Source organism: Oncorhynchus mykiss, chromosome 14 (assembly GCF_057628025.1).
Source record: "Oncorhynchus mykiss isolate SJ-2025 chromosome 14, ASM5762802v1, whole genome shotgun sequence".
NCBI lineage: Eukaryota > Metazoa > Chordata > Actinopteri > Salmoniformes > Salmonidae > Oncorhynchus > Oncorhynchus mykiss.
Genome location: NC_143035.1, coordinates 14452945 through 14577844, shown reverse-complemented (window position 1 = coordinate 14577844; position 124900 = coordinate 14452945). Strand labels below are relative to the sequence as shown.

At 42.5% G+C, this 124900-nt stretch overlaps 5 protein-coding genes across 11 annotated transcripts; 2 read left to right on the top strand and 3 right to left on the bottom strand.

Moving 5' to 3' along the window:
* Positions 1-5499: 5499 nt before the first annotated feature.
* On the bottom strand, positions 5500-38462 carry LOC110488879 (protein transport protein Sec24B). Of its 3 annotated transcripts, XM_021561316.3 has the most exons (24): positions 37919-38462; positions 36543-37214; positions 36245-36409; positions 26760-26873; positions 24774-24857; positions 24428-24555; positions 23706-23890; positions 23323-23425; positions 22630-22756; positions 22415-22524; positions 22190-22302; positions 18317-18435; positions 17960-18015; positions 17516-17722; positions 15019-15142; positions 14722-14880; positions 12441-12614; positions 12094-12204; positions 11644-11819; positions 9083-9220; positions 7854-7958; positions 7471-7563; positions 6889-6992; positions 5500-6407 (listed from the first exon to the last, which is right to left on the bottom strand). In XM_021561316.3, exons 1-24 carry the CDS (start codon positions 38010-38012, stop codon positions 6293-6295), a joined length of 3576 nt encoding a protein of 1191 aa, XP_021416991.2. In that variant the 5' UTR covers positions 38013-38462; the 3' UTR covers positions 5500-6292. The 3 variants fall into 3 exon arrangements, with proteins under 3 accessions (XP_021416991.2, XP_021416992.2, XP_090054565.1); XM_021561317.3 differs by lacking the exon at positions 26760-26873 and having other exon boundaries at positions 37919-38418; XM_090198439.1 differs by lacking the exons at positions 26760-26873; positions 36245-36409; positions 36543-37214; positions 37919-38462 and adding an exon at positions 25725-25828.
* Positions 38463-40390: 1928 nt separating this feature from the next.
* On the bottom strand, positions 40391-43896 carry tstd2 (thiosulfate sulfurtransferase like domain containing 2). Its single transcript, XM_021561315.3, has 9 exons — positions 43280-43896; positions 42886-43178; positions 42672-42780; positions 42456-42578; positions 41696-41801; positions 41459-41574; positions 41186-41344; positions 40933-41071; positions 40391-40764 (listed from the first exon to the last, which is right to left on the bottom strand). Exons 1-9 carry the CDS (start codon positions 43415-43417, stop codon positions 40538-40540), a joined length of 1410 nt encoding a protein of 469 aa, XP_021416990.1. The 5' UTR covers positions 43418-43896; the 3' UTR covers positions 40391-40537.
* On the top strand, positions 43732-58346 carry LOC110488875 (nuclear cap-binding protein subunit 1). 4 transcript variants are annotated; one of them, XR_016486297.1, is made up of 23 exons: positions 43732-43928; positions 45232-45320; positions 45431-45531; positions 45637-45793; positions 45913-46020; positions 49482-49603; positions 49845-49914; positions 50177-50392; positions 50513-50610; positions 50740-50803; positions 50891-51001; positions 51251-51378; positions 51474-51548; positions 51688-51791; positions 52121-52243; positions 52335-52437; positions 52622-52715; positions 56195-56298; positions 56474-56591; positions 57016-57156; positions 57324-57437; positions 57526-57733; positions 58286-58346. XR_016486297.1 is itself a non-coding variant. In XM_021561313.3 (22 exons), exons 1-22 carry the CDS (start codon positions 43895-43897, stop codon positions 57637-57639), a joined length of 2388 nt encoding a protein of 795 aa, XP_021416988.1. In that variant the 5' UTR covers positions 43732-43894; the 3' UTR covers positions 57640-58346. The 4 variants fall into 4 exon arrangements, 2 of the variants coding, with proteins under 2 accessions (XP_021416988.1, XP_021416987.1); XR_002468496.3 differs by having other exon boundaries at positions 57013-57156; XM_021561313.3 differs by having other exon boundaries at positions 57526-58346.
* LOC110488876 (solute carrier family 49 member A3) lies at positions 58325-69124 on the bottom strand. Its single transcript, XM_021561314.3, has 10 exons — positions 68708-69124; positions 64186-64344; positions 63398-63614; positions 62863-62939; positions 62601-62738; positions 60709-60825; positions 60383-60535; positions 60063-60220; positions 59851-59960; positions 58325-59260 (listed from the first exon to the last, which is right to left on the bottom strand). Exons 1-10 carry the CDS (start codon positions 68864-68866, stop codon positions 59025-59027), a joined length of 1524 nt encoding a protein of 507 aa, XP_021416989.1. The 5' UTR covers positions 68867-69124; the 3' UTR covers positions 58325-59024.
* Positions 69125-72067: 2943 nt separating this feature from the next.
* LOC110488874 (polycomb group RING finger protein 3) lies at positions 72068-115693 on the top strand. 2 transcript variants are annotated; one of them, XM_021561311.3, is made up of 11 exons: positions 72070-72204; positions 81957-82129; positions 86874-86977; positions 88778-88895; positions 89401-89497; positions 94998-95053; positions 95409-95516; positions 100655-100743; positions 105158-105295; positions 107293-107373; positions 110564-115693. In XM_021561311.3, exons 3-11 carry the CDS (start codon positions 86963-86965, stop codon positions 110609-110611), a joined length of 750 nt encoding a protein of 249 aa, XP_021416986.1. In that variant the 5' UTR covers positions 72070-72204; positions 81957-82129; positions 86874-86962; the 3' UTR covers positions 110612-115693. The 2 variants fall into 2 exon arrangements, with proteins under 2 accessions (XP_021416985.1, XP_021416986.1); XM_021561310.3 differs by lacking the exon at positions 81957-82129 and having other exon boundaries at positions 72068-72204.
* Positions 115694-124900: the final 9207 nt, after the last annotated feature.

Genomic DNA, 124900 nt, shown 5'->3' with positions numbered 1-124900 from the left:
AGTCACCATGTTTGGAACACGCTATACGGTTTGACTCTGACATGATGTACGCAATATGCTGTGGTTAGAAAAACAATGCTTGCGTCATAACATTCCATGACAATTACTACCAGCTGTAAGATTTCCTGTTAATGATTCAATGATTTATTCTCATAACAGTTTTATGATAGTTATAGTAGGCCTGTCACAATTCACTCCAGAGATGTTTTGCATTATTCTACTGTTATGATGGTTTGACAGGTCTCTTGAGTCACCTAAGTATTTCCCCCCCCCGTGTTTTTAATAGAATAAAAGGAAACCTAAAACAAACACCGTAATCCATTTCCAGAAAAGGAAATGTGGTTGTACAGTATGCAAAATAAATCTATATATGAACTGATATGTAGTAGGCCATACCACTACTAAATCTCTAAGTCCCCTGGGAGGTTGAAAAAACTGATTCCTGTTCGTCTCCCCCTGGCTTTAACTCGCTGATTTCCACAGGATCCAAACGTCTTGTTTCCATTAGAGAGCACCTATAACAGCCTCGGAGTCGCCATGAAAGGAGCTCCTGCACAAGTCAGTTATTTAAGGAGGCCGGACCATATCACATGGGCGTTACATGACAGTCTGGTCCTCCCCTCCAACTTCTCTCCTGCCGCCCCCCTACAGAAACATCTGGAAATTAAGAATCAAATTCGCCTGTACCTGGAGGAGGAAATGAAGCTGCTGGGTTATGGATTAGTGTTGGGTTGGGGACAGAGAGAGAAGCATCGGAGCTTGCCCGTTTGGCCGGCTCTCGGGCGGTGTCACACTCAGCTCCCTCATAGAGGAAGCACTAAAGAAGGCTCTAATAAATCGGCAAGGGGGGAAGCCAAGACTTTGTGCAAATGGCAGGAAGCAACTTCCTGTGAGCTCAGTACGCTGGCCAATGAAGAGGATGTGGAAAAGGGTAGAGTAGCTTTTTAAAATATATATATATATACACAGTGCGAAGTCAGGATGTCTTACGTAATTGGGCAGATTTATTGTGACATCAAGCTGGGGCCACTATAGGCTATGGGAAGGGACCGAGTTGAGTCTTTTACTATTACTAACTTTGCTGGCCAAGTACAACAATAGCTACAGTCACACAGATGGAACCGCTATCATTCCTTTGCTGTATTTCCGAAACAAAGAAACAATGTAGTGTTTTAGCACAATGAAATGGCTTTGAAATTCAAATATTCTTGATGGGCTATCTATTCCAAAAATTAAACCCAATTTGATTTACCCAAGCTGCCTTTCGTGAGGGAAATATTGTATTGACTGAGTAAGCAACAGACTTCATAAACTGTGGGGCCCCATGTCTCTATGGAAGTCTCTCACAAGTCGTTCTGCATATGATTCAAGTTCATAAGTCAGGCCTGTTCAAGAAGGAATTCTCATCAAAATAAACTCGCAGCCGACTCTCTCTTTCTCTCTCTGACAGTTGGAGAGTTTGAGGCAGGAGGGGCTATTTCGTTTGTGTGTTCTGTCAAGCTATTGGAAAGCTGAACAAACACTGCTGTTAATTCTGCCCATAAAACCATAGAGATGGAGCAGATATGACTTGCAAAATGTGCCTCTGATGACCTCTATAAGAGAACACCATTTCCTTTGTTCACGGTAATGCAAACATTGAGTGTTGCAAAGACACATTTCTGAATTAAAAGAGTGTTGTAAAGAAGTTTGTTTGCAGCGGTGGAAAAATAACTAAATTGCCATACTTGAGTAAAAGTAAAGATATCATCATAGAAAATGACTTAAGTAAAAGTGAAAGTCACCCAGTAAAATATTACTTGAGTAAAAGTAAAAAAGTATTTGGTTTTAAATATACTTAAGTATCACAAATAAATGGAATTTCTAAAATATACTTAAGTGTCAAAAGTAAAAATATACACTACCGTTCAAAAGTTTGGGGTCACTTAGAAATGTCCTTGTTTTTCAAAGAAAGGCACATTTTCTGTCAATTAAAATAACATCAAATTGATCAGAAATACAGTGTAGACATTGGTAATGTTGTAAATGACTATTGTAGCTGGAAACAGCAGATTTTGTATGGAATATCTACATAGGTGTACAGAGGCCCATTATCAGCAACCATTACTCCTGTGTTCCAATGGCATGTTGTGTTAGCTAAACTGAATATCTCGTACAACGCTGTGTACTACTCCCTTCACAGAACAGCGCAAACTGGCTCTAACCAGAATATTAAGAGGAGTGGGAGGCTACGGTGCACAACTGAGCAAGAGGACAAGTACATTAGAAGGTCTAGTTTGAGAAACAGACGCCTCACAAGTCCTCAAATGGCAGCTTCATTAAATCAAACCCGCAAAACAGAGTTCCTCTGTCCAGTGTCTGTGTTCTTTTGCCCATCTTAATCTTTTCTTTTTATTGGCCAGTCAGATATGACTTTTCATTGCAACTCTGCCTAGAAGGCCAGCATCCAGAGTCGCCTCTTCACTGTTGACGTTGAGACTGGTGTTTTGCGGGTACGATTTAATGAAGCTGCCATTTGAGGACTTGTGAGGCGTCTGTTTCTCAAACTAGACCTTCTAATGTACTTGTCCTCTTGCTCAGTTACTCAACTAGTCTAAAGAAGGCTAGTTTTATTGCTTCTTTAATCAGAACAACATTTTTCAGCTGTGCTAACAATTACAAAAGGATTTTCTACCAATCAATTAACCTTTTAAAATTATAAACTTGGATTAGCAAACAACGTGCAATTGGAACACAAAAGTGATGATTGCTGATAATGGGACTCTGTACCCCTATGTAGACATTCCATAAAAATACAAATCAGCCGTTTCCAGCTACAGACAGTAGTCATTTACAACATTAACAATGTCTACACTGTATTGCTGATCAATTTTATGTTATTTTAATGGACAAAAATGTGCTTTTCTTTCAAAAACAAAAAAAATTCTAAGTGACCCCAAACTTTTGAACAGTAGTGTAAAATAGTTTTAAAATTCCTTATATTAAGCAAACCAGACGGTTTGACAGATAGCCAGGGGCACACTCCAACACTCAGACATCATTTACAAACAAAGCATTTGTGGTCAGTGAATACGCCGGATCAGAGGCAGTAGGGATGAGTGTGTGAATTGGACCATTTTCCTGTCAAAATGTAACAAGTACTTTTGGATGTCAGGGAAAATGTATGGAGTAAAAATGAAATTTTTTTCTTTAGGAATGTAGTGAAGTAAAAGTAAAAAAGTTGGCAAATATATAAATAGTAAGTACAGATACCCCAACAAAAATGACTTAACTAGTACTTTAAATAATTTTTACTTAAGTACTTTACACCACTGTTTGTTTGTGTATAGCTAACAGCAGATGTGGAAGCAGAATGTCTCCTACCATGAAACTATTACTATCGTTTTTCATAATATGCTACCATGTTAAAATAAATATGGCTCTTAGATACTTTTAGCTGCAGAAGAGGAAAGGTTTATTTTACCATAGGAGACTTCAAAAGGAGACTTCTGGATATTTTCCACTGTTCAACCACACTGTTTTTCACTGGATTACAAAGAAAAAAATCTTTATTTTGACTACTGCTACTATCTGCAGTGTATCCTGTCAAACAAAACTCCATTGTACGCTTACAAGACAAGCACAGAAAATACCTTTTGTTGAAGACTACACCCAAAAACTACAAGCAGCATATCACTAGAAGATAGTCCTACCACATGAGACAAGAGGCCTGTGTGTGTTTAATAAGTTCAGTTGAAGAGTGGAGGGGAGAAAATCTTTAAACTTCTGTCTCAAATAAGATGTACGTTTGCAGCAGTAGACACAACAGGTATAGAAAATTATAAACCCTTCTTTTTCTGGTTTTCAAGATGGGAAAACTAAGTCATGTTGCAAGGCTGAATGGGAAACTGACATCATGCCCCATGAAGATATCACACACACACACACACACAAAGGGGGGGGGGGGGTGCTGGTAAGTGAAAGGGGATGTTGAAGTGTGCGTGGGGGCTGGCCAGTAAAATGGGTGTTTAAATATCATTTTGTTTGTTGGTGAGGGGCACATGAGTTGTGCTGCAACACCTCACTGCGTACAGTAGAGTTTAAAAGTAAAGGAAATACCCTTCGACTTGAATTGCTGTTTCAAGGCCTGCATGTGTGTGTGTGTGTGTGTGTGTGTAACACTGCAGGGAAGAAACATCTGTGTACTGAGTCAATGATCTAATTACTTTTGGCCATATTTCCATTGTGTGAAAAGTAACAAGTAGGTTCTATGTGAAATGATTTGTGGCTCGTCTCAAAAGTTAAAAGAAAACGTGTTTATTTCCAGTTGGATGGGGATAAAGAAACAGTATACCTTGCACTGTTATGGCTTGCTAGTCCAGGCTGTATCAAAGTATGTATCTAACCCAAAAGTAGAAAGAAAGAGTAAATGAAAATCTCTGAATAGTCTACAACATATTCCCTACTTGACACAGTCCTTCTTGGCGGACATTAAAAGCATGATTGGATGGAATATTTGAGGTTCAAAGCAATTTCCCTTGTAAATAACAAGTTCACCATGTGGGAACCACAGATGTTTGCAAATGGAGCAGGGAGTCAGGACGGTTAATTTATTATCCATATATCTACAGAATATTTTTAAATGAGTACATGTGAGGTATGCCCCCTTTTCAAGTTAGTCAACCAAATCTTAGAAAATGTGTTTACTAGAGGAGATATGGTGAGTAAAATGGCAGAATGTCTTCCAAAACATTGGTCTAATTACAGAGAACAGAAAGTGATGGATGTTAATTCAGTTTCCTTTTCAGGGATGAAGCTAAATGATTGCTCGAGTTTTATACTATTGACATTGAGACATGTTAGCAAGTTCCCAGCTATACTAAGTGCTTTTTTAAGTATATAGTGCAGATGATTATAGTCATTAGCGAAGTGGTTCATTGAGTATGTAAAAGATCTTGTATTCCTATCCTTTTCATTTAGGAAACAGTCCTTCCATTTCCTTTATAAAAAATAACTTTGATATGCCTTTCAGTTCTCTGTGATAGGCATCTTAAAGAAATCAGTAGAAAATGTAGATGTGTTTAGCCAAGATGAAAAGAAATGCAAAGTTCCTGCCAATCACTTGACCATAGTCGTGTCCCCTCAACCAAAGCAAAACCGTTTTGGTCACATGATACAACTATTAATATTCTCCACACACACCATGAATTAAATATATTTTAGCAGATGAACATCCTTTAGTCCAACGTTTCCCCAAACTCGGTCCCGGGGACCCCAATTGGTGCACGTTTTGGTTTTTGCCCTAAAACTACAGCGGATTCAAATGATCAAAACTTGATGTTTAGTTGATTATATGAATCGGCTGTGTAGTGCTAGGGGAAAAAAAACTAAACATGCACCCCCTGGGGTACCTAGGACCGAGTTTGAGAAATCCTGTAGTGCAATACTAGAACAGACAACATCTGCAAAACATGTAAATAGCCTACTGTTATAAGAGGGAAAAATAATCATCAAGCCAAATACTGTTTCATTTTATTTAATAAGCTCGTCATAAATTATCACACATAAAATATTATTTTCAATCGTTACAAAGTGGACAGCAACTTCTGGTAGCGGCTCAAAAAACAAGAAGGGGGAAGTTCAGGGGTTTCAGTTTAATCTAGACAACACAGAGTTTGAACAGCAGGAGGAGGGGGCAGGATCTTCAAACACTTGACTAGCATCCTGTTAAGCAGAGGGTAGCCAATCACCCGACTAGCAGCAGCAAACACAATGGTGAAAGATGCGGCTCCAAACCACCAGAGGGGATGCTGTACTCGTATGTCAATGTGTTTGAAAATAAGAGAAAATGGAACAAGGATGGGGAGGATGTATGATAAACTATGATACCAAAACGTGCGGGGGAGTGTCGGAGAAGAGTCAACTTAATCAGATGAAGTAGCAGCCTCTCCTTTGCTTTCTCTTGGGGAGAGATGCCACGTGGAGCTACGAAAGCGGCTGAGAGACGATAGGGGGAAGGGTTCAAGCCATCGAGCTGGTTTAAGCAGCAGCCTGTTCAGAGTGCACAACTTGCTCTGTGAGTCGAAAAAGCCAATTCCTTCACTTCAACTCCGGAAGTCATCTTCACTTTGGTCATTCCACCAGCCTCCCCCTCCCACAGTTATGGGCCGCGGTTGACCAGAGAGCAATGGGTTCGGTGGGGTTGGGGTGGTGGCGTTGTCCATCGGTGATCCTACTACCTCACTACCGTCAGTCTGAGGGAGCTTTCAGTTTGTCATGTGCCACATTCAAGGGACCTTCTGCTCAATGTGTCCTACTTGGACATCTGTTGCTGAATGTGGAGCAGGAACTCGTAGTAGGAGAGGGCCGACTCCGACCGGTCCTCTACCAAGTGCTGGAAAAAGCTGGTCTTCGCTGTAGCATCGTCCCTATAGGGAGAAGTAATGAAATGGATGAGCATGTGAAATAGGAATGAGAGCATAGTCTGAATAAACGTACAGTCTATTGAAATTCCGTTGATGCTCTAAAAGCTTCTTTGAATTTGTAAGACTTTCTTTCGGGAATAAAACAATTCTCAAAAACGTCCTCTTCGAGTTCATAAGACTTCCTTTTGGTGTGAAGAAATGTCCTATGGTCCTTAGACATTGGTAGGAAACAGATTCTCACAGCAGCCTGTCATAGTGCAACACACCGGCATGACGTTAGAATGAACTAAAACAAAGCTCACTATAGGGGGCCTCCATCCTAGCCGTCCATCAATGACCCTCGCAGTGGCTGCACGTTCACATTGAACATACAGTACCTTTTTTACCACATGAAAAAAACTGATGGTTTGCTACATGACATGGACCAAGGCACTTCATTTGCAATGGACGCACCAACTAATCAGACCAGGGGCACTTGACTTACTTCACAACGTGAAGAGTTGAGCTGAAGGGTCTCGAGTCCTGTAGCCAGGCGAGGAGTGCGCGCAGTCGTTCAGACAGAGGGGTTTCCAGCTCAGGAATTTGGGTCTGGTATTCATAAAAGAGAAGCAGGGGGAAAAAAGAGCCACACCATTGTTTTTACTACAGCTGCACCCTCAAGAAAGACTGTGTGCGTACAGACTCCAGAGACCTAGTGGTTGGTTTCAATGCTAGATCTTCACATCTCATGTGTGTGTGTGTGTGTGTGTGTGTGTGTGTGTGTGTGTGTGTGTGTGTGGTTTAGTGAAATAGGTACGTGTGGTTTGGAAAGTGAGGTTCGTACGTGGTCGGTTGTTGCAACACCCCCGTTGTGTGGTATGACACATTATTTGAGGTAGCCACGGCCATTCATCAAAAAGTAGAACCAAACATAAACAAATGATTGAAAAGTTAATGACTCCCTAGCTGAACTAACTGAGTACAGTACTCACTCGTTGTGAAGCACAAGCTGGAGATAAAACACTTTAGTTACACACAGCAGTAGATATGTCACATTGTGTCTAATGAAGGTCTGTGCCTCACTAACCATGCTAGGGGGTATAGAAGCATGGTTTGGGCATCCCAACACGTCCCGAATGAACACATCATTACAGCATTTCCCAATCCACAAGTAAAAGACCTGGAGAAGAGAACAAAGGCAGCCAATGTAATGCACATCAGAACAGGATCTTTCATCACAAATACAAGATTCTTTCCTCCTGTCCCTTCTCTGACGTAATCACTGATCTATACGTGACTGGATACGTGAAAGTGGAGTTACAACCAGTACTGCCTTCACCTATCCGAACCTCGTCAGATCTGTTATCATGGAAGAACGGATGGAGGAGTGCATTGCTAAAGTCTTCAAACAGAGACAGGTACGTTTTACAGGGACTTTGGTCATATGAGTGAGAGCACAGCAGGACTCACGCTGCCACAGTCCATGAGGAACGCTCCTTCTCTGGTCAGCTTCTCAGCCGTGAGGTGCAGCAGATGAGGCTGGGGCACTATGCAGTCGTTCAGGTGGAGAGCCCCCTGTGGACAGAAAGGGTAATGCAGTATCCGTAATTAGTATACTCGTCACCATCCCGGGTAAACAAAACCAATGTTACCAGCTGTGAACCAGTCTAAGGCTGCAAATACATAACAAATCAGTATCAGTCCACCATTATAGAATCACTGTGTCTAAGAACTGAACCAAGAACTGTTTTCACTCATTTGCTATATGCAGGATGGGAAATGAACACCTGCCACCCGCAGGTCGATTTTGGCATTGGCAGGTAAGAATGACTATTTCACCAGCAACGTTGGCCACAGAACATTTGAGAAAAGTATGCTTTCAATCCAAAACTCAAATGTAGAAGTTGGTCGAATTGACCCGAAAGGCTACTGAAGTGTGACTTTGTCCTTGTGCTTCTTGGCTAGTTACATAGTTTTGTTCAGACGCTAGATTGCTTTTCAATATTAGTTTGAGTTTGCTGCAACTGTCTGCTGCTAGCGGAGAGCAGAGACTCTCCTCTCTGACAGACATGGAGTGTCCCCTTATCATGTTAACGGCCCGCCCCTTAGAGGGAGCTGAAAAAAAGTGTATCTAATGACTCAAATATTTGCGGGTACATAGTGCTTGTTTGAGCATGAAGCGCTCCCCAAAAAAACTTTAAATTAATGAACTTAGGTGTTTTAATGATAAGAAATGACTATCAAAAAGGGAACCAGAAGTTTGGTTGCTCGTAAAAACTGTAAATTTAGATAGGCAAGTGTGATTGGTCCGCACCCCAAAAGATGTCACATAAGGCTTACTTCAAATGTTTTCTTCATTATTTTCACTGCAGCAGGTATAGTGTTTCGCAAGGCACTGTATATATTTTGATTTGTTGGAACACATTTTTGGTTACTACATGATTCCATATGTGTTATTTCATAGTTTTGATGTCTTCACTATTATTCTACAATGTAGACAATAGTAAAAACAAAGAAAAACCCTTGTATGAGTAAGTATTTTGGCTGGTAAAAAAAAAATCTGAGTGGCTGGTATGTTTTACCTCATCTAAAGGTGAACCAAAAAGTTATTTCCCACCTGTGTAGATCATAACACTAGGGGTCAGTGGAGAGCTGATTTTGGATCAGTTATTAAAAGCAGTGTCGGTGTGATCTCTCACCTGGTCTGACATGGTGTCCAGGCGGTAGAGGTCGGGGTGGACCGCACGCATGATCTGTTGCAGCGGCTGGCTCTTGAACTCACACATGGCGAAGACACGCTCGTCAAGCTTTGTGCTGGTCCCCATGCGCAGTGCTTTCTGTTCGGTGGAGAGGAAGAGGAAATAGGAGAAGAGGGAACACAGACTCATGAGAAGGGGTGGCATTGACAGCTTCCTTCTAACTGACTGAGATAAACAGTACATACAAATGAAAATAGGCCCACTTGTAAAAAAAATATATACAAAGTTATACAAAATAAAGTAATATTCCAACATGGCTCTACTCTAGGACCTAGGTAATTCACAGTGATTTGAAAGGCTAATATGTGGCCTACTGAAATAGATCAACTCAGCCACAAATTCGCATTCAAATATTTGCCTCTAAAAACAACATTTGAATAATATTCAAATCTATTTTGCATACATTTACATAATAAAGTCAACTGGACTGTTTTCCATGGAAAATTTGTGACAGCCTTACCCTAAAATGTATTAAATAGTTCCCCCCCCCCTCATCAATTTAAACACAATAATGAGAAAGCAAAAAACAGGTTTAGAAATTTTTGCAAATGTATTACAAATAAAAAAACGGAAATATTAAAATCATAATAAGTATTCAGACCCTTTACTCAGTACTTTGTTGAAGCCCCTTTGGCAGCGATTACAGCCTCAAGTCTTCTTGGGTATGACGCAACAAGCTTGGAGCACCTGTATTTGGGGCGTTTTACCTATTCTTATCTGCAGAGCCTCTCAAGCTGTCAGGTTGGATGGGGAGCGTCGCTGCACAGCTATTTTCATGTCTCTCCAGAGGATGTTCGATCAGGTTCAAGTCCGGGCTCTGGTTGGGCCACTCAAGGACATTCAGAGACTTGTCCCGAAGCCACTCCTGCGTTGTCTTGGCTGTGTGCTTAGGATCATTGTCCTGTTAGAAGATGAACCTTCGTCCCAGTCTGAGGTCCTGAGCACTCTGGAGCAGGTATTCATCAAGGATCTCTCTGTACTTTGCTCCGTTCATCTTTCCCTCGATCCTGACTAGTCCTCCCGTCCCTGCCATTGAAAATAATCTCCACAGCATGCCGCTGCCAGCACCATGCTTCACCGTAGGGAAGGTGCCAGGTTTCCTCCAGAAGTGATGCTTGGCATTCAGGCCTAAGAGTTCAATCCTGGTGTCATCAGACCAGAGAATCTTGTTTCTCATGATCTGAGAGTCTTTAGGTGCCTTTTGGCAAACTCCAAGAGGGCCGTCATGTGCCTTCTACTGAGGAGTGGCTTCTGTCTGCCCACTTTATCATAAAGGCCGGATTGGGGGAGTGCTGCAAAGATGGTTGTCTTTCTGGAAAGTTCTCCCATCTCCAGAGGAATCGGATTGTTGGTCACCTCCCTGACCAAGACCCTTCTCCCCGATCGCTCAGTTTGGCCAGCTATAAGGAAGAGAGTCTTGGTTGTTCCAAACTTCTTTCATTTAAGAATGATGGAGGCCTCTGTGTTCTTGGGGACCTTCAACGCTGCAGACATGTTTGGGTACCATTCCCCAGAAGGTACCATTCCCTCGACACCATTCTGTCTCTGAGCTCTACGGACAATTCCTTCGACCTCATGGCTTAGTTTTTGCAATGACATGCACTGTCAATTGTTGGACTTTATATAGACAGGTGTGTGCCTTTCCAAATCATGTCCAATCAATTGAATTTACCACAGACTGACTCTAATCAAGTTGTAGAAATATCAAGGATAATCAAAGGAAACAGGATGCACCTGAGCACAATGTCTCATAGCAAAGGGTCTGAATACTTATGTACATAAGGTATGTTTCTTATTTTTTATAAATTTGCCAAAATTTCTCCAAACCTGTTTTTTGCTTTGTCAATATGGGATATTTTGTGTAGACTGATAAGGGGATTATTATTTTTTAAATCCATTTTAGAATAAGTCTGACGTAACAAAATGTGGAAAAAGGGAAGGGGTCTGAATACTTTCCGAATGCACTGTAAATATAGGCTAAAACGCTGGTCATGTTTGACAAATACAATGTAGGATAATTAACATTAATGGCTCAAGGCTTGACTGTCGACACGGTTCGTTCAGATCAAAATCACCCACCTTGCAATCTGAGCAGAGGCAGTCCGCAATTTAAAAAAATATTTAACCATAAACTTGTTTAAAATGTAATAACTTGTTTTTTTTTATAACTTATTTATTGAATAAATTATTTTAGGGTGTGATCAAATAATGGGCTGGTGCCACCAACTGAAAAAGTCAGTGGAGCCCTGTTATGTGAATAAACAATAGTTTACCAACATGTTAAGCTAAACATTCAGATCTGTTGCATCAGCCTCATTGGTTAAATAATTTTTGGGGGTTTGTATGAATTTTGGATCTATCATCCAGACTATTTTTTTATTGTCCCCGGGACGACCTTAGATGTATGTGTGTGTTGGGGCATATGTACACATACCCGAGATGTTTTTATGTGTACAGTCCTGTCTGCAGACTGTGTTTGTGTGTGTAGCGCACAGACTGACCTGTTTGAGTAGTGCCAGCACGTAGAGGGGGAAGAGACACAGGGCTGCAGGGGCGATAAGACCAGACTGCTGGATATTAGATACAGTGTTCTTGTATGCACTCAGAGAGTCCACCACCGCATTCATCAGGGCATCCCGGGCATCCGACAGGCTTGACGATATCGACCGGTCAATGGCTGTTCATAGAAATTGAAAAATCAGGTCCCATGAACAAATACAGAGTGTGTGTGAGAGAGTGAGTGAGTGAGTGAGAGAGTGAGAGAGTGAGTGAGAGAGAGTGAGAGAGTGTGTGAGAGTGAGAGAGTGTGTGAGAGTGAGAGAGTGTGTGAGTGAGTGTGTGAGAGTGAGAGAGTGTGTGATTTTATATATATATATATATATATATATATATATATATATATATATATATATATATATATATATATATATATAACACACACACACACTCACCCATGTTGGCTAGGAGGCAGGTGATGGCCTGAACGTCAGCCCCAGCATATACATCACTAAGCTGGCTCACAACTGGCAGACACAGAGTATGGACCCTGATCCGCCTCTTCCCTAAGAGGACGTAGAGAGGGTCACAGAAAGAATTAGAGCAGGGCGTAGACTCATTAGTCTTTGTTAGATGATACTAAAATAACTGTCTAGAAAAAAATCATTAATTTTGGTAAAAGTAAAAAAGTGGAATGACTTCTCTACGAGCATTTCAAATATTTAACTAAAACTATTTCCACAATTAATTAAAATGTGAGAAGGTTGAAGAGATTAAACTGTGTGTGCGTGAATGTGTGTACCTTTGCTGGAGGTGTACAGCAGCGCAGACTGGAAGCAGGCCAGTGAGGTGTCGGCCAGGCTCTCCTCTATAGACATCTGCACGGCGAAGCCCGAGTCTGGGTTGATGTTGGCCAGGGACAGCAGGTCCGTCGAGCGCACAAAGAAGTTCCCGTGGAACGTGTGGATGGACAAGCCTGTCAACCAAGGAGAGAGGAGACTGACATACTTACTAATGATAACCACTAAATAGATATGGAAATGGTCAATAAATGTATTACCGTAATTTCCGGACTATAAGCCGCTACTTTTTTCCCACGCTTTGAACCTCGCGGTTTATACAATGACGCGGCTAATTTATGGATTTTTCCCAGTTTCACAAGATCCATGCCGCCAAAAAACTGAGCACCGTCACATAATGTGACGTAAATCGAGCACGCTCAAACTTCCCATCATTCTGATTACGGTAGTCATTTTGTCACCCTCATCATGGCAAAGACACAGAGAAATGCATATGATGCAGCTTTCAAGTTGAAGGCGTTCGATCTGGCTGTTGGAAAAGGAAATAGAGCTGCTGCATGGGAGCTTGGCCTTAATGAGTCGATGATAAGACGTTGGAAACAGCAGCGTGAGGAACTGACTCAGTGCAAAAAGACAACAAAAGCTTTCAGAGGGAAGAAAAGCAGAAGGCCCGAACTAGAAAATGAGCTTGAAGACTGGGTCAACACACAGAGAGCAGACGGCCGAGGTGTTTCAACTGTGCAGATCCGACTGAAAGCCAAAACAAATCGCCACCGCAATGAAGTTTGAGGATTTTAGAGGTGGACCATCGTGGTGTCTAAGATTTATGAGACGTAAAGGCCTGTCCATCAGGGTACGGACGAGTCTGTGTCAGCAGCTCCCTCCCGACTACGAGGAAAAAGTTTCAAACTTCTGCAAATTCACTGATGCAAAGATAGAGGAGCATTCCATCGGCCCGCACGACATCATAAATATGGATGAGGTTCCTCTGACGTTTGACCTGCCTCTCACTCGGACTGTCAACAGGAAAGGCGAATCATCCGTCACGCTGAAATCAACTGGGCATGAAAAAACGCACTTCACCTGTGTTCTGAGCTGCATGGCATCGGGAGAAAAGCTTCCACCGACGTTGACTTTTAAACGCATGACGATGCCAAAAGACAAATTCCCGAGAGGAATTGTTATGAAAGTCAACAAGAAAGGATGGATGACGGAAGGCCTAATATTAGCATGAACGGCATACGGAGTGTTACGGCAAGCGACCGTAGGATTCTTTCACAAGAACAAGGCATTGCTCGTGTTGGACAGCATGAGGGCCCACATAACAGATTCTGTGAAAGAAACCATCAAGAGGACAAACTCAATTCCAGCTGTGATTCCTGGGGGCACAACAAAGTATTTGCAGCCACTCGACATCAGTGTAAATCGTGCATTTAAGGTGGCGCTCCGTGTTCAGTGGGAGGCTTGGATGACAAGTGGGGAGAAATCCTTCACTAAAACGGGCCGCATGCAAAGAGCCACTTATGGTTAAGTCTGCCAGTGGGTCCTGACAACGTGGAGCATTGTCAAAAAATCCACTATCATCAACGGGTTTCCAAAGGCTGGACTGCTGCTTGTTGTTGAGGGCAGTTCAGCGGGGAATTTGCCTCCGGATGAAAGTGACGAGAGCGACAATGAAAACGATCCAACATCGAATGAAGCAATTCTGAGGCTATTCAACTCCGACACTGAAGGAGATGACTTCAGTGGTTTCAGTGCAAAGGAGGAGGAAGATAGTGACCAATGACTTTCTTGGTAGGCTACTGTTTAATTTTTGTTACAAGCCGTATTTCGTTAAAGCCTATTTATTTTTGTTACAAGCCGTGTTTCGTTAAAGCCTATTTATTTTTGTTACAAGCCGTGTTTCGTTAAAGCCTATTTATTTTTGTTACAAGCCGTATTTCGTTAAAGCCTATTTATTTTTGTTACAAGCCGTATTTCGTTTAAAGGCTGTGTAAAAGTTCATTTGTTTCAATGTACCGGTAGGCACCTGCGGCTTATAGACATGTGCGGCTTATTTATGTACAAAATACATATTTTTTAATAATTCAGTGGGTGCGGTTTATATTCAGGTGCACTTAATAGTCCAGAAATTACGGTACTGTTCATTTTGGCGAGTGACAACTTTCAGAAAGGAAATAAAACCGCTAAAAGACAAGACACACAACAACAAAAAAATTGAGAAGTAGTTTACGGTTGCAAAATCATAACAACTACATACTTGTCTACATCTTTGAGACCTACCTTTGGTGCAGCGTATCCTCATAACGGCCTCGAAGCCGATCTTCCTGGTGAGGTAGCGCTCCAGATCCTTCTGGAACTTGTCCAGCTGGGCCGGGTTGTGAACGTGGTGCAACGAGGGATAGTAGAAGATACTGCCCGCTGAGAACTTAGACATACAGGCTGGACCGAGGAGAGGGACAGAGGATGCTGTGGTCAGCCTGATGTTCAATGTTTACCCTAAAGACTGCTATATTCTATTTTATCATGACATTTTGTCTGGGGGTTTTTTAAGCTAAAGAATGGGCGGTCACGTCTTACCTAGTGAGGCCAGGTCAGAGTACTGGGAGCTGAGGAGGAACAGGTCCACTCCTATCTGTTGGCCAGAACAGTCCAGGGCCAGCTTCTTGTAGAAGTCTGTGGCTGGGCCCAGGTGTTGGACCCCCTGTCACAACATAACATGCACAATAGACTTCTTAGACAACTGGAACCTTACGTCACAGAACCATACTCAGGCATTTGGCTGTAACAGCAGAGGGCGCACCCCCCTATCCACATCGATGGGACAGCAGTGGAAAATGTAGAAAGCTTCAATTTCCTCGGCGTACACATCACAGACAAATTGAAATGGTCCACCCACACAGACAGTATGGTGAAGGCAATAGCGCCTCCTCAACCTCAGGAGGCTGAAGAAACTTGTCACCAAAAACCCTCAAACTTTTACAGATGCATAATTGAGAGCATCCTGTCGGGCTGAATCACCGCCTGGTAAGGCAACTGCACCTCCCTCAACTGCAAGTCTCTCCAGAGGCATCACCGGGGGCAACCTACCTGCCCTCCAGGACACCTACAGCACCCGATGTCACAGGAAGGCCAAAAAGATCAACAAGGACAACAACCACCTGAGCCACTGCCTGTTCACCCGCTATCATCCAGAAGGCGAGGTCAGTACAGGTGCATCAAAGCTGGGACAGAGAGACTGAAAAGCAGCTTCTCTCTCAAGGCCATCAGACTGTTAAACAGCCACCACTAACATAGAGAGGATGCAGCCTACATACAGACTTGATTCATTTGTCACTTTAATAAATGGAACACTAGTCACTTTAATAATGTTTACAAATCTTATATTACTCATCTTCAAATGTATATACTGTATTTTATACCATCTATTGCATCTTGCCTACGCCGCTCGGTCATCCATATATTTATATGTACATATTCCTATGCCATCCCTTTAGATTTGTGTGTATTATGTAGTTGTGGAATTGTTAGATTACTTGTTAGATATTGCTACACGGTCAGAACTAGAAGTACAAGCACTTCGCTACACTCGCATTAACATCTGCTAACCATGTGTATGTGACCAATAAAATTTAATATTTAATTTGATTTTGTGTGTGTACACTACCAGTCAAAAGTTTGGACACACCTACTGATTCAAGGGTTTTTCTTTATTTTGACTATTTTCTACATTGTAGAATAATAATGACGACAATGAATAACACATATGAAAAACTAATTAGTGCCACTAAGCCAAAACCAGATGGGATGGCGTATCGCTGCAGAATGCTGTGGTAGCCATGCTGGTTAAAGGTTTCTTGAATTCTAAATAAATCACGAAGTGTCACTAGCAAAGCACACCATCTCCTCCATGATTCACGGTGGGAACCACACATGCGGAGATCATCGTCTCACAAAGACACGGCGGTTGGAACCAAAAATCTCAAATTTGGACTCATCAGACCAAAGGACAGATTTCCACTAGTTTATTGTCCATTGCTCATGTTTCTTGGCCCAAGCAAGTCTCTTCCTCTTATTGGTGTTGTTTAGTAGTGGTTTCTTTGCAGCAATTCCTCTTTACAGTTGATGTTGAGATGTGTCTTACTTGAACTCAGTGAAGAATTGTTTTGGCTGCAATCTGAGGCTGATAACTCTAATGAATGTATCCTCTGAGGAAGAGGTCTTCCTTTCCTGTGGCAGTCCTCATGACAGCCAGTTTCATCCTAGCGCAAAATTCTCGGGATTGACTGACCTTCATATCTTCGTTGTTTCTAGTATTTGAGCGTCCTTCACATAATTTGGCCTTGGTCTTTTACCAAATAGGGCTAAGAGAAACGACAGTCCATCATTACTTTAAGACATGAAGGTCAGTCAATCCGGAAAATGTCAAGAAAACCATCAAGCGCTAATATGAAACTGGCTCATGAGGACCACCACAGGAAAGGAAATCACCACCGTCAGTGATTTATTTACAATTCAAGGCACACTTAACCAGCATGGCTACCACAGCATTCTGCAGCGATACACCATCCAATCTGGTTTGCACTTAGTGGAACTATCATTCGTTTTCCAACAGGACAATGACCCAACACACCTACAGGCTATGTAAAGGCTATTTGACCAAGAAGGAGAGTGATGAGTGCTGCATCAGATGACCCGGTATCCACAATCACCCGACCTCAACACCATTGAGATGGTCTGGGATGAGTTGGATCAGAGTGAAGGAAAAGCAGCCAACAAGTGCTCAGCATATGTGGGAACTACTTCAAGGCTGTTGGAAAAGCATTCCAGGTGAAGCTGGCTGAGAGAATGCCAAGCGTGGCTACTTTGAAGAATCTCAAATATATTTTGATTTGAATACTTTTTTGGTTACTACATGATTCCATACGTGTTATTTCATAGTTTTGATGTCTTCACTATTATTCTACAATGTAGAAAATAGTATAAATAAAGACAAACCCTTGAATGAGTAGGTGTCCAAACTTTTGGCTGGTACTATGTTTGTGTGTGTCATGCCTGTGTGACTCAGCACTCATACCTTGGTACTGGACCTCTGGTTGGGGTCCTCCCGGGACTGCAACAGGCCTGGGCCCAGCGTGGGTAGCTGGGTCTGGAACACGGAGACGCGGCCCCCCGTGGGGGACATGAGTTTGTAGGCAGCCTGCAGTGCCGGGCCCAGGGCACTGTGGGTCTCCCTGGTCTGGCTAAACATGCTGTGTAGGGAGGTCAACAGTACCCTCACCAGCTGGGAGAGGGGGGAGAGGAGAGGGAGAAAGGAGAGAGAGGGAAGGAAAGAGAGCAGTCAAAATCACTAAAAAAAAGGCACACACAATCAAAAAATACTATCACACTAAAGCAACCATACATGGTCTAAAACACACCAAGACTCTCACCTTCACACGCCAGTCAAGAAAACCAGCCTGTGATGACACCGGTAAACACAAATAGTTGCACACATTCTCAGTCAAATAAAAACCTTTACCGCTCTGCTTTCCTTCAGGTTCACCAGGAGACTGTCGTGGGTTGGAATGAAGATATCTACAAAAACAGAACCAAGACGGAATCATTTAATGTATCACAGCTCCAATTCAATTTCCTTAGATATTTAACTTGGAGAAAACCAACAAAAAAAACGTCATTATTTCAACCATCAGTAAATAAGTGACAGGTCAGTTTGAGGGAGGGGGGATGCAGTCAGTCTGCAGTCATCAACACTACACTGTTGCCTTCCCAAGAGTTGTTTAGCAAGATAACATGTTGGCTAGAGCACAAACCGACTGACATTTCTAGGGAGTGGACCTGAAGATGGATATGGGGAGCTGACTGAAAGAACACACACCGTCGATGTCGGAGACCACCAACATCTGGGGCTGTGAGAGGCTCTCGTGGAGGTTGTAGAAGTGGATGGTGCTGTTGAAGGTGATGAAGCCAACTCGGGTGCGCGTGTCCCCAGGCATCCTGAAACACAGACAGAACCCCCAGAGAGTCACCCTAGCCTCCAGCGTATAACAGTACTGGACAATGGAAATGGCAGAATCTCTCTCGGCTTTGACAATGGAATTCTGGTGAACTCATTCCCACGTCAAAAAGTGGGATTATGGATTTGGCATTATGGAGTTGACGTGACAGATCTTCCAGACATTGAAACCAGCAGGGAACAGTTGTCAGAGCTAGTTTTGTTTGGTTACGACAAAGAACAATTGAATTTCCTGGGAAAATCTGGAATAACAGTCCTGTTCAAGTATTCCATGTCTCTTTTCCTGGCGAGAAAAACTAGATATACAGATGAAGTCGGAAGTTTACATACACTTTAGCCAAATACATTTAAACTCAGTTTCACAATTCCTGACATTTAATCCAAGTAAAAATGCCCCGTCTTAGGTCAGTCAAGATCGCCACTTTATTTCAAGAATGTGAATTGTCAGAATATGGGTCAGAAGTTTACATACAGTGGGGCAAAAAAGTATTTAGTCAGCCACCAATTGTGCAAGTTCTCCCACTTAAAATGATGAGAGAGGCCTGTAATTTTCATCATAGGTACACTTCAACTATGAGACAAAACGAGAAGAAAAAAATCCAGAAAATCACATTGTAGGATTTTTAATGAATTTATTTGCAAATTATGGTGGAAAATAAGTATTTGGTCAATAACAAAAGGTTCTCAATACTTTGTTATATACCCTTTGTTGGCAATGACAGAGGTCAAACGTTTTCTGTAAGTCTTCACAAGGTTCTCACACACTTTTTTGCCCCACTGTATACTCAATTAGTATTCGGTAGCATTGCCTTTAAATTGTTTAACTTCGTTCAAATGTTTCGGGTAGCCTTGCACAAGCTTCCCACAATAAGTTGGGTGAATTTTGGCCCATTCCTCCTGACAGAGCTGGTGTAACTGTGTCAGGTTTGTAGGCCTCCTTGCTCACACACGCTTTTTCAGTTCTGCCCAAAACAATTCTATAGAATTGAGGTCAGGGCTTTGTGATGGCCACTCCAATACCTTGACAATTTGCCACAACTTTGGAAGGTTGCTTGGTGTTACTGTCCATTTGGAAGACCCATTTGCGACCAAGCTTTAACTTCCTGACAGATGTCTTGAGATGTTGCTTTAATATATTCACAATTTTCCTACCTCATGATGCTATCTATTTTGATGAAGTGCACCAGTCCCTGCTGCAGCAAAGCACCACCACAACATGATGCTGCCACCCCGTGCTTCATGGTTGGGATGGTGTTCTTCAGCTTGGAAGCCTCCCCCGTTTTCCTCCAAACATAACTATGGTCATTATGGCCAAACATTTCTATTTTTGTTTCATCAGACTAGAGGACATTTCTCCAAAAAGTACAATCTTTGTCCCCATGTGCAGTTGCAACCCGTAGTCTGGCTTTTTTATGGTGGTTTTGGAGCAGTGGCTTCTTCCTTGCTGAGATGCCTTTCAGGTTATGTCGATAGCGGACTTGTTTTACTGTAGATACTTTTGTACCCGTTTCCTCCAGCATCTTCACAGGGTCCTTTGCTGTTGATCTGGGATTGATTTGCACTTTTCGCACCAAAGTACGTTCATCTTCAGGAGACAGAACGCGTCTCCTTCCTGAGCGGTATGACGGCTGCGTGGTCCCGTGCTGTTTATACTTGCGTACTATTGTTTGTACAGATGAACGTGGTACCTTCAGGAGTTTGAAAATTGCTCCCAAAGATTAACCAGACCTGTGAAGGTCTACAATTCTTTTTTCTGAGGTCTTGGCTGATTTCTTTTGATTTTCCCATGATGTCAAGCAGAGGCACGGCATTTGAAGGTAGGCCTTGAAAAACATCCACAGGTACCCCTCGAATTGACTCAAATGATGTGAATTAGCCAATCAGAAGCCATGACATAATTTTCTGGAATTTTCCAAGCTGTTTAAAAGGCATAGTCAACTAAAATGTAAGTTGTATTAATTCTAAGTGAAATAATCTGTCTCTAAACAATTGTTGGAAAAATTACTTGTGTCATGCAAAGTCGATGTCCTAACCAACTTGCCAAAACTATAGTTTGTTAACAAGAAATGTGTGGAGTGGTTGAAAAACGAGTTTTAATGACTCCAACCTAAGTGTAAACTGTAAACGTGTAAACTTCTGACTTCAACTGTATGTATGTATACATCTTTCTTTACTTCACAGTTGAAACGTATCAACTTCAAACGGGCTACTCCTTGTGGAATTGTTGCAGATTTTGGCTCAGTGTTGCCAAAATCCTATTGCTCCCCATATCTTATTCTATTTTTATTTCACCTTTATTTAACCAGGTAGGCCAGTTGAGAACAAGTTCTCATTTACAACTACGACCTGGTCAAGATAATGCAAAGCAGTGCGACAAAAACAATAACACAGAGTAACAAACAAATAAGCGTACAGTCTTTAACACAATAGAAAAAAAAATAGAACAATTATTGTATAGTGTGTGCAAATGTTGAAGAGTAGGGAGGTAGGCAATAAATAGGCGAAATAATTACCATTTAGCATTAACACTGGAGTGACAGATGTGCAGATGATGTGCAAGTAGAGATACTGGGGTGCAAAAGAGCAACAGGTTAAGTAATAATATGGGGATGAGGTAGTTGGGTGTGCTATTTGCAGATTGGCTGTGTACAGGTACAGTGATTGGTAAGGTGCTCTGACAGCTGATGCTTAAAGTTAGAGAGGGAGATATAAGTCTCTAGGGCAAGTTGCTGAAGGGGGTGCTGTGATGTTGGCCGGGGTAGCCAGGTGGAAAGCATGACCAGCCATAGAAAAATGCTTTTTGAAATTATCGTAGATTATTGGTGGTGACAGTGTTTCCTATCCTCAGTGCAGTGGGCAGCTGGGAGGAGGTGCTCTTATTCTCCATGGACTTTACAGTATCCCAAAACTTTTTGGAATTAGTGCTACAGGAAGCAAATTTCTGTTTGAAAAAGCTAGCTTTAGCTTTCCTAAATGACTGTGTACATTTTTTTGGAATGGGGCATGCTTATTAAGATGGTTAGGAAAACACTTTTGAAGAGCAACCAGGCATCCTCTACTGACGGGAGGAGTTCAATATCATTCCAGGATACCCGGGCCAGGTAGATTAGAAAGGCCTGCTCGCTGAAGTGTTTAAGGGAGCATTTGACAGTGATGAGGGGTGGTCGTTTGACCGCAGACCCATTACGCAAGCAGACAATGAGGCAGTGATCGCTGAGACTCTGGTTGAAGACAGCAGGAGGTGTATTTAGAGGGCATGTTGGTCAGGACGATATCTACAAGCATGCCCATGGTTACAGATTTAGGGTTGTACCTGGTAGGTTCCTTGATAATTTGTGTGAGATTGAGGGCATCTAGCTTAGATTGTAGGACGGTCGGGGTGTTAAGCATTTCCCAGTTTAGGTCACCTAACAGTATGAACTCTGAAGATAGATGGGGGGCGATCAATTCACATATGGTGTCCAGGGCACAGCTGGGGGCTGAAGGGGTCTTTTATATGTATGCATGCTGATGGACTTAACTGCTAAAACAGAATGCACCAGAGAGATTAATTTCAATATTCCTCCAGTTCTTACGCACTTGCAAGCAGGCCAATGCAAGCCATGTTTTACATTTCTCATTTTATTTTTTCCCACCCTCTTTGAAATGGAGCCTAAACTACAAAAAGAGAGTCTTATTTTGAGAACTAAAAGGTTGCCAAATACTATGTATGGACTCTATGGCAAAGCGACTCACTTGTCCAGGTTTTCCAGTAGGGTGTGACAGAAGACGTTCAGGTAGCCTCCCTCCACCGCGTTGTGAGACACATCCAGCACAAACAGGTACACTGCAGGCTGAGGGGGACGCAGCTGGGGAGAACACATGCTTTACTCAAAACATTCAACCAGTTCACATCTGCAGTCTGACATGTGTCTGATGGAGACCTGAGGGCAAACTGCTTCTGGATGGATGAATACTAACCATGTAATCTGAAGAGGCTATGAACTCCACAGTGGAGTTCTGTACCTCTGGCCTCTTGTGGGGCTCTCCATATGAGCGGGTCACTGGGTTATACATAAACTCATCAGGAACTGAGGAGGAGAATATTTACATTCAGGTGATTTAGCAGATGTTATTGAACATCAGCATTTGGACAGTGCTGCCCTTGTACACCTATTGAATAGAGGGATCCGTACCATCGTTGACCCTGTAACAAAGATTGCATTTCCATCTCCTCTGGTCCAGGAAGGAGACGAAGGGGTTAATGTAGGTGCGACAGGAGCGACATCTCACTATGGTGTTGGACGTGATCACTGGGAGTTGCTATGGATAGAGAGAGATTCTGTGATGAAGATTATTTATTTCATCTGTGGTTTGTTACAAAGTTATTTCTGACAATTTGGTCTAAACTCTATATTTGATCTAACCTGCACCTGCAATATGCATCTTGTAAGAGTGGAATCCTTTCTGTAAACACCTTATGTCAACACCGACTGGCTTTTTGTACTTTTACCACTTTGCACTTCGACTGACCCTAAAACAATGTATTATTGCACCACCTCATCCTCCATCTCAACCTGCATTGCCTCCTACTGTTCTGTTTCTGTACTCAGTTTAATTTCCTATGACAGAATGACAGTTTTATTTAGGGGGCATAGTATAGATCAACACTGAAAACCAGTCAATATAAATAGCCACTGACAAGTTTTCTAGGATATTCACTCAATTCCACTACATTTATTCTGTAGCAAATTGCCCTTTAGAGTTCATAGCTCCCTGAAATGTCAGTTCCTTACACCTATCCAATCCTCTCAGATCTACACCAGGAGTTAGGAGCCAGGGGATGTTTGTGGGCAGAGCCCTGGTTGTGTTCGGGTTGGATGTCTTACTGCGAGGTCTCTGAAGGGGTGCAGGAGCAGGCCTAGGGGAAGCCGGGCTTTATTCAGCAGGGCCTGGGTCTGGGGGATGTTGGTCAGGGTACACCTGAACGTGCTGTGGAGGCCAGAGAGAAGAGCGTTTAGCACTGCCTTGCCAGACATGAGCTAATATATTTCATTGAGTTAGCGGAGACTATGGATGAACAATGCAGTGTGGAGATAGAGAAGTACGTTTGAAATCAACAATGTTTCCAATATGTGTTTTGCTTGATCCTATCAATAAGCTTGGGAGACATGTCATTCAAAGTGTTTCAGTTTATGCTGCATATTGTCAGTGAGTTTTGTGCTCAGATACCAGCATATTCTCAAACCCACAAACTCTCCCTCCCTCTTACTCCGGGCTGCAGTTGGCCTTCTTTAGGTCAGCACTGAGGTTGGGTTCTGGGGCATCCAGGGGCTGGTGGGGCAGCAGGTTCCTCTCCTGCAGCAGGTTGACCGGCCGCAGCGCCTCCACCTCCAGCTCTGGTACACCGCTCAGTCCCCCGAGGGCCGCAGACAGCTGGGACATGTTAGGGAAGGGCTGCGCGGACAAATGGGACGCAGTTAGTCACACAGTAAAATGAGACATGTAGATCATTACCACAAGGGTCCGGTGTGGAACAGAGATGAACATGATAGAAAGGAACAGATGAGAAATGTATTGACCAGTGGGGTAAAAAGTATTCAATTGTCATACTTAAAGAAAAGTAGACACCTGACTAGAAAATTTCTCAAGTAAAAGTGACCCAGTAAAATACTACTTGAGTAAGTTTAAAAATATTTGGTTTTAAATATAAAAACCAGACGGCACAAATTTCTTAAGATTGTTTAAAAAATATATTATTTAGGAATGTAGCGAAGAAAAAGTTGACAAAAATATAAATAGTAAAGTACAGAAACACCACTTAAGTAGTACTTTAAAGCATTTTTACTTAAGTAATTTACACCACTGGTATTGACTTAGCCTACTAACTCCTTTTCATGTATTTCATGAGGGACCATATTACAATGAGGAATATATAGTATTTTGATCATTTTAGTCATACACAACCAGGTGGGTTGCACCAGAACATCTTACCTGTGGCAAATGCTGATAGCCAGTTTGGTTGTACCCGCCGTGTGAGGGGGAGGAGTCTGTCCTGGAGACCGGCCTCTGCTGATAGACTGGCTGATTGGGCATGTCGGCAGACGGTGGATTGGAGAACTCTGGAAATAAAGAGAGAAACATTAAAGTTGCATGTACCAATGGATAGCTGCCAGCTGAGCACATTTGGGACTGTGGTTGAGTGGAGATATGTGGCAGAAGAAATGTTAAATTGGATGACGGATCTGGCCTCAAGATGGGTTGGGTCAAATTTTTCAAATGCCTCCACAATGCAGAGTACATGTAGCGTTGGATGTTAAGAGCTGAGTAAAGTATGTACCTGGGTAGCTGCCGCCTTCCAGGGAGTCGTAGCTGTTGGGCACCGGGGACGCACTGCCGGTGGTGGTTGAGGAACTATCCCCGCCTGAGAAAGGAGGGAGGTGAAGAACGAAACAGAGTTGTGAGGAGCTGTTGTCTTTCAACGGTTTAGTACAACTCTGCAGGACCTTGGACATGCTGGCGGGAGAAAAATAAAACATGAAAGCTGCTGAAATGGGTAGAGTGTCCGCACTGAGATTGGGAGTTGGATCTCCGGCCTAGTCATACCAAAAACTGTAAAAATGGAACTCAATGAGTCTTTGCATGGCACTCAGCATTAAGGAGATAGACTAGCCTCCTGTCACGGGTATCTCCGGCTCCTATGAGCCATTCCGGCTCGCACAAGCCAAGGCTACTTACTTATAGAGAAACAGACAGCAGTTATCATCATTATCATCATCTCCCTAGGCCGTGCACATACAGCCTTCCTTCCATCTATTGAGTAATTGGGTAGAGGGGCTATGGGGCACTATGAGATGGTGCTTTTAAGTCTCAGCCACACGCACATCGGAGTTGATTAATCAAATTGGGCCAAATGGAAGGCTGTGACAGTGAACCAAGATAGCACTGCCTGCGCAGGCCAAGAGCTCATTGGATGAGCTCCAATTATCCCAGGCAGCTAAATCTGACTGCCACCCCACTGGATTAAGTGATCTGGATATTAGTGAAACTGGCTGGCTGGGGACACAAGGATGATATGATTGCCATGCCCTTGTTCTCGTATGAATTCATGTCATAACACAAAACAGTAAAAGGGTAGGCATAAACAAAACATGTTGGCCAAGCAACAGAAAGAGACAGAATGATAAGGGACCTGATCAAACAGGACAAACATCTGCAACTTGAAAATGACAATGAAAATGATGGAATGATAGAGAGCGTTTGGTGTGTAAGATGGGGAGGAGGAGCACACCTTTAGCAGGAGGTGCTAGCGAGAGCTAGTGCTGACATGCCTAGGCCTCTACCCTTCTCCCGGCGGAGACCAGTGCCTGCTGGCCCACAGCAACAAGGGACCTGCTATATTTAAAAAGCTGTTAACCTCTAGCCAATTACACAAAACCCAAGGGTGGGACCCACCAGCACCCCTAGGACACTCATAAACACCTTCTTGTTGAAACACTGCATGTACAGTGCATGCTGATAACCAAAATGGGAAATGTAGTATAATAACATCATTATCAGCATAGCATAACTATGTTAGGTGCTAAGATTAGAGGTTCCAAACAAAGTGTTGGCTAGTAACTGGCCCAGAAAGGGAGCTAAAGAAAAGTGTGTTTTTTCCCTTATCTCAATGCAAAACCAATCATGCAAAATCAATTGTTTTTCAGGTGGATGAAATTCTGAAATTGCAACGGGAAGAAAAATGTGCTTCTTAATTCAGAAACCAGTTGGATCAGTGTCTGTAATTGAAATGCAATCGTTCCTAAATGGTTAGTGGGCGAGAGCTGAGAGGACATGATTGGACAGCACAAGAACGAGTGCGTAGCCTGCATGTCAAGAAGATTAAACCGATCCTAAAACAACTCATTTGCTCTCAAAGACTACACCCTACTCACATGATTTCACCGATGAATCGAATTAAGCTTAAATCAAGGCTTATCTTGATCAAGAAGAGGTTAATTGATCAGCTTCACCTTTCTTACTGACATCCTTCACTGTGGTTTCAGTTACAATGAGCTCTCATCACTAACATCCAATATCTATTGGGAACACAGTGATAATGCTGGGAGAAGATGTGGCATAGCTGGTGAATGCGTGGAGGCCGTCAGGTGGGCAGTAGAGGGGGGCAGAGAAGCTGCTAGAGATGGGCGGAGGTGGCTTTGAGACATGAGTATGAATGTAAAGTGCCTGGGGTTGAAAGGAAAGTAAGTGCTGCATGGGTTGATGTGAGGGTCAGGTTAGTTGATGGTTATTGGAGTTGGGTTGGGAATAAAAGCTATAAGCAGACCTGCTTCCTCATCCTCATCATCATCCTCATCGGAGCTGGATGACGAGGGGGCAACGTTGGCGGCGGCGTTGGCAGAGCTAGCGCCACTATTGGCTAAATATCCGTAGTGCATGCCTGTGGGGGGGTGGGAGAGGGTACAAAACAGAACAACCATCAACTATGTGGAGGGGAGGAGGGGGCGAGGACAGAGCCAAAGGACTGAGTCCAGGAAGTCTGTGTGGTGGGCACGTTGTTGAGGATGGTTGTGATTCTCCTGCAAAAACATCCCTACTCACTAGCTTCTACCACACAAACCAGGTTTTCATACAAGCTTTTTATGCGAGTAAAGTACAAGTTAAAAAAAGTGTCACGACAGGCCTGATGGAAACAGCAAATTTGGCAGTAAACTTTCCAAACGTCGACAAAACACAAGACAAGGTGGGATATTTTTGTGTCAGTAAAATTAATAATGCGAGAAATGGTGATAGAAACGCTTATGAACAAATATTGATACAACCATCATATCAGATTTAAACTTGGAGTCACGCGATGACATGTGGTAGTGGGAGGACAACACAACTCTGGAAAACATGCAGTTTAATAGGCTACAGATTTAAAAAAATAATGAACTTCACAGGGTGGTGAAAGTGAACCGTGACAGGCTTGATGTTCTTTTCCTATAAATATCGAGGGTCTTATTCTGGTGACATAATGATCGATGCTTGGCTGCCATTTGACAAATGGCTCTTTTGTCCAGAATAATCTGATCATGTAGGCTATACCAACACAATCTGCCAGCTGTTGGCTTGAGCACACAATACCAGTGTAGGCACGTTCACTATAGAATTTTAAAAAATCAACATTTATTTCAAAGTTGAACAAATTATACACAAAGACAACTTTTAACAATTTCCACTGAACATTTTACCAAAACTAGTTTAGTGGAAGAACTGTGCAGAATAACTGTAAAATATCCCTCAGGTTTTAATGCAACCATGTTTTCTAAAAACTCTGACAAATATTTACTCCAAATTAAGATCCAAACACGTCTGCAGAAAGAATGGGGTGGTATTAAACTACAGTAACTGAATATTTACGCCCAGTAACGGAATTACAGTAACAAAATTCCATCATGTGTAACTGATCTGTACTATACAAAAACGTATAATTATGGATATGAATGTCATTCTCCTCAGGTTTCAGCACTGCGCAGCACAATAAAGCACAGCAGATTACAGTACGATATACTGTACTCTACTGTATGTATTGCACTATCCAAACTTGTGAAACATACAGTACCTGCCAAAAGTTTGGACACACCTACTGATTCAAGGCTTTTTATTTATTTATTACTACTGACTACATTGTAGAATAATACTGATGAAATAACACATATGGAATCATGTAGTAACCAAAAGTGTTAAACAAATCAAAATATATTTTATATTCTTCAAAGTAGCCACCCTTTGCCTTGATGACAGATTTGAACACTACTGGCATTCTCTCAACCAGCTTCATGAGGTAGTCACCTGGAATGCATTTCAATTAACAGGTGTGCCTTGTTAAAGTTAATTTATTGAATTTCTTTCCATCTTAATGCGTTTGAGCCAATCAGTTGTGTTGTGACAAGGTAGGGTTGGAATACAGAAGACAGCCATATTTGGTAAAAGACAAAGTCAATATTATGGCAAGAACAGCTCAAATAAGCAAAGAGAAACAGTCCATCATTAATTTAAGACATGAAGTTCTGTCAATATGGAACATTTCAAGAACTTTGAATGCTTCTTCAAGTCCAGTCGCAAAAACCATCAAGCGCTATGATGAAACTAGCTCTTATGAGGACCACCACAGGAAAGGAAGTCCCAGAATTACCTCTGCTGAAGAGGATAAGTTAATTGTTAGTTAACAGCCTCAGAAATTGCAGAACAGATAAATGCTTCACAGAGTTCAAGTAACAGACACATCTCAACATCAAGTGTTCAGGGGAGACCGCATGACTCAGGCCTTCATGGTCGAATTGCTGCAAAGAAACCACTACTAAAGGACACCGATAAGAAGAGACTTGCTTGGGACAAGAAACACGAGCAATGGACACTAGACCGGTGGAAATCTGTCCTTTGGACTGATGAGTCCAAATTTGAGATTTTTGGTTCCAACCTCTGTGTCTTTGTGAGATGCAGAGTTGGTGAACGGATGACCTCTGCATGTGTGGTTCCCACCGTGAAGCATGGAGGACGTGTGATGGTGCTTTGCTGCTGACACTGATTTATTTAGAATTCAAGGCACACTTAACCAGCATGGCTACAGCAGCATTCTGCAGCGATATGCCATTCCATCTGGTTTGTGCTTAGTGGGACTATCATTTGTTTTTCAACAGGACAATGACCCAAAACAACTCCAGGGCTGAAGGAGAGTGATGGTACTGCATCAGATGACCTGGCCTCCACAATCACCCGACCTCAACTTGCTTTGAGGACAATACAGTGCCACTGACACGGCCCGCTACCAAAACCTGCGGGCTCTCCTTCACCGCAGCCAACGTGAGTAAAACATTTAAACATGTTAACCCTCGCAAGACTGCCGGGCCAGACAGCATCTCTAGCCACGTCCTCAGAGCCTGTGCAGACCAGATGGCTGGTGTGTTTATGGACATATTCAATCAATCCCTATCCCAGTCTGCATGTTCCCACATGCTTCAAGAGGGCCACCATTGTTCCTGTTCCCAAGAATGCTAAGGTAACTGAGCTAAATGACTTTCGCCCCGTAGCAATCACTTCCGTCATCACAAAGTGCTTTGAGAGACTAGTCAAGGACCATATCACCTCCACCCTACCTGACACCCTAGACCCACTCCAATTTACTTACCGCCCCAATAGGTCCACAGACGACGCAAACGCAATCACACTGCCCTAACCCATCTAGACAAGAGGAATAACTATGTAAGAATGCTGTTCATCGATTAAAGCTCAGAATTTACCACCACAGTAACCTCCAAACTAGCCATTAAGCTCGAGACCCTGGGTCTCAACCCCGCCCTGTGCAACTGGGTCCTGGACTTTCTGACGGGCTGCCCCCAGGTGGAGAAGGTAGGAAACAACATCTCCACCCCGCTGATCCTCAACACTGGGGCCCCACAAGGGTGCATTCTCAGCCCTCTCCTGTACTCCCTGTTCACCCATGACTGCGTGGTCATGCATGCCTCCAACTCAATCATCAAGTTAGCAGACGACACTACAGTGTTAGGCTTGATTACCAACAACGACAAGACGGCCTACAGGGAGGAAGTGAGGGCCCTCGGAGGGTGGTGTCAGGAAAATAACCTCACACTCAAAGTCAACAAAACAAAGGAGATGATCGTGGACTTCAGGAAACAGCAGAGGGAACACCCCCCTATCCACATCGACGGAACAGTAGTGGAGAGGGTAGTAAGTTTTAAGTTCCTCGGCGTACACATCACAGACAAACTGAAATGGTCCACCCACACAGGCAGCGTGGTGAAGAAGGCGCAACAGCACCTCTTCAACCTCAGGAGGCTGAAGAAATTTGGCTTGTCACCAAAAACTCTTAACTTTAACAGATGCACGATCGAGAGCTCTATCACCGCCTGGTACGGCAACTTCTCTGCCCACAACCGTAAGGCTCTACAGAAGGCAGTGAGGTCTGCACAACGCATCACCGGGGGCAAACTACTTGCCCTCCAGGACACCTACACCACCCGATGTCACAGGAAGGCCAAAAAGATAATCAAGGACAACAACCACCTGAGCCACTGCCTGTTCACCCCAATATCATCCGAAAGGCGAGATCAGTACAGGTGCATCAAAGCTGGGACCGAGAGACTGAAAAACAGCTTCTATTTCAAGGCCATCAGACTGTTAAACAGCCATCACTAACATTGAGTGGCTGCTGCCAACATACTGACTCAAATCTCTACCCACTTTAATAATTAAAATGTGGATGTAATAAATGTATCAATAGTCACTTCAAACAATGCCACTTTATATAATGTTTACATACCCTACATTACTCATCTCATATGTATATACTGTACTCTATACCATCTACTACATGTTGCTTATGCCATTCAGCCATCGCTCATCCAAATATTAGATATGTACATATTCTTATTCATTCCGTTACACTTGTGTGTATTAGGTAGTTGTTGTGGAATTGTTAGATTACTTGTTAGATATTGCTGCACGGTCAGAACTAGAAGCACAAGCACTTCGCTACACTCGCATTAACATCTGCTAACCATGTGTATGTGACCAATTAAAAATGTATTTGATTTGACCCAACTGAGACAGTTTGGGATGAGTTGGACCTAGGACTGTTGCGGTCACCATATCACCGCCGGTCACGAATAGAGGTCGACCAATTATGATTTTTCAACGCCGGTACCGATTATTGGAGTACCAAAAAAAGCCGATACCGATTAATCGGACGATTTTTAAAAATGTATTTGTAATAATGACAATTACAACAATACTGAATGAACACTTATTTTAACTTAATATAATACATCAATAAAATCAATTTAGCCTCAAATAAATAATGAAACATGTTCAATTTGGTTTAAATAATGCAAAAACAAAGTTTTGGAGAAGAAAGTAAAAGTGCAATATGTACCATGTAAGAAAGCTAACCTTTAAGTTCCTTGCTCAGAACATGAGAACATATGAAAGCTGGTGGTTCCTTTTAACATGAGTCTTCAATATTCCCAGGTAAGAAGTTTTAGGTTGTAGTTATTATAGGAATTATAGGACTATTTCCCTCTATAGCGTTGGTATTTCATTAACCTTTGACTATTGGATGTTCTTATAGGCAATTTTGTATTGCCAGTGTAACAGTATAGCTTCTGTCCCTCTCCTCGCTCCTCCCTGGGCTCGAACCAGGAACACAACGACAGCCACCCTCGAAGCAGCGTTACCCATGCAGAGCAAGGGGAACAACCACTCCAAGTCTCAGAGCGAGTGACGTTTGAAACGCCATTAGTGCGCTAACTAGCTAGCCATTTCACATCGGTTACACCAACCTCACCTCGGGAGTTGATAGGCTTGAAGTCATAAACAGCGCAATGCTTGAAGTACAACGAAGAGCTGCTGGCAAAACGCACGAAAGTGCTGTTTGAATGAATGCTTACGAGCCTGCTACTGCCTACCACAGCTCAGTCAGATACTTGTATGCTTAGTCAGATTATAAGCGACGCAGGACACGCTAGATAAACTAGTAATATCATCAATCACGTGTAGTTAACTAGTGATTATGATTGATCGATTGTTTTTTTTATAAGATAAGTTTAATGCTAGCTAGCAACTTACCTTTGCTTACTGCATTCACGTAACAGGCAGTCTCCTTGTGGAGTGCAATGAGAGGCAGATGGTTATAGCGTTGGACGAGTTAACTGTACGGTTGCAAGATTGGATCCCCCGAGCTGACAAGGTGAAAATCTGTCGTTCTGCCCCTGAACGAGGCAGTTAACCCACCATTCCTAGGCCGTCATTGAAAATAAGAATGTGTTCTTAACTGACTTGCCTAGTTAAATAAAGGTCTGTAAAATAAATATATATATATATATATATATATATATATATATATTTATTTTACAGACCTTTATTTAACTAGGCAAGTCAGTTAAGAACACATTCTTATTTTCAATGACGGCCTAGGAATGCTATTTATATATATATATATATATATATAAATATATATATATATATATATAAATATAAATATAAATATATATATATATATATATATATATATATATATATATATATATATATATATATATATATATATATATATATATGTATTTTTTTTTTTTAAACGGCCAAATCGTTTATGAAAACTTGAAATCGGCCCTTCCGATTAATCGGTCGACCTCTAGTCACGAGTCATAAAGCAGTCAAATTCCACATGACTGTTTAGTCGCTAATTAGGCTTTTCCAAGCTCTGATGCTGCTGATGGTCATTAGTAGCCTACCAAACTTGCTAACTGTCTGGTACTCAGCACTCTATTGTCACTAATCACTCTGAAGTCAATGCAAATATATTCGAAAATCTAATCAAACACTTCATGAGAGCCCATGAGCTCATGTTGCGCAACATTTATATAGGCTATGCAATTGCGGGAGAAAATGGAGTGATGGCCGCTAATAAAAAGACAAGGATCCATCAGCGTTCTATAGGCTAGACCTACTATGTTAAATTCTCAACTTTCCTAATATTAAGCACATTGCTTATATTTACAACCGCAGTATAGCCAATCTGGTTGGCATGAAAATAAACCACGGGGAAAAGTGTCTTCCATTTTTTCTATTTAAGTGCATAGATTAAATGTATTTTTCCGCTGCCCACGTGCATGATAATTGACACAGGTGCATGATAATGGTCCAATCTAAATCAAAACAAATTTCACACAATAATAGCCTGTCACTTATCAGTTGTGAATGATGCGGGGGAAAATTTTTTTTGTTTTTTTTGCTACTTTTTCTAATCATAGTCCCACATCTCATGTAGCCTAGCCCATAGGCCTATGTGTTTTAATAAGGTTTGGATCACAACAAAGTGGCCAAATAACTTCTTCAAGTTAAACACATTAATCCACTTTACAAGGGATGTTGAGCTTAACTGGCATATATAATCAACGCGTTGACTTTCAAGTTTGGGGAAGATAATTTCCACCATAAAAATGCACCTTTATAATAAATTGCATTTGCTGTCACTTTTGATAACGGTGTATTCCACTATTGGAACATTTGCATTTATAGCCAGCCTACTGCTATGTGCACATTTCTGCGCTTATAATGTGGAGAAATAGCCAAATAGTTTATAAACATTTTAAGCTAAACGTTCTGATCTGTTGCGTTAGCCATAATGCATTAAAAAAAGTTTGGGGATGCTAGTGGATGTATTAGTTTGGGATCTATCACATCCCACAACAGTCCCAGACTATGTTTGGAATATTTCTCTCTCGCACAGAATAGGTTAACTTAGTACTATGGGGGGATAGTAGATTGACATAGGCTAGTGCTTTTACTGTTCGTTAGGCCTACTCATCGTGTTGTTTGACGAAAAGTAAATGTGGACAGTTCTTCCAATATCTTCAATAAGCACCTCGGAATTGGATAAGGACGTGCGATGTGTCCATCTTCACTTGTAGCCTGTGAGAAAGACCTGATCAAGTGACGGAGAGCCATGTGAGTGAGAGGCGCTTCGGATTGCGCAGCACACTCAGGGACAAGGGCAAAACGTAGCACTCCGGCCTGCAAAAGGCATGGATTGTTTAGGGTGCATTACGGACACAAAGGGGATGCCGCCGTGAAATTCGAGGCATTATCAAGTGCTTGTCAAATTGTGAATGAGAGACTAGTGGTGCGTGTACAGCCTGTGCAAAAAAACAACAAATTGGAGCTAATGCCTTTCAAGCAACTTTTTTCACCGTACAGCCTTACAATGTATTAAAAAATCAAAAACATACAGCCCAACGTTTGCAGAACAACTAAAGTTAATAACTCTAAATTAAGCATATAGGAATACCTATTTATTTGTTAACCTCAACACAGAATAGCCGCATGTGGGCAATCCCTCAAATCGTTTGGAGAATATATTTATATTTTATTCAGCTTTGTTCAATTGTATTCTTCATACTATAAAATAATGTCACGGAATTATATGCAAATCTTGTCTGTTAAATGAACTAGTGTAGCCCACAGCCATTTAGCATATCCACATACAACTGATGGTATGCTATTAAATTATTCTGAAATAGACTACATTTTCTTCATATCATGCTTCTTTAGACCGGTCTAAAATAAATCATGGATATATTGTGAAGGTGTAGGCTATATTACATGGATTTATTCAACTTTTTAAAATGGCTTGTAGGCTGTGCGTGGAAGCCAGGAAATGCTAAATGTGTTTATGTTAATTAACGGTCTACTACCATGAGACTGACAGTTATTTGCTTAACAATCACCGGCTGATGAAATTTCGTGACCACCATAGCTCTACTTGGACCGCAAAGTGAAGGAAAAGCCGCCAACAAGTGCTCAGCATTTGGGAACCCCTTCAAAAAGCATTCATCATGAAACTGGTTGAGAGAATGCCAAGCGTGTACACAGCTGGCTACTTTGAAGAATCTCAAATATAAAATATATTTTGATTTGTTTAACACTTTTTTTTTTTTTAATTACATGATTCATAGTTTTGATGTCTTCACTACTATTCTACAATGTAGTAAAAAATTAAAACCCTTGAATGAGTTGGTGTGTCCTTTTGACTGATACTGTACGTCTATGATAGGTTCAGATTTGGTCCAGTACGGTCCGTCCGTGGACGTTAACATCAAAGCCAGGGTAGACCGACCAAATTGCGACTACTTTTCAACGTCCATGGACGTCCAGTGTCGGTCGGTCGATGCTCAGTGTGTGAGGATGCTGGTTAAAGTAAATGGAAAAAGAGTTCTCATGGCTAGGTGTCAGTAAGAGCTGAGAGAGGTGACATTAACTGGAGAGCAAGAGATAGAGGGAGGGGGTTGTCCAGACTCAGACAATTTTAACACTCTTGCTTTGACCACCAGACAACAAAAAGACAAAGAAAACAGTTATGAGCTGAACATAACAGTATGGCAGTGGAAGGGAGGCCAGTAGCAGGTGACCCAACTGTGGTTTGTGAATATTATGATTTCCCATTGTAGCCAATTCAATTGCAGTAATTCCGTTAGTGCTTTCTATGGTATCATCGTTACCAATTTCGTAACAGAACTACGAGATTTAATCACTTAATAATGCATAAACAATGGCTAAAATCACTATAACTAATTGGTAGGTCTATCATTACTTGTTACTTCTGTGAACTTTTATTATCCTCCCTCCTCATGGGGGACAAAATTGAAAATATCTTAACATTTGTGGATTTCTGGTAATGGAATTACATGGCACAAGGTAATATTTCTTAAACTTACAGATGGTAAATAATTTCTCCAGAACGAAATATAATTGCTGATATTAGTTAGCAGGGGTGTTTACATCAACATTAGTGTGTTTTGATGCATTTCTGATACCTTTTACATATTTTTATCCAGAAATCAAAGCCTTTGCTTATGCCCAATTAAGATTGAAAATCGTTAAAAAAAAATGAATCTATGCCATCACTTCTGCAAAACATACTCTTAACTTTCATTTGACACCCAATTTTTTATGTACCTATTAACTTAAGTTGGAGCTCATCGGTTATTTTAGATGGAAATGCCCCTCTTCAATTCACTTATTTAGACTAGGCCTAGAAAAAGAGTATGAAGATGAAAAACAGATGCTTTCATCAATCATTTAAATCAAGGTGAGGACGGAGAACCACACAAATGTAACGATGCAGGATCCTATAAAACTTGCATTAAAATGGCCGACATGGGCCTGCCATTGATGACGTCAATGCAGATGACCTATACAGATACTATAGAGAGATCCAGGCTAATTCAATAGGTTAAAAGCCTCTCCATTTACCTTGCTGATGCCCTGGGGAGGAATTAACTGAAGTGGATGGGATTCCTAAAGGTGGCATGTCCCTGTCAGCACCCCCAGTGTTGTGTGTGACTCCTCCTCTGTAGTGGTCATGTGTCATGGGTGCCTGGTGACTTTGGTCATAGTGTTGGAGGACTGGGGCTTGGACTGGGGAGAAGAAACCAATTAAGGCAGAGGCAAATATATCAAATACACAAATTGACAAGAAAAGTGGATTGACAAGTGTCTCAAAACGTATTCTGTACGGACATTCTCAACAGTACCAAGGAGTTGACTGTACCTGCATTACCCTGGCCGTTGACTGTGGCTGGTTGGCCGGGTGGAGCCATGCTATACCCAGGGGGAACCACTGCAGTAGATGCTGGGTGACTGGTGTCATTTCCTGGGGCATACTGGTGGAGGGGAGCGCCCATCAGGTTGGGAACAGCTGCTGGGCCGGTGGGAGCCTGGGAGGAACGCAATGTACCGTACTGGCTGCTTCCCGGAACAGAGGGGTACGAGACAATGGGATACAGGGGAGCACCTGGGCTGGTGTGGGGTGCCAAAACCAAGTTTGGCTGCTGGGGGTGGTGTTGCGTTTGGGAGGTAGGGTACTGCTGCTGTCCATAGTAGGCCCCAGGCTGTGCGTATGGGGCTGGTTGTTGGAATGAAGGTGCATGTTGGGAGTTTGGAGGGGCAGCGGAGGTGGGAAGAGTGGTGGGGGTGCCATAGGGCAGAGAGGGAGGGTGGGAGCCTTGGGTTGCTCCGTATGCAGAGGGGGCTACAGTAGGTGCTGCAGTGGGCTGCAGCAGCTGCTGGTGGCAGTAAGCACTGTGATCATTGTTCGTGATTGGAGCTTTTTGGGGGGCAGGGGCACACTGGCCTGGAATGGTTGGGTTGCCCTGCTGTTGAGGCCCGGCTCCATAGTACCCCGTCAAAGGATATGTGGATGGGTAAGTCTGCCCCCCTGGACCTGAAGAGAATAAGAGTTGATGTTAGAACAAAGGGGTTTGGGGTAAATTAAACATTGATGCCGATTATTGACAAGGAGGATATATGATTATCATAAATAGTGTGATCAACTATTATCAAAAGTATTACCTACATATATATTACTAGCTAACGTTACATAATAAATATTCTATAGAAATGATCAAACATGTCAAAGTCATCTAAGCAGCAACCCAAGAGTAAAATACTTTAGATCTGACTGGCCAGCTGCCGGTGTAATGATGACGCCCTAACGTTACTAGCTAGTGACAGATTTAAAATGCCCAAGTAAGCCATCTAGCTACAGTAGCTAACTAGCCAAAGATTCCTCCCACAATGGACCCCGTGGATCCTGGCTGCATTAGTGAAATAAACAAAGAATACCAAATAAATTTGTGAACATAACAAATATTACCACAAATAAACTTGGTTGTTTAAGATAGCTGGCTAGTATGGCAAACTTGAATTGATACTAGCTAACGTTAGCTAGGTAGAAATTCTCGAGTTCTCTTTTAAAAACGGAATTGTCGGTTTTAGTAATAACGTCATAATTTACGCAACTAACGTTAGCTAGCTAAGCTAATTACCAAACGCAACAAATATCCAAGCAACAGGCTTTCACACAGCCACATTAGTTAGCTAGTTATTTCAACCACTGGCTAGTTTAATCTCCACGGCCTGTTTTACCATTCTGATAGGGGGGTGCTGCTCCACCATTCGGCGTTGAATTCAAGCTGTGACCGAGAGAGGTTTTCAGGCTCGTAAAACCCGGCGCAGACATCTCTTGGTCCCACTGTCCTTTATCGACAGAAAGGCACAGGGTGACAAAGACACATGAAAGGCTGTCACCAAGAGCAGTACTATTCCCATTAGCTAGGTGTTCGTCTGGTGTTTTTGTGAACCCCCTGCCGTAGCTACCTCCAGCTCGGCTTGTTGTCTAGCTATGATGAGGTTCATCCCAATTGAGGCGATTTCGGGCGCGTTCGTAAATTGTCTCCAGTGTGTCAGAGTGCGTAAATTCAGTGCGCTGTTAAAATGTCTGTTCGTATTTTCAGAGCACACTGGACGCTCTGCGGAGAATTGGGATTGATCCGAGAGTTCTGACCTCACAACGGCAATCAAGCACCCATGCTAACTGGCTAAAGTTGTCTAGCTTGCTGGCTACTTACAGACACAAATGAGAGAACACCTCACTGAACATTTTAATTAGCTAAGAAGAGTTGGTTAAACTGTTTTCAAATCAAAGTTTTATTTGTCACATACACGTGTTTAGCAGATGTTATTGCGGGTGTAGCGAAATGCTTGTGTTTCTAGCTCTAACAGTGCAGTAATATCTAACATGTAATATCTAACAATTTCACATCAATACACACAAATATAAAGTAATGGAATTAAGAACATATACATATTTACATGAGCAATGTCAGAGCGGCATAGACTAAGATACAGTAGAATAGGAGAGAATACAGTATATGCATATGCGATAAGTAATGCAAAATATGTCAACATTATTAAAGTGGCTAGTGTTCCATTATTAAAGTGGCCAGTGATTTCCATTCTATGTATATAGGACAGCAGCCTGTAATGTGCTAGTGATGGCTATTTAAAAGTAGGATGGCCTTGAGATCGATTTTTTTCTCAGTCTCTCTGTCCCAGCTTTGCTGCTGACCTCACCTTCTGGATGATAGCAGGGTGAACAGGCAGTGGCTCGGGTGGTTGTTGTCCTTGATTATCTTTTTGGCCTTCCTATGACATCGAGTGCTGTAGGTGTCCTGGAGGACAGGTAGTTTGCCACCGGTGATCTGTTGGGAAGACCACACCACCCTCTGGAGAGCCCTGCGATTGTGGGCGGTGCAGTTACCGTACCAGGCGGTGATACAGCCTGATAGGATGCTCTCATTTGTGCATCTGTAAAAGTTTGTGAGGGTTTTAGGTGCCAAGCCACATTTCTTCAGCCTCCCGGGGTTGAAGAGGCAGTGTTGCACCTTCTTCACCACACGGTCTGTGTGGGTGGACCATTTGAGCTTGTTAGTGATGTGTACGCAGAGGAACTTGAAGCTTTCTACCTTCTCCACTGCAGTCCTATCGTTGTGGATAGGGGGGTGCTCTCTCTGCTGTTTCCTGAAGTCCACGATCATCTCCTTTGTTTTGTTGACGTTGAGTGAGAGGTTATTTTCCTGGCACCACACTCCCAGGTTATATAGAGCATTAGTGACTGTAACTGTGCTGCTGGCAACAATTTTTGCCAACATTTACTGACACGGTCATATTCAACAGGTGTTGCGCGTGCAAAAATTCATCAGTTATTATGTGCTCTTGAACACTGATATTAGAATAGATAGCCAGAGGAAATTTACAAACGCACCCTGTGTGAAGCTGCTGTTTCTATGTGACGAGCTACAGCTGGCATAACGGCGCCAGCTTGTTAGTAGGCAGATGTGCAAGAGATATAGGGTGCTTTCGTAAATTCACTCTGGCTATCTACTCCTATTTCAGAGCGCTCTCGTCTGAGAGTACCAGAGCGCAGAATAACATGAATTTTAGAACGTGCAACACCCGTTGAATATGACGGGTGTCAATAAATGTTGGCAAAAAAACGTTATTAAATTGTTGCCAGCAGCACAGTTAGTCACCAACGCTCTAGATAACATGAAACAGTCTAACCAGCGTAGGTTGAATTTACAAACACACCCATAGATGAGATGGATCAGTGTTGATTAATCAGAGTATACTTCTAGCTAAATCAGCACCTATTTTTTTTTATGTTCAAAATATTGAATATGTAATCTCTAAATATTTTTATTTTTTTATTTTACCTTTATTTAACCAGGCAAGTCAGTTAAGAACAAATTCTTATTTTCAATGACGGCCTGGGAACAGTGGGTTAACTGCCTGTTCAGGGGCAGAACGACAGATTTGTACCTTGTCAGCTCGGGGGTTTGAACTCGCAACCTTCCGGTTACTAGTCCAACGCTCTAACCACTAGGCTACCCTGCCGCCCCAAATATAGGTTTTTATTGAACAATATACAAGGTCATGATATCGGCGACATACATGACACCTCTGATCATGTCACATGTAATATATAGTGTCTAATGTTAGTGCATTTTTTACTTCAGCCATTCAAGACCCATTCAAGGCAAGCTCATAAAATAACTGTGATGTTGAGGATTCCTTTAATACAAATAGACACTAGCGGTTTGTCACCACAACCACATTTGGGTCTGTTGAACCAGGATTGTCAAAACCATGAGGGTAAAGTTCCAGGTAAGGTCTCTGCTTAGCGCTGTTGAACGTTTTAAAACATCACAATGCATCCTGGGGGATCCTGGGCCGCCCATCTGTGCACTCACACTCCTCTCTCTGTGTAGGTGTGGCAGAGGGCTCTTCTCCCTGGCCCTTGGTCTGGCAGGTGGGACAGCAGGCGGTGTGGCCCCCCTGTCTGCAGGCAGAGCAGGAAAGGACCAGCTGGCAGCAGAAGTGGGTGGAGCACAGCTGGTACTGGTCCCACGGAGAGCCGCAGTATCTGCACTCTGCAGACAAAGAGGAGGAAGGGGAGAGGACTATTGATGAATAGGTCTCTCGTTCTAACAGGAAGGAACTTTTTCTTTGGGTTGGCACATAAGCTCAAAAACTAGACTACTGCTTACATAAAAAAGCACTGTGATAATCAGAAAGGGAAATTCACAGTTTATACAGACCAGAGATGATGTCACTGTTGGAGGAGATGGCATAGCGCTCGTCAAACACAAACAGTTTGCCGCGATAGAAGCCCTCAGGGAATTGTTCCATGTACTTATGAATGCCACCTTTCAGCTGATAAACATCCTTACACACATCCTGGAAGTAGGAGAGAAACATACTTTTAAACATTTGTTTAGGTTGAGCTTTTGGGTTGGATGAAGCATGTTTGTCATGTTTCAATGAGACACTGTCACTGAAAGGTAAGTTTACTTTTGAGCGGAGATAGGCTGAGCCGCGTTCACAGCGAATGCCGCCGGTACAGTACATCAGGACCTTCTTGTCTCGAAAGAGATCAAGGTTCTGGTCAACGTAATCGGGGAAGTAACTGAATTTTCGGATGTTGGGGGCCAAACATTGGCTGAACTGCCCCTGAAAGCAAAAAAATATTTGGTACATTAAACTGCCATTATTTTTACTTTATATGATAAATACAAATATACCTACAGAACACAGTGGACATATGCAGTCAAATCCAATACTTACAATTTTACTCTCATAGAAGTTCCGGCAGTCCAGCAGTATTGTATCATTGCAAGAGTCACCTTTAGACAAAAGAGCCTCCACTTCTTTGTGGAATTCTTCAGGTTCCAGGTGAGCACCTAAGTGGAAAAAACAGAGGCTTAACTCAGGGCCATATTCAACCATTACCAGTTACTGGTTCCATTACGTCAAATAACATATCCAACGCAGACATACGCGAGACACATGTTATAGGCCTACCTGCTAGTCTGTAGGAGAGGGCATCTGGGTCCACTCCCATTGGCACTATTTCCTTGTAGACTCCAACTCGAAGGTTAGAGAAACACTCTGCGCCCCCATCACTGGTCTAAGGAGACATTGAAAACAATAGTGAATGGATCACAGAGAAACATTTGTAAACCTTACCCCAAGCCTTTTTCTGTTGTCAATGACTCCAGCCAAGTCATAGACTGTTCTCTCTGCTACCGCACGGCAAGCAGTACCGGAGTGCCAAGTCTGGGACCAAAAGGCTTGAATAGCTTCTACCCCCAAGACATAAGACTGCGAAAACAGTTATTCAAATGGCTACCCAGACTATTAGCATTGACCCCCTTATTTATTTTTTTGCACTGGCTCTATGCACACTCACTGGACTCTTCCCACACATACTACACGGACACTCCAACACACACACACACACACGCATATTGACGCCACACACACTTTCACACTCTTCACATATGCTGCTGCTACCCTGTTTATTATCCATCCTGATTGCATAGTCACTTTTACCCCTACCTACTTATTACCTTGTACCACTGTACATTGACGTGGCACCGGTACTCCTTGTATATAGCCTCGTTATTGTTATTGTATTACTATTTACTTTTTTGTAAAATGTTCTTACTTTTTAAAAACTCTACATTGTTGGGAAAGGACTCGCAAGTAGGCATTGCATGGTAAGGTCTACACATGTTTTATTCGACACGTGACAAATAATTTGATTTGATGTTGTTTTTACCTTAAAGTCTTCTTTTTCCATTATCTTGAAGATGGGATGGGAGCACATTGCCTTTATGTACAAGTCCGTCGCCACTTTTGTGCCACCAACTGTTCCATTTATCCCCTCTGTTGCCACCCTCACCTACATAAATGGTATTATAACTGAATGGAGTACTGAATTATAAAAAGGAAAATCATCATATTTTTATATGCCAGGATTGTGTCATTCTGTTACCTTGCCAGTTAACTGGAGTTTTTCACAAAGGGCCTTCTGCCAAGCACAGATGAGCGGTGGATCTGCCAGCTGACAGTAGCAGTAGAGCAGAAGAACCTCACCTGGGCCACTTTACATGTTACAAGAAACAGAGCATGAAAATGTATTAATTTCAGAACACTATAAGATTCACTGTAATGACTCAACACTGAAAGAGCCCACGAGGAAGCCCTACTTGTGTAGTTGGTCATCGGTGATGTGACTAGTGTCAGGTATCCAGGAGAAGATGTCAACTGGCTCTTTCTCTGTTGATTGTTGTTGTGAAGCAGCTTCTTTCTCATTCACGCTCAGTAGAATCTCAAATGTGGACTTGGTAAGCTTCTGAATGTCAGTGTCATGAGTCCTTGCCACATGTTTGTGGATAGAAGGAGGTTCCTTAAAGGTCTGGCCACAGCAATTCCAAACTGTTGTTGGAGACTCTGCCTCATGACATGAAGCTATTTTGGATGCCACGAATGTACCAAATGTCTGCAAGATAAGATATGTTTTCATTATGGCATACTAAGAAAATAAAAGGAGTGGATATAGCTAGCTAATAAGATAGCTAACGTTACGTTTGTTACACTCACCCTCCTCTTACAGAATGAGTAGTACCTTCGTAAAGTTGCAGAAAATTGGGGTTTCTCTTGTTTAAAACCATGGGATGCAATGGTGTCAACATCTATGTTAATTAACTCATCGCAAGCCATAACATCATCGGTTGTCATGTCAATGGTTTGCTAAGACAAGAAACTAACCAGCTAGACTTTGTCCAAACTCAAGTCAAGACAGCATTTTCTTCCGGTTTGCTAGGAAACGTTAGCCAGCCTACTTAGCTACACCAGTGGATAGCTAGCTACCCCATTTTACTTTAACTATGTCAGTAATTAAATCATTTAACGAAGCAATACAAATTGCCATAGAAATCAGTTTACCAACAAAAATTTAGCTGAAAAGTAACAGTTGCTAGCTAGGCCACACCAGTGATGAGAAACAAGGAACAAAACACAAGAATGTCGGAAGACAAATGAAGTACACAACCAAGTACGTCCGGTCAACCTCCGCTCCGGATGTGCTTCACTTGAATCTGACCACTATTGAAAAGCTCAAAGCTTGATAACTAATCTCATTATCTCGAAAGATACTGTTACCATAATCAATAAGAAGCAGCATACAGTTACTAATCCAACGGTGTCAATAATAAAATGTCTAGAAGACGGCACAGTGACGGAGATGATGGTAAGTGGTCGTTAGCTAGCTAATTCGAGGCCAAAGTACGTTAGTTGGCTTAACGTTCGCTGAAGCCAACGTGAGGCGATGCTGCTCGCTCTGTAGTCAATGTGCAGCATGCTAAATCAGCTAGCTACCTTGCGTACTAGTTCAATCACCATAGTCAGTTCAATTAACTAACGTGAGAAGTTATTTGACTATCGGTTCATACATCAATGTGAAACACCAAACCAAGTATTTTGCTAGTCAGATTGGCAGTTTTCCAACACCCCATGATTGGCTAGCCTGATGGGTCAACATAGCCCTTGCTTTTAGCCGGTTAACTAGAAATGGTCTAGCTAGTTAGCTACCTAACTACTAGTCGTCTAACATCGTATGCAGCCCAATTCTACCAGCGGCAAGTAGTAGTCTAGCGGTTAAGCCAATAACCTAGAGGTCTCTGGTTCGAATCCCCGTGCTGATTAGGTGAAACGTGCCCTTGAGCAACACACGTAAACCTAATTGTTTCAGGGTCGCCGTCAATAATTGTTGATCCCTGGCCGAGGCTGTCTCGGGGAAAGTGGAATATGCAAAAATTATATTTTCAATTTGAAATGGGACACATTTATGCACCCACTTAATTATATATTTGTCCTACAAATAATTTATATGTTGTCTTGTTAACCACTGTGATAAAGTGATAATCAGCAGTTGAAACAATAAGAGGTTTCCCAGCCCCTGTTTCAATACAATGTTGAGGGATGGGGCTGGAGAAATGTAACCACTCTCAAATTCATAGACCGAGCTATGGATGCAAGGACCATCCATGATATAAGCATTTATTTGTTTTTCATCTAGTTTGTTTACAAACATCGGAGTTGAACAAGCTTGTATTTTGGGTTTTGATGGGGTATGCAGTTGAACTAAGCTCATGAGGCGTTTATAAATTATATTAGTCAAGAATCAATGGGTACATATCATTAATTTATAAGTCCAAAAGTGGATGTAGTAACTGCAGATGGCCCCTTTTAACTAATTGTTGTTTCTTGGCACATTTCAGATCTTGGGGGTGCTTGCAACTAGTGATGTCAAATAGTTGTCTAGCTAGCAGGCTTGTAGCCTCTGCCATTTACCCCACAATGGATCTGCAAAATAATGATTTGTGAAATTAACAAGTAGCCAGCTACACTACTGTAAGATAATGTTTTTAAAGAGAGAAGAATTTCATGTGTCAGTGAGTTAGCACAAAAGGTTCAATTGAAGGAAGGGTCCATCTCAGACTATCTGTTCCATCTCACCGTCATCCATCATGTATGTGTCCATCTCATTCTAGGTGGCCAGTCTCACAAAAGAAGGAGAACATCTGAGCCCGTTGAGATTGAGGATCGCCTGGAATCACTGATATGTCGGGTGGGAGAAAAGGTAATAGGGCTTTGCAGTAAGTGTGGGTATGTTTTCTGTCTCACTGTTGTCTGATTTGACCCCTGAAATCACCAGATATGCTGTTTTCCAACTTCTTAATTCATTTGCAGAGTACCTCTTCCCTGGAAAGCAACTTGGAAGGTCTCGCAGGTGTATTGGAAGCGGACCTCCCCAATTACAAAAACAAAATCCTGCGCATCTTGTGTGCTGTGTAAGCTATTCCAAGTTATTCTAATACATTTGAAATACTTTTAGTGCAGTCATAGGTACAGTACAGAAAGTTTCCGAATTCTAATTGTGTGTCTTGTTTTGACAGGGCTCGACTTCTACCCGAGAAGCTGACCGTCTACACAACACTAGTGGGCCTTCTCAATGCCAGGAACTACAACTTTGGCGGGGAGTTTGTGGAGGCCATGATCAGACAACTTAAAGAGACCTTGAAGGCCAACCTCTACACCGAAGCTCTTTACCTGGTAAGTGTTTGGTGCCATAAAATAATTGGTCCACAGATTCACCAGGCAAATTTAGCAAGTGACTCTCAAAAACAATTACAGGTGCATTTCAATAATGTTTGACACACTTTTCTCTCCAGGTGCGCTTCCTCTGTGACCTGGTGAACTGCCACGTGATCGCTGCCCCCTCCATGGTGGCCATGTTTGAGAACTTTGTTAGCGTCACTCAGGAGGAGGATGTTCCGCAGGTAACATGTTATTGATACATTTTAAAGCCATGAATTGTATGCAAGTTCACTCCGTGGCCAGTTTATTTGCTCAGTTGGTATCAAGGGACCTAACGTGTGCCAGGAAAACATTCCCCACACCATTACATCACCAGCCTGTACCATTGACACCAGGCAGGATGGGGCCATGGACTAATGCTGTTTACGCCAAATCCTGACTGCCATCAGCATGACGCAACAGGTGTTAACGCGAAATGACACAACGACAAGGTTCCAGTTTAACAAAGTTTACTATACCGTATGAACACACTACAAGCTAGTCATTACACCCAAGGCTAGATCCATCCACAACAAGACTCCATGTGCAGGCGCACTCTTGACAGAGTGATAGCCCAGTAATAACAGAAATATAGGAATACTTAAAACATGAACTTAACAATCTCCCCCTTTAAAGACTAATAAAACATCAACACCATAATTAAATGTCCAAGTATTATTCAAGATACCCATTACAAATGGGTTGTGACAGTTTTAATTTGTATTACTCAACTTTCCATTACTGAGAGCCTGTAGGAGCACAAGACCGGATGCTCTTTTTTTAGTCAGACAGTCAGCAAGCTGTTCCTTTGTGGTCGACCACAGAATCCGCTGGATTCTCTGTGCTTGAATAAGTTCCTTGATGCTGCTAATCTCAAGACGAAGTCTTTTCTCTGTGACAGACTTGGTTGACTTCACATCATCAACTAATGAGTAGTTGTCAGTGACAAACTACAGGTAGAATGTGCCGTTTTGTCTCACCAGTGGTAAGCTCTGAGAACAGAGTTGCAAGAAAGATCGCATTGTCAATTCCATCCACAAGAGCAAGTGTTTCTCCAGCAAGTGTGCTTTGGACAACCCTTCTGATCCTTTTTCACTGCCAACAGATAGGTGAGAATCTTCCTCCTTCACCCATTAACACGATTAGATGTCCACCTTGTGTGCCACCATCTGTAAGGTTCCCTAGCGAAGCATCACTGAAGACAACTTGTTTCAAAGAGTAATCTTTTCCAACATGCTGAAACTTTAAAGTCACTTGTTGTGATTTCAGTTTACGAACAACTTTGTTTGCCTCATGAATGGTTTGTGCAGTAGCGTGTTTTGTGTTAGATGCCAAGTTGCAACCATCCTCTGCTACCAATGTTAACTCGAAATGACACAATGACAAGGTTCCAGTTTAACAAAGTTTACTATACCGTATGAACACACTACAAGCTAGCCATTACACCCAAGGCTCGGTCCATCCACAACAAGACTCCATGCGCAGGCGCACTCTTGACAGAGTGATTAGCCCCGTAATAACAGAAATATAGGAATACTTAAAACATGAACTTAACAACAGGAACCGGGATTCGTCGCACCAGGCAATGTCTTTCCACTCCTCAATTGTCCAGTGTTGGTGATTGTGTGCCCACAAGTTGTGCGTTCCGAGATGCCTTTCTGAGCACCACAGTTTTACTGCACCTGTTAGCTTGCACGATACTTGCCATTCTTCTTTGACCTCATCAACAAGCTTTTTTTGCCCACAGAACTGCCACTGACTGGATATTTTTTGTTTGTCGCACCATTGGAGATACTGGAACCGGTGCACCTGGTACCGACGATCATACCACTCTGTCACTTACAGTGCCTCTGGAAATTATTCAGACCCCTGACTTTTTTCACATTTTGTTACATTACAGCTTTATTCTAAAATTGATTAAATTGTTTTCCCCCCTCAGTCTACACACAATACCCCATAATGACAAAGCAAAAACAGGTTTGTAGAAATTCTTGCTACTTAAAAAATATCACATTTACTTAAGTATTCAGAGCCTTTACTCAGTACTTTGTTGAATCACATTTGGCAGCAATTACAGCATTGAGTCTCCTTGGGTATAACGCTACAAGCTTGGCACACCTGTATTTCTGCAGATCCTCTCAAGCTCTGTCAGGTTGGACGGGGAGTGTTGCTGCACAGCAATTTTCAGGTCTCTCCAGAGATGTTAGATCAGGTTCAAGTCCGGGATCTGCCTGGGCCCTTCAAGGACTTTCAGAGGCTTGTTGCGAAGCCACTCCTGCGTTGTGTGCTTAGGGATGTTGTCCTGTTGGAAGGTGAACCTTCGCCCAAGTCTGAGTTCCTGAGTGTTCTGGAGCAGGATCTCTCTATACCTTGCTCCGTTCATCTTTCCCTCGATCCTGACTAGTCTCCCAGTCCCTGCCGCTGAAAAACATATCCAATGCATGATGCTGACGCTGCCACTACCATGCTTCACCGTAGGGATGGTGCCAGGTTTCCTTCAGACGTGACGCTTGGCATTCAGGCTAAAGAGTTCAATCTTTTATTTAACTAGGCAAGTTAAGAACACATTCTTATTTACAATGACGGCCTACCAAATGGCTTCCTGCGGAGACGTGTTGTTTTTTATTTTTTATCCCAACCCACATCACGACAAGAGACAACACAATGCTACATAAAGAGAGACCTAAGGCAGCAACACTTGACAACACAGCATGGTAGCAACACAACATGACAACAGCATGGCAGCAGCAGGCACAGAAAACAGCACAAAGGGCAAGAAGGTAGAGACAGTAATACATCACGCAAAGCAGTCTTTGAATGAAGAGTGAGATAAAACTGAGATGTGTGTAACCTTTTATTTAACTAGGCAATTCAGTTAAGAAATTCTTATTTACAATGATGGCTTACCAGTGGCACACAGTGGGTTGACTGCCTTGTTCAGAACGACAGATTTTTACCTTGTCAGCTAGGGGATTCGATCCAGCAACCTTTCGGTTACTGGCCCAACGCTCTAACCACTAGGCTACCTGCCGCCCCAATATAACTTATTGGTTTCATCAGACCAGAGAATCTTGTTTCTCATGGTCTGAGAGTCTTTAGGTGCCTTTTGGCAAACTTCAAGCAGGGTGTCGTGCCTGAGGAGTCGCTTCTATCTGCCAAACTCTACAATAAAGACTTGATTGGTGGAGTGCTGCAGAGATGGTTGTCTTTCTAGAAGGTTCTCCCATCTCTACAGAGGAACTCTAGAGCTCTGTCAGAGTGACCATTGGGTTCTTAGTCACCTCCCTGACCAAGGCCCTTCTCCCCAATTAGCAAAAATGTTAAAAATGAACCTGTTTTCCCTTTGTCATTATAGGGTGTTGTGTGCAGATTGATGAGGAAAACATGAATTTAATCAATTTTAGAATAAGGCTGTAACATAACAAAATGTGGAAAAAGTAAAGGGGTCTGTAGGACACTCGTTATGCCCATTCTAACGTTCAATCAAACAGTAACTGGATGTCTGTCTGTCTCTGCTTTATGCAGCAAGCCACGGCCACATGACTCACTGTCTGTAGGAGCCAACCACTGCATGAACGTGGTGGTGAACCTAATAAACTGGCCACTGTGTGTATATACAGTTTAGTTTGACTATTGCATTTTTGACTGTTTTCTCTCTTCCCAGGTGCGTTCGGACTGGTTTGTCTATGCTGTACTCTCCAGTCTCCCCTGGGTTGGGAAGGAGCTTGATGAGAAGAAGGACGTGGAGATGGACCGACTCCTCAACCAGATTGACGGTTATCTCAAGTACTCTTTCTTTCTGTCTTCCACTATAGTTTGGTGTTTACATGTCTTTACATTTGATTCATTTAGCAGATGCTCTTATCCAGAGAGACTTACAGTAGTGTCTTTCTGGCTCTTTTGTTGAGGAACTGTTTAATGACGTAATGCAATTTTAAATTCATGAGTATTTTGAGGAAGACGCCTTTGTCAACTGCACTAAATAGTGATGAGACGATCGTGGTGACACCGATCTACTGTTTTTCAGGAGGCGACTGAAGACTCATGTCCCCATGCTTCAGGTTTGGACGGCAGAGAAGCCACACCCACAAGAAGAGGTAAGTTGTTTTTATTTATTGTGTTTTTATTTGTCTGGCCAAGTATTGATTCAGTGTTTGTTTTTTAAGACCCTATTCTGGATTTTCTATTTTTACCTTTGAACACTGCATTGTTGAGGAAGAGCTTGTAAGTAAGCATTTTGCTGTACTGTTTACACCAGTTCTAACCTGTGCAAGCAGACAAATACACTTTGATTTGAAGTAGGAGATACCAGTGTTGATAAGTATTATATGCCATCACCACCACCTCTCTCTCCCTCAGTACCTGGACTGCCTGTACGCTCAGATCCAGAAGCTAAAGAAGGACCGCTGGCAGGAGCGCCACATCCTGCGGCCGTACATTGCCTTTGACAGCGTGCTGTGCGAGGCCCTGCAGCACAACCTGCCACCTTTCACCCCACCAGCCCACATGCCTGACTGCCAGTACCCCATGCCCCGCGTTATCTTTCGCATGTTCGACTACACCGATGCCCCCGAGGTACCGTGTACCATTCCCTCTCTCAGACCAGTCAAGAGTACAGAGAAAGAGGAACATTTGGGAATGGGGTTGCCTTTTGGAATGCTCTGAACTAGCTTTTCTTCCTCTCCCTGACTACAGGGCCCTGTCATGCCAGGCAGCCACTCTGTGGAGAGGTTTGTTATTGAGGATAACCTTCACAACATCATCAAGTCCCACTGGAAAGAGAGGAAGAGCTGGTGAGCTGTTGTACAGTCTAATGGACTTCTTAATGTGTCCTCTTGTTGTTCGAGTTAGTCATTTGTGATTGAGCAAATGTGAGAGAACATTTTAATATATATATATATATTTTTGTATATATATATCAGTGCTGCGCAGTTGCTGAGCTATCCAGGGAAAAACAAGATCCCACTCAACTATCACATTGTGGAGGTAAGTCCATTACTGCTTCATACCAAGGAGTTTTATCAACTGGAGAACAGGAACTTAGTTCACTTCCATTCCTCTGTCTTCTGCCAGGTGATCTTTGGAGAGCTCTTCCAGCTGCCCTGTCCCCCCCACATCGACGTCATGTACACCACGCTGCTCATTGAGCTCTGCAAGCTGCAGCCAGGCTCCCTGCCACAAGTTGTATCCTTCACCCCGCTACTGGGACACAATATTTGACTACTTCAGGAATGCATTTTTCTTCTCTGCCCAAAAAATGAATACGGGGAACTAAGGTACACAAAATACCACGGGGACAATTCAGAAATACAGTTTTCAGAGATCCTACTTTTTTAAACCAATGATTCAACCATCATTTTTTTTGTCGGGCTTGGATACTTGTTTTACATCACATAAATAGTGATAGTTAACCCCTTAACAGCCTCCTCCCAGTTGGCCCAAGCCACAGAGATGATGTACGTGAGGTTGGACACCATGAACACTATTTGCATAGACCGACTCCTCAACTGGTTCTCCCACCATTTGAGCAACTTTCAGTTCCGATGGAGCTGGGACGACTGGTAAGATCAGCTGTCTTCCTCAACTGAATTATTTGATGTAGTTGGAATCACTCCTTATTATGGTTACGGCAATCTGTTCACGTTCATCTCCAAAGGGTGGACTGTTTGGCCCTGGATGCAGACAAGCCCAAGCCCAAGTTTGTCAAGGAGGTTCTGGAGAAATGCATGAGGTATTTCCATTCAGATCCACTACTGCTGTGCTGCACCCAGCTTGTTTTAGAGCATACATAGGGATGGATATGTATAGAGATGGCTCTCCTTAGTCTGTCTCTAGAAAGTGACCAATGAGCTTCTGCTCTTCACCCCCAGGCTCTCCTATCATCAGCGGATAGTGGACATCGTCCCTCCCACTTTCTCAGGACTCATCCCAGCCGACCCCATCTTCTTTTACAAATACCAAGATGAGGCCAACAGTAAGTACACCGCCTCTCCAAAGGTTTCATTTCTGTAAGATGCTGTCTGTTGGTTCAGCATAGCCAGGGGATGAAGATGACTCTAATGTGCTTGTCTTTGTGAGCCTGGTTTGTTGAAAAGTATTGGTCTGCCATTTGGTTTTCTGTTGTATTGTAGATGTGTTACCTTTTGAGTGTCAACCTCAAAGAAGCCCCAGGGGTACCACTGCACATTCGTGTTGTTATCCCAGTGTACTAAATACGGTGTGCACCGTCTTCCTTTTCTGTTGGACTCTTTTACGTAAGCACCATCAGAAATACAACATGACTACACCTCTGCCTTTGTCCAGGTGCGCTGCCAGGCTATGCGGTGGCCATAGCGGTGGGCAACGCCATCAAGAACCGGGCCTCCAACGAGGAGATACTCACCGTGCTCAAAGACGTGCCGAACCCCAACCAGGAAGATGACGACGGTCAGTTAGCCCCCAAACACACTCATCTTCCGTGTTCCTATTGGGATATGTTCTACTCATTCTCACTCACTCCTCCTTTGTCTGTTTCCAGATGAGGGCGAGGGCTTCAACCCCCTGAAGATAGAGGTGTTCCTGCAGACCCTCCTCCATCTGGCTGCCAAGTCCTTCAGTCACTCCTTCAGTGCCCTGGCCAAGTGAGTGTGCCTGTTATTCCAACCCACACCTTCCATTCCTGTGCCGCCCTCTGCTGCGTGCCACAGAAAAGGGTGGCATTGTTCAGTCTTGATTGTAGCATTGCTATGCTACTAGGCAGTTGAACGAACACACGTGCTTTGTCTGTGTGTACAACACCTAAAGTGTCCTATTTCTGTCTCTCAGGTTCCATGAGATCCTGAAAGCCCTGACGGACTGTGACGAGGGCAAGCTGCATATCCTCCGGGTGGTCTACGAGGTCTGGAAGAACCACCCACAGGTTAGAACCGGCCCATTCACCTACACTAGAACACTAATTTCCCTACAGTCAGAAGAAATGTGTTTATTTTTTACAACCAAATCTCTCTTCTTTTTTTAAATGGCATGTTATTGAAGAGTCCAGATACCTTATTTGTAATTAAACGTTTTAGAGAAACTTACCCCAAACAGCAAATCGCTTCCTCATCCTCGTTGTGTAGAATGTGGGCCATGAAAAACCCTGAACAAAGTCTCCAAAAACACCTAAAATACATCATTTTAGAAATGGCAAAGCTCTCAGTATAGTGATGCGGGGCTTTAGATGTTGTACACATTAAATTATGTCCGAACTTTATCCGCAATGCTATATTCCATTTTGTTGCGGCTCGAGTAACACCTCTCCGTCCATTTTACAGGTAACTGCCAAAATAAAGGAAACACTTGAGTAAATTAGGGATACAAAGCATATTGAAAGCATGGGGTGCTTCCATACAGGAAGTTCCAAACACTTGTAGAAGGAGCATTGAAGCTGTTCTGGCGGCTCGTGGTGGCCCAACACCCTATTTTTTTTTGTTCACCTTTATTTAACCAGGTAGGCCAGTTGAGAACAAGTTCTCATTTACAACTGCGACCTGACCAAGATAAAGCAAAGCAGTGCGACAAAAACAACAACACAGAATTACACATGGGATAAACAAACAGTCAATAACACAATAGAAAAATCTGTATATGGTGTGTGAAAATGAAGTAAGGAGGTGAGGCAATAAATAGGCCAATAGTGGCGAAGTAATTACAATTTAGCAATTTACACTGGAGTGATATGTGTGCAGATGAGGATGTGCAAGTAGAAATGCAGGTGTGCAAAAGAGCAGAAAAACTAATATGGGGATGAGGTAGGTAGTTGGTTGGATGGGCTGTGTACAGCTGCAGCGATCGGTAAGCTGCTCTGACAGCTGACGCTTAAAGTTAGTGAGGGAGATATGTCTCAACTTCAGTGATTTTTGCAATTCGTTCCAGTCATAGGCAGCAGAGAACTGAAAGGAAAGGCGGCCAAAGTAGGTGTTGGCTTTGGGGATGACCAGTGAAATATACCTGCTGGAGCCCGTGCTCCGGGTGGGTGTTGCTATGGTGACCAGTGAGCTGAGATAATGCAGAGCTTTACCTAGCAAAGACTTATAGATGACCTGGAGCCAGTGGGTTTGGCAACGAATATGTAGCGAGGGCCAGCCAACGAGAGCTTACAGGTCGCAGTGGTGGGTAGTATATGGGGCTTTGATGACAAAACGGATGGCACTGTGGTAGACTGCATCCAATTTGCTGAGTAGAGTGTTGGAGGCTATTTTGTAAATGACATCGCTGAAGTTGAGGATCGGTAGGATAGTCAGTTTTACGAGGGTATGTTTGGCAGCATGAGTGAAGGAGGCTTTGTTGTGAAATAGGAAGCGATTCTAGATTTAACTTTGGATTGGAGATGCTTAATGTGAGTCTGGAAGGAGAGTTTACAGTCTAGCCAGACACCTAGGTATTTATAGTTGTCCACATATTCTAAGTCAGAACCGTCCAGAGTAGTGATGCTAGTCGGGCGGGCGGGTGCGGGCAGTGATCGGTTAAAAAGCATTCATTTAGTTTTACTAGCATTTAAGAGCAGTTGGAGGCCATGGAAGGAGTGTTGTATGGCATTGAAGCTCGTTTGGAGGTTTGTTAACACCGTGTCCAATGAAGGGCCAGATGTATACAGAATGGTGTCGTCTGTGTAGAGGTGGATCAGAGAATCACCCGCAGCAAGAGCAATATCATTGATATATACGGAGAAAGGAGTCGACCCGAGAATTGAACCCTGTGGCACCCCCATAGAGACTGCCAGGACAACAGGCCCTCCGATTAAGACACCATGTTGGTGTTTCCTTTATTTTGGCAGTTACCTGTTGCAGCAGGCTCCACTGAAAATGGAACCACTCAAGACGGCTCGAGGAGCACATAATGGAATATAACATTTAGGATTTAGTTCGGAACGACACAATTTCATGTATACAACATCTAAAGACCTGCATCACCATACTGAGAGCTTTGCCGTTTCTAAAAGGATGTTTTTGTTGCGGTTTAAGTGTTTTCAGGGCCCCCATACTAAACAACGAGGACGAGGAAGTGATTTGCTGTTTGGGGCAGTGGTGTAAATTACTTAAGTAGTATTTTTTATTATCTGTACTTTACTATTTACATTACTTAATTAAAAGTACTACTTAAGTAGTGTTTTTTGTGTATCTGTACTTTACTATTTATATTTGACAACTTTTACTTCACTACATTCCTAAAGAAAATGAGCTACTTTTTGCTCCATACATATTCCTTGACACCCAGAAGTACTCGCTACATTTTGAATGCTTAGCAGGACAGAAAATGGTCCAATTCATATACTTATCAAGAGAACATCCATGGTCATTACTACTACCTCTGATCTGGCAAATGCTTTGTTTTTAAATGACGTTGGAGTGTGACGCTGGCTATCCGTAAATAAATTTTAAAAAACAAGTTAGTTTGCTTAAAAACCTCTTAAGGATCTGGCCCTTTTTTTCAAATTTCACCTAAAATGTCATCCCCAAATCTAACTGCCTGTAGCTCAGGACCTGAAGCAAGGATATGCATATTCTTGATACCATTTGAAAGGAAACACTTTGAAGTTTGTGGAAATGTGTAGGAGAATAACACATTAGATCTGGTAAAAGATGGTACAAAATAACACGTTTTTTTCTTTGTATTATCTTTGAAATGCAAGAGAAATGCCATAATGTATTATTCCAGCCCAGGCACAATGTGGATTTTGGTCACCTAGATGGCAGCAGTGTATGTGCAAAGTTTTAGACTGATCCAATTAACCATTGCATATCTGGTCAAAATGTTGTATCTAGACTGCCCAAATGTGCCTAATTGGTTTATTAATACATTTTCAAGTAGCATGGTATTCTTTCACTGCAATAGCTACTGTAAATTGGACAGTGGGGTTAGATTAACAGGAATTTAAGATTTCTACCCATATCTGATGTGTTTATGTCCTGGGATTTTTTGTTTGTTACTTACAACCTCATGCTAATCACATTAGCCTACGTTAGCTCAACCGTCCCACGGGGGGGGGACCAATCCCATGGAGGTTTTAATATAAGGAATTTGAAATTATTCTTTTTGATACTTAAGTATATTTTAGCAACTACATTTACTTGTGATACTTAAGTATATTTAAAACCAAATACTTTTACTCAAGTAGTATTTTGCTGGGTGACTTTTTTTTTTCTATTCAGATATCTTAACTTCTATCACTGGTTTGGGGTAAGTTTCTCAAATGTTAACGTCACAAAACATGCCATTTACATCACAAATAGAGATTTGGTTGTTTAAAAAAAACAAGTTCTCCTTTAATATAATGTTGTGAATTGTGCCGTGACCATTGTATGGAGAAAGGTGAGTCTTTGGTGTAACTCAGTGTGGTTGACCTGTCTGTCTGTGCAGATGGTCTCTGTGCTGGTGGACAAGTTGATCCGTACACAGATTGTGGATTGTGCAGCCGTAGCCAACTGGCTCTTCTCCCCTAGCATGGCTCATGAGTTTACCAGGTGGGCCTTAAACCCTCTGCGTGTGCACTCGCACACGTTTGCTGTGTCTTCCCTTGCTGTAAATTAAATAATGTGAATATCGATCAAGTAGTTTTCTCAGTTATCATAATACAGTATAACTATTTTGAAGTGAATGAACTCATGGATAATCCATGCGTGGCCTTGTGGCGGGCAGGTTTTACGTGTGGGAGATTCTGCACTCCACCATCCGTAAGATGAACAAACACGTCCAGAAGATTCAGAAAGAGCTGGAAGAGGCCAAGGATAAGCTGGAGAGGCAACAGCATAAAAAGGTAGGCAGCAGGAGGGTGTCCTAGCAACCACTGCTGTAAGCAGAGCCTCTTAGACTTTTTAAAGCCAAGAATTAACCAACAATATTACTCTGAATATTGTACTGATTGTGCCAGTATTTCTTTGCCCCAAGGTTTGCACAAAGCAGAATGTTCCCTCCTTGATTATGTAGTGACCTTTTTTAATGGTGCCCTAGTTTTGCTGTCTAAACCTGCGTCACACAGGATCTTATCAAACCAACTCATTGAATTTGGCCTTGAATGGACACACTGTCCCTTTCAAACATTTTTATCAGTTTAGTCTGTTTCCTGATAAGTCATCAGTACATGTCAGCATTATTATCATATTAAAGGAACTAGAGGAGCCTAACATACAAAAAACAAGAAAATAGGACTTGTGTCTCTCTCTCCCTCCATCTCTCAGCAGAAGGACAGTGGAGACGAGGAAGACATGGAGAAGAACAGTGAGGATGAGGACGGTCAGCTGGAGGAGCAGATAGAGCGTCTGCAGGAAAAGGTGGAGTCGGCCCAGAGTGAGCAGAAGAACCTTTTCCTGGTCATCTTCCAGGTACTGGTCTGGATGGACAATAAAGCTTTGTGAATTTGAATAGACTGTCAGCAACATGGTTGCCTGTATTGTTTTCAACTGTTCAGCCCTTTCAGTGATGACATTCTGTATGATTTCAACCTTGTTTTTTTCCTCTTGCTTTTATTTCCTCTCTTCTGTCCCCGTAGCGCTTCATCATGATGCTGACGGAGCACCTGGTGCGCTGCGAGACAGGCAGTGTGGACTTCAGCACGCCCTGGTACAAGAATTGCATTGAGAGGCTGCAGCAAATCTTCCTCATGGTAGCTACTACTCCTTCTTCAGTCAATTATTTTCCATGTAATTCAAGTTCAATTAATGTTAATTTAGTTCTGTTTTCCCCTTCTGCAGCACCATGTGACAATCCAGCAGTACATGGGGACACTGGAGAACCTGCTGTTCACCGCCGAGCTCGACCATCACATTCTAGCTGTGTACCAGCAGTTCTGTGCCCTGCAGCTCTGAGCCTGTACACACCAAACGCCATACTACACACATAGCCAGCTCTTGCATCAAGATTTCCTCGTTAAACCTTTTTTTGTTATTTCGACTTTGTGTGGTGAGTGCCGTTCAAGGTATTAACTGTAAAATTACCATATTTAAGTTATTTTGTTTTCTTTTCTATTTTCCCCCTCCATTTTGTTTAGTAGTCCTATAGAGTAGAGTACCACAATACCCATAAAACCTGTCTACTTTGATGCTAGTTAGCATTTATCTGTAAATAGAGCCATATCTATTGACAAGTCACCTTGTCCGAGAGATGTACATGGTTATCAAAACGCCACGCCAGGGTCAGCCTACACGAAACACAGCCTTTATTAAGCATTTCTAAAATTCCCTATGGGAAAAATGAATGGTGGATAAACGTTTGGAACCATTTCCCTGTTTGACCGCTAGGTTTTGTGGGTATTATGACACCTCCACTGTGGGGCTCTATTAAAGTGGATCTTTTAAAAAACCTGAGGTTGCAAATGGGCAAAAAGCAGCAGGCGAGCGTGCTCTTTTTTTATGTATTTTATGTGAATGGAAATTGAGAAACAGTTGAAACTGTAGTCTTCTGTTGGCCACTGTGTAACGTTTACATTTCCTGCCCTTATCCCTTTCCTCTTAGCCACCTCTTCAAGGAAAGAAAACAATGACTGACATGGAATTCAATAAAGTGGTTGATTTAATAACTTTTTTTTTGTATATTTACAGGAGTAGTTTAAAACGGCACTTACAACACAAATTGCCACATGTCTGTTCCATTATGTATGTTTTTTTTATTTTTATGAACTAGTCTGTACCTTTTTGTTTACACCCCAAAAGCATACATGTCCACCTACATCAGTTTAATTCCATTGAAATTCTAGTCAATTCAGGTTTTGGATTTCTTTTGCATGTGAAATATGTCCACTTTTACAGAGCAGAAATTACTTCAACTCTGCTCTGCCTCAGGGCAAAGGTGCTATTCGGTGCAAACCTGTATTAAAAAGGAAAGCCCAGTTTACCACCACCATAAAATCTAATCATTCACTTCAGATGATTACTGTTACATTCTAAATGCCTTCCTTACAATAGTAATCAGACATTTATATGGTATTTCTACTAGAAACCCAGACATGAGCGCAAGAGCACTAGGTGTTATGCGTCCCATTTCCAATTTGTCCTCTGTCCCAGCTGACGTCAGAACTTCTTCAGACATGTAAGCTGGAGCATTGATACATTGTGAGGCAATCCGCCTGTCTAGATGCTATATATGTACTATATAGTTAAATTATCTATATATAAAGGAATGTATTAGTAAGTCAATACACTTGGCCTCCTTCTGAAACGATGCCAGTGAGGTCGTTATCTCAACAGCAGTTCAGTTAACCACTGGCCTGTTCCTCCTTTTGGTCAGAGTCTTGTGTGTTGTCAGTTTGGCTTGTTGTTGGAGTCTGGCGAGTCTTCAGAGTTTGGCTTGTTACGGTTTGGCATGCTGTCAGAGTTGGCTTTTTTCCAATAGCCTGTGCCTCAGCGTCCAGTCTCCTGTACTCCGTGTGGAAGAAGATAACAAAGCAGCAGGTAAAGGCACTGCACAGACCTGCCATCACCAGCATGGGCACTGTGGAGAGAAACACAGAGTCAATGACGTGCTAAGCCCATTGCCACCAGCAACTAATCACAGTGTGTGTGTTCTAGAGAGAATCACACCACTAGAGCCACAGGAAAGCCCCATATCAATGACATCAAGGCCTGGGAGGATTTCATTATGCCATAAATAGAATTGAGAGCAGCAACATAACATCCATAGTCACTGTGTTTTGGCCTTAATGTCTAAAAAGTGGATCTGCTTCCTTTACCAGAGGCATCATGCACGTCATTTATTTTTGGGAGGGGAAGTAATAGCAAAATTCTATGTCACAAACTAGCTTGTGGGGGCACCTGTCCCCTCAATTTCAATGGGCATGATGCATCTGCTACGAATATTTTTTAGCTGTGGCAAAGCATGTGTGGTTTAGAACAGTTTCAATTTCAGCCACAATTTTGGTCCACCATCTGTGTTATTTGCATACAAATGCAAAGTCTAAACTGCTGACAAAACAACTAATAGCTGTAATTGCCTGCAGAATTTGAATGGTGGGCAACCAATTGTACCTCAATTAGCATACAATTAATTTATCCCACTGATACACATGGCAGTTCTTAACTTACCCCTCCAACTCAAGGACGCATCTCCTGCAGAACAGGTAGAGAAGGGTGAGTCGGCCATTGGTTTGGTCAACCCCTGAAGAAGCAGTATATAGATAACTGACTGGATCTGTCTGGGGGGAAAAAACAAGCACATGCTTTTTAACATAAGCCTGTATTTGCAGTCTTGATCTTCAGTGTGTGTTGTCCTTGTATGAACCAGTATCAGACAGTACCCTGATATGAAGATGAGGCCAGCTGAGGTGGCCTCTCCAACCGGGTAGGAGCACTCCACAGACAACTCCATGGCAACCGGGTAAATGGAGAAGCCGAAAAAGCCGAAGAGCGAACAAACAACGGCCAAGGCTATTCTCTGATTCCGCATCTGAGATACCTGGTAGGGGGAAATGCACAGGGATGAGGTGTTGTCTACACCACGCATACACACAGAACTGCAAATATCCTATTTTCTTCCACCTTAGAAGAAAACTGTTTCATCATCACAGCGCTTCATGAAGTACAAGACTGAAAACCCTGACCTTTGACCTGTACTCACCACTGAAAAGGCAATGCAGGCCAGCGCTGAAAGGCTCATGTTAACCTTGGTGGCCTCGATAAACTTCTTGGTTTTGTCGACGTACAGTCCAAGGAAACCAGCCCCGACAATACCGAAAACAATGAAGAGACCCCCGCACAGTCCTGCAAAGTCCTAACACAACACACATTGAGGTTATGTTTCACATTGTTTCATTCATTATTTTGGTGAGATGGTGAAAATATTGTTTAGAAAACAGAATCATGGGCCATAATCTTTCATTCATTCTTTTGTAATGAAAAAAAACAAATCTTGTTGTTCATTTGGGATCATAAATGGGTGCTTACATTAGGGTACCCTCGGACACACATGATCTGCTCCAGCAGTGTAGAGAAGCAGGTGAATACAGCGATCCCCGAGCCGAAGCACAGCAGGAGAATCATGTAAGCCTTGTTCCTCAGTAACTACAAAGGAACAGGAGGCAAACGGGGGGTTTCAGATGCGCCTCTCATACGATTGCAGTAATGGATCATTCAATGCAAGATATAGGCCACTACCTCTCAGATGAAGTATGATTAAAACTGAATCTATGTACAGTCGTGGCCAAAAGTTTTGAATGACACATGAATTTTCACAAAGTTTGCTGCTCCTGTGTCTTTAGATATTTTTGTCAGATGATACTATGGAACACTGAGGTATAATTACAAGCATTTCATAAGTGTCAAAAGCTTTTATTGACAATTACATGAAGTTGATGCATAGAGTCAATATTTTCAGTGTTGACCCTTATTTTTCAAGACCTCTGCAATCTGCCCTGGCATGCTGTCAATTAACTTCTGGGCCACATCCTGACTGATGGCAGCCCATTTTTGCATAATCAATGCCTGGAGTTTGTCAGAATTTGTGGGGTTTTGTTTGTCTACCCGCCTCTTGAGGATTGACCACAAGTTCTCAATGGGATTAAGGTCTGGGGTGTTTCCTGGCCATGGACCCAAAATATCAATGTTTTGTTCCCCGAGCCACTTAGTTATCACTTTTGTCTTATGGCAAGGTCATCATGCTGGAAAAGGCATTGTTTGTCACCAAACTGTTCATGGATGGTTGGGAGAAGTTGTTCTCGGAGGATGTGTTGGTACCATTCTTTATTCATGGCTGTGTTCTTAGGCAAAATTGTGAGTGAGCCCACTCCCTTGGCTGAGAAGCAACCCCACATGTATGGAGGATGCTTTACTGTTGGCATGACACAGGACTGATGGTAGCGCTCACCTTGTCTTCCACGGACAAGCTTTTTTCCGGATGCCCCAAACAATTGGAAAGGGGATTCATCAGAGAAAATGACTTTACCCCAGTCCTCAGCAGTCCAATCCCTGTACCGTTTGCAGAATATCAGTCCGTCCCTTATGTTTTTCCTGGAGAGAAGTGGCTTCTTTGCTGCCCTTCTTGACACCAGGCCATCCTCCAAAAGTCTTTGCCTCGCTGTGCGTGCAGATGCACTCGCACCTACCTGCTGCCATTCCTGAGCAAGCTCTGTACTGGTGGTGCCCCGATCCCGCAGCTGAATCAACTTTAGGAGACGGTCCTGGCTCTTGCTGTACTTTCTTGGACACCCTAAAGCCTTCTTCACAACAATTGAACCGCTCTCCTTGAAGTTCTTGATGATCTGATAAATGGTTGATTTAGGTGCAATCTTACTGGCAGCAATATCCTTGCCGGTGAAGCCCTTTTTGTGCAAAGCAATGATGACAGCACGTGTTTCCTTGCAGGTAACCATGGCTGACAGAGGAAGAATTATGATCCCAAGCACCACCCTCCATTTTGAAGCTTCCAGTCTGTTATCCGAACTCAATCAGCATGACAGAGTGATCTCCAGCCTTGTCCTCGTCAACACATACACCTGTGTTAACGAGAGAATCACTGACATGATGTCAGCTGGTCCTTTTGTGGCAGGGCTGAAATTCAGTGGAAATGTTTTGGGGGATTCAGTCCATTTGCATGGCAAAGAGGGACTTTGCAATTAATTTTAATTAATTGATCACTCTTCATAACATTCTGGAGTATATGCAAATTGCCATCATACAAACTGAGGCAGCAGACTTTGAACATTTATATTTGTGTCATTCTCAAAACTTTTGGCCATGACTGTATAATGAGGAGTGAATGTTGAAATGTTGAGGGGTAACCAAAGATATTATCAAGTAGTACAGTATTGCCATTTTGTGTGCGTATGATTACTACTCACCAGCATGATTCCCTCCAGGAAGGGCTCCGAGGTGGAGCTTTCTGCACTGGCTGAGGGGGGCGTTGGGGGGGAACTATCACGGATCCCAACTGTTGCTAGGAAACAGATGATGGTTGCTGGTACAGCATATATGAACAGCTGGGAATATCAATGGATGGGGAAAAGGTTTGTAATAGATTAATAAATGTATAGGCAATTTAAAGTCGAAGACAATTTATCTTCATAAGGTGCTAGCTAAACTTTGTCCTTTTTCTTAACTTACCAATGAAGAGATGTTGTTGGTGGTCCCCACAATCATAGGGGAAAAGATGCTAGCAACAAGAATCCCAAGGGGATTTGCTGAAAGGAGACATTTTTAAAAAGCCACAGAAGAACATATTAAAATAGGCTGGCATGGTATTGTCCTCTATTTGAAGCCAACACTACCAGACATCTGATATTCTCTTCCTACTTCCAGGAATCTTGGTTCTTGTAACTGAAATCTAAAAACTCAAGAGGAGCAACTGACAATACTAAACCAGTGGAGGCTGGTGGGATAAGTTATACGAGGACCGGCCCATTGTAATGGCTGGAGTGGAATTGAAGGTACAGAGTCATACATGTGGTTTCCATGTCTGATGTGTTTGATACCATTCAATTTCAGTCTTTACACTGAGCCTGTCCTCCTATAGCTCCTCCCACCAGCTTCCACTGTACTAAACATACATGGAAAGCGGTAACTCAACCAATAATGTTGACTTGACACAGGTGGTTTTAACAGAGTAACTTGTACAGGACAGCAACCATAGCTCACTCACACATAGAGGCTATCATATTGGCAGTGGCCCGCTGGTGCTCTGGGAACCAGAGTGCTGCCAGCTTGGTGGGTGTGAAAATGACCAGGGGCTGAGCCAGGGCACACAGGGTCTGGCCCCCCATCACCACAGGGAATTTGGCCGCACTGACAAGACTCCCCAGGACGCTCACGAAACGCAGCACAGCTCCCAACATGTTAAGCCACGAACCCAGCACCAACTACAGGGGAAACAGGCATGGGAGGGAACAGAATGCATGATTTAAGTTCGCGTTGACTTTGTATATGTTTTTCCTCAATTGGAAGAAAGGACAAAACACAAATAAACATGATACATATGATACATTTCTCTTAACATTTATTTTACTGTTTGTTCTTCTATCATGTTTTATCTCCTCTGTGCAGGTGCAAACTTGTACAACCGCTGAAAATCTAAGTGCCATCTGCACATTGGCGGCTTCCTCGATCACTGACAGCACACACGCTTACTTTCTTACTATCTGAGATTTTTCAGACTCGTTTACACTTCACTGAATTTCCCACGTACACCTCTTTCATGGAGATCTTGAATGCAACAATCTTTCATTTCAAGTACTGGATATAGACTTCTCACAGTAGACAGATTCTGTTTTCAGAAACAGACACGTGTGTGTGCACAGGCTTGTAAACAAAGATAACGGCAGGTTTAACGATCTGTTTTATTTAAATTATCCACAAAGTCCCATTGAGGTCAGGAGACCTCTTTTATCAGGGAGACTTGTATGAGGTCTACCTTGACCGATCTGTACATACTGTGATTCGGAGCCCTAAAGTGTCCAGCATCCATGTGGTCCCAAAGCTGAGAGGTATGGCCACCACCATATAAATGATGGACAGCCAGTTGATCTGGTCCAGGGTGACACCCATGAACTGGGCTGACTGGTCCGCCACTGGAGCAAAGGTCAGCCATAACTGAGGATTGAAGCACAGGCACAAACACATTTGATTATATACAATAAATGGGTTATTACATTATCTAATCTACATCTTTATTTAGTGCTACTTGTACAGACATATCTGTTCTTCATTTCCTCAAATGTACTATCTGCCTAAAGTTACAAGCAGAGAGCATGCTGTCGTGCTGCATCACAGCCTGGTACAGCAATCCACCGCCGCTGACCGCAAGGCTCTACACAGGGTGGTACTGTCATGACTGTCCTGTGAGGATCCAAATAGGTCAGCTCGGCAATGGATCATTTCAACCAGACCCTCTCTCACTCACAGAGGAGGAAGGAGGGAGCTAGTTTAAAATTGGGTAACAATTAAACATTGTTATTTGATTAGATAAATAACAGTCATCAAATGAATTAAAGTAAAGTCACTACAGTACGCTCAATCGATGCACACTGGTGCGTTCGGCTGAACGTACCTCTGTAGAGCCTTGCGGTCAGCGGCGGTGGAGTTGTGGTGCAGCCCGACAGTATGCTCTCCGCATTGTAACTTTGGGCAGATAGTACATCACTGGGGCCAAGTTTCCTGCCATCCAGGACCTATATACTAGGCGGTGTCAGAGAAAGGCCCAGACAATTGTCAGACTCCAGTTACCCAAGTCATAGACTGTTCTCTCTGCTACCGCATGGAAAGCAGTACCGGAGCACCAAGTCTAGGTCCAAAAAGCTCCTTTTACCCATAAGACTGCTGAACAATTAATCAAATGGCCACACAGCCTATTTACACTGACACCCCCCCTTCATTGACATACCTTTCAATACCTCACCTTGAGGTATGTCAAAAATGTTGACCCCTACCTTTTGGAGAGAAAAAGTATTACTTGTTTAACAAAATCTCTTTCTCTGAGAAATTCTATTAGTATAAAATAATATAATTTCCCCATTTTTGGAGCATACAATATAGCTCAGTATATTTAATTATTTATACAGTCATTTTTATCCATCTTTATCAAGGGTGTCAATGATTTCGGACCCCACTGTATGTGATCATGTGATTCAACGATACATCACTGAGCAGGAAGTAAACCACAACCTTGCCTTGTGGAACGTCAAGTCACGTGAAAATAGAAGTTATGACTCACAAGACATTAGCACATGACCCAGCTTTATGCTGATCTAATCAAATCAGAGGCTACTATGAAGTGTTTACATAGGCCTATTTATATTGGCATTCACTGGTCAAAATGAACATAGAGAATTCCTATACTGAGAAGTGAGACCAACCATCCCAGCCAAATGAACAGTGATAGGCCTATACAACCACAGCAGGTTAACCATACAGTTTCCTTCAAAGATTAACTTTTTTTTTTTACTTTAAAGAGGAAAAAATAAAACTCTCCTAAATTTCAACTTGAATAAACTGAGATTTTCTGGGGCAAACCAAAGCATCCCATTGTGTGATTGTGTTTTAGTACACAATACACAGTGCCTTGACAAGAGGCATAACCAATTGGATGGAAGTGAGTTGTTCGCAGAAACACTGCAACAACAAAGGGACTCCGTACAATTCTATCTTTAATTGACATTCAAGAAAATCTCATTTATGCAGCCGAGATAAAGGAGTAGGTCGACTGGCATGGGCACACAATGCCACCACTGTCTGCCGCATACGTGAGCACAGCCTTCCACTGTAGGTTTCCACCGCTGTCGTTAAATATAACCTCCATGAATGGATGTAGAATTCGAAGTGTCCTCAATGCACATACTGTATATAGATGGTAGTACATACATGTATCGTGTAATTACAGTGTGGGTATTACTTACAATGGTTAAAGGATTATTTTAGATTTCTGTAATGATGTGTGGAAACAACTCTGTTGACATGACAGATAATAAGATGGAATATTGATTTGGGGGGTGTATGGTGTGTATGGTTTTAGGGGGTATTTGCCCTAAGGCACACTTGCCCTAAGGCACACATGCCCTATTAAATCAATAGCCCCAGGGCTAAATCAATAGCCCCATTAGCTACATTCTCTGACATATTAGGGTGCACCATATAATATGACAGAAAGCTGTAGAAGTCTGAACCAAATGCATTTTGACTCAATGAGTGATATGCTGAAGTTCCCATGTTGCATGATGGCTCCTGTAATTTCAGTGCAGGCTACTGTATTTCATTGTGGCTATTATATTTCATAGTGAAGGCGAACACACATTTTGGATGCGTGTGTCTGCAGCAGTATGTTTGGCACAAAAATGTGGCTACTCTTTCAGGGATAACTAGGCATCACATATACAAAGTGGCGGTAAGGCATTACATAATATACCATATTATATCAGGATCACAAACGATAGAAAGTAACCTGCGGGTTACAATGCATGGCACTAGCCAAGTTTTTCTCAGGACATGTTAGCTGTCAACAGCTGAGAAACCCAATATGCCAGGTGCTTTTCCAGGTGCTATAGAGATTGTTACATTGTTGGAACATTGTAGCACGAGCCTTGTTTCCATCCAACCTTTTTATGCAAGTAAAGTACATGTCTGATAAAAAAATTATGTCCCGACAGGCCTGATGGAACAAAACAAAATACCCTAGACAAAATGGCATCTTTTCATGTCAGTAAAATTAATTATGCAACAAATGGCAGTGGAAATGCATGTATGCACAAATATTGATATAATAACCATCATATTAAAGTAAAATTGGATTCACGCGATGTAATGTGTGGTCCTCCCACTACGACTTGGGAAAGCATGTAGTCTTATTAGGCTAAAGGTAAAATAAGTTACGATGAACTTCACAGCGTGGTGGTGAAAGTGCACAATGATGAGTTTGATGCTCCTTGTCATAGCAACGTTGGCCAGCAAAGCTAATGCGTAGAAACACATCATTGGGTCTAATGCCTCGATCACAGCGTCATTGCATTTCGGTACACCAGACGTACATTCATTTGCCTTGTAGTTATTGGGCAAAATGTTATGCAGCATCATCTGGATATGTTTGCAACAAAAGTTCAACATTTACTTTCTGCTACCATTTCTCTCAAGCCGTCTATATAGTTTGAAGCAGTTTGATAAATCCAACGTATGCACCACACAGAACGCACAGCGTTCAGTCAGCAATGCTGCAAGGCAAATGCAGTGGAAATTAATGTTCTTCTGGTGTACCAAAATGCAATGACACTGTCGCTGTGATCGTGGTTGTCTCGCTCCAGCTGTTGATATTGATTCTGAACCGGTACCCCATGTTTATAGCCCCGCTATTATTATTTACTGCTGCTCCCTAAGTATTTGTTTTTCTTATCGCTTACTTTTTTGTAGGTATTTTCTTAAAACTACATTGTTGGTTAAGGGCTTGTAATTAAGCATTTCACTGTAAGGTATTCGAATACCTTCTGTATTTGCTGCATGTGACAAATACAATTATATTTGATTTGATGTGCAGGCCGTCAAATCAAAGGAACTCCTTCGATATACAGTTGTTTTTCACAAATATTAAAACGTGTCTGTATGTCACTTTCACAAGGTTGGAGTAATAATATGTTCAGCTACACAATACATTGTCTATAACCTACGTTGTGCCTTTAGATTTCGAGAAAATTAACAACTAAAGAAGAATTGTTGACTTCTTTCATTAACTTTCCAACCCCCAAACCTCAGCCAGGTCTGTTTGGTCTTGTTTCGAAAGCGTTCCCGGAAGTCTCTCAATGTTGCATCTCTTGGTTTAGAAACTCTGTGGAGCAAAGTATTTCAATCAAATGTATTTCAATTGAAAGTTTTAATGCCAAAATAATATGTATTTAAGTATTTTTTTAAATTGGGGAAAGTAACAAAGGTAGTTTATAAAATAAATACTTTAAGGAAGATGTTTTAATGTATTTTATTTTTTATGTATAGCTACATAATATAATTTAAAAGTATGTATTAATGTGTCTCTAATAGAATAAATGAGGCAAAATAAATGTAGACATTATTAAATGCATTTCTATAGCTTCCAAAATACGTTAATTAACGATTGGGAGGGAGTGCCAAGCTGGAGGCACGGTGGCTTCAAAACAGCGCTCCCTGACAGTCAACTAGTGTATATATAAAGCATTGGTCTCACGGACTCCTTTTTATCAGCAACAAGTCAGTTTGGTGGCAACAACAATGGTGGGGAAATTTGCATATTTTCTTTATGCGGATTTGGGGAAATTTGCATATTTTCTTTATGCGGATTTGAGAATATTCGCATGAAAACATGTTGCCAATTGGACGGAAACCTAGCTACAGAGGTGTTACATTCCTACAAAAAAGTTTTTTTTAAATCACATAATTCATTACTTGACAGATAACAGCCAACTTCATATGGGAGACAGCAAATGACAAGTAGGCTACTTACCATAGAGTTCGAGCAATTTAGCAAGCACAGCACGAACAAAATGAACCATCTCCTCTTGTATACTTTGAATACAATACGTTTTTCAAGTATTGGATTGGGTTTACTCGGAATGACAACATGCACCCGAAATTCATCCGAGAGATTATCTTCATTTTCCATGAGTAGTATCCAGCCAGGTGCAATAGACTTTTTATTTAAAAAAATATATAAATCTCAAACGATCATATTGTTAAAGGGTCATGTGGATTAAAACGCTTATGATAAACATACATTGTCTTGTCCTTCCGAGAAAGAAACCCAACCGGCCGGTCTGACAGTCAACAAATCCGCCCCATATTTCGGTGAGGACAATAAGGAGACTGTAGTCAGTCAGAATCCGCTCCCTTTTTCTCGCCCCACAAATGGAGTCCTAGTGCTAGACGAGTTCAATGCTCATTCGGTTTAGGAGCGCTACAGGAATGTGCACGTTTTTGTTCTAGCTCAGCACTAACACACCTAATTGTATTATTCAAGTGTTCAATTATTATAAACTACACAATTTATGTTCATGCTGAATTTGAGGAGTTACCATCAGATAAAGGATATGAGATCACATATGGATTATTTATGTCAATGTCAGTGGAGGCTGCTGAGGCGATGACGGTTCATTATAATGTCTGGAACGGAGCAAGTGCAATGGCATCAAACACATAGAAACCATGTGTTTGATACCATTCCCCTCCAGCCATTACCACAAGCCCATCCTGCCCAATTAAGGTACCACCAACCTTCTGTGGTCAATTTGTAGGGCAGGCCACTTGAGACTTCTCATGTTGGTGCTCGCTCACTCATGTGAAGGATGTGTGGAGGTCTACCTGTGAACTGTGCACCCAAAATTCAGTGATGCAACATGTTTCTCCAGTCAAAGATAATGAAAAAGCTAATCTTGTGCCATTGATTAGGTTTGACCTGGAGTTTGACCTACAGGTTTAGGATCTTAATTCAACCAGTATTTTCTGCAGCGACATGATTTGAACGTTTAGTCCATAATGTTGCTTGATCTGTGGTTAGGCTATTAACTGGGCAAAATTAGTCGACATGAAAAGTGAAATTATGTTATTATAAGAGTGTGTTACTACGTCTTATTGAGTGAATTTATGTGCTCTATACATACAAAAGCATTTGGATACCGTTTCAAATGAGTGGATTCGGATATTTCAGCCACACCTGTTGTTGACAGGTGTATCAAATCGAGCACACCGCCATGCAACCTCCATAGACAAACATTGGCAGTAGAATCGCCTTACTAAAGAGCTCAGAGACTTTCAACGTGGCACCGTCATAGAATGCCACCTTTCCAACAAGTCAGTCAGTTCCTCAAATTTCTGCCCTGCTAGAGCTTCCCCGGTCAATTTTAAGTGCTGTTATTGTGAAGTGGCTCAGCCACAAAGTGGTAGGCCACACAAGCTCACAGAACGGGACCGCAGAGTGTTGAAGCGTGTAGCATCTAAAAATTGCCCCCCGAATGCAACACTCACACTCACTAGCACTCACTCACGAGTTCCAAATTGCGTCTGGAAGCAACGTCCGCACAATAACTGTTCGTTGGGAGATTCTTGAAAAGGGTCACTATGGCTGAGCATGCTCAAAGCCAAGCGTTGGTTGGAGTGGTTTAAAGCTCGCCGCCATTGGACTCTGGAGCAGATGAAACGCATTCTCTGAGATGATGAATCTCGCTTCATAATCTGGCAGTACGACAGACAAATCTGGGTTTGGCGGATGCCAGGAGAATGCTACCTCCCCTATGCATTGTGCCAACTGTAATGTTTGGTGGAGGAGGAACAGTGGTCTGGGGCTGTTTTTCATGGTTTGGGCTAGACCCCTTAGTTCCAGTGAAGGGAAATCTTAATGCTGCAGCATACAATTACATTCTAGACTATTCTGTGCTTCCAACTTTGTGGCAACAGTTTGGGGAAGTTGATTTCCTGTTTCAGCATGACAATGCCCCCATGCACAAAGCGAGGTCCATACAGAAATGGTTTGTTGAAATTGGTGTGGAAGAACTTGATTGGCCTGCACAGAATATATTTAATTAACGATTGGACCTTCACTTCATCGAACACATTTGGGATGAATTGGAACGCCGACTGCGAGTCAGGCCTAATTGCCCAACATCAGTGCCCGACCTCACTAATGCTCTTGTGGCTGAATGGAAGCAAGTCCCCGCAGCAATGTTCCAACATCTAGTGGAAAGCATTCCCAGAAGATTGGAGGCTGTTATAGCAGCAAAGGGGGAACCAATTCCACATTAATGACCATGATTTTGTAATGAGATAGTCGATGAGCAGGTGTCCACATACATTTGGTAATGTAGTGTAAATCACAACATTCATCTGCATTTCCTGCTGCACAGAAAAATTCTCAGCAACAACAGAGTGATCAAATGTTTCGTGAAATTCAATCAAATCAAAATCAAATGTATTTATATAGCCCTTCTTACATCAGCTGATATCTCAAAGTGCTGTACAGAAACCCAGCCTAAAACCCCAAACAGCAAGCAATGCAGGTGTAGAAGCACGGTGGCTAGGAAAAACTCCCTAGAAAGGCCAAAACCTAGGAAGAAACCTAGAGAGGAACCAGGCTATGAGGGGTGGCCAGTGCTCTTCTGACTGTGCCTGGTGGAGATTATAACAGAACATGGCCCAGATGTTCAAATGTTCATAAATGACCAGCAAGGTCAAATAATAATAATCACAGTAGTTGTTGAGGGTGCAACAGGTCAGCACCTCAGGAGTAAATGTCAGTTGACAGGAGAAATACTCCAACCCAATCCACTGAACACATCTGAAACATTGAAAGTGTGATCTTGTAAGAAAGACCTCTAGGCCATTTATAAGCACCTTATTACACAGTAATGATAAAAAATCCCAACGTCAAAAATATTGCTCTATTTGTCAGTATCATTCTACGTTACTGTACATTTTAGCACATAAGCACTTTGACTTTTGAGATCCTACTGTAGCCTATAAGCAATGTGCTACATCTCAGGCTTCAAATGTAGGTTGACTGTAATAGCATTACAGAAATTCAACATTAGGCCTACAGCAAAGAAACGTATTCTGACAAGATTCTCCTCATGTCTTGCCCAAAAACCAACATTTATTTAATTGTGATTTTCATTGTGATTCCCCAATTTTCTAAACCTTTATATCTGAGTTTTCTTTCTGAGAGTTTCGCGGAATTCTAAAATATATAAAAAATGTATCACAATAATTGTTTCTTCGAAATGAATTGGGAGCTCGATACAATGTTGTCTGTTCGTCTACTCTCATTCAACCCTCCTCCCCCTCGACTAACCCTCCTCCCCCTCGACTAATCTGCGCATGCTCAGCCAAGCTCCAAGAGGTGTTTCGGCCTGTTTCGGGATTGGCCGGACTTTTTCGCCTCTTTGTTTTACTGATAGTGGATTTAAATCGGATTCAACCCAATGTCCAGCGGACTGTACTGTTCCTAAACAGGTTAGTTATTTTGACTTGAAGGATTTTAGGCGTATTAATGCATTGGTGCGTCTATTGGTGATTTATGGCTGCGATTTGTATTGTTCTTATTCATTTTTGTCTGTGCCTTTTCCGCTTGGTGGTATGGGCATGCTATACGTGTTGTTTTATGTGCCTATGTGGTAGTGTATGGCGGCGCCGGGCCCTGCAGTTAGACACCGGGATCCTTTTCAAGGAAAAGTGCATTAGAAGGGAGGGTGTGGATAGCAGTAAAGCTCTCTTTTTGTTCTATACGACGGGAGCTCTCGTAGACGCTCACATGTCTCCCATAATATTTGTGTTGTTTGGAGCGACAAACCAATCTTTCCCATTGCCTGGAATGTTCTTGAAAAACCATGGTCCACCATTAACCCTTTCGGGCTTCGAAAGTTCGGTGTTAATGCACGAGGGTGTAGTTGTAGCCACCTGATTAAATCTAGACAAAAGAGAGTTTATGATTAGAAGGGGCTATTTCGCCCCCATCTAACTGTATGGAACTGTGACATTGTGGGATTTTGGTGAAGGGCCGAGCCAACAAGTCTCTCTCTTTTGGTAGCTAGATTGATGTCTTGTAATAAGGGACAGCAATATGTCAATTGCTCCGAGGGACAAGCCACAATAGCCAAGTGGCTATACAAGCTAAACTTAGGTGGGTTTTCCTGGCTTCAGCCTATGTAGGGATTCAATGTTTTTTTACTGTTACAACAATAAATCCCAAAGGCAGGCAGGCACAAACATCCTCAACTTTCATTGTATAATTGACTACTTAGCATATTACTAGCCAATATTCTCTATGTTACTTAACCTGTAAATCATAAATATATCTCAACATGAACAGCTTCTTCATTCCTGGTTGACATAGGTTATGCAAATGTCGTAGTCAGGGAAGAATTGCAGAGAGCCATTCATTGGCTATGTTGAGTGTTGTTGATCAGGATCTCTAGTCCACTCAATCAATGAGACAGTATCATTAGAGCAATAAAGAAAGCTGTATTTCTCTTCATAACAGCCTTTGTTATGAACAGGCTTATCTAACAAATCCACTCACACTTTACAAAGAAACACAGTAGCCATACAAAAATTCCACATGAAGGTGTTGATTGCCCCTCCATGGTGGTGGAAATACTGGCCATTAGGCTACAGCTTCGTGTTGTTCTCTCTGTCCATGATGTTATGGCTAGTATGTCCAGCAGTGTATAGAATAGCCCATGTGTAAAGTTGCTCTTATACCCGTGGTAACACTGTAATTAGCCTACTATGACATCAACCTCGTTGTTACATTGTAGTTATTACATTGTAATGAGGTTGAGGGGTTTTGGTAATTATACAAGGGTCTACCACCTAAATACATTTTACGGAAATGCCAAATTCCAAATAATTTGGGGAATCCACCAACATTTTGGGATTAAGGTCCGTTCCATAAAGTTCTATTCCATACCAAATTCTTTGTCAAGGTGTGTTGACTGTTGTTACTGAGAATCCCAATCAGTGACCAGCAGAGCAAAACAACAGATGAACCATAAACCAGACATCACCCCCTTGAACCATATCTCACTACACCCCTTCTTGAAATTATGTCAGCATATACAGACACAAGAAAATGGTAACACATTGTTGTTATAGACCTGGTGAATGACAAGGCCTATTCATTTTGTGAATAAAACCAGACCTGTGTTGGCCTGTCACTTTTTCTACACTCGTGAGGGGATTAGGATTACACCCGTAGAGGGAAGTAGGTCCTAACTGTAACAGTTTACTTCCCTGACTGTTGCTGTTGTATGTCAACATTAGGGCCGGGACGATACCAGTATCGCGATACCTGTTAGTATCGTAGCAAGGAAACAAAACACAAAGCAGATTTAACTTCTTTATGAAAACAGCCATAATGTTTGAAACAAACATCATTGTGCTTTCATCCAGAGTCACATTTATTTATTTTCCAAGTTAAAGCACACAATATTTTACATCCAGCAGGTTTTTAAAGGACTGAAGAGTTAGGTCTGCTTTGTGTTTTCATTTGTGCAATGGAAAAAATATTGCAATACTGGTATTGTCACAGCCTTAGAGACATATCGAAAACTGGTTCACACAACAGGTTATGTAAGTAAATTCAGTGGTTTGACACACACACGTGGTTTGACATACAGTGCCTTTGGAAAGTATTCAGACACCTTGACCTTTTCCACATTTAGTTAAATTACAGCCTTATTCTAAAACTGGTTTAATAGTTTTTTTGCTCATCAATCTACACACAATACCCCATAATGACAAAGCAAAAACAGTTAAAAAATATATTTAGCTAATTTATTGGGGAGAAAAATTGAAATATCAGCATTCAGACCCTTTACTCAGTACTTTGTTGAAGCACCTTTGACAGCGATTACAGACTTGATTCTCCTTGGATATGATGCTACAAGCTTGGCACACCTGTATTTGTGGAGTTTCTTAAATTCTTCTCTGCAGATCCTCTCAAGCTCTGTCAAGTTGGATGGGGAGCGTTGCTGCACAGCTATTTTCAGGTCTCTTCAGAGATGTTAGATCTGGTTCAAGTCTGGGCTCTGGCTGGGCCACTAAAGGACATTCAGAGACTTGTCACGAAGCCACTCCTACATTGTCTTGGCTGTGTGCTTAGGATCGTTGTCCTGTTGGAAGGTGAACCTTCTCCCCTGTCTGAAGTCCTGAGTGCTCTAGAGCAGGTTTTCAAGGATTTCTCAGTACTTTGCTTCGTTCATCTTTGCCTCAATCCTGACTAGTTTCCCAGTCCCTGCTGCTGAAAAACATCCCCACTACATGATGCTGCCACCAACATGCTTCACTGTAGGGAAGGTGCCAGGCCAAAGAGTTCAATCTTGGTTTCATCAGACCAGGGAATCTTGTTTCTCATGGTCTGAGAGTCTTTAGGTGCCTTTTGGAAAACTCCAAAAGGGCTGTCATGTGCCTTTTACTGAGGAGTGGCTTCCGTCTGGCCACTCTACCAAACAGGCCTGATTGGTGGAGTGGTGTGGAGATGGTTGTCCTTCTGGAAGGTTCTCCCACCTCCACAGAGAAACTCTGGAGCTCTGTCAGAGTGACCATTGGGTTCTTGGTCACCTCCCTAACCAAGGCCCTTCTCCCCGAATGCTCAGTTTGGTCTGGCGGCCAGCTCTAGGAAGAGTCTAGGTGGTTCCAAACTTCTTCCATTTAAGAATGATGGCCACTGTGTTCTTGGGGACCTTCAATGCTGCATAAATGTTTTGGTACCCTTTCCCAAATCTATGCCTCGACACAATCCTGTCTTGGAGCTCTATGGACAATTCCTTCAACCTCATGGCTTGATCAAAGGAACAACTACTGATTTTATATCCACTGGCTGTTACTTACTAAGTTTGACAGATGGGCCTATAGCCTGTTAGGCCATATTCCAAGGCTTGGGGAAACACTATCATTCATGCATTTAGCTACATCTCTGAATTCTAGCTTACTGATGGGCACTGGACTGAATCCAGATACACTTGTCAATTCAGCCAATTTGAGATTGGTAATGTGAAGGCTGTGTGAAGCAATTCAAGTAATCCAATCACAAATCAAACACTAGACCCTGCGTCCTATGGTCTTCTGGACGTCTGAGAGGAATACATGTTCAGTGTGTCACTTTAACTTGTTACCACACTATTGCCATGTTATTCCCACTTTAGTCTGTGTTGCAATGTAAAGTTCTCCCTTAATTTCAGTAACAAATACGATTTATTTGAGAAACATCTGTGACAAACGTGTGGGGCAACGGCTAGTCTACCAAATTCAGACTCAATGACGATTCAACTGTGTGTTAGCTTTCAGACGGGCTAAATTGTTCAAATTGGATGTTTCGGCTGTGTTCATGAACCGAATAGGTTGTGACTTGCTTATATAGTGCCGGTTCCAATTTCTAATGGTGTAATGTCTGTATTGAAGGTTCCGTTTTAAGATGTGTTAGTTTACAACAGCCTTTTTGTGGAGGTGTTGAAGTCTGATGTTTAACATAGCTCTGTTTTTTTTAACAATGGCAAGAGGACTGCACAAAATCATTACAGTGTTTACATACAACGCATTTCTTTGTTTCCTTCTCTGGAGAAGGATTATATAGAACCTTCAAATGGCTGCTTTCTACTCTCTCATTGTTCTCATAGCTTCAAACTATTTATCCACAGTCAAGCACCCCGTGTCATCACACTTGCACTGCTGCACCCATTTAGGGTGAAGTGACCTAAAGCGACCTCTCAGGTACCAGACTCTATAGCAAGTTATTACTTTACTCGTGGGTCAGTGGTGTCATTCCCCTGTGGGTCAGTAGAGCGGGCACTTGGACCTAAGGAGGCCGACTGACACTCTGACAGATGGAATTCAGCGGGATCATGCCTGGCATGTACTTTACTAATTAAAACGAAGGCCATGGCAGCCCGAAACACAACTGTTTTATACTAGAAGTCACAAAAATGACTTTTTTTTTTAAAGCGAGTGAAAGTTGTCTTTATCAAATTATTTTTGGCTGCATCTCCAAATTGGAGATTGTTGATGCACTGTCCACCTACAACCAAGCCTATACCAGTTCAAAAGACACAACAAACACACCTTGAAATTAACTGATGAACAATCACACATCATTCATGTGTTTCAAGAAAATGATTTATTTAGGATACATTAATGCTGAAGGGCCATAGCCTTCTATTAGCTTAAATAACACCAGCTGGCCTCGTCAAGTGTATCTGAACATAGAGCCTTAATTGGAACACTAGCCATGGTTTAGTTTGTGTCATGCCAGACAATCTTTGAAGTAACAATTGGTTTAGGATACACTTCATATGTGGAAATATACCCCCGTCCCCGTCCCCTTTGCCATGCACTGTCGTGGAATCTAGGGCATTCATACACATGTTTTCAACATGCAGATTCCACAGCATATGTTTTAGTTAAAAAATATAAACTTTACTTCAGGTAAAAACTCGAAGGTTGACATTGTTTTCTCGTTACCGCAAAAGTGAAAACAGAGAGCTGTGTTATAGACTGAAAATGTAGGCCTAGGCATGAATTCTACTATACTGACAACTTCTACATCCTCTACAAGACACATTTAAACAAAAATTGCCTAGTGCAGGGATCATCAACTAGATTCAGCTGTAGGCCGATGTTTTTTATCTTAAGCGGAGGGCAAATTGACCACAAGAAGCCCAAACAGCTATAATATGGAACTAAAACATAATCATTTAAAACCTAGCTTACATTTATATACAATCACGTGTCTCTCCGTTATGCGTCGGAATACTTGCAGCTGTATTCCTGGTGTTTTTACAGTCTTTCATGTCCAAAAATGAAAATTCGAACCAAAAAAAAACGTATAAAACCCCCGCGGCCCGTCAGTTGGGGAATCCTGCCCTAGTACCCCAGAAGAGGGCCCTGGCTATCTAGCAATTTGATTCAAGGCAAACCCAACCACTAGATCAAAGTTATCTTATTTTTATATATTTATATACAGTGCTTTCAGAAAGTATTCAGATCCCTTGAGTTTTTCCACATTTTGTTACATTACAGCCTTATTCTAGAATTGATTAGATAAAAACAGATACTTATTTACATAAGTATTCAGACCCTTTGCTATGAGACTCGAAATTGAGCTCAGGTGCATCCTGTTACCATTGATCATCCTTGAGATGTTTCCACAACTTCATCAGAGTCCACCCGTGGAAAATGCAATTGTTTGGATTTGATTTGGAAAGGTACACACCTGTCTATATAAGGTACCACAGCTGACAGTGCATGTCAGAGCAAAAACCAAGCCATGAGGTTGAAGGAATTGCTCGTAGAGCTCCAAGACAGGATTGTGTTGAGGCACAGATCTGGGGAAGGGTACCAAGACATTTTTGCTGCATTGAAGGTTCCCAAGAACACAGTGGTCTCCATCATTCTTAAATGGAAGAAGTTTGAAACCACCAAGTCTCTTCCTAGAGCTGTCCGTCCGGCCAAACTGAGCAGTCGGGGAAGAAGGGCCCTGGTCAGGGAGGTGACCAAGAACCCGATGGTCACTCTGACAGAGCTATATAGTTCTTCTGTGGAGATGGGAGAACCTTCCAGAAGGACAACCATCTCTGCAGAACTCCCCCAATCAGGCCTATATGGTAGAGTAGCCAGACGGAAGCAACTCCTCAGTAAAAGGCACATGACAGCCCGTTTGGAGTTTTCCGAATGGCACCTAAAGATTCTTTGACCATGAGAAACAGGATTCTCTGGTCTGATGAAACCAAGATAGAGGGGTCTGAATACTTTCCGAAGGCATTGTGTATTTGTGTATATGTATGTATATATATTCTTCAGGTGTATATATATATATATATATTATTTGTTGTTGTATTTTACCCCCTTTTTCTCCCCAATTTCGACCTTGTCTCATCGCTGCAACTCCCCTATGGTCTCGGGAGGCGAAGGTCGAGTCAGGCTTCCTCTGAAACATGACTCGCCAAACCGCGCTACTTAACACCCATCCGCTTAACCCGGAAGCCAGCCGCACCAATGTGTCGGAGGAAACACCTATAGGATTCCCAGTCAAGGCCGGTTGTGATATAGCCTGGGATCTAACCCAGGTCTGTAGTGATGCCTCTAGCACTGCAATGCAGTGCCTTAGACCTCTTCGCCACTCGGGAGGCCCCCAAAGTTCTCTTAAATATAGTTTTTAGCTGATGGCCTGTGCTACTGAGTTAATGAAAGAAAACAACATGGCTTGTTTGTTCCTTATCCCCTCCCCCTGTATCACTCCTGTTGCAGTAGTCTGATCAAATCAAATCAAATGTTATTGGTCACATACACATGGTTAGCAGATGTTAGTGCGAGTGTAGCGAAATGCTTGTGCTTCTAGTTCTGACCGTGCAGTAATATCTAACAAGTAATCTAACAATTTCACAACAACTACCTTATACACACAAGTGTAAAATAAGGAATAAGAATATGTACATATAAATATATGAATGAGCTATGGCCGAACAGCATAGGCAAGATGCAGCAGATGGTATAGAGTACAGTATATACATATGAGATGAGTAATGTAGGGTACGTAAACATGATATAAAGTGGCATTGTTTAAAGTGACTAGTGATACATTTATTACATCCAATTTTGAATTATTAAAGTGGCTAGAGATTTGAAGAAGTATGTTGGCAGCAGCCACTCAATGTTAGTGATGGCTGTTTAACAGTCTAATGGCCTTGAAATAGAAGCTGTTTTTCAGTCTCTCGGTCTGAGCTTTGATGCACCTGTACTGACCTCGCCCTCTGGATAATAGTGGGGTGAACAGGCAGTGGCTCGGGTGGTTGTTGTCCTTGATGATCTCTTTAGCCTTCCTGTGACATTGGTGGTGTAGGTGTCCTGGAGGGCAGGTAGTTTGCCCCCGGTGATGCGTTGTGCCGACCTCACTTCCCTCTGGAGAGCCTTATGGTTGTGGGCGGTGCAGTTTCCATACCAGGCGATGATACAGCCCAACTGGATGCTCTCGATTGTGCATCTGTAAAAGTTTGTGAGTGTTTTTGGTGACAATCCGAATTTCTTCAGCCTCCTGAGGTTGAAGAGGCGGTGTTGCAGAGGCGCTCTTCACCACGCTGTCTGTGTGGGGGGACCATTTCAGTTTGTCCGTGATATGTCGAGGAACTTTACATCTTCTCCACTACTGTCCCGTTGATGTGGATAGGGGGGTGCTCCCTCTGCTATTTCCTGAAGTCCACGATCATCTCCTTTGTTTTGTTGATGTTGAGTGTGAGGTTATTTTCCTGACACCACACTCCGAGGGCCCTCACCTCCTCCCTTGTAGGACGTCTCGTCGCCGTTGTTGGTAATCAAGCCTACCACTGTAGTGTCGTCTGCAAACTTGATGATTGAGTTGGAGGCGTGCATGGCCACGCAGTCATGGGTGAACAGGGAGTACAGGAGAGGGCTGAGAACGCACCCTTGTGGGCCCCATTGTTGAGGATCATCGGGGTGGAGATGTTGTTTCCTACCCTCACCACCTGGGGGCGGCCCGTCAGAAAGTCCAGGACCCAGTTTGCACAGGGCGGGGTCGAGACCCAGGGACTTGAGCTTAATGACAAGTTTGGAGGGTACTATGGTGTTGAATACTGAGCTGTAATCGATGAACAGTATTCTTACATAGTTATTCCTTTTATCTAGATGGGTTAGGGCAGTGTGCAGTGTGATTGCGATTGCGTCGTCTGTGTACCTATTGGGGCGGTAAGCAAATTGGAGTGGTTCTAGGGTGTCAGGTAGATATGATCCTTGACTAGTCTCTCAAAGCACTTCATGATGACGGAAGTGAGTGCTACGGGGCGATAGTCGTTTAGCTCAGTTACCTTAGCTTTCTTGGGAACAGGAACAATGGTGTCCCTCTTGAAGCATGTGGGAATAGCAGACTGGGATAGGGATTGATTGAATATGTCCGTAAACACACCAGCCAGCTGGTCTGCGCATGCTCTGAGGACGCGGCTAGGGATGCCGCCTGGGCCTGCAGCCTTGCAAGGGTTAACACGTTAGCTGCGGTGAAGGAGAGCACATGTTTTGGTAGCGGGCCGCGTCAATGGCACTGTATTTTCCTCAAAGTGAGCTATGAAGTTGTTTAGTTTGTCTGGGAGCAAGACATCTGTGTCCGCGACGGGGCTGGTTTTCTTTTTGTAATCCGTGATTGACAGTAGACCCAGCCACATACGCCTCGTGTCTGAGTCGTTGAAATGCAACTGTACTTTGTCTCCATACTGATGCTTAGCTTGTTTGATTGCCTTGCTGAGGAAATAGCTACTCTTTTTTTATTCGGTCATGTTTCCGGTATCCTTGCCATGATTAAAATCAGTGGTTTGTGCTTTCAGTTTTGCACGAATGCTCCCATCAATTTACGGTTTCTGGGTGTGGAAGGTTTTAATAGTCACTGTGGGTACAACATCACCGATGCACTTGCTCATAAACTCGCTCACCGAATCAGCGTATACATCAATTTTGTTGTCTGTGGCTATCTGGAACATATCCCATTCCACGTGATTGCTTCAATCTTGAAGCGTGGAATCAGATTGGTCGGACCAGCGTTGAAAAGACCTGAGCATGGGCGTTTCCTGTTTTAGTTTCTGTCTATAGGCTGGGAGCAACAAAATGGAGTCGTGGTCAGATTTGCCGAAAGGAGGGCGAGGGGGGGCTTTGTATGTGCCACTGAAGTTAGAGTAGCAATGATCCAGAATTTTGACAGCCCGGGTCGAGCATTCGATATGCTGATAAAATTTAGGGAGCCTTGTTTTCAGATTAGCCTTGTTAAAATTCCCAGCTACAAAAAATGCAGCCTCAGGATATGTGGTATCCAGTTTACATAGAGTCCAATTAAGTTATTTTAGGGCCGTCGAGGTGTCTGCTTGGGGGGGGATATACACGGCTGTGATTATAATCGAAGAGAATTCTCTTGGTGGATAATGCGGTCGGTGTTTGATTGTAAGGAATTCTAGGTCAGGTGAACAAAAGGACTTTAGTTCCTGTATGTTGTTATGATCAGACCACGACTCGTTAATCATAAGGCATACAATACACCCACGCACTTCTTACCAGAGAGATGTTTGTTTCTGTCGGCGCGATGCGTGAAGAAACCGGGTGGTTGTACCGACTCTGATAATGTATCCAGAGTGAGCCATGTTTCTGTGAAACACAGAATATTACATTCTCTGATGTCTCTCTGGAAGGCAACCCTTGCTCGAATTTTGTCTACCTAGTATACTCGTGGGCGGTGTGCCCGTCTACGGAGCCTGACCAGAAGACCGCTCCATCTGCCCCTTCTGCGGCGCCGTTGTTTTGGGTTGCCTACTGGGATCCGATCCATTGTCCTGGTTGGTGGTCCAAACAGAGGATCCGCTTCGGGAAATTCGTATTCCGGGTCGTAATGTTGGTAAGTTGACGTTGCTCTTATATCCAATAGTTCCTCCCAGCTGTATGTAATAAGCCTTAAGATTTCCTGGGGTAACAGTGTAAGAAATATTAAATAAAAATACAAAATACTGCATAGTTTCCTAAGAACGCGAAGTGAGGCGACCATCTCTGTCGGCACCATCATCATGATGATGATGATAGGGTTTCGTCTCCTTGATAATATCTGTGTATCTCCTTGATTATGTCTGTGTTCTATGCGCTACCCGAGATGGGTTCCATTTTGTCAAATTACAGCAATCACTGTCCATTGCCTTACCCCGTACATAAACGGACCAGGGAATCAGCTAGGGCCTAAATGTACTACATAAAAGAAGGCCTTCTGGCATCCCATCACGTTAGTGCAGCTTGCTTCACTTTTGATCACTTGTATTGTCTGTCTGTCCCTACTGCCACCAACTCTCATTCACGCGTCAGTCAAGACCTTCAGAGTATTTAGAAGGGTAGAATAAACAGTGTGTGTGTGTGTGTGTGTGTGTGTGTGTGTGTGTGTGTGTGTGTGTGTGTGTGTGTGTGTGTCTGTGTGTGTCTGTGTGTGTCTGTGTGTGTACGCGCGCGAATGCACGTGTGTGGTGTGTGTGTTTTTGAAGTGAATCCAATGCATCCTGGCTCTCTCTGTTGAAACAAGCATCAGTGTCCGACTCTCAGGCTGGCACCCAGTCTACACTGGACCCAAACACTCCACTGCCCACAGGCTGCCAACACGGGCTCTTTGTGATGCCAAAGTGTGTGTGTGTGTCTGTTTCTGTGTGTATGCCATCAGCAGCATTGACACACAACCCATCAATGACTGGATGTGTGTGCGCGTGTGTTTGTGTAGACCTACAGGCTTAGCCTTTATTTATTTCTGAGAAATACATCTCTAGTATTGTATGTGTGTGTGTGTGTGTGTGTCATTCCGAATGAGCATGGTCTGCACCAGGCAAGGCTTTATGAGGTTCCTATTAACTTAGGTATGACACATGATCCACCCTGTCGGCTCTCCTCGGGGTCAAGTCAGGGCACTTTGATTGAACTCTTCAAGCTCTTGTACCCTGAAATGAACTCTCTCTAGGGTAAATCCATTAGAATTCAAAAACTTTTTGACAGCACCCCATTTGATTTTAATGAAAACCTCCATACATATTTGCCCATTGTAGAAGTGGTCAGAAAGTGACTTTTTGGACCCGAAAGAACAAAACATTCCCGAGATAGAGGTGCTCAAAGTTTTGCAAACCCCACCCTACCATGAGACATCCATGTCTTCATCACTGGAAGAGATTGAGATATGAGACGGTTGAGACTGGTATCATTTGAAAGGTGACAAACAGCGCTGTAAACTATTTCTGGGATTTAAAATAAAATAAAAAACAATCCATTCTTTTTTAACCTTTTAACATCAATTATCTAAAAACGGTAGGGATGACCAGGGATGTTCTTTTGATAAGTGTGTGAATTAGACAATTTTATTGTCCTGCTAAGCATTCAAAATATAATGAGTACTTATTGGTGTACTTAATGAGTACTTAAAGGCTTTGTTATCTGGTCAAACAGATGGAAAAGGAGTCTTAGAAAACGTCGACCAGAATAAGTCTTAAAATGTATCAGAAATACATCAAAAGACAATAAAGACCCCATGTCAAATAATATCAACAAGAAAAAGAAATGGTTTACATTCTGTAATTTCAAGAATTGTTGCCTTGTAATTATGTTACAAGTAAAGGTAGACCTACCAATTAGTTTGTGTTTTTAAAGATATCAAGTTTGTTTATGAATTATTAAGTGAATTACAGAAAAATCTGGAATCGAATTACTGCAAAGAAATTTGCTACAATCATTGTAGTCACAAACCACAGTTGGGTCACCTGCTACTGGCCTCCCTTCCACTGCCATACTGTTATGTTCAGCTCATAACTGTTTTCTTTGTCTTTTTGTTGTCTGGTGGTCAAAGCAAGAGTGTTAAAATTGTCTGAGTCTGGACAACTTCTCCCTCTCACTTTTCTTCTCTCTCTCTCTCTCTCTCTCTCTCTCTCCAGTTAATGCCACCTCTCCCTGCTCTTCCTGACACATACCACCTACCCTCTTTCCATTTACTGTAACCAGCAGCCGTACCCACTGAGCACCGACTGACAATGGACATCCGTGGATGTTGAAAAGTGGTTGAAATTTGGTCAGTCTGCCCAGGCCGAACCAAATCCGAACCAATCATAGACGTCGATGTTTCACAAGTTTGGAGAGTACAGGACACTACACTTACAGTAGATCACAATAGAGAACAGTACAGAACAGTACAGTAAAGGAAAGTAGAGTACATTATAGTACTGTACAGTATAGTTCAGTACAGTAGAGCACACTAGAGCAGAGTACAGTATAATGTACTGAACTCTACTGTGCTGTGTTGTTCAGTGCTTTACTGTGCTCTACACTGATGTCCAAACTTGTGAAACATAGACGTCTGTGATTGGTTCAGATTGTTTCAAATGTGGTCTTTTTTGGGAGCGGAGTCCATTACAATAAATGCCAGTGTTTAGAATAATACCTAAATATGTTAAATAATGATATTCCATATTACTACGTTTGTTTACCTATTCGGGATACATCACCATGAAGAGAATGACATTCATATCCAGAATTATGCATTTGTGTACAGTAAAGATCAGGGACCCAGGATGTAATACCGTTACCGGGTGTAAATCCACTTCACCTACTGTAGATCAATAACCAAAATATTTTTTTTGCAAACTCAAGGTGTCTTTCTTTCAGCAGATGTTTTTGAATCTTAATTGGGAGAAGATATTTAACAGAGTTTCTGGAAAACTTGGTCACATAAAACACTTAGGGAGATTTTACACTAATTATGTTACCAAACTTTGCATTTGCAGTTCTTCCAGTAAATGTGTGTTTTTGTGAAAGTCATTGTGCATATAATTGTATGGTTTGTTAAACTTTGAAATCAATGTTTTTTGTTTGGCGTACATTTTAAAATGAAAAATCTGGGTCAAAGCGTAATTCCGGGAACCGTGGAATTGCCCTTATCGTCTTATCAACTTGGGATTGTCCTACATTCATTGATGAAGCACTCTCGTTCAGTTGTCTCTGTAAGAGGCTTGGTCCGGAGTCGAACAGGTCTTGAGAAAAATGTCATTGAAAGCAAGTAGTAATTACAACCCAGTAGTAAACAAAACACAGGGTTACAACACTGGGTCATTTTGATACGGCAGGAGGTAAACACGTCCTGGGTCATTTTGATACGGCAGGAGGTCACACGTCCTGGGTCATTTTGATACGGCAGGAGGTAAACACGTCCTGGGTCATTTTGATACGGAAAGAGGTAAACACGTCCTGGGTCATTTTGATACGGCAGGAGGTAAACACGTCCTGGGTCATTTTGATACGGCAGGAGGTAAACACGTCCTGGGTCATTTTGATACGGCAGGAGGTAAACACGTCCTGGGTCATTTTGATACGGAAAGAGGTAAACACGTCCTGGGTCATTTTGATACGGCAGGAGGTAAACATGTCCTGGGTCATTTTGATACGGCAGGAGGTTAACACGCCCTGGGTCATTTTGATACGGCAGGAGGTTAACATGCCCTGGGTCATTTTGTTACGGCAGGAGGTAAACACGTCCTGGGTCATTTTGATACGGCAGGAGGTAAACACTCCCTGTGTCATTTTGATACGGCAGGAGGTAAACACGTCCTGGGTCATTTTGATACGGAAAGAGGTAAACACGTCCTGTCAAAGCACTTGCAAGTGCTCTGCAACTGAATGCACTTGTTCAGCCCTGACAGTCTGGCAACTGTTACAGCAACTGTGTTACATGGTTTGGTGCGCAGCCCAGGTGATAGAGAACCCCTAATAGATGCTCAGCAGCCTTCCTTCACTCACCTCAATGGAGTAAGTGGACTAATGCCATGGTCTGGTGAGCAGACAAAAGCACACAGGCAGACTTGTATTGTCCCAGACCGAGTAAAAGAGAATTCACATTTAAGATCAATAGGCTAGAAAAAGCGGTGGGAGTCCATCTCATGCCAAGTCAAAGAGGTTTTTGGAGCTCACTACTCAAAGCGTTCTGGCTCAGAATGGGTAGTGAATCTCTAGGCCTCTGTCTAATAGAGTGACTAAGTACTGCAATACGTCAGTCCTCGTGTCATGTGGGGACACCACTTTTTCTCCTGGAAATATTAGGTCCAATGTTTATTTTTAGGCTTTACTGGATCTGAAGTTACTTTAAATATGGTTCTTATTTTGTTAAATGAATTCAGGGACGTCTCCACTCCATACAACGGTCTCATTGTGTAAATGTTGTTTCAATAGTCTGAGCACTTTCCCAGGTTCATTTCAGGTCTGTAGAGCAGTGTCCCAAAGATGGCGGGTCACAGCCAACTCTTAAGTGGTTGCAGTTCAAGATAAGCCTGATATCAGGCAGATAAATTCTGTGCTCCAATATTTGTCTGGTCTCAGTTTAGTTCTTGATTGGGATAAGGCTAGAATGAGCCTCTCTAACTCCTGTCCTGGAGAGCTGCTGGGTGAGTACAGGCTTTTGTTCCCGTCCAGTGGTAACATATCGGTATTCCAACACTGTTCTCCAGGATAGGAGTTGGAGGACCCTGGGCTAGAAACACTGTTTTATCCCATGGTACAAGGGACTTTGGGGGAACCACCACTGCTGTAGAACACAAAGAATTCTAACCGTGTTGTTGTCTTTCTGCGTTCTCTCCTAGCCACATGAAAGGGCATCCATGATGCGGAGCTAACACCACCTCGTGCCTGCAGGAAGAGACGTGGCTGCCAAATTATCCCCAGTCAACACATGGCGGCATTAGGGGTAAGCCAAGACAATCACCCTCCATGAATGGAGTTTCATGTCTCGGGCCTCATTCTACCTCTGTCTGTCTGTCTGTCTGTCTGTCTGTCTGTCTGTCTGACTGACTGCTTGTTTCCCTGCCTGCCTGCCTGCCTGCCTATCTCTGTCTGTCTGTCTGTCTGTTTTTCTCTCTCGACAGTGCCTTGAGTAAGTGTTCACACCCCTTGACTTTTCCACGTTTTGTTGTTACAGCCTGAATTTAAAACAGATTGAGATTTTCTGTCGCTGGCCTACAAACAATAGCCCATAATATCCAAGTACAATTGTGTTTTTAGACATTTTTTACAAATAAATAATAAATGAACAGCTGAAATGTCTTGAGTCAATAAGTATTCAACTCCTTTGTTATGGCAAGTCTAAATACGTTCAGGAGTTAAAATGTGCTTAACAAGTCACTTAATACTACATGGACTCACTCTGTGTGCAATAATAGTGTTTAACATGATTTTTGAATGACTACCTCATCTCTGTACCCCACCCATACAATTGTCTGTAAGGTCCCTCAGTCGAGCACTGAATTTCAAACCCACATTCAGCCACAAAGGACAAGGAGGATTTCCAGTGTCTCACAAAGAAGGGCCCCTATTGGTAGATGGGTAAAAATGTAAAAAGCATATATTGAATATCCCTTTGAGCATGGTGAAGTTATTAATTACACTTTGGATGGTGTATCAATACACCCAGTTACAACAAAGATACAGCCGTACTTTCTAACTCAGTTGCCGGAGAGGAAGGAAACCGCTCAGGGATTTCACCATGAGCCAATGTTGACCTTAACATAGTTACAGAGTTTAATGGCTGTGATAGGAGAATACAATGTTGTTGATCAAACCTCAGTTGTTACTCCACAATGCTAAGCTAAATGACAGAGTGAAAAGTTGGAAGCCTGTATAGAATTGAAATTCCAATACATATTCCAATACATGCATCCTGTTTGCAATAAGACAGATGTGCAAAAGCATGGTGGTGGCTGCATCATGTTATGGGTTTGCTTATCATCGGCAAGGACTAGGGAGTATTTTTTTTGTATTAAACGAAAACTGAATAGAGCTAAGCAGGCAAAATCCTAGAGGAAAACCTGGTTAAGTCTTTCAACAGGACAATAACCTTAAACTCAAGGCCAAATATACACTGGAGTTGCTTACCAATACTACATTGATGTTCCTGAGTGACCTAGTTCCAGTTTTGACTTAAATTGTCATGAAAGTCTATGGCAAGACTTGAAAATGCCTGTCTGGCAATGATCAACAACCATTCTGACAGAGCTTGAAGAATTGGAAAAATAATAATGTGCAAATGTTGCACAATCCTGGTGTGAAAAGCTCTTAGAGACTTACCCAGAAAGACTCACAGCTGTAATCGTTGTCAAAGGTGATGTTATTGACTCGGGGGTGTGAATACTTATGTGAATTAGATATTTCTGTATTTAGTTTTCAATACATTTGCAAAGCTTTCTAAAAACATGTTTTCACTTTGTCATTATGGGGTATTGTGTGTAGATGGGTGTGAACACACAATTCAGTCTGTAACACCACAAAATGGGGATTAAGTCAAGGGGTATGAATACTTTCTGAAGGCACTGTGTACAAAGCAGTACTCTGCATGACCTTGAAACAAATGAGTTGGACAGTTGACAGGTCTTTATCTTTTAGTATTTTTTCAAAACTGAATTGGGAGGTTACCCTTAGAATGTACAAAATAAACAAAACAGAACAACTTGAGTTTGGACTCAGCGTGTTTTTTTGTCCTTCTCCTCCCCAGAACCCTGAGACGCTAACCAGGAAGATCAAGTTGTGGGACATCAACGCCCACATCACTTGTCGCCTGTGTGAGGGGTACCTGATAGATGCCACTACTGTCACGGAGTGCTTACACACTTGTGAGTACCTGCCGATGGAACTCATACACAGTCTTCAGATAGTAACACTGCTCTTGTATCTTTATGAGGGCTTCATGCATAAGGTTTCATACAAGAATATACATTTTCGGTGTCACAATAAAGTGTAATTATCACAACAATCAAGCAAACCTCCCCACAAAGTAGTTGTAGTAATGATAGAGATGTATTTGCGTGAATGTCAGTGACAACTCAAGTAATGTAGTAGGTCAGTCATGCCCTAGAGGGAGCCATTGTACCACACGTGGAAAGTCTTCATTTACCAAATGTCAATGTAGAGTGTACAGTAGGTAGCTTTAATCATAATCCTCTGGTGAAAATGACTTTCTCTCACACACCCCCCTCAGACATGAAGCAACGAGACTCACATTGTCCGAAAAGCTCTCTCTCCAAAAAGCTTCACTTTTTTAAAACCTAAAAAGATAGGAGAACAAGGCATCCATAATGCTGATCATGGAAGGGGCGTGTCTCTCTGGGTGTCTTCCAGTCTGCAGAAGCTGTCTAGTGAAGTACCTTGAGGAGAACAACACCTGTCCCACGTGCAGGATTGTCATTCACCAGAGCCATCCACTGCAGTACATCGGGTGAGTGAGCAGCCTGGACATTAAACCACTTTCCCCTTACCCGCTCAGTGTTGGGTTTCATCAGTGTGCGGCACAGAGACCCACCACTAGGGGGCAGCAGCACTGTCCAATGAACAATGTATTTAGTCATTAGGCATATGCCCCTATTTTAATGGAAAGGCCCATCTCGGAGTAGTTGTTTGTTTCAAATAAAAAGCTCATGAATGCCAAACATTTAAACAGGTGAAAGATACATCAGTGCATTCTTTTTTTTAAACACAAATCATGGAACAGGTTCAAACTAGGTGAGAGAGGCAGAGATCAAAACAACTTCAACTACTACTGGTGCTGAGAGGATGAAAACACAAGCAATCTAACCAACCATATTTCATGCAAATACTTTTGGGCTTATGATGAACTGATACAGTTGTACTACGCTAATATATATGTATATGTGTGTGTGTGTGTATATATATATATATATATATATATATATATATATATATATATATATATATATACAGTGCCTTGCGAAAGTATTCGGCCCCCTTGAACTTTGCGACCTTTTGCCACATTTCAGGCTTCAAACATAAAAATATATAAAACTGTATTTTTTTGTGAAGAATCAACAACAAGTGGGACACAATCATGAAGTGGAACGACATTTATTGGATATTTCAAACTTTTTTAACAAATCAAAAACTGAAAAATTGGGCGTGCAAAATTATTCAGCCCCCTTAAGTTAATACTTTGTAGCGCCAGCTTTTGCTGCGATTACAGCTGTAAGTCGCTTGGGGTATGTCTCTATCAGTTTTGCACATCGAGAGACTGACATTTTTTCCCATTCCTCCTTGCAAAACAGCTCGAGCTCAGTGAGGTTGGATGGAGAGCATTTGTGAACAGCAGTTTTCAGTTCTTTCCACAGATTCTCGATTGGATTCAGGTCTGGACTTTGACTTGGCCATTCTAACACCTGGATATGTTTATTTTTGAACCATTCCATTGTAGATTTTGCTTTATGTTTTGGATCATTGTCTTGTTGGAAGACAAATCTCCGTCCCAGTCTCAGGTCTTTTGCAGACTCCATCAGGTTTTCTTCCAGAATGGTCCTGTATTTGGCTCCATCCAACTTCCCATCAATTTTAACCATCTTCCCTGTCCCTGCTGAAGAAAAGCAGGCCCAAACCATGATGCTGCCACCACCATGTTTGACAGTGGGGATGGTGTGTTCAGGGTGATGAGCTGTGTTGCTTTTACGCCAAACATAACGTTTTGCATTGTTGCCAAAAAGTTCAATTTTGGTTTCATCTGACCAGAGCACCTTCTTCCACATGTTTGGTGTGTCTCCCAGGTGGCTTGTGGCAAACTTTAAACGACACTTTTTATGGATATCTTTAAGAAATGTCTTTCTTCTTGCCACTCTTCCATAAAGGCCAGATTTGTGCAATATACGACTGATTGTTGTCCTATGGACAGAGTCTCCCACCTCAGCTGTAGATCTCTGCAGTTCATCCAGAGTGATCATGGGCCTCTTGGCTGCATCTCTGATCAGTCTTCTCCTTGTATGAGCTGAAAGTTTAGAGGGACAGCCAGGTCTTGGTAGATTTGCAGTGGTCTGATACTCCTTCCATTTCAATATAATCGCTTGCACAGTGCTCCTTGGGATGTTTAAAGCTTGGGAAATCTTTTTGTATCCAAATCCGGCTTTAAAATTCTTCACAACAGTATCTCGGACCTGCCTGGTGTGTTCCTTGTTCTTCATGATGCTCTCTGCGCTTTTAACGGACCTCTGAGACTATCACAGTGCAGGTGCATTTATACGGAGACTTGATTACACACAGGTGGATTGTATTTATCATCATTAGTCATTTAGGTCAACATTGGATCATTCAGAGATCCTCACTGAACTTCTGGAGAGAGTTTGCTGCACTGAAAGTAAAGGGGCTGAATAATTTTGCACGCCCAATTTTTCAGTTTTTGATTTGTTAAAAAAGTTAGAAATATCCAATAAATGTCGTTCCACTTCATGATTGTGTCCCACTTGTTGTTGATTCTTCACAAAAAAATACAGTTTTATATCTTTATGTTTGAAGCCTGAAATGTGGCAAAAGGTCGCAAAGTTCAAGGGGGCCGAATACTTTCGCAAGGCACTGTATATATATATATATATATATATATATATATATATATATATATATATAATACCAGTCAAAGGTTTGGACCTTGTAGAATAATAGTGAAGACACCAAAACTGCGGAATAACACATATGGAATCATGTAGTAACCAAAAAAGTGTGAAACAAATTCAAATATATGTTACATTTGAGATTCTTCAAAGTAGCCACCCTTTGCCTTGGTGACAGCTTTGCACACTCTTGGCATGCTCTTCACCAGCTTCATGAGGAATGCTTTACCAACAGTCTTGAAGGAGTTCCCACATATGCTGAGTACTTGTTGGCTGCTTTTCCTACACTCTGCGGTCCAACTCATCCCAAACCATCTCAATTGGGTTGAGGTTGGGTGATTGTGGAGGCCAGGTCATCTGATGCAGCACTCCATCACTCTCCTTGGTCAAATAGCCCTTACACAGCCTCGAGGTGTGTTTTGGGTTATTGTCCTGTTGAAAAACAAATGATAAGTGCAAACCAGATTGGATGGTGTATCGCTGCAGAATGCTGTGGTAGCCATGCTGGTTAAGTGTGCCTTCAATTCTAAATAAATCACTGACAGTGTCACCAGCAAAGCACCCCCACACCATCACAACTCCTCTTCCATGCTTCATGGTGGGAACCACACATGCGGAGATCATCCGTTCAGCTACTCTGCGTCTTAGAAAGACATGGCGGTTGGAACCAAAAATCTCCAATTTGGACTCATCAGACCAAAGGACAGATTTCCACCAGTCTAATGTCCATTGCTCGTGTTTCTTGGCCCAAGTAAGTCTCTTCTTATTTGTGTCCTTTAGTAGTGGTTTCTTTGCAGCAATTCGACCATGAAGGCCTGATTCACGAAGTCTCCTCTGAACAGTTGATGTTGAGATGTGTCTGTTACTTGAACTCTGTGAAGCATTTATTTGGGCTGCATTCTGAGTTGCAGTTAACTCAAATGAACTTATCTTCTGCAGCAGAGGTAACTCTGGGTCTTTCTTTCCTGTGGCGGTCCTCATGAGAGCCATTTTCGTCATAGCACCTGATGGTTTTTGCGACTGCACTTGAAGAAACTTTCAAAGTTCTTGAAATTTTCTGCATTCACTGACCTTCATGTCTTAAATTAATGATTGACAGTTGTTTCTCTTTGCATATTTGAGCTGTTCTTTCCATAATATGGACTTCGTATTTTACCAAATAGGGCTATCTTCTGTATATTCCCCCTACCTTGTCTCAACACAACTGGTGTGCTCAACCGCATTAACCTCTTGAATCTAGGGGGCACTATTTTCATTTTTGGAAAAATTACGTCCCCAAAGTAAACGGCTATTTTGTCAGGACAAGATGCTAGAATATGCATATAATTGACAGCTTAGGATAGAAAACACTCTAAAGTTTCCAAAACTGTAAAAATATTGTCTGTGAGTATAACAGAACTGTTATTGCAGACGAAAGCCTGAGAAAAATCCAATCAGGAAGGGACTCTTATTTAGAAAGCTCTGCGTTCCTATGCGTCCCTATTGAGCAGTGAATGAGATATCAACCATATTCCTTATTCTATGGCTTCCCTAATGTGTCTAGTGTCACAATACATAGTTTCAGGCTTTTATTTTGAAAAATGAGCCTAAACGTCAACATTGCGTCAGTGGTCAGCTGAAGTCTCTCAGAGTGTTTGGTGCGTAAAGGACAAATGCGGCCATTGTTTCTCTCTCTAAGAAGCCACCAGTCCCGGTTGATATATTATTATTTGAATTATTTATTTGATTATTATTATTGAATAGATATTTGAAAAACACCTTGAGGATTGATTATAAACAACGTTTGCCATGTTTCTGTCGATATTATGGAGCTAATTTGGAATATTTTTCGGCGTTGTAGTGACTGCAATTTCCTGTCGATTTCTCAGCCAAACGTGAAGAACAAACGGAGCTATTTCGCCTACAAAAATAATATTTTGGGAAAAATGGAACATTTGCTATCTAACTGGTAGTCTCGTGAGTGAAAACATCCGAAGCTCATCAAAGGTAAACGATTTAATTTGATTGCTTTTATGATTTTCGTGACCAGGTTGCCTGCTGCTAGCTAGTCATAATGCTATGCTAGGCGATCGATAAACTTACACAGATTTTACAGCTTTGGCTGTAAAGCATATTTTCAAAATCTGAGATGACAGGGTGATTAACAAAAGGCTAAGCTGTATTTCACTTGTGATTTCATGAATAGGAATATTTTCTAGTAATATTTATGTCTGTTGCGTTATACTAATTAGTGTCAGTTGATGATTACACACCCGGACCCGGGATGGGTAGTATCAAGAGTTAAGAAGGAAAGAAATCCCCCAAATGAACTTTTAACAAGGCACACCTGTTAATTGAAATGCATTCCAGGTGACTACCTCATGAAGCTGGTTGAGAGAATGCCAAGAGTGTTCAAAGCTGTCATCAAGGCGAAGGGTGGCTACTTTGAAGAATCTCAAATATAAAATATATTTAGATTTTTTTAACACTTTTTTGGTTACTACATGATTCCATATGTGTTATTTCATAGTTTAGATGTCTTCACTATTATTCTGCAATGTAGAAAGTAGTCAAATAAGGAGAAACCCAAGGAAAAACCCTTGAATGAGTTGGTGTGTCCACACTTTTGACTGGTACTGTATATATATATATATATATATATATATATATATATATATATAACATTCCTGATACGTCATATTCTCCCAAAAATGAAAGGTATGTGTCATCATCGAGCACATTGCATATTTAAGCGAAAGGTAATTGAAGCTCCATCCACCCCCACGCCCCTGTGCATTCAAGGGTTCTGTCAAAAAGTTGTCGCACCTTGATGTGTTTAGGCGAGTCAAAGTTTGGCTACCGCCGTGGTAAGGGGTCGGCTCTCGCCGGCCTTGGGGAGAGAATCAGCTAATTGTGGTCCTGAGCAGCAAATAGATGGAATGACCTTCACTCCAGACGGCAGGAACACCACATATATTTCCAGGGTCCTCGTGCCATCACAACACACCCCACTGGGTCCTGTTAGTCACAATGCTTTTCAGCTGTTGAAATAGAGTATGGTCACTGCTGTGCTGGGCAGTGGTTGAGGCGCTGTGTTTAGCTGTCACTCTCGCTGTTTAATGGTAAATGGTGTTCACACATCAAGCATATGCTGCTGACATTTAGGAGGTGTGTATGATCAGCATTTATGTATTTCATCTTTTTACAAATCGAATGATCTTACCTGTCTCGTCAACATCAGTTACAGTAAAATAAAAGCTTCCGAACAAGACCGAGTAAGCAGGGTATAACATATCTTAAACTGTCAGTATAAATTGTTAGATTTCTCATTTCTAGATTTCATCTCTTTTCCTCTAGCCATGACCGGACAATGCAAGACATTGTCTACAAGTTGGTGCCGGGGTTACAAGAGGGTAATTATCTCATATTGGCTTATCTTCTTCCTTGTCCCTTCACCAATAACATTAAACTTTCACTATTATTCTCTGCCCATACACATCTCTCAACCCTGTTTCCTTACAATCTGTTTGTAAAGTGAGATTGAGGCGGAGTTACTGAATAACTAACATCCCAAAGCACATAGCCCTGGAATATCTATCAAGGATTTGACATGTGCATTCACTGACGTATCTGAGGGACTGTAATGAGAAAAATACTGCTCCATATCAGACTTAAAGAATCCCTAGTGACAGGCACCTTCAGCCAAAGCAAGGCCTTTAATTCTCCCTTGTGTCTCTCTCTCTCATTCCCTCCTCCCCACTCCTGCAGCGGAGATAAAAAAACAAAGAGACTTCTATCAGAAGCTGGGAATGGAAGTGCCCGGGGACATCAAAGGAGAGCTGTGCAGCATGAAACATCTAGATCCTCAACGCAATGGTACAGCCCAGCTCACCCTGCCGCAACCCAGGCACACACATCTCATCATATCCGGCCTCTATTTTCCTCCACTTAGTATCACCTTGTTTCTTGATTCAGCCCAACCCAATCAGTGTGAGAAAGTGGCGGTGGCTGTAATGCACGGCCGCACTCCATCCCAGCCCGACACTGAGGGTTTTTGTAAACGCGTGCCCAGAGGGTCGTCACAGAGCAGACCTAATCGCTTGCTTAATAACCTTTCTGATTTCTTGTAATTAACGCTCAAATGGAAGTGGAACTGCTCTCGTGCTACCCCCCCCCCCCCCCCCCCACTGTCGCTGTAGGTTGGGCTGAGGCATGGCTAACACACTTACATTGACAGAATCCTAGCAGAAATTAAACCCTTGTCTGCACTCACTGCCCAGCAAAACAGAGATAGTGTGGAGCTCGTGGGCTAATGACAGACGGCAGCTCCTGCTCCCAGATTTCCTGAGAGCCAATCCCCGAAGCGGGGAATGACATGAGCGTGCTAATGGATGCATCTATAATGGCACCTTCACTTCAAGGGCTCAAAAAGGCTTTCACTGTCATATTTTTGTTCTGTCTATTTCTCTCACTGTTGTGTTCTCTTTCTCTTACTTGTTATCTCTCGTTTCGTCTTTCTTTCTTCCTCTCTCGCTCTTTCTCTTTCACATGCCGACACTTTACGACAATATCCTCCGTGAAGACAAATACAGTGCCTTGCGAAAGTATTCGGCCCCCTTGAACTTTGCGACCTTTTGCCACATTTCAGGCTTCAAACATAAAGATATAAAACTGTATTTTTTTGTGAAGAATCAACAACAAGTGGGACACAATCATGAAGTGGAACGACATTTATTGGATATTTCAAACTTTTTTAACAAATCTAAAACTGAAAAATTGGGCGTGCAAAATTATTCAGCCCCCTTAAGTTTATACTTTGTAGCGCCACCTTTTGCTGCAATTACAGCTGTAAGTGGCTTGGGGTATGTCTCTATCAGTTTTGCACATCGAGAGACGGAATTTTTTTCCCATTCCTCCTTGCAAAACAGCTCGAGCTCAGTGAGGTTGGATGGAGAGCATTTGTGAACAGCAGTTTTCAGTTCTTTCCACAGATTCTCGATTGGATTCAGGTCTGGACTTTGACTTGGCCATTCTAACACCTGGATATGTTTATTTTTGAACCATTCCATTGTAGATTTTGCTTTATATTTTGGATCATTGTCTTGTTGGAAGACAAATCTCCGTCCCAGTCTCAGATCTTTTGCAGACTCCATCAGGTTTTCTTCCAGAATGGTCCTGTATTTGGCTTCATCCATCTTCCCATCAATTTTAACCATCTTCCCTGTCCCTCTTGAAGAAAAGCAGGCCCAAACCATGATGCTGCCACCACCATGTTTGACAGTGGGGATGGTGTGTTCAGGGTGATGAGTGCCTTGCGAAAGTATTCGGCCCCCTTGAACTTTGCGACCTTTTGCCACATTTCAGGCTTCAAACATAAAGATATAAAACTGTATTTTTTTGTGAAGAATCAACAACAAGTGGGACACAATCATGAAGTGGAACGACATTTATTGGATATTTCAAACTTTTTTAACAAATCAAAAACTGAAAAATTGGGCGTGCAAAATTATTCAGCCCCCTTAAGTTTATACTTTGTAGCGCCACCTTTTGCTGCAATTACAGCTGTAAGTGGCTTGGGGTATGTCTCTATCAGTTTTGCACATCGAGAGACGGAATTTTTTTCCCATTCCTCCTTGCAAAACAGCTCGAGCTCAGTGAGGTTGGATGGAGAGCATTTGTGAACAGCAGTTTTCAGTTCTTTCCACAGATTCTCGATTGGATTCAGGTCTGGACTTTGACTTGGCCATTCTAACACCTGGATATGTTTATTTTTGAACCATTCCATTGTAGATTTTGCTTTATATTTTGGATCATTGTCTTGTTGGAAGACAAATCTCCGTCCCAGTCTCAGATCTTTTGCAGACTCCATCAGGTTTTCTTCCAGAATGGTCCTGTATTTGGCTTCATCCATCTTCCCATCAATTTTAACCATCTTCCCTGTCCCTCTTGAAGAAAAGCAGGCCCAAACCATGATGCTGCCACCACCATGTTTGACAGTGGGGATGGTGTGTTCAGGGTGATGAGCTGTGTTGCTTTTACGCCAAACATAACGTTTTGCATTGTTGCCAAAAAGTTCAATTTTGGTTTCATCTGACCAGAGCACCTTCTTCCACATGTTTGGTGTGTCTCTCAGGTGGCTTGTGGCAAACTTTAAACAACACTTTTTATGGATATCTTTAAGAAATGGCTTTCTTCTTGCCACTCTTCCATAAAGGCCAGATTTGTGCAATATACGACTGATTGTTGTCCTATGGACAGAGTCTCCCACCTCAGCTGTAGATCTCTGCAGTTCATCCAGAGTGATCATGGGCCTCTTGGCTGCATCTCTGATCAGTCTTCTCCTTGTATGAGCTGAAAGTTTAGAGGGACGGCCAGGTCTTGGTAGATTTGCAGTGGTCTGATACTCCTTCCATTTCAATATTATTGCTTGCACAGTGCTCCTTGGGATGTTTAAAGCTTGGGAAATCTTTTTGTATCCAAATCCGGCTTTAAACTTTTTCACAACATTATCTCGGACCTGCCTGGTGTGTTCCTTGTTCTTCATGATGCTCTCTGCGCTTTTAACGGACCTCTGAGACTATCACAGTGCAGGTGCATTTATACGGAGACTTGATTACACACAGGTGGATTGTATTTATCATCATTAGTCATTTAGGTCAACATTGGATCATTCAGAGATCCTCACTGAACTTCTGGAGAGAGTTTGCTGCACTGAGTAAAGGGGCTGAATAATTTTGCACGCCCAATTTTTCAGTTTTTGATTTGTTAAAATTTTTTGAAATATCCAATAAATGTCGTTCCACTTCATGATTGTGTCCCACTTGTTGTTGATTTCTGACAAAAAAATACAGTTTTATATCTTTATGTTTGAAGCCTGAAATGTGGCAAAAGGTCACAAAGTTCAAGGGGGCCGAATACTTTCGCAAGGCACTGTATGTTTTTTAGATGGTCAACAAGTTATATAAAAGCTAATTCACTGAGAAAAATACATTCTCTGTGACATGTCGTACTCAGATTAGCCCACTAGTTTCTCTGTGACATGTAGTACTCAGATTAGCCCACCAGTTTCTCTGTGACATGTAGTACTCAGATTAGCCCACCAGTTTCTCTGTGACATGTAGTACTCAGATTAGCCCACCAGTTTCTCTGGGACATGTAGTACTCAGATTAGCCCAACAGTTTATCTGTGACATGTTGTACTCAGATTAGCCCACCAGTTTCTCTGTGATATTTAGTACTCAGATTAGCCCACCAGTTTCTCTGGGACATGTAGTACTCAGATTAGCCCACCAGTTTCTCTGTGACATGTCGTACTCAGATTAGCCCACTAGTTTCTCTGTGACATGTAGTACTCAGATTAGCCCACCAGTTTCTCTGTGACACATAGTACTTAGATTAGCCCACCAGTTTCTCTGTGACATGTAGTACTCAGATTAGCCCACCAGTTTCTCTGGGACATGTAGTACTCAGATTAGCCCACCAGTTTCTCTGTGACATGTTGTACTCAGATTAGCCCACCAGTTTCTCTGTGACATGTAGTACTCAGATTAGCCCACCAGTTTCTCTGTGACATGTCGTACTCAGATTAGCACACTAGTTTCTCTGTGATATGTAGTACTCAGATTAGCCCACCAGTTTCTCTGTGACATGTAGTACTCAGATTAGCCCACCAGTTTCTCTGTGACATGTAGTACTCGGATTAGCCCACCAGTTTCTCTGTCACATGTAGGATTCATATAACCCACCAGTTTCTTGTCTTTAATACTCAATAATATCAGTGTTTACAATCAGAGCACTGTCCAATCGCCTTATTCCTAGAATTATTCCCAAAAAGGAAACAATGTCCACCTTATACTTAGTGTCATTGAGTTATTTTCAGATTGGCTGAAGGTGAATCGTATCCAATTTTCCCTCACTTGAACGGCAATCACTCTGTTTACACTTGAGATTATCTCAAGCCTTACCGCCAATCCCCTTTGGGATGGGCTGTGAAGAGCAAAGGGAGAACAATAGAAGATGGGCCCCAGTTCCATTGCCAATCAGAGAGAGGGAGAAAATGGCTGTCCACAAACAAGGGGCTACCTAATCAACTGAGCTCAGATAACGTCCCTCGTTTTGCCGTCACGGAACTGACTCAATTGACCCCGATTGGGAGATTGTCATGGCCCTTTCTACCAAGGTGTTTCCCATCACAGTGACCCAAATCGCTGGAGCCAACAATAGTATGTTTTGTTGAACAAGAGCTGGCCTCACCGCTCTAAGACTATGTTCCCCAGTTTAGCTACCCCGGTGTGTGTGTGTGTGTGAGTGTGTGTGTGTGTCTCATAGTAGGGACCATGTCTACCCCGGTGTGTGGAGAAGACTCTTTTCTCTCCTTCTCTTGCCAGTGACCATCAGCCCTTACTCCCTAATAACCTTTCTCCAGCTCCAACTCTCCATCTCCTTCCATCTTTTTGAGGAGAGGGTCAAATGGTTCCCTGAAGCCGATTTAAACCAAAGAAAGGTCTGATGTTAGATCCCCTCCCCTGGCACAATGGCAAATTAGTGAATGAATGAATCGGTTTGCCTTGATTAATAGGTGTCCTGTAATGGAGGGATATGCTTCGACGGTGGATAAGTCAAGTAAACTGCTTGACACTTTGGGCCACGTAATTGTCTAATAAATGTGCTTCTGCATGAATGGAGACTACAGTTGAATACAGGCCATTTAGTTAATTAGAAAGAAGCATGCCCTGTTTTCTGGCATCAAATGAGCATTGCTTGTGTTTAGCCAACAAAGAGAGCAGGCATGAAAGTCAATTATGTCTTGTCCACAAGATTAAAGGTAACACAGATTCTGAGTGTCGGTCACTCGTAACTGTCTGTGGTCATTTTGTAGAAAGCAATGGCTTGATGAAGTTACATTTGTTAATTTGTTGAAACATCCAAATGATGAATTTAATAGAAACGAAATAACTTTGGCTTAATAGTCTCTATTACCACTAACTGTTACTTCCCTCATTGGTTGACAACAGGCGAGGTGAAAACAGAGAACACAGACAAAAAGGAAACGGCGGAGGAGAAACCGGAGGAGGATAACGATTATCACCGCAGCGACGAGCAGGTAGGTGCCCTTCCACCACATGCCCCCTTCATTTCCTGCAGGACAGGAAGGAGTCATCTCCAAGCTCATCTTTCATTTCCTATGTCTGGATGGCATGAAATTACGAGCCTCGTAATGCAAAGTGTAATCTAATCAACATTCCCCTGGGTAATAGGTAATCTTTTGTAATTATCAGTTCACAACATGCTAGGCCTATGGTTGTTTTGAGTCGTAAATTTACAAGTAGACAACCCAGCATGACACACATACAGATAACCCATTCAAAATGGGCGACGGTTTTACATGAATTCCATCTTGATGTAATTTGTATTCAGGTAACTTCTCAGCCCTGTGCATGATATCAATAATGCATAGAGGGCTTTTATTGTAGCTGCATGTTGCCGTCGTATCCACAAACAGTCATTTCAATAAAGGAGCCGTCGCACACTCGTCACGACTGTATAGCTTTAGGAGATTTGGCTGTTTACCATTTAGCCATTGTCCCTACAGAGCAATGAGCAACATGTCAGTTTTTGAAAATATGCCCGTCCACACCCAGCCAAGCGGCACGTCGTCTACGCTTGGCTGGGAGATTGAACCAGGGGTCCAAGGTCCCGCTCTTTTGGTATTCAGCAGAGGAATGGAGTGTGGAAAGAATAGCTAATAGGGCAGCTGTAGCTAGGCTCTGTAGATAGAATACAGGGAGGGGTGAACTGCTGTCAAGTGTCAGGTGAGACACAGGAGAGATGGAGAGGGTGAAATGGAGACAGTTGAGGGGAGGATGTGAAAAAGAGATAAAATAAAACAAATATTTGGAGGGTAGATAGAAGGTCTATAAGTCACGGTGGATGAGAGAGTCTGCTATGAAATTGTGGAGGAGAGGGAAAAGACGGCGTGAGTGAAAAAGAGAGGATGGAAGGAAGGAGGTGAAGAGAGGAATGAGAGACAGGAGATTAGGTTAATGGAGAGTGAAAGAGAGGACACAGAGGAGGGAGGTCGTACAGAAAGGGTTGATAACAGAAAAGAGAAGGAAAGAGGACAGAGAGGAGAGAGGTCGTACAGAAAGGGTTGATAACAGAAAAGAGAAGGAAAGAGGACAGAGAGGAGAGGTCGTATAGAAAGGGTTGATAACAGAAAAGAGAACAGAAGGAAAGAGGACAGAGAGGAGAGAGGTCGTACAGAAAGGGTTGATAACAGAAAAGAGAAGGAAAGAGGACAGAGAGGAGAGAGGTCGTACAGAAAGGGTTGATAACAGAAAAGAGAAGGAAAGAGGACAGAGAGGAGAGGTCGTATAGAAAGGGTTGATAACAGAAAAGAGAAGGAAAGAGGACAGAGAGGAGAGAGGTCGTACAGAAAGGGTTGATAACAGAAAAGAGAACAGAAGGAAAGAGGACAGAGAGGAGGGAGGTCGTACAGAAAGGGTTGATAACAGAAAAGAGAAGGAAAGAGGACAGAGAGGAGAGAGGTCGTACAGAAAGGGTTGATAACAGAAAAGAGAAGGAAAGAGGACAGAGAGGAGAGAGGTCGTACAGAAAGGGTTGATAACAGAAAAGAGAAGGAAAGAGGACAGAGAGGAGAGAGGTCGTACAGAAAGGGTTGATAACAGAAAAGAGAACAGAAGGAAAGAGGACAGAGAGGAGGGAGGTCGTACAGAAAGGGTTGATAACAGAAAAGAGAAGGAAAGAGGACAGAGAGGAGAGAGGTCGTACAGAAAGGGTTGATAACAGAAAAGAGAACAGAAGGAAAGAGGACAGAGAGGAGAGAGGTCGTACAGAAAGGGTTGATAACAGAAAAGAGAACAGAAGGAAAGAGGACAGAGAGGAGAGAGGTCGTACAGAAAGGGTTGATAACAGAAAAGAGAAGGAAAGAGGACAGAGAGGAGAGAGGTCGTACAGAAAGGGTTGATAACAGAAAAGAGAAGGAAAGAGGACAGAGAGGAGAGAGGTCGTACAGAAAGGGTTGATAACAGAAAAGAGAACAGAAGGAAAGAGGACAGAGAGGAGAGAGGTCGTACAGAAAGGGTTGATAACAGAAAAGAGAAGGAAAGAGGACAGAGAGGAGAGAGGTCGTACAGAAAGGGTTGATAACAGAAAAGAGAAGGAAAGAGGACAGAGAGGAGAGAGGTCGTACAGAAAGGGTTGATAACAGAAAAGAGAAGGAAAGAGGACAGAGAGGAGGGAGGTCGTACAGAAAGGGTTGATAACAGAAAAGAGAAGGAAAGAGGACAGAGAGGAGAGAGGTCGTACAGAAAGGGTTGATAACAGAAAAGAGAAGGAAAGAGGACAGAGAGGAGAGAGGTCGTACAGAAAGGGTTGATAACAGAAAAGAGAAGGAAAGAGGACAGAGAGGAGAGAGGTCGTACAGAAAGGGTTGATAACAGAAAAGAGAACAGAAGGAAAGAGGACAGAGAGGAGAGAGGTCGTACAGAAAGGGTTGATAACAGAAAAGAGAACAGAAGGAAAGAGGACAGAGAGGAGAGAGGTCATACAGAAAGGGTTGATAACAGAAAAGAGAAGGAAAGAGGACAGAGAGGAGAGAGGTCGTACAGAAAGGGTTGATAACAGAAAAGAGAAGGAAAGAGGACAGAGAGGAGAGAGGTCGTACAGAAAGGGTTGATAACAGAAAAGAGAAGGAAAGAGGACAGAGAGGAGAGAGGTCGTACAGAAAGGGTTGATAACAGAAAAGAGAAGGAAAGAGGACAGAGAGGAGAGAGGTCGTACAGAAAGGGTTGATAACAGAAAAGAGAAGGAAAGAGGACAGAGAGGAGAGAGGTCGTACAGAAAGGGTTGATAACAGAAAAGAGAAGGAAAGAGGACAGAGAGGAGAGAGGTCGTACAGAAAGGGTTGATAACAGAAAAGAGAACAGAAGGAAAGAGGACAGAGAGGACGATAACTACCTTTTCTTTTAAGTGAGGTTTTACAACAGCAGCTCAACCCTAGTTGGTAGTAGTAATAACAGCAGGAGAGGGCCATGCATGGCTGGGTTTGGACTTCTCCCGCCATGTCTGCTGGCTGACCTTCTTAAAGGTTGACCTTGGGGTGTGAAGGGAAGCCAAGGCAGGCTAATGAGAGCAGCACAATACTGAAACTGAAAGGAAGAAGAACCACGAAAGAAAAATTAATCAGAGCCATGTCTGCTCACATCTGGCCGAGGCACAAACAATTTAATTTGCACATCCAGGATTTCCAGACAATGGAGAGTGTATTTGGTGTCAGTTCTTTTCAAGGGAAATGAGCTCCCGATAAAAAAAGATACAAGGACTCTGATCTGTTATGTGATCAAAAAATATTTTTTTAGAAAAACTATAATGACTGACACCATGCTATCTAACTCCAAGATGGTGATTTTGGGCTGCTGAATATGGACATAACTATTGACTGAAATGTAAAATATTTAAATCTCTAGTCATTGAATCTATAAAGTCATTTCACGTTTTCTCCTTAAACGTTTGATGTCGTCTGCTGTTCATTACACAGCTCAAAAGAAGAGAGAAAAGGTGTGCTCTGCTGCTCCAAAGACCTTCCTTTACTCAATATGCTGGGCTATTGCATCAGTCATATCTGTGAATTTGCTGCGAGTCATACCAGCTTGGCAGTTCCCTAATGATTCCACTAATGTAATGGCCCCGAAGACTGCTGCTGAACTACCATTAACTCTGTCTCCCACTCTCTCAATGCGAAGCCTTCATTTGCATCATAACGTTTCCATCATTGCTTGTTCCATTGAAAACCAGCCATTTACACTTTACAGCGATCTTTACACTTTACAGCAGTCTTTACACTTTACAGCAGTCTTTACACTTTACAACAGTCTTTACACTTTACAACAGTCTTTGCTTTCGATACGTTACATGGCTGCTGAGTATTTATTTACAAGTTGAGATGATTTTCATGTTAAAGCATAACTCTGGAGAGCCTTATTTGTTTCTGGATCTCTTGATGTTTGAGGGAGAAAGATGGTGGCGTTAATACCCTGTTTCTATTACTCCATCCCCGGATCCCAAGAAATCACCTGAAAATGGCACGAGAATGCCACTTTACCAGGGCACTTTGCCTGTGCCTGTATGGCAATCTGAGGAAGAGGCCTGTTGCTGGTAATGCAACATGACTCTTTCAGGCACAGCCTTGCCAAGCCACCTGCGGCTCCATCTTCGTTTTGCCATGCTCCAAAAGTGTGCCACTCTCCATCTCCTGGCGTACTGAGACAATGACATGGCACAGAGTCACCACGAACGATACCTATTCCATTTGGATGGCAAGTCTCATGTGGAATGGTATTTTAAACGTAGGACGGAAAGGGGTTGATGCACTGTATTTTCAGCACCGGAGAGTTAAGATAAGTCATCTGGTCTGCCTTCATGACTGTACTGAGACGCCTGAAAGGAAAATTCAAGTTCCACCTCAGTCATTTTGTAGTATGTCTTCCCTCCTGCAGGTCAGCATCTGTTTGGAGTGCAACAGCAGCAAGCTCCGCGACCTGAAGCGCAAGTGGATCCGCTGCTCGGCTCAAGCCACGGTCCTTCACCTCAAGAAATTCATCGCCAAAAAGCTTAACCTGACATCGTTTAATGAGGTACGTCAAACACACTTTATGGCAAGGGGGGGGGGGGGGGGGCATTTTTCCTGGTTTACCTGCTGATACTGACCTGGACTCTGTAACATTTGTTCAGTGATAAAGGACCTATTTTTAAGGAGGCCCCAAGATGTGGTTTTGACTAGCTGTCTCTTTAAGCCCTTCCCATGCACTTTAAACTGAAAGGTGATCACTTTTAACAAGGCATTCTTGTTCTTCTGAAGGCAGTGAATCTGTATGCACCATCACAAACACTATCAAAGCCTCTCTGCTGTCATTATTTTTCACAAAGCGTTTACCATCCACCATATGTTCTGGGGGAAATAAGCTCTTGTAATATAATTTGCTTTCTGTCATGTCGTTGTGAGTTGCCTGTCATAACTGTATGGGGGAGATCCTGGGTGTTCAATTAGCCTTTTCTCTTTGGTATCTGTCTGTTATGAAGATGTGTGTGAGTGTGTGTGGGTGGTCTTCACCGCATATGCTTCCATCACCAGCGTCCGTAGCGCAATACAGCTGTCGGCTGCTCTATTGTTGTCTATTGAATATTAAGAGTCATTGTTCCAACACAATCTATTTTCAACGGCAAACACACAGCGGAAGTGTGCGTCAACAGCCCCCGCTGTGTCAAAGCACAGCGCATCACTTTCCCATGGGTTATATTGGTATAGCTGTAAGATAATTGTGGCATCCATCTTGATATTTCAGCAGCCCACATGAGCTGAATGCGTTGCGTCATTCACACCATGTGTCTTATAATTCATTTATTTTTTCTTATAAGTTTTCGAACTTGTTGTCATGTCTCCCAGCCCCCAAACACATCTTTGGATATTGTGTCCATTCTTTCATATTATGATAATATCAATAATTGAATCACTACTCGAATACACGCTGTCTATTATTTCTGTATGTCTTGATGTGGCAAGTTGGTTTTAAACTGGCACCAAGGCAAAAACAGCAAGGAAGAAACATTGTTTCTCTGTTAGAAGGAACATCCAGCCGCCCAGGCTCTATCGCAGCCGGCTGGGACCGGGAGACCCACGAGGCGGTGCACAATTGGCCCAGCGTCATCCGGGTTAGGGAGGGTTTGGCCGGCAGGGATGTCCTTGTCCCATCGCGCACCAGCGACTCCTGTGGCGGGCCGGTCGCAGTGCACGCTGACATGGTTGCCAGGTGTACAGTGTTTCCTCCGACACATTGGTGTGGCTGGCTTCCAGGTTAAATGGGAATTGTGTCAAGAAGCAGTGCGGCTTGGTTGGGTTGTGTTTCGGAGGACGCACGGCTCTCGAACTTTGTCTCTCCCGAGTCCGTATGGGAGTTGCAGCGATGAGACAAGACTGTAACTACCAATTGGATACCTTGGAATTGGGGACAAAAAGGAGAAAAAAAACATAAAAAGAAGAAACAGCCAGCTACCAGTAGGTGCTGCTATGGCAGTGCTGCTTCACACTGGCTTCCTCTCCTCTCTCCCTTTCCCCTTAGCCCCTCAGCGTCTGTGTTAGGGAGAGTATTGATTGGCCGAATGCAAATGCGGCCAGCCGCCTCACAGACTATCAAACCTTAATCCAAGGAGGAGGAGTGGATTGGCAAGGCGGCATTTGATTCGTGTTGTCTACAAATACGCTTTTTGTGCTTTTCCAAAAGCCCTCCATGCGCAAGGTGCTACGGGCCCACCGTCAAATATACGGTGCCATCTTTCTTTCCTCTCCAAGAAACGGAGATGGTTTGACGCTGAGTGAAAGTGAGAGGAAAAGGAAAGCTGCGGTGTTTGGAGGGTTCATTTTAGAATTCCACGGCAATGGGAGACACACGCCCGATTCAGAAGGACAACGTATGAACTGTTATCAAAGCAGAGCATGTTTCTGGTCATGCGGGTTGTTGTCACAGCATTAAACAACCCTAGCTTAAGAGGGCTTTATTCTCTGCATGCCCTGCAGGGGGTTTTCCTTCCAGTAAAATGGTAATACATGTGGCGTTCTTATATCTCCCATTCACAGCTGGACATTTTATGCAATGAGGAAATCTTGGGGAAGGACCACACTTTGAAATTCGTTGTCGTGACGAGATGGAGATTTAAGGTAATACTTTCTTAATATAAGTTTCCTGACATTTTAATATTGCTTTTCAGGTTCTGTTGAATGTACAGTGCCTTGCGAAAGTATTCGGCCCCCTTGAACTTTGCGACCTTTTGCCACATTTCAGGGTTCAAACATAAAGATATAAAACTGTATTTTTTTGTGAAGAATCAACAACAAGTGGGACACAATCATGAAGTGGAACGACATTTATTGGATATTTCAAACTTTTTTAACAAATCAAAAACTGAAAAATTGGGCGTGCAAAATTATTCAGCCCCTTTACTTTCAGTGCAGCAAACTCTCTCCAGAAGTTCAGTGAGGATCTCTGAATGATCCAATGTTGACCTAAATGACTAATGATGATAAATACAATCCACCTGTGTGTAATCAAGTCTCTGTATAAATGCACCTGCACTGTGATAGTCTCAGAGGTCCGTTAAAAGCGCAGAGAGCATCATGAAGAACAAGGAACACACCAGGCAGGTCCGAGATACTGTTGTGAAGAAGTTTAAAGCCGGATTTGGATACAAAAAGATTTCCCCAGCTTTAAACATCCCAAGGAGCACCGTGCAAGCGATAATATTGAAATGGAAGGAGTATCAGACCACTGCAAATCTACCAAGACCTGGCTGTCCCTCTAAACTTTCAGCTCATACAACGAGAAGACTGATCAGAGATGCAGCCAAGAGGCCCATGATCACTCTGGATGAACTGCAGAGATCTACAGCTGAGGTGGGAGACTCTGTCCATAGGACAACAATCAGTCGTATATTGCACAAATTTGGCCTTTATGGAAGAGTGACAAGAAGAAAGCCATTTCTTAAAGATATCCATAAAAAGTGTTGTTTAAAGTTTGCCACAAGCCACCTGAGAGACACACCAAACATGTGGAAGAAGGTGCTCTGGTCAGATGAAACCAAAATTGAACTTTTTGGCAACAATGCAAAACGTTATGTTTGGCGTAAAAGCAACACAGCTCATCACACCATCCCCACTGTCAAACATGGTGGTGGCAGCATCATGGTTTGGGCCTGCTTTTCTTCAGCAGGGACAGGGAAGATGGTTAAAATTGATGGGAAGATGGATGGAGCCAAATACAGGACCATTCTGGAAGAAAACCTGATGGAGTCTGCAAAAGACCTGAGACTGGGACGGAGATTTGTCTTCCAACAAGACAATGATCCAAAACATAAAGCAAAATCTACAATGGAATGGTTCAAAAATAAACATATCCAGGTGTTAGAATGGCCAAGTCAAAGTCCAGACCTGAATCCAATCGAGAATCTGTGGAAAGAACTGAAAACTGCTGTTCACAAATGCTCTCCATCCAACCTCACTGAGCTCGAGCTGTTTTGCAAGGAGGAATGGGAAAAAATGTCAGTCTCTCGATGTGCAAAACTGATAGAGACATACCCCAAGCGACTTACAGCTGTAATCGCAGCAAAAGGTGGCGCTACAAAGTATTAACTTAAGGGGGCTGAATAATTTTGCACGCCCAATTTTTCAGTTTTTGATTTGTTAAAAAAGTTTGAAATATCCAATAAATGTCGTTCCACTTCATGATTGTGTCCCACTTGTTGTTGATTCTTCACAAAAAAATACAGTTTTATATCTTTATGTTTGAAGCCTGAAATATGGCAAAAGGTCGCAAAGTTCAAGGGGGCCGAATACTTTTGCAAGGCACTGTATGTACTCTGCATAGATCATCCACAGATATGCATGCTGAAAAGCTGTGCAGACAGGCAGTGATGGAACATTTGATGCCGGGGCACCGGTGCTCCGATTCCGTTTTCAAAGCACTACTGATCTGACACAATGTACCGACGCCCGTTTCAAAGTAACATTATCACATGACCAATGGCACCCGAAGCTTTGTTTGATCACGTGGTTTTTCAAACCGTGTGTTGCAAAATGCCACAGATTTTGCTGTGGTTCCAGTGCTATCTTCGATTCCAAGTTGCTTTAAAACACCGACCTCTACTGGACACCGTACTTAGGCCTACAATGTAGTTAGGATTTTCTTCTTGTCGAGTCACCTGAACAGCTCAGCATGTAGAGTCATGGTCTCGGGGACCAGAACACTCACTGACGACAGGGAATGGGGTCGAACCCCAGCGAAGACATATTATTTACACATTGTTTTATGCGACACCACGCTTTTTGCACATTGTTGTTCAAACAATTTGTTTTATTTAGTGCAGAATAAGCTTCTGTCTATAGCATCCGAAATAATGCCATATATTCACCATTTTTGACAGCATAAAAAGGGATTCACAGCAAAAAAGGGACGCATGATGGAAGGTGCGAACTTGTAATGGTAGCTGATTGTACACTCTTAGGGAAAATGGTTGCAAAATGGTTCTTCGGTTGTCCCCATAGGATAACCCTTCTTGGTTTCCAGTAGAACCCCAAAAGGGTTCTCCTATTTTTTTTAATTTTTTTTACCTTTATTTAACCAGGCAAGTCAGTTAAGAACAAATTCTTATTTTCAATGACGGCCTGGGAACAGTGGGTTAACTGCCTGTTCAGGGGCAGAGCGACAGATTTGTACCTTGTCAGCTCGGGGGTTTGAACTCACAACCTTCCGGTTACTAGTCCAACGCTCTAACCACTAGGCTACCCTGCCGCCCCTGCCGCCCCTATGGGGACAGCAGAAGATCCATTTGAGTTTTTCTCTAAAAGTGTAGGGTGTTAACACCCACAACTAACCGCTGCGCCACGGAGGTTTGATTCATGTTCTGGAAAAGACTTCCATATGAACGTCACATGCTGCTTTGTCATTGCTAACCAGGTGATGTCACTCATCGTGTTAATAGCTCCAAGTCATTAACCGTTTTCCGGCACAATTTGGGGAAAGCCCCAAAGACAGAGAAAGCCTCGCAAAGACCGAGAAAGCCTCGCTTTTCCCATCACTACACACAGGGGTCTCAGTTAAGAAAACAGCTTGTTCTCTGGAAACTATTTTGAGACCCTTTCTCTCACGATTTGCTACGATGACACAAAACCCCAAGATAAAGTGAAGTGTATGTTACGATCCAAGCTGGTCATTTTAAATCCAGGTGACGTATACTAGATGCTAAGAAAGGATAGAAACAAAGTAGTAGCCTATCCATTTGTTTAGAAGTACATTATGCCAGCTGCATGGTTTTCAGGCAGTCTTTATCTGTCATTTGTTTTGTTTGTATTCCAGAAATCCCCACTCCTGCTGCATTACAGGCCCAAAATGGATTTGCTGTAGTCGGACAGAACGGTTGTTTTGGCCCAGTGGCCCAGGACTGTGCAACGTACTATTTATGCAGAGACGATCAACCCCAACACCAACACACCAGAGCAAAAGTACACACAAGCCAGCAAACAAAGAACCCCAGCACAGATACTGCACCACTGGCGGGTTTGGATCAAAAACAACCTTTTTTTTGTCCACTATACGTCCTAGATATGTGAAAAATGAGAGAGAAAAAGCATATATTTATACTTTTGTACAGGTGAGAGACATGGAACCAAGACACTACTGGTGCTCTGTTTACACATGAACAAGATGTCGGGTGATCGTTCTACCGTCTTTTTTGTTTTCTACAGACTTCACTCCTCGGACGTTCATTAACTGATAAAAAACGAGGACGAGGATTTTTAACCATTCGTTTTCTTTTTCAGGTTAAAGTCAGTGAGTCTTGGGAGCACAGAAAGTATATAAAGTTACATGATAAGACTGTTTCTAAGCTGTTTATTGAGTTGTTGAATTGTCCTCTGATTTTTTTTATTTGATTTTTAATTTGCTTCGGGGGTTTGCTGAACGTTGATTGTGAATAGGCAAAAACAAGTGTGTAGTAATTTATGTTCTATATAACAATATTGTACATAAAATGTCATTATGAGAGAGATTGAAAGGAGTAGGAGAGAGACTTTAGACTGTTAGGAAAAGTTCCAGAAGTGCTATATTGTTGGGCTACTCGAATGTAGCATTGGAGGGTACGTTAGAGTTTTAATGCAGAGAAGACTTCTTGTCGGTATATAGAAGGGCATCCGATAGTTGTCTGAGAGAGAAACAAAAGAAATATATCAAATCTTCTGCCGTGTAAAAAAACGAAGAAGAAAAGGGTCTGAAATTACGTTGCGTTGCCGTATGAGCAATATATGAATTTGAGACCGTCTACAAAAGCAGCCAGCTTCTGATAGCATTAGCGTCCTACTCCTTAGCAGAATGTATTCCACTGGGTGATCTTTATGTACAGCGCAGCAGGGCATCCCTTCTTCTGTCCCTATCTCATCGCTACCTTTAGTGCCAAAGGCTTGAAAAACCCCGTGACTTCCCCTTGTATTTCCACGTGGTGAGCTATATGAAAGTCGCTGAGATATCATCTATTTCACAGCAGTATGTGACCTGAGATAGAGAGCTGTTTGAAACAGATAGTCAAAAATGAAATTGAGATGTTATTAATATCACAAGAGCTTCGAGTTTCTTCATTATGTTAAAGAAGCACACTCAGATATTGAAGAGTAATACTCTTTTGAGCATATGAAATAAAATCATTTTTTTATATGATATTATCAAAATCTACTTTTTGACCTTTGGGAGGTGGCTCTAATTTGAGTGCTTATTTGAGTGTATCTAATGAGAGTTGGGGGAGAAAGTACTTCAGAGCTGAATGGCTTAACTGTGTATTACGGGAACCAAGGCACGGAGGGACTGGAACAGTCTTAATTCATACTCACGGCCACCTTTTTCGTCAGTGCAACTGAAATATCCTTTCCTTGAACTGGACCCTAAAATAACATTTCAGACCTCACATAGCATTACCTCACTGCACTGTCAATATTTCTGTCAATAAATGTTCGTTCCCCTCCTTGTGTTTATGCAAGGAAAGCTGTCGGTCTTGTACACAGTCCAAATACGTTTCTACAGGTGCATACTATGTAAAAAAAAGACTTTCATACAGGTCTCTACGAAATCCAGCTTAACCAAAATGTATTTGTATTTGGTTAACAGTCCCCCCCCCCCCCCATCAGTAAATGCATAAATATATTGATATAAGTATTTTTTTTTTCCATACTTTGACTATACACAGGTCACCTTGGTATTTGTTGTGATTTCTTATAGTGTGAAATATTTTTGGTATGCATATGGCAACACAATATGCATAAGTTCTGTCTGACTCATTTCTTGTTTTTATCACTACCTTCAGCCTTTGACCTTAGCTTACCCCATCCAAGATCCGAATCATGAATTAATCATGTATTATTTGTCATTATTGACCCCTTGTCTCTAGTGTGAATGACATATGCATTTTGTGTTACAGGCCCCATACATGTACATTAGCTTTGTTTGAAGAGCATATTAGCCAGTACGCCCTCAAAATAGCCATGGAATCATTACGTATTGCAAAAAAGCTATTACTATTTCGCAGCAGTATCTATGGCTTCTTAAAGGAAAATTCCACCCCAATATTGTCGTTTGGTGTTTGTTTCATTAGTCCATTGTTGATATAGTCCCAAAAATGCTTTGCTTGTCGGCACTCAAGTTTTCAAGATATGTAACTTAAAAATGACATAAATCATCCCCCGTGTGATGCATTTTGCAGAGTTTTTGGGTTGAGTTTTCCTTTAAGAACTGGTATAATTGGAAAAAGGCATGTTACATGGTGTTGTTATGAGACTCGGATCTTCTTTCCTCAACATGTTTTGTATGCACGTGAGTACTGTTCAGGAACCCTGTGATGTGATCTCTGGGACAGAATGGGGGCGGCGAGGGGGTCTTGTTTTGGGGGCTTTGCCACCGTGAAGGCTGGTGCTTGCGTTTCTTTTCTCTCTTCTTGGAGCTGAGTATGGTGCTAACCTCTTTTCTCTAACTCAATCTTGTGCAGATCAGCTTCAGAGGGTTAAAATGAGTGCAGTGGATTCCGAGTGCTGATAGTAGTTCAGTCACTCACTAGTCGGGCTTCGTGACGACCTGCCTAGTGCCTACGTGCCGGAGCCCTGTCTTTTCTTGTCACAACTGTCTCTCTCGCTCTCTCTGTGCAGAGGAAAAATGTGCTGGCTTTTTCTTGTTGATTTGTTTGTTTGCTTTTCCCCACGGTCCAGGCTTGCTCTGGAAATGGAACAGAGAGAATGGTCAATAAAGTTGTGGACCGTGAAGGAGTGTTATTGAAAATTCAGAAAAGCTGGGGTAGCTATAAACCCAAATGATTCAGCTTCAGAGAGAGAGAGAGTGTATTTATTTTGGAGTATTTTCATGCGAGCCACAGTAACCTCAGTTAAAAGCATGGGGATTCCAGTCCTAGCTGTAGTTGTTCATTCTTCTCTATGTAATTGGTACAGAAAGCTCATTCCACAGTTGGTTTTCTTTATCACTCACTACACTTTTATGACTTCTAGCAGTTTTTAGGCATTGGTCGGGTGCATTCAGTGCCAGGAAAGTCGGCAGAGGTATTGTTGTTTGAATGTTTCCAAAGTTAACTCATACCCAGGAGACCATAATAGTATGCCTGAGAGGTGTGTGGAGTAACGAGGGGGCAGGTTCCACCTCCGAAGCGGTGGATTGGATCGATCTTCACTCTTTTATCAGCCCAACATTGAGACATCAGTGCTGCTTCACTTGACAGCCAGGCTAAGAGGCTTACAGGCTTCCCCACAGTGTTCACTGCAGACCGGGGTTTGCATCCAGACTGAACCGTTGCCAGTGTGGAAACCACGGCCTCAACTCATAAACTCCAGTTTTCTAATTTGACCTCTTGTTATCTCCGAATTATCCACCCTGCGGTTGGGGCGAGCTATAAGCAACTGATAAATAGTCTAATTGCCTTATTGACTACCAGCAAATTGAGTTGTCATAATGCCACTTATGAAGACCAGAACTAGACATGCTACTTGAGGAGGCTTTTAACACATAATTGTTTTTTAAGAGCGATAAGTCTTAACAGTGGCAGTCATTTTAGACCGGATACCCTGGATAGACATCAAAGTATTCCAGGTGGTCTCAAAATGTCTGTGCTTGTTCCTGTAATAACAGTCTTCACTCTGAGTGTGATGGCTCTTTTTTACTCTGGCCCCCTGAGCTCTCCTGTAAAGCTCTGTAATCACCCAGGCGACCAGGTACGTGTGACTGGGGTCACTCAGACGGCTAGTCTGGATGAAACACTCAAAAAATACAGATTGTCGGGCCAGGGTGGCACCACACCACTGCACTAACTCAGAAAGGCAGCTTGGCTCTTGACGGTGCTATGCCTAAGTGGAGTGAATCACAGTCTCACAGGTGGTGCCAATTGAGGGGCAACTGTCACTTCAACATGAGATTTCCATTTCAATTGTCCATTTCAAAGGCGTCAAATTATCCCCTGCAACTAGGACCCTAGACTGAGAAAGAGGAACGGGATGTGGTCTGGATGTCAACGCGAGTTAATTAGCCAGATAAATGTTGGTTCGATATAGACTAACGAGTTACAGTCATATTTTCCCTCAGCGCATAGGGAAGTAAGCCCACAGTTACCAACCTTCACAGTGGCAGGCCCTCATGAGCCATAAATGTGGTCGTCATCGATATAAATCTGTCCGAATTTTGTATTATAATTATTATTTATTTGTACTGTAAAGTTATGACTCTTACAGTAGCTAATTTGTTTTTGAAAAATGTCAAGAGATTTGATATCCTTCCCCGTGTTCATGATTGACCTTTTTGTTTGTTTAAAACATACAAGACTCATGCATAATATTGTACGGCTTAAATGATGAATTTGTAACTGTCCTCCCTCTTTTGTAATATTCTAAGTGATCACCTCTGCGCAATGCTCTCTGTAAACGACCAATACAAGCTGTGCTCCTTTTTGGGTAAAAGAAAAACAAATGTAAATCTGGCAATGTGGTTATATACGCAATATAAGTTTCTCAGATGGTTCCAGGCTTCAGCGTAAAAACTCAATTTAACTTTGTTTTGTTTTTGCTTTCCAGTCAATTCCTCAGGTCACAAAAATGCCTTCCTGGTCTTGGGGGTGACCAGGAATCTCAGACTACACTAATGCACCCGGATATGAAACGGCTGGATTTAGTTTTGGTCTTGTTTCTCTTGTTTTGCCATTGTCTCTGTGACAGACATTTCCACAGTTGTGTTTCTGGGTTAAACACAGGCACTTATTCAGGTGTCTTTTGTGCTTGTCCTCTTTTTTTGAATTATGATTCTTTATTGCACATGTAATAAACTGGTTTCCATTGCTACATTAAAGGAGTTTTGGGTAGAGAACTGGGCTGGAATTTCCTACACACTATACTAAGGACGCTTTTTTTCGTTGAAAACTAGTGTGTATTTCATCAATAAATGCCTTTAAAAGTGTCTGTAACGCCGTGAGTGTCTTTGCTGTCTGATCTCTAAGAGATTGCTCACAGGGATGTCCATCCATCCAAATAAATACCAATACTACGGTTTTAGAGGTCTGTACTAAATGCTGACACCAATCACACTCACACCCAAGACTTGGGAATCCAGAGTCTGCAGACAAGTCTTTCCAGTGTGGACTTGGTTAATGATCCAATAACATTGTTATGCCCCGTCTCATTTCACATCTGCCCATTTTATCTAGACATACTGTAACCGCTGGGATCTAATGAACCGCTGAAGAAAAAACAAAGCACTTCTTTGCAAGTGGAAGTGTTAGTGTTCTAAGGATGGGCATATGGCTTATGTGTTTCCCCATTGGTAAGGGATGCTTTGGGGAGTGTTTCCTTACTTGACTGCTAATGACTACTGACTAAAATAATTAAACGGAACAGAACAAATGTGTACGAGTCTCTTGCACAATATCCATTTCACCGTTATTATGTGAAGGAGATGCTGTCTTGCCTCATGCGCAATCGCGTTAGAATGCTAACGTGAATACAGCGTCTGTGTGCAGTTAGTATTCTCACATCTCTGTTGGCCCTGTCATATGGTCATGCAATTGTTCACCACCAACAGTAACTGGTTGCCATAAGCAACTTCCTCAATCAGCCTATCCTCATCCCCTTCTTCATAACTTATGGAATGTATTGTGTATGACTCAATGTATAATAGATACATTGAGTATATATTATGTAATGTGTCCAAACCCAATATAAAAAATAGCACATCGGTGAAGGAAGCTTTAAGTTCTATGTGGTGGTGACAGAAGAGATGTACAAAACGATGTGCTGGATGTAAATCTGTGTTCAGTGTCAGTCCTGGTGAACTCTGGGTAAAAATACCAAGGGGAGTTGTGGATCATCTTCAGTGCCCCGGGCGTACGTCTCCCTGCGGGAATGGCTGTCAACACTCACACCAACCGGCAGCAACACTTCATACACCTCTGGACTGGCGGGAAGAAACACAGTTTATCAGAGTCTCATACACCTCTCATAAATCTCAGTAAACATATCTACTATTCCCTCCGAGACCATCCCGTGCTGCAGGTTATCACTGTATTTCTGTGTTTCTTCCCTGAGGCTACGGTGATGGGTGCTGGTCTCCACTCTCACAGATTTCCAATACAATTGAATTCCAAGCTGTCAGTAGGTGTTTCTTTTGACATACAGAGGGTAACTTGGGTTACATGTTTAACTTGCTGTTCTCTGCAATTACAGTATCAAAATCAAATCAAATGTTATTTGTCACATGCGCTGAATACAACGACGGGTGTAGACCTTACCGTGAAATGCTTACTTATAAGCCCTTAACCAACTATGTCGTTTTAAGAAAATAGAGTTAAGAAAATATTCACAAAGTAAACTAAACTTTAAAAAAGTAATTAAAAAACAAACAATAATGAGGCTATTTACAGAGGGTACCGGTACTGACTCAATGTGCGGGGGTACAGGTTAGTCAGGTTAGTTGCACATGTAGGTAGGGGTGAAGTGACTATGCAAAGATAATAAACAGCGAGTAGCAGCAGTGGAAGAACAAAGAGGGGGGGGGGGGGTCAATTTAGTTGCAAATAGTTAGGGTGGTCAATTTATGAATTGTTCAGCAGACTTATTGCTTGGGGGTAGAAGCTGTTAAGGAGCATTTTGGACATGCGGTAGCAGAGATAACAGTCTGACTTGGGTAACTGAAGTCTTTTTGGGCCTTCCTCTGTCACCGCCTAGTATATAGATCCTGGATGGCAGGAAGACGGTGCACTGTCCTTCTCTCAGCACATATCAAAGCTGCAGGCTAAAGTTCAATCTAGACTTGGTTTCCTCTATCGTAATCGCTCCTCTTTCACCCCAGTTGCCAAACTAACCCTGATTCAGATGAACATCCTACCCATGCTAGATTACGGAGACATATTTTATAGATCGGCAAGTAAGGGTGGTCTCGAGCGGCTAGATGTTTATTACCCTTCAGCCATCCAATTTGCCACCAATGCTCCTTATAGGACACATCACTGCACTCTATAATCCTCTGCAAACTGGTAATCTCTGTATACCCATCACAAGACCCACTGGTTGATGCTTATTTATAAAACCCTCTTAGGCCTCACTCCACCCTATCTGAGATATCTACTGCAGCCCTCATCCTCCACATACAACATCCGTTCTGCCAGTCACATTCTGTTAAAGGTCCCCAAAGCACACACATCCCTGAGTCACTCCTCTTTTCAGTTCGCTGCAGCTAGCGATTGGAACGAGCTGCAACAAACACTCAAACTGGACAGTTTTATCTCAATATTTTCATTCAAAGACGCAATCATGGACACTCTTACTGACAGTTGTGGCTGCTTTGTGTGATGTATTACTGTCTCTACCTTCATACCCTTTGTGCTGTTGCCTGTGCCCAATAATGTTTGTACCATGTTTTGTGCTGCTACCATGTTGTGTTGCTACCATGCTGTGTCATGTGTTGCTGCCTTAATATGTTGTTGTCTTCGGTCTCTCTTTACGTAGGTTTGTATTGTCTCTCTTGTTGTGATGTGTATTTTGTCCTATTTTTATATTGTATTAATTTAGCATTTTTAATCCCAGGCCCCCTTCCCCGCATGAGGCCTTTTGCCTTTTGGTAGGCCGTCATTGTATATAACAATTTGTCCTTAACTGACTTGCCTAGTTAAATAAAGGTTAAATAAAATAAGAATATAAAAACTTGGCCACAGTAATGTACTCTGCAATAATGTACTGGGCCGTATGCACTACCATCTAGTTCCTTATGGTCGGATGCTGAGCAGCTGGTATACCAAGCGCTGATGCAACCAGTCAGGATGCTCTCGATGGTGCAGCTCTAGAACATTTTGAGGATCTGGGGACCGATGCCAAAACTTTTCAGTCTCCTGAGGGGGAAAAGGCATTGCCGTGCCCTCTTCACAACTTTCTTGGTGTGTTTGGATGATGATAGTTTGTTGGTGATATGAACACCAAGGAACTTTAAACTTTCAATCCGCTCTACTACAGCCCCGTCGATGAGAATGGGGGTGTTCGACCCTCCTTTTCCTGTAGTCCGCGATCACCTTCTTTGCACCACACTGCCAGGTCTCTGACCTCCTCCCTATATGCTGTCTCATCATTGACAGTGATCAGATCTACCACCGTTGTGTTGTCAGTAAACTTAATGATGGTGTTGGAGTTGAGCTTGGCCATGCAGTCGTGGGTGAACAGGGAGTGCAGGAGGGGACTAAGCACGCACCCCTGAGGGGATCCCATGTTGAGGATCAGAGTGGCAGAAGTGTTGTTGCCTACCCTTACCACCTGGGGGTGGCCCGTCAGGAAGTATAGGATCCAGTTGCAGAGGGAGGTGTTTAGTCCCAGTGTCCTTAGCTTAGTGTTGAGCTTTGTGGCCACTATGGTGTTGAACGCTGAGCTGTAGTCAATTCTCACATAGGTGTTCCTTTTGTCCAGGTGGGAAAGGGCAGTTTGGAGTGCGATTGAGCTTCCGTCATCTGTGAATATGCTGAGGCGGTATGCGAATTGGAGGGGGTCTAGGGTTTCCGGGATGATGGTGTTGATGTGAGCCATTACCAGCCTTTCAAAGCACTTCATGGTTACCGACGTGAGTGCTACAGGACAGTAGTCATTTAAGCAGGTTACCTTCGCTCTCTTGGGCACAGGGACTATGGTGGTCTGATTGAAACATGTAGGTATTACAGACTCGGTCAGGGAGAGGTTGAAAATGTCCATGCTCTGAGTACACATCCTGGTAATCCATCTGGCCCTGTGACTTTGTGAATGTTGACCTGTTTAAAGGCCAATAGAACGGACGGTAGAAGTGTGTTACCCACTTGCCGACCAATTCTCTCACGGCACCCTCATCTGCGCCCCCTGTATTTCCTTATTTTCTTCATGCGAATGACGGGATTTGGGCCTTGTCCGGGAACTAACTTGTATCCTTCTCGTCAGACTCAGTAAAGACAAAATCTTTGTCCAGTTCGAGGTGAGTAATCACTGTTCGTTCATAAGAGACGGTAGCATCAACGTTATGTACAAAATAAGTTACAAACAATGTAAAAAAACACAAAATAGCACAATTGGTTAGAAGCCCGTAAAACGTCAGTGATCCCCTACTGCACAATTCTCTACTGTAATTACTGTTCAAACAGTGCATTTGGAAAGTATTTAGACGCCTTGAGTTTCTCCACATTGTTATATTACAGCCTTATTATAAAATGTAATAAATACACATTTTCTTCATCAATCTAAACACAATACCCTTAATGACAAAGTGAAAACAGGTTTTTAGAAATTTGTGCGAATTTATATATATAAAAAATTATAAAAGTACGTATTTACATAAGTATTTAGACCCTTTGCTATGAGGCTCGAAATTGAGCTCGGGTGCATTCTGTTTCTATTGATCATCCTTGAGATGTTTCTACAACTTGGATTAGAGTCCACCTGTGGTAAATTCAATTGATGATTGGACATGATTTGGCAAGGCACAAAACTGTCTATATAAGGTCCCGAAGCTGACACTTGCATTTCAGAGCAAAAACCAAGCCATGAGGTCGAAGGAATTGTCAGTAGAGCTCCGGGACAGGGTTGTGTTGAGGCACAGATTTGGAGAAGGTTCCCAAAACATTTCTGCAGCATTGAAGGTCCCCAAGAACACAGTGGCCTCCATCATTCTTAAATGGAAGAAGTTTGGAACAACCAAGACTCTTTCTAGAGCTGGCTGCCCGGCCAAACTGAGCAATTGGGAGAGAATGGCCTTGGTCAGGGAGGTGACCAAGAACCCGATGGTCACTCTGACAGAGCTCCAGAGTTCTTCTGTGGAGATGGGAGAAACTTCCAGAAGAACAACCATCTTTGCAGCACTCCACCAATCAGGCCTTTATGGTAGAGCTCGCTTGAAGTTTGCCAAAAGGAACCTAAAGACTCTCAGAACATAAGCAAAGATTGGTCTGATGAATCCAAGATGTAACTCTTTTGCCTGAATGCCTAGCGTCACGTCTCGAGGAAACCTGGCACCATCCCTATGGTGAAGCATGGTGGTGGCAGCATCATGCTGTAGGGATATTTTTCAGAGGCAGGAACTGGGAAACTAGTCAGGGTCGAGGGAAATATGAACGGAGCAAAGTACAGCAAGATTCATGATGAAAACCTGCTCCAGAGCGCTCAGGACCTTGGACTGAGGCTAAGGTTCACCTTCCAATAGGACAACAACCCTAAGCACACAGCCAAGACAACACAGGAGTGGCTTCGTGACAAGTCTCTGAATGCCTTTGAGTGGCCCAGCCAGAGCCTGGACTTGAACCCGATCGGACATCTCTGGAGAGACCTGAAAATAGCTGTGCAGCAATGCTCCCCAAACAACTTGACAGCTTCAGAGGATCTGCAGAGAAGAATGCGAAAAACTCCCCAAATACAGGTGTGCCAAGCTTGTAGCGTCATACCCAAGAGGACTCGTGACTGTGATCTCTGCCAAAGGTGCTTCAGCAAAGTACCGAGTGAGAATACTTATGTAAATGAAATATTTCAGTTATTTTTACTTTATAAATGTCCTAACATTTCTAAAAAACAGTTTGTTGCTTTGTCTATATGGGGTATTGTGTGTAGATTGATGAGGATTTTTTTATATATATATAATAACAAAATGTGGAAAAAGTTCAGAGGTCTGAATATTTTCCGAATGTACTGTAACTATAGCTTATATACTGAACAAAAATATGTGGACACAAACTCATCGATCATCTCATTCAAAGATCATGGGCATTAATATGGAGTTGGTCCCCACTTTGCTGCTATAACAGCCTCCACTCTTCTAGGAAGGCTTTCCACTAGATGTTGGAATATTGCTGCGGGGACTTGCTTCCATTCAGCCACAAGAGCATTAGTGAAGTCAGGCAATGATGTTGGGAAATTAGGCCTGGCTTGCATCGGCATTCTAATTCATCCCAAAGGTGTTTGATGGAGTTAAGGTCAGGGCTCTGTGCAGGCCAGTCAAGTTCTTCCGCACCGATCTCAAAAAACATTTATGTATTGACCTTGCTTTGTGCAAGGGGCATTGTCATGCTGAAACAGGAAAGGTCCTTCCCCAAACTGTTGCCACAAAGTTGGAAACACAGAAGTGTCTAGAATATAATTGTATGCTGTAGCGTTAAGATTTCCATTTACTAGAACTAAGGGGCCTAGCCCGAACCAGATTTGTCCGTCAGATTGCCAGATGGTGAAGTGTGATTCATCACTCCAGAGAATGCGTTTCCACTGCTGCAGAGTCCAATGGCGGCGAGCTTTACACCACTCCAGCCGATGCTGGTCATTGCGCATGGTGATCTTAGGTTTGTGTGTGGCTGCTAAGCCGTGGAAACCCATTTCATGATGCTCCCGACGAATAGTTATTGTGCTGACGTTGCTTCCAGAGGCAGTTTGGAACTTTGTAGTGTGTGTTGCAAACGAGGACAGACCATTTTTACGTTCTTCAGCACTCATCGGTCACTTTCTGTGAGATTGTGTGGCCTACCACTTCGCAGCTGAGCCGTTGTAGATCCTAGACATTTCCACTTCACAATAACAGGACTTACAGTTGACCAGAGCAGCTCTAGCAGATGAGTATAGGATGCATGTTTGTATGCCATTATAGATAGTCATGTAACTATTCAGATAACCTCCACACAGGCACTAAATAGCATCATACTTTAATGTGGACGAACACCTGCATTATAATTATTTAGTTCTAGTGTTTTGAAGTTACGATGGGCTGTATATGATAAATGAGCAACCACTAGGCATGCCTGAATCCATGAGCTTCATTTCCCCAAGGGAGGAGAACCATTCCATCTCACACCAACGACGTCGGCCATTTCCTTTGAACTCCATCATTTCCTCAGAGCTAGCCCTTTTTAGGTGTCAAGACATCAATGCAATGAATCAGCTTTTTGTTTCTTCTATTGATTCTGTGACCTTAACAACTCTTTATTGATCCACCCGATCCACCCTATCTTCTGACCTGTACTTCCACACTTTGGTTTTAAAGCAATTTAACACTGTTGCACCATTCTAAAAGACTGTGGCTACTTCTGCTGCCTGCAACAGTAGAGACGATGGCTCCAAAGCAATTTATTTGACAGCCCAGGACCGAATTGCACGAGAAGCCAAAGCTGCCAACCCAGACAATAAAATGCTCAATTTTGTCTACTGCGATAAGGATTTAGTGTACTTTATATAGTGATGTCAAAGAGCATCAACCATGATGGAGGCTATTTATATGACATCAGACAACATCAAATCCTCCGACTGTAGAGTTTTGATCAGAGAGTTGCCAACATCTCTTTGTCTCTAAAGAATGGAATAGAAATAGCAGTGTAAATGTTGCAGAACTATGTATTTGGATCTATGTATTTTGGTGTTGATGATGATGTAATGTTTGATGTAATGTTGATGACTTGTCAGAGGTGCCTCCCGGTATGGAGATAGATTATATGGTAATGTTGACAGATATCACAGATGACAGTCATTCTTCTGCATCTCCAATCACATCCGTCAATGTAAATTCGATCCAAGCTGACATGTGTCTGATTGTCCCTGTGACTGAATATCAAACCCTACCATAATTTAGGGCTCTAGCCAGTTTTATTGTTGGACTACATATATATTTAAGGTGGAGGTAATCTCTATGATCCAGAACTGCAACACCATCTGTATTTATCTTCAATGTGCTACATGTCAGTCCCCCCTTTACATCTTCAGCCATCCCTTCATTTCATTTCCAACTTTTTGGCTGCACTCCAATGAGACTTTGGTACTCGCCGATCTCTAATGCAGACAGAGCAAAAAGGCCGGACATAGTCCTTAAATTGTCTATCTGTTTTGATAGAGAAAATGATCATGCGGAAAAGATCCTTGAGAATGATCTCAGGTGGTACTTTCAGCTGACCCATTTTTCTTTTCTGTTTAGAGCTTTGTGGCTGGTGGCATATTGATTTAAGATTTTGATCAAAAGGTTTTCTTGGAAAGCAATCTAGGCTATTTTCTCCTCCGTTGTATGGGGGCAAGCAGTAGTACCAACCCAAGATGGAGTGTGGAAAACCCCAAAAATGTACCTACCTCTATGGGGGTTATCTTTGTCTTGCTGTGCTCATACTGAATGCCTTGCTTTCTTAGATAAACAAGAGACTATAATGAGAAGCATTTATTTGCTTTCAAAAAAGTCAGCATCGACACCACATTAAAATCACCAAAGGCTCGATTGTAATAGAATTTATCCAACCAGGTGCGCAACAATGAGGCAGCTATCCATGGGAATTCCCAAAAGGATGAGGCTCAACGCCTCAGATTACTGCATGTACCTGCTGTGTCAATGGAGACACGTCTAGAATACCTTTCACTGGAAATGGAACAGTCATGGTATCACTAATCAACATGGCTAACGTTCCTCTAATGACACAAAGATTGCCTTGCTATCTTTGTATCATCAGAGGAACAAGCTCACCGTTTAATATCTCTATTAGAAAATACTTCTGCAGGTTAAAACACAGTCGAGCAAAGGTGACTGGCATTTTTCAGTTTGGCTGAAATGTGAGACCTAATTGCGGAAGCCCTCTGCATGCTTTAGCCCAATAAATGACATACGCTCATAAACCACTGTTGGAAAAAGTCACAAGCGAAAGGAATTTTCAAAAGCAATGATCACCCCCGAGCACTCAGGTACTTTTCCACAGCAAGACCCATCTTTGCCTCGTTGTACTAGGTCTCTTGTGAATGTATTATTTTGAAGGTATGCAGCTGTTCCTTCATAAGCAGTCTCTAGATAAACTCAGCAAAGGGGAAGAGAGCAGCATTCACAACACTAGAGAAATGGTAATTAGCAGATGTTTCATACAGCAGCCATGGCAGATGCAATTGGCTGCCATTCAGTGTTTATTTTGATGGTTGATATCTCACAGATAGCTATGGGAACCGATACCTTCTGATTTGGGTGTTTAGCGGGGCCGTAAGCAGACCCTGCAAACAGCAAACACAAGCAAAAATGACCCCAGCCATTATAACCTTTCCTGCTGGAGGCTCATTCACCTCAGTCCGTTTAGTTCCTTCTCCCAGTGAACCAGAGTCTGGCCCTATTGGAGTGCCCATTGCTGTTCCATGTTGCTGAGGTGGAGAGTTTAAACGGAATCAATAAGCACAT

Coding starts and splice junctions, on each gene's coding strand:
- LOC110488879 (XM_021561316.3), bottom strand. CDS start 38,012: ATGTCTGCGCCGGGTTTTACGAGCCTGAAAACCTCTCTCGGTCACAGC. Junction 12,615..14,721: donor GAGGATACGCTGCACCAAAG/GTAGGTCTCAAA, acceptor CTTGGTTGACAG/GCTTGTCCATCCACACGTTC. Junction 9,221..11,643: donor TGCTGGCACTACTCAAACAG/GTCAGTCTGTGC, acceptor TCCACCGAACAG/AAAGCACTGCGCATGGGGAC.
- tstd2 (XM_021561315.3), bottom strand. CDS start 43,417: ATGACAACCGATGATGTTATGGCTTGCGATGAGTTAATTAACATAGAT. Junction 42,781..42,885: donor ACCGATGACCAACTACACAA/GTAGGGCTTCCT, acceptor TAACATGTAAAG/TGGCCCAGGTGAGGTTCTTC. Junction 40,765..40,932: donor CAACAGTGACATCATCTCTG/GTCTGTATAAAC, acceptor CTTTGTCTGCAG/AGTGCAGATACTGCGGCTCT.
- LOC110488875 (XM_021561312.3), top strand. CDS start 43,895: ATGTCTAGAAGACGGCACAGTGACGGAGATGATG. Junction 51,002..51,250: donor CAGGCTCCCTGCCACAAGTT/GTATCCTTCACC, acceptor GCCTCCTCCCAG/TTGGCCCAAGCCACAGAGAT. Junction 51,792..52,120: donor ATACCAAGATGAGGCCAACA/GTAAGTACACCG, acceptor GCCTTTGTCCAG/GTGCGCTGCCAGGCTATGCG.
- LOC110488876 (XM_021561314.3), bottom strand. CDS start 68,866: ATGGAAAATGAAGATAATCTCTCGGATGAATTTCGGGTGCATGTTGTC. Junction 59,961..60,062: donor GGCCTCATCTTCATATCAGG/GTACTGTCTGAT, acceptor TTTTCCCCCCAG/ACAGATCCAGTCAGTTATCT. Junction 59,261..59,850: donor TGCGTCCTTGAGTTGGAGGG/GTAAGTTAAGAA, acceptor TTCTCTCCACAG/TGCCCATGCTGGTGATGGCA.
- LOC110488874 (XM_021561310.3), top strand. Junction 89,498..94,997: donor CATCCACTGCAGTACATCGG/GTGAGTGAGCAG, acceptor CTTTTCCTCTAG/CCATGACCGGACAATGCAAG. Junction 95,517..100,654: donor TCTAGATCCTCAACGCAATG/GTACAGCCCAGC, acceptor GGTTGACAACAG/GCGAGGTGAAAACAGAGAAC.